Source organism: Parambassis ranga, chromosome 19 (assembly GCF_900634625.1).
Source record: "Parambassis ranga chromosome 19, fParRan2.1, whole genome shotgun sequence".
In the NCBI taxonomy this organism is placed as follows: domain Eukaryota; kingdom Metazoa; phylum Chordata; class Actinopteri; family Ambassidae; genus Parambassis; species Parambassis ranga.
Window position 1 is genome coordinate 2,093,014 of NC_041039.1, and position 121,896 is coordinate 2,214,909.

General features: G+C 41.2%; 4 protein-coding genes across 7 annotated transcripts; 2 read left to right on the forward strand and 2 right to left on the reverse strand.

The window, feature by feature from the left end:
- Positions 1-4,143: 4,143 nt before the first annotated feature.
- Positions 4,144-13,421, reverse strand: ciao2a (cytosolic iron-sulfur assembly component 2A). 2 transcript variants are annotated; one of them, XR_003672286.1, is made up of 6 exons: positions 13,094-13,421; positions 12,721-12,885; positions 8,420-8,469; positions 5,642-5,687; positions 4,985-5,135; positions 4,144-4,877 (listed from the first exon to the last, which is right to left on the reverse strand). XR_003672286.1 is itself a non-coding variant. In XM_028431966.1 (5 exons), exons 1-5 carry the CDS (start codon positions 13,212-13,214, stop codon positions 5,035-5,037), a joined length of 483 nt encoding a protein of 160 aa, XP_028287767.1. In that variant the 5' UTR covers positions 13,215-13,421; the 3' UTR covers positions 4,144-5,034. The 2 variants fall into 2 exon arrangements, 1 of the variants encoding a protein (XP_028287767.1); XM_028431966.1 differs by having other exon boundaries at positions 4,144-5,135.
- Positions 13,422-13,605: 184 nt separating this feature from the next.
- spg11 (SPG11 vesicle trafficking associated, spatacsin) lies at positions 13,606-44,352 on the forward strand. Of its 2 annotated transcripts, none has more exons than XM_028431964.1 (40): positions 13,606-14,032; positions 14,252-14,439; positions 14,551-14,778; positions 15,341-15,560; positions 18,632-18,769; positions 18,944-19,332; positions 19,776-19,921; positions 19,997-20,123; positions 20,232-20,387; positions 20,456-20,631; positions 20,758-20,934; positions 21,482-21,553; positions 21,774-21,898; positions 22,322-22,497; positions 22,572-22,767; positions 23,884-24,087; positions 24,161-24,267; positions 24,425-24,570; positions 24,796-24,960; positions 25,218-25,284; positions 31,124-31,286; positions 31,991-32,199; positions 32,294-32,402; positions 32,625-32,784; positions 32,912-33,190; positions 33,878-34,078; positions 35,700-35,807; positions 36,436-36,601; positions 36,706-36,920; positions 37,534-38,272; positions 39,016-39,161; positions 39,281-39,485; positions 39,598-39,735; positions 40,251-40,384; positions 40,804-40,923; positions 42,337-42,505; positions 42,579-42,655; positions 43,500-43,655; positions 43,730-43,881; positions 43,966-44,352. In XM_028431964.1, exons 1-40 carry the CDS (start codon positions 13,818-13,820, stop codon positions 44,138-44,140), a joined length of 7,239 nt encoding a protein of 2,412 aa, XP_028287765.1. In that variant the 5' UTR covers positions 13,606-13,817; the 3' UTR covers positions 44,141-44,352. The 2 variants fall into 2 exon arrangements, with proteins under 2 accessions (XP_028287765.1, XP_028287766.1); XM_028431965.1 differs by having other exon boundaries at positions 23,887-24,087.
- Positions 44,353-47,083: 2,731 nt separating this feature from the next.
- On the forward strand, positions 47,084-96,381 carry LOC114452113 (neuronal acetylcholine receptor subunit alpha-7). Its single transcript, XM_028431232.1, has 10 exons — positions 47,084-47,138; positions 49,926-50,065; positions 62,849-62,893; positions 69,371-69,480; positions 75,857-75,936; positions 81,464-81,631; positions 92,090-92,284; positions 93,254-93,340; positions 93,660-93,769; positions 95,806-96,381. The coding sequence occupies exons 1-10, from the start codon at positions 47,084-47,086 to the stop codon at positions 96,379-96,381; spliced, it is 1,566 nt and encodes a 521-aa protein (XP_028287033.1).
- A 9,612-nt stretch (positions 96,382-105,993) lies between these two features.
- Positions 105,994-113,725, reverse strand: znf277 (zinc finger protein 277). 2 transcript variants are annotated; one of them, XM_028431058.1, is made up of 12 exons: positions 113,674-113,725; positions 113,128-113,344; positions 112,834-112,922; positions 112,629-112,711; positions 112,433-112,524; positions 109,888-109,998; positions 109,414-109,546; positions 109,248-109,315; positions 108,964-109,060; positions 107,375-107,417; positions 106,978-107,152; positions 105,994-106,514 (listed from the first exon to the last, which is right to left on the reverse strand). In XM_028431058.1, the coding sequence occupies exons 1-12, from the start codon at positions 113,699-113,701 to the stop codon at positions 106,331-106,333; spliced, it is 1,320 nt and encodes a 439-aa protein (XP_028286859.1). In that variant the 5' UTR covers positions 113,702-113,725; the 3' UTR covers positions 105,994-106,330. The 2 variants fall into 2 exon arrangements, with proteins under 2 accessions (XP_028286859.1, XP_028286861.1); XM_028431060.1 differs by having other exon boundaries at positions 113,128-113,341; positions 113,674-113,712.
- Positions 113,726-121,896: the final 8,171 nt, after the last annotated feature.

Below are 121,896 nucleotides of genomic sequence, written 5' to 3' on the forward strand. Positions count from 1 at the left end.
CTGTACCCTGCTAGAGGGATAGGGAAATATTTTGCAATAGCAATTAATGATTAGAAAAGTAGAAAGAATCATTGTATTATCTAGACTCAGGCATATTGCACTTCCTCAATAACATGTACAGGTGGCATTCTATGTTACTTATCAGTGGCATATGATGATGAGGAAGAGCACAGTCTTGTCAAGTAAAACAAAATGTATTGAGTTTTTTTAATATAATAATAATGATGATATCCTGGAGACTGGTTTATACATGGATCTGCATAACATATGGTCAAATAAGACTGGACAATACATTTACAAATTCACAAGCAAAAGCTGAAATGTTTCCAAAGGACATTTAAAAAGAGTATATGAATTGGCGATGAGGTGAATTATAAGCAAACTGCTTGAAAATATGGCAGCTGTTTCCAGTTGTAGTCCCTGAACAGATGTTACAGCTAGAGTGTAGACATTTTAAGAGTATTTATTCAGATGGAACTTCAAAGTGTTTTAGAGAAATAAAGAATTACAATTGTGTTTAGTTCTAACTCTTAGTCGCAGATGTCCTGATCCGATAAAGTTCATATTGATTTTTTTCTGTTGACACAGATCAACAAGGACCACTCCAAAAACAAGATGTGTAGTAGTGTGTAAGATCTTTAAGGTATCTTACATTGGGTAATGAATCCATCATCAGGAGAACACTGAACAACCATTATATGCAAGACAGAGCTGCAAAGAGAAAGCCACTGCTGTACTGCATGTATGCCTTATGCTGAACAATATGTGGACAGGGCTGCTTTGAACATATTTTGTGGACAGATGAAACCATAATAAATGTCATGTTTAGAAAAAGAATGACATTCTTGGCATTGCAGCATAAGAACCGCATTCCCTCTGTGAAGCATGGTGGTGATATTATCAGGGTTTGAGCCTGCTTTGCTTTGCATCTGGGCCAGGAGGGCTCTTGTGTTAGCAAAGTCATTTCGAAAAGAAAGTTTCAGGGCATCCAACCAAAAAATGTCTTTCTACAAACAATAGTTATAGAAGAGCAAAGTAGTTTTAAAAGTCAAATGTGATTTTTTTGGTTTGTATTTATTTAAAAACATTACAATTTGTATTCACATTTTTAATACAGGAAGAAACCCCTTTTGTACAAAAGCAGGGGATAATAATTATTTCAACTATTTAGCTACATTCATCTCAATAGGTGACTTTGGTGTCACCACTTTGGCATCTCCCCACCTCTTTAAGCAACATTAGTTTTTTTTTTCCCATTTACCCAACACTTTTTGATCCCTGCTATTGGATCCACTAGTAAACACAACAGGAATGCTTACAGATTCAACCACAGCTGGGAGAATTTCTAATGACACAATCAATTTGTCACAATCAAATTGGAGTGTGGTGGCTTTGTGTGTGAGGAGATTTGGAAAAACATACACTATAGGTTGATGCTGTGTTATTTTCATTGGTTGAGCTGAAGGGCTTAGGCTGCGGGGATATAACTAAGAAGAAAACAAAAGATTTAGTGTGGGTGCTGCACAACTGACAATCTGCTGAGTGCACAAACATACACACGCACAATTTATATTCCAGGCAGACACTGAGTTCAGGTGGAACATACAAGTCTTTGTTAATTTGCGGCATATAATTTAAAGCTCTAATTAAGATATCAGTCTGTCAGTCTGTTTATTCAGCTCACCTCCAACTCTAGCTGCAGCCACATTTCTCAGTCACACTCTTAGAAACTCCTGGTTAAGACCAACAGTGCCCCCAATAGGTGGTGATTGGCTACTACAGTAAATCCACAGCAATGTTTCTTTATGTATATCTAATGTGCATTCAAACCTGGAATACAGTAGAAAGAATAAATGTCATAGAGTGTTTACTGTTCTAGGGAGCAGAGGGTTGGATCCTAAATAATGTTAGTCCAGTCGACAACACCATGCTGTAACCAAGGAGACATTATAGCTAAGTGGGAAGTGGCTGAAGCATCCTAGACATCTGCAGGTAAGGAGAGTTAATGACCCAAGTTACTGGGGCCGTGTTCATGTGTGAGGGTAGATCAGAGCAGAGCACACTCTCTATCAGTCTGTCTTGGTGAGTTTGGCATTAGTTTGTTTTGTCTCTCATTTGTTCAAATTCACTTTATTCAGTTTTTTAACTACAAGTTTTTATTCCTTCCAGTTTTGTGTATTTTTGTTAGTGTCACTATTGACGGCATGTGGCAGCACTACAGTCCAGACAGGTTGCAAAGGCATGGCGTACTTTATAGGAGACTGAGTGATATTCAAGTACCGCTAGACAGGGCCGTATGAAGGCGTTCAACCAGACAGATTGACCAGCATCTGCTCCTTTGTGCAAGGAGGAACAGAAGGCCACAACTAGGGATGTCCCGATCCGATCACGTGATTCAGACTCGATCGCAATCGGATGTTGCCTCCCGATCAGGACTCGGATATATATTTATTAGGGCTCAAGGTTAACGCCTTCTGTGCAGGGTGGCTCTGTGTCCTGTAGTGTAGGGGTATGACACACACACACACACAGGTTTTGATGCAACGAGTGACTTGCTATTTGCCGCCTTTATAGAGAATCTTGAAACTCGAGGGCAAAAAAACCTGATCGGGACATCCCTAGCCAGAACCCTACAAAATGACCTCCATAGAGCAGATGGAGTGCATGTTTTTGCCCAAACTTTTGGACTCCCCTAGTCTGATGTCCCCAAAGTCGGATGAAGGCTGGATGTTGTTTCATCTGACCTGCGCTCTTGTTATTTTCCAGAGAACACCAGAAGTGGCAAGTTATCACTATGAGAGCAGGTGAGGGCAGGTTCACACTCAGCATGGGGGATATGCGTGTTGTACTGGTTTGGCAGTGGGTCATAGACGATGAAAACATTGATGCCATCATGTTCCCCAAAACCAAATGAGCACTTATAGGATGTTGTGTTTTAGAGGATCCAACACATTGCTGTCACAGATTGTCCAGAAGCAGATGCCTTGAATCGGGTCTGGAAGGAGATCCCATGGGACACCATCCACTGATGAAGCACAGATACAGATACAATGCACACTATTGAGTAACATTATAAATTGCAGTGATAGAATTTGTGCAAGTTGTCTCAGTGGGTTGATTATTTCGGTTTTTATTACACAATGTAAAAGTAAAGATTATCGACTTAGATAATCTGTGTGAAAAATATAGTGTGGAAGGAATTTCATGATTTTGGAAGTATTGATGAGACACACACTGATAGTTGTGCTTAAAAAACACACATTGATGACCCAAAGTCTTTCACAACAAAGCTGCCTTCTTTCTTATAGACCCTGCAGAAGGCAAACCTTTTATTTATGGACAAGGGCAATATAATTTATACATGCAAGCTCTCTGTGGCAAGACCTCAATGCAATGTCTTTCTCCACCGTGAGGTTTTCAATATGCTATGCTATGGAACATTGTGTTTTATATGAAAAAGTTGGTTGGCAGTGAAAAGAGAACAGCACTACATTTTACTTATTTACAATGAACTGAAAGCAGACAAAGTAGACAGAGCAGTGTGCTATCTGTTACTGCCCCGTCTTCTGATCAGCTTGAACTTGATTTGTATATATTTTTTATTTCATAGTTTTACTATAAGAACTGTAAACAGGGTGACTTTGTAAATAAATCTCAGTGGCCCTACCTCTTTAACCAAGGTTGACAATTATTGTAATAAGACAAATGAGCAAAGTGGAGGTAAAATTAACTATTTGCTTTATCAAAAAGTAACTTGAGAGTCATGCACATTTGGTGTATATGTTAGGTCATCCCAAACGTCTTCCATTTAAGGATTAGGGAGGTCACTGTGCTCTTAGGAACCTTAAGTGCAGCAGAATTTTTGTAACCTTGGCCAGATCTGTGCCACAATTCTGTCTCTGAGCTCTTCAGGCAGTTCTTTTGACCTCATGATTCTCTAACATGCATTGTGAGCTCTAAGGTCTTATATAGACAGGTGTGTGGCTTTCCTAATCAACTCCAATCAGTATCATCAAACACAGCTGGACTCAAATGTGGTGAAGGTGTAGAACCATCTGAAGGATGATCAGAAGAAATGGACGCACCTGAGTTCAATATATGAGTGTCACAGCAAAGGCTCTGAATACTTAGGACCATGTGATATTTCATTTGTCTTTTTTAATACATCTGCAAAAATGTCAAATTTAAGTGGGTCTGAATACTTTCTTTACCCACTATATGTATGAAAGTCCTCTACCCTGCTTTTGCAACAGTGAAATTTCCCAGTTTACAAATACAAATATATATATATAAAATTACTTTTTTTTTACAGAATCATGTTTTTGTGGAATATAGCTCTTTGAACACAACACGATTTTAAGGTGTAACAGGTGTAAAAAGAAACTTTTGTTCAAAAACATCAGGCATGTTATTCTATTACACAGTAGCTTTAATTCCTCATTCTTTTGTACATTAAATTAATCACTTCTAAAACAGTCACAATTTGCACTCTGAGTAATTTACCTCATGAGCTCATTTATAAAAGGACATACGTCTAATCAGAAGAAAAGATGATTTTTCTGCTCTAGAATACAAAAGGAGATGGCTCATTCTCTGCCACTTGTCTGTTTAAATGATGGAGAAAAAGCAGAAGGATGGAGAATGAGATGGAAGTAGGACACGAGCCGTTTCCTGTTTTCTTTGGCCCACTTCCTCTGCCATATCTGTTGTTGCCTTCAGCAGAACTCAGCAGATGCCAAAACAAAAACCTGCTGCTGTTCCCCGTGATGTCATCCAGAAAAGGGAACGATAAGAATGTCAACGAAACTGTTGGTCTGTAGATTTATTTCAGCTTTGAATCCTGCCTTTCCTTTATTGCTCAGCATTCAAGCTTCTCTCTGGAGAAAAAAACCACAAATCCCCAGAGCCAACATTAGCCCATCCCTGCAGACTGATGCTTAGAAAGCCTCTGAATAATATCCTCTGGCACTGTGGAGACACACACAGAATTTGCAGCTCTAAAGATTTGGCCTCTGGCAGGTGCCGCATCCTCCCTCAGTCGTCTGGTTCGGTAACACACTGCTCAACAATCTCTCTCAGGTTGGGGTTTTCCATTGCAGCTGCCACTCGCTCCTTATCATTGATCTGTTTGTTAACTGGAGATACAAAGAGCAATTATGAATTTGAATCAGGTTAATTTATGCTAACATAAGGTTCCTTTAGTCTCCAAAAACCTCTTAAAAGACTATGTATGACTATGTCTATGTGTTAACTTTCTGATGGTCCTTGAAAGCATCATATGTCACATATACATTGGTCTGAGAATATAAATGATTCCTAGCTCGTTGATATTTATTCAACATGGCTGAATTAAAAATAATTAAATAATATGGCCATTCAGCCAGCTTCCTACAGTTGCATACATTATAAACTGGCTTATAGTGCATTTAATAATGCAAATAGGTAAATAACTATAGCATGTGGAGCTCCCATTTCCCCCCCAATATTAGCATCACCTGTAGGCACTTTCACGGTGAATGGGGAAAAACACTTGGGGAATATCTTGGGGTTTAGAGGATGAAGTGTAAATGCTGTCTATGTGGACCATAGTTTTTATTTTAAGAGTGCAAAGCATATTATATCACACAAAAATCAGACTTACTATCTTCTTCAGTGGAATGAGTTCCTTCTGAAAGATAAATTTCCAGCTGAGAGAAAGAGAAAAAGAGAATTTATGTTAAAAGGGATGCGCTATTATTAGAGGCTCGCGTGGTGTGCACAGAAAACAACAACACAACAGTTTAGTATTAAAAAAAGCAGAATGACAGCTCTACAGAGAAATGGGACACATGCAGCTTTGAGAACAGAGCGAATTAATATTTTAAAACTGTAATTTTAACAGGACAAATGTTGCACATGTTACAAGAGTGATGACATGTGTTGATACATGTCAGATTGTGTTTTTTTTTTTTTTTTTGGTCCCTTAGTACCAAGGAAAGGAAATCTTATTGCTCTAGTCTAATGCATAGTGAAAGTGATGCCAGTGGTCTTCTCAGATGCCTTGTAGTGGCAAAAGGGCTTGTGTGGTGTAGTGATCCTAAGGATCCTCAGGAGAGGAATACACATAGCTAACTGGCATGGTGACCAGCAGGTCACATCTCTGCTTTTTGCTTTTTCTACTTCTGGTACTTATGTTTTGGATTACATATGCACTTTATAGGCAGAACGGTTCAGATACCTGCTTCCTGTAAACACAAGGAGTTTATCAGAGCATGTTTGATGAGTCAGAAATACTGAGACTTAAGTTGAAAAATGAATGTAAAGCTTTTGAACTTGGAGCTGGAAAGAGTCTCAAACCTACTGTGAAACAGCAGAAATTGTCATTTGATACATTATTAATATAAAAGAATGATTCTTCTAATGTCTACTTTCAGTTTAAATAATCTTTGTTCATTACACTGGTATTCTGTACTGTGAGGCTTTACTGTGCTGATCACGTCCTCTGCTTTGCAGATGTTTAGCAGCTCTGTGATAGGAAACACTTCTCTAATCAAGAGGCTACTCATCTTGTTTGTAAAACAGCTTTAATGGTACAGAGATAAAGCAAGAAGCTCTCCACACACTGCTGTCTGATAGCCTTTAAAGAACGCCTTTGTCCCCAAAGCTGGACTCCTGGAACTGAGTTCAGAAATACCTTGCTAATTGGCTGTATTTTGCTGTGCCAATTTCTCTTTTTTTCCCCCAACGTAATTCCTCTTTGTGCGTAAGAGTTGTACTCTGATGAAATAACAGCTGTGTGTGTCCCCAATGAACCTAGCTCTGGGAGTGGTTTTCACTCCTCTGCCTTTCGTTGTTCATGGGAACGTTCGATTTGTGTTTGGGTTTGAAAGTTGATTGAAACTTTTGTTACAAGGAATGAAAAGGTTGCAGAAACACAGCAAGCAGTAAACCTGCCAAAAAAAACAAAAAAAAAACAATGGTTCACAGTTGAAGCGGGTCTTATACCTGGCACATCATTTACACTTGCAGTCTCAGTCAATTGGTGTCCATATAACTATGGATGATGCTTCTGTTATTTCATCTGTAGGTTACTGAAAACTGTCACCATGTTTGCAGCATCACAGTCTGCCTAAACTTCACATACAGGCAAAGAGGTGGAGAGCGAGTTGAACTAAGGCAGGAGGGTAGTTGCCGAAGCAGAAAGCTTGCCTTGTGAGTCGGCACTCACTATTAACTGAAGGCGGTCTCGCCCATAGTTATGTGTAATTTTACATTTTTTTTGTATCAGGCTGGAAACGTTTTTATTGCTGCTGTAAAGTTGGAGATTTTATTATGGGATTGACTCGCTTTTGGAGCCAGCCCCTAGAGCCTAAAAGGTGAAGTGCAATTTTTAACACTAACTTAGCTTTATTTCTAAATCCTAAAGGGTTACTACTAGGTGTCAACGTGTGAAGAGTGGCTCAATAGACTTCAATTGAAGGGCTCTAGCATCAGGAATAGACGCCATGACACCATGTCAGTCAATCAATTTCAAGTAGCATATCATACAGAAGTCAGTACTCGTGAGGTGGAGTTCCTTTACAGCCTGTTCTGAGGTTTTGTTTCTATTGTGTGTAGGGCTTATGAGATTAAGATAAACCCTTTATTTGTCTCACAATTGGGAAATTGCATTGTTGCAACAGCACAGATACAACTTTAGTAAAAATAGGATAAGATAAAAATAAAAGATACAGTATAAAATAAAACTACCAATTAAGATACAATAGAGTTAAAAACATATACACATATTAACAGATAGTTAATATGTGTAATATAGAGAACAGTAGATTTAACTGTACATAGTGCATCAAGAAACTAAATAAATAAATCTTGTACTGTACAATATGGCGTAGGATCATATTGCACATGATCAGTAGTGTTCATTGTACAGTGTGACAGCAGGTGACATGACATGAGGTGACGTAAATAATCAATGAATCCATATTTTTCGACTCCACTGCCTAATAACCCATCAAATCCTTTTTCTTATCATCAGTGCTGCATGCTGTCTTTTTTTGACGATGGTACTCTAAAACTCTTAGCGACTGATTGCTGCAATTTGCATCCTCAATTTTACTCTTCCCTTGAGTCTTAGCTTAAATTTTAATATATAAACACATCACTTTCTTTACTAAACCTTGGGAAATAAACATCCATAATCATGTTTAGAACACAATGGGCAAAATTAGTCGGTTTTTAAAGGGTTGTTTACTCATCAGCAGTGGGAAAGAGGTGGTGTCACTACAACTGTGTTCCCAGTGTTAGACTTTGAAAATTAGCAGCAAAAGTAATGGTTACACTGTTCCTGGAACAGATGTTGCTGAATTTTTTATTGATATGAGTATTGGGTCTAAACACAAAACACAAAGTGATCAGCACAACTTGTAACATTGGTACTCACCTTATGTTTAAATGGCAAACATCGCTGTAGTTTCACTTGTAAGCATAGGCCTGCAGAGACAGAGTACTAAAGTTAGACACTGATCCCACACAATACACAGCAGCATTTAAGCACTCAGAGAAAAAGGTAATAATTCTGAGAATTCTGAGAATAAAGCCATGACCTTTAAAGTGCCCGTGCGACCTACAGGGAGATTCATTTTCAAAAACTACAAGGTTTCAATAAACTTCCACTCAAATCACTTATATATAAATAATATGTAAATGTAATGTGTATGTAATACATATGTAAACCCATGCATTTTGAATTAGGTAATTCACTTTCAATTAATTGATTTTGAGTAGTACAGTATTTGCCTCCAACTGGTAAAATTTCCACAACTCTGAAAAAAAACACTATAGTAGAGTGAATAGTGAATTGATCCTAAAATGGTGGTTACAAACAAATACCTGAATTGGACTACAGACATCCTCAAGGATTTTGTACTGTGGATAAAATAACAGCGGTTAACATTGGCTTTTTACTTTGGTGAGCAAATCTATGCTTTAAAATGATACAAGTGGTGTTTCTTTGTGAAAATTTGCCATCAAATTTGACAAAATTTGTCAGCATAGTATGCTTTTGTTAGCCAAGGACTTTATTTTCTGCAATAAACAAAAAGTCAATAGAACAATCTCTGGCTTTTGTCAAAGGAACCCATCTACCAAGCAGCAGCAGAGCCCCTATAAGGATGGACAGTTGTGGCTGCCATCAAAGCGGGACGTCCTGTCAGAGTCTGAATTGACCGATCAAACAATGAGCAAAATGATAGCATGTTGTGCACTTGCTGCAAAATAGATGAAAGAACTTTCTACTCAGTTCAGTTCGGCTATATAATCTATATTAGCTATATAAGCTAAGCTAAAAATGACCTGAAATTACATTTTTGTCTAGAAACAGATGTGAATAATTATCTTAGCAATTCAGATCCATCGGTCCCATTCAGAATGAACAGAACTCTTGGTGAACTGCAGGCAGTCTGAATACAGTGGCATGAATAGAGATTTACTAGGTTATACATAGATCAGCTCTGGCCATGGATTGTGCTACATCCTGCCCTTACTGTGTGTTTTCCCTCCCTCCTGATTGCCTGCTTAATTTTTTGCCTTAACCCTCTGGTTTGTTTGCCTGATTTTTAAATAAAATCTTGAACACCTGGAAGACATACTTGTGCATTTGAGTCCAGCCTATTGTTTTTACACCCTCCTTTATTACACCTGTGTCGATATGCTCACCTTGTGTATTTTGTTCATGTGCTCTTGACAAAAAAACTGTTTTTGTTCATTCTCCCCATTGTTTTGATTACCTTAACACTTACAAGGTGGTATATGGTATCTCTCGTACATATTGATTTCAAGCCTGAGTGGTGTGTTTTTTCAAGTTGTGATCTCAAACTTTGAAGTGTGTAGCTTTCTGTACTTTTCCTGCTCTTTCATGTTTCTAGTGATCAAACATCTAATGGACTAAGACCAAAATGCTACCTTTTACTTGTGAATTTTTGGTATCATTGAACCATTTCCTACTCTCAAACTGGGGTACTTAAGAGTCCCAAAATGGGTCCAGAGATGCGAGTCTCACCACCTGCAGCTATCTTAAAAGCTTCTGTCTGCAGCAACAATGCTCCTCGGATACGTGGCAGGTCGCTTCAGCACTGGACTAGCAGTACCCCTCTGGTCCACAATATATCTGCTGTGAAAGAAAAATCTTTCCTACTCAGCACACTGTTAAAATGACACACCATGAGATCACTTTGACCTCAGCAAAATGCATCAATTATTTGCCAGCCATTCATGATACAAATAAGAACAACTTCCTGAGGGAAAACCTGACAGTTCAAATCAAGTCAAAGTTATTTCTGTGTGCTGTCACTGTGTAGAGGAGTACTGAATAATTAAATCTGACTATGAGCTTTCCACATGGTCTCTACAATGAATACACAAATTATAGAGAATATAGCTTAACACAAAAAGACACAAAAAAATATGAAAAGGATTTGTAGCATAATAAATTAAGTAGTCAGTTGTGAAATTACAACCTCTGATGTCAAATATTATACCATCATTATTTCATTTTACAAAAAATGGAGCGAGCCATGTGTTAAAAAAAACATTGGAGGGGAAGTAGCAGCCAAAAGGCATCAATCAAATGCCTTTTGATTTTGTTAGCACTTTCACAACAGAGGTTTTGGCAGGTCTGGAGTATTTTTGGTTGTGTTGACACAACGGCAGGTATGGCATCAGCAATGACCTTAGAGATGCAATTGTTGCTGCACATCAATTTTAGAAGGGTTATAAAGCCATTACTTAAGTTCATCCTTCTATAGAGGGGAAGATTATTCACTGGCATTCAAATCAGCTGCCATTGTCTCCAGCACAGAACTCCAAGCTGCAAAAACCCCAGGAGCTCAATCTCAGACTCTACAGCCCTCTGTTATTAAGTTAAACGTTTAAGTTCATGATGCTAGAATTAGTAAAAACTGAACAAGTACAGCTTATTTGAAAGGGCTGCAAGGAGGAGTTGCCTTTTCTCTGAACAAAGAACATGGCAGCACAGCTTTCCAAAAATGCATCTGAACTTCCAGACCAATGTCCTTTGGACAGATGGACCAAATTTATATGTTTTACCCATAATTCACAGCGCCAAACCCAAACACAGCATATCTATCTACACACACAGCTCATAGCAGCTTACTAGTGATGGAATGATGGGCTGATGACTGGGACTTGTATTACAGCCACAGGACCTAGGCCATTTGCAACCATTGAGTTGAACTCTATATACCACAGGTCCCAAAGTACTGTAGAGTCAAATGTGTGGCCATCTGACCAAGCTAAACCTTGGTCAACGCTGGATCATGAGAAGCTACACAGAAGGATTTAAAAATAAAAAATAAAAAATAAGGTGCTGCAATGGCCCAGTCAAGGTCCAGTCTGTAACCCAATGCTGGGGTGGACGTTTAAAAAAAAAAAGTAGTTAGTTAAATTAAATCAAGAATCGAGAATTAAACAACATTAACCTAATCCTTTCTCTTAAGCAAAATCAAGTAGAACTGGAAAGAAACTTCATTAAGAAGTTAAAGTTTACAGGCCGATAGAAAAAAGGCCAACAAAGAGAGGTAAAGCAGCAGAACCTATTCCTGAGATCAAAGAATAAGTCAGCTATGATTAAATTTGTAAGAGTACTCTTGGAGACTTGGGGTATTTTCAGGAGGCCAGATTCAGCTTACATAGTAGAAGGTCTTTTTAACTCATATTTACTGATAGAATCATGACCTGTGAAATGAACAGAAGCTAAAAAATAAATCAAACTAAAGGTGACGATCTAAAACATCAGCTTAAAAACATCTGTCTCTTTTAGTTGTCTCTAAGACAAAATTCACCTAGGCTTTGTTTCAGTCCTGAAAGATACTAGAGTGGTTATCACAGTCACCTTTCCCATGAGGAATGGGCTAAGAAGTCCCCAGGAAGCTGGTGTCTGGCTATGCATTGTTTGCAGCAGGTTACAACAGAAAAAAGGTGCTCTGCAGAGTACTGAAGATGCTTCTCATAAAGGGGTTGAATAAATCTTAGACATTGGAATATTTTTGTGTTGAGCTATTTAAATTGTTCTTTGATTAATTATTGCAAAGAACTGTTGGATTTTTTTTGCAACTGGAACATCAATAATTGTATCAAATTAGGACTGGAAAAATCAATCATAAAAACATAACTACTGGTTAAAGTGTAGCCCTAAAATAACAGTTTTAGATGCAGAAAATGAACATTTTGTTTAAAGGATAACTGTGGTGGTAATAGAATGTGAATTACAACATGAGTTATTCAAATATTCAGTTGCTGAATGACAAGAGGATAATGTCTGTGAGTGATAATGTCTCCTGTCAGTCACATAACAAAAAGTCCTTCGAATAAAATCTGGCTGGTCAGTAATACCAGCCAGACCATGCTGACCATGAGCCCTTTTGATATTTTACAATTTAGTGTTTATATACTCTGGTTTTTACCCCTTTTACACCTGCTCTCTATTTAAAAGGCAAATTGCAGCAGGAGAAAAATCTGTCCAAATTACAATTCCTTTTATATAACAATAACCAAGTCAATTAATTAGTTTATTTTTTAAATATTTTAATATGTACAGAATACTGGCAACTGATTGTTGGCTAGGGAATTGGCAGGGAGACAGTCATTATTACTTTATATTTTAAAGCAATCATTCAAGGAACTTATCCAAACTGGGTTTGTTTTGCAATATCATAAGTGACTGACCGATCAGAGTAGCCAGCGAACAGTGAGGGACGGTTGGAGAGAACTTGATAATGATGAGATACTCATCCTCCCCCAGCTCCTGGACCTCCACACATTTCTCTGTCACCACCTCCAGCTCCTCAAGGGTATTGGGCTTCTCAGGGTCCCGGATCGATCTAATCACATCTAATAGTGGGCAGAAAACATACTTAAATACACCTTACAGCAATATGTGGTGTCTAAAACTGAAGCTTTATTAATGAGTCATAGTATGTCATAAATTTTAGTATTTTATAAATATCAGGAGACCAACAAAGTCACTTCAAAGTAATGTTAATGAATCTCCATTCTTCCCTCAACTTTGCCTGTGTAGGCTGTGCTTAGGGACCCTTACCGTACACCTCTAACGCTTTCTCCTCCATCTTTTTGATCCTTAGGGCATTCCTGTCGACAATTCCGGAAAACTGTAAAACCTTGGCGAAAGTTAACGATACAAGGCTTAGCACTACTTCCATGTTTTAGAAAACGCCATAATAAAAAGGATGGTATAAATTGACTTTAACGGGAAGACTGAGACACTTCGTTTGCGAGAGCTTTTGCAGATCTATATTAATGTCAATACTGTTGGCAGTTATAAACACTAACTGGTAACTAGTATAGATATCTGCAGCTTGTTTTGTTCCCAATGACCGCGTCTGTCACTTCCGCTTCCGAATTGTGGTTTCAGGGGAAAGCAGTCGAACGATGTAAAGATGCTTGTCTGTGATGTATCGTGTTGTATTTTTAACCAACTAACTTTATTTTATACATTTTATATGAATAAATATTTTAAACCTGTAAAATTATCTTTTTTTCACTCCCTGGTCTATTATCACTTCGCATTCGACATTTGTAACGTTTCCTATTGGTCAGTCCTAATCAGCTGACAGGAAGATTGGTCATGTGACAACACAGACGGTGTAGCTGTTTACATGACATGAAGAAACGACTAAACTTCTGTAAAATAAACGTTTTATTAGCTTTGTGAAGGCGGGTTTTAAGTTTTATTTTGGAAAATATCTCTTTAACTAACATGTGAATCACCCTGCCTGTGTAAGCTGTTCATTAACCGCTTAATTATGGTTGAGGTGGCTCAGCGGCTGGAGAATAACTCCATAGAAGTGGCTGTGATCCCAGAGAATCAGAACTGTGGAGATGTTGCGGACATACAGAAAGCTGAACTGGCTCCTGGAAGCTCTCTTCTCGGCTGTCTGGACGTCAGGGGAGAGCTGGTGGTGTGGGACCCGGCGGACGGAGAGACTCTTCCGGCTGCAGTAGAGGGCTGCTACAAAGAGTGAGTGCAGTTGAAAGAGTCCTTATCCTGTTCTAAATATAGGCTTTGAGTAAATAATAATAATAACGTGTGTACCGCTGTGCTAGTTAGTTCTATCTAAAATAATAAAATGGGTCCCACTACACAATAATTTAGAATAACAAAACAAACTAACAGAGAATAGTATTGCTTGATCAAATCACTGCATCAATACTGACAAAAATATCTTTCTGTCCATAGCTTTTCCTGGGAAGAGTTAACCCTCCACAGTCAGGGTGTCAGCAGGTTCAAATTGTTGGCAGTGGGATCTCAGTGTGACCTGAAGCTACTGGAGGTAGAAGCAGAACGATCAACCTTAATTTCTCTGCGCTGTGTCTCTGAAAGTCCTGCAGACTGCCTACTGCAGACTGTCAGAAAGCTAGACCAAAGTAAGTACACATACACTCCTCATGACAGCCTTCAGTAGTATATAGGCACTGATAGAGATTGAAAATATATAATAAATATGTTACTTTTAATGACTGAGACTTTATTTCCAGGTGTGTGCGAGTTGCAGTCAGCGAACATGCTGTTTTTTGCGGCTGGCCACTGCTGTGTACTGCTGAACAGAAAGTGGTTGCTGCAGCTGCAGTGGACGCAGACGAAGGAGGAGCCGCAGACATTATCCTGCTGCAGCATCCAGCTGGCTGACAGTGACAGAGACACTGCTGTCCACTACTGTGTCTGCACAGAGACCCTGTTCATCCTCAGCGCTGCTGGACTCATATGTATCCTTTACAGTGTGCAGCTACTTTTCAGCTATTACTTGTAAACATCTCTTGTGAGATTGGGTAGCCAGTGTCGCAGTGTCATAGCACATTTCTGTGTTGAAAAAAAATGGCTGCTGTTTAATTACACAATCAGCCAAAATATCTACAAATAATATTTTATGTTTTCCGTATAGATTAAATTATAGAGTAATCTTCCAACATCTGCAGTAGTAGACAAATTCGTATCTGTAACTGAAAGTTCTGAAAAATGAAGCCAAGGTGGAGGCACCTGCATTCTTTCTAATGACTAGCAGGGGGTCATTAGAAAGAAGTGATGTCCTACAGAAATCTAAACTGACCCTGCTTCTCACTTGATTAATTACTTCAGCAAATATAAATGTATGGTTGCAGACACTAGCTTTACTTTATGATCACCTAATGATCAACAAGTCGCTACCGTTGGTTGTTCATTGTGCCTTTAAGGTCCCATATAGTGCTTGTCCTTGATATTCTCATCCAAATATGTTACGTCTGTCTTCCGTCAGTAAGTGAATGGTCTTCCTTTGACTTTGCCTCTCAGCCTTATGCAATATCTCTGATGGCAGTCTGCTAGCCAGCATTGACCTGCCTGCCTACTTGAGGTCTGGCATGGGAGAAGATGATCTGACCTTCTCGTCCTCTTCGTCATCCCCCTCTTCTTTCTCCTTCTGCCACCTCCAGGTGTCAGCTGATCTCAGTACAGCTGTAGCTATCACCCGGTGCCACACTGCCATTGCTGTTGACCTTAACCACTATTTCAGGTACATAAGCAGGAGCAGTTTTAGTCAAGTCCCAGTTTTTAACCCTTTAAAGTAAAACCTATTTTTTGATATTTGGGACGAACAACAAGCAGCCAACAGCAAGTGGTGTTTCAGAGAATGTTATAGGGTTGGCCGATATTGGCAAAAAAATTAATCACCATTAATTGTGGCATTTAGCTGATAACGATTAATTTGACGATTAATTGATGACAATTGCACTTACATGTTTTTGACTCTAAATCACCACATTGTTCTAAAATGATACTGACAAATCATCAGTCAAGTTAACTACTTCATTCTAACAGGTTAACCTGGTAAGTAGTGATCACCAACCAGCCGTGTTTGAAATATTTATTGATAACAGATGTATTGCACAAACTGCTTCAAAATAATAATGAAGCAAACATTTAGTAACTTTTTCTGAAAATGTGTCTGTGCAAATTAACCTGTGACTGGAATATGTCACACACTGGAGCATGTTTTTACTCATACTGTAGAACAGCAGCAGAAAAAACATTACAAACAAACTGGACAATTTCACATTTAAATGTATGTCTGTGCAAATCAACCTGCCTTACGTTCTTCTTCTTGGCGGTCGTAAGGAGCACAATGACTAAACGTACCGCGGATTCACGGCTGAGTGGAATTCTTTCCAATATCTGCTGGAGGAGACTTCGCTGTTGTAATGTTTTCCTATCTTGCTGTGGAGTCCATAAATAAAGATCGGGAGGCAGCTTCTCCAGTCGGAGTTCATTCTTTTAATACCAGCAAACATTAAGTTACTATGGCAACAACCAACGCTCCACGTCGAGTATGCAGGTGTAGCCGGCGTTGTGGCCTCGTTGTGCTTTCTTCGACTTTCTTCGTACTCCGGCTTATGGTGACAGGCGTTGAACCTCTGTTAGGAATGTGCTGCTCTGCATCATTTAACTGAATACCACTGCCTTCTGCCATTATTGTTATTGTGGGCTCACATGTGCGTGCTTGCCAGTGATGGTGAGAGTATGTCGCACACAAAAATGCGTCATCATGACGAGGCACTAATCGCCGTAATCGATAAGTGGCAAATATTAATCGTTGATTTTGCACAAGCCTAGAAAGTTATGTGCAAAAGTTCCTAACCCCTCTTTTGTATTGACCTTGTCTGCACAGTGCCTAGGATCTGAGGCCTGATTATCGCCCTGCCACTGCCATGCTTGACAGTGTGTATGAGGTGTTTCTGTGTTTGGTTTTCAGCAGACATGGTGGTGAGCATTAAGACCAAACAACTCCACTTTGGTCTCATCTGTCCATAGGACATTGTTCCACAAGTGTTGTTCTTTGTTCAGTTGCAGTTTAGTGAACCTCAGTTCTGCTTCCATCTGCTTTTTAGACGGAAGATTCTTTCTCCTGGTAACCCTTCAAACAAACTCCGCTTGTTCAGTCTTCTTCTAATTGTGCTGTCAAAGACATAAACACAGAACATGCTCAGTGAGGCCTGTAGGTTCTGAGATGTAGCTCTTGAGTTTTTTAAATGTTCTGCCTGAGCAATGCAAAGTATGGTCCAATGATTCACATTTTTCTGCCAAATTAGTTTTGGTTGGTTTGTCTAATGTGAGTGTTCCTGACTGTGCTGTTTCACAGGCAAAAATCACATCAGCACAACTGCCTTCCACTGTAACTCATCTGCAACCTAATTATGCACAAAGAGTTAGTTTCTTGCAAAAATATACTTTTAATTTAATTTATTTACCTTTTTTAACCAGAAGAGACTCGTTAAGATTAAAAATCTATTTTGCAGGAGTTTCCTGGTCAGGCAGCAACTCAGTAATACATATACAATATAAAAGCTATTATCAGGTGAAGCAATTGCATCTCATTGTTTTAGCTTCCCTAACATTTAAAATCCTTTTAAAACACTGTACAGAGGTCAGCTCCTTCAAATTTAAAATCTTTTGTAGGAAATTCCATGCAGTTGGGGCAGCAAAATGTAAAGCCTTGTTCCCCAGCTTAGATCGAACGTTCGGAACAGACGGTAAAAACAAGTCATGGGAATGAAAGCTTTAGGACCCTATGCTTTGCTGGGAAATAAGCATGTGTAAGTAGGGTGGAAGCTGACCCATTATACACTTACAAATAAGTAGGTGCCAATGCCAATGCCTGCGAGATGACAAGGAAGTCCAGCCAACACGGGCATAAAGCACACAGTGTTAGGACAGAGCTCAGAGACCTGTGATGAACCTCAGAGCTCCATGATAGGAGGTGTCAAGAGCTTGTAGAGAGAAGCATGCATATAATAGACCCCGTTCACACTGGGGAAATCAATCCTGCTAGAGCGGGATTTGGGCCATATCTGGATATATCCTGATTTCTGAGTGTAAACACTGTGAATCTGGCTATATCCAGCTTGATTTCAATCCACCTCATGGAGGTGGATCTAGCCGGATTGGCTCAAATGTGACTCAGGTCTGAACGCAAATGCAGATAGCGAATCCGGCTAGCGACATCATACGTCCGGTTAGCAACATGCTACTTCCAGTTCACGAGGAGCGACACGGGACAAAAAAACCCACGACGCATGTGCACACGCGGTCCTACCGTGGCCTGAACGGACTGTGTATATTATGGTGCGCCACCTAGTGGTTTGGAGGACCGCAAACGAGCCAGATTAAGCCGGATTGAGTGCGGACACGCTTGTGTGATAGCCAGATTTGAAAATAGGTCTGAACGTATCCAGTTTAAAGACTATCCAGATACAATCCTACTCTAGCTGGAATGACTTTCTCCAGTGTGAACAGGGCCTATAGACTACATCACTGTAATCCAACACTGACATAAAAGTGGCAGCAACAAGTTTCTTTCTGGCCTTAAAGGACATACAGTCTTTATTCTAAAATAAAACCCTAGTTTCAGTCTCAGTCTTTTTACTAACTGTTGAATGTGAAGAGTAAAAGAAAATGAGTCATCATCCAGATGCCAAGATATTTATACTGATTAACAAATTTGAGAGCCCTGTAAGGTGGTGATTTATGGCAGACCTTGAGGCTTTAGGATGACAAAACAAACTTCTGATTTTTGTATTTGTTTTCCAGGTTGTATCCAGACCATCTACTGTGTACTGTCCCTAAGCCCCGTTCTCTTCTCCAGCCCCACATCCCAACAGACCAGGACAATCTGTCTAGCTCCAACTACAGTCTGAGTGCCCTCGGATCCACCTTCAGCACTGACCGGTAAAATACTGGCAACCACATCTAACAAACAGTGGTTATAGAAGGCATAGAATCACCAAAATGAGCAGCCTAAAAAGAGTTGTTATAGCATAAGCTATTTAATAGTATAAGCTAAAAATGTCACACGATCTTATGATCGTTTTTGCTTATCCTTGACTGTAACTTCCCCTCTAGCTCCTGGGAAGCTCGTCTGGCCTCCCTGCACAGCAGAGTCCAACAGGCTGCCACTCTATCCTCTTCCTCTGCCTCCTCTCAGCCTACTGGAAGGTCTTGGGCCACTTCACTCCCCCACCTGGACTCCCACCTGGTTCCGTCATTGCCCCACAGCAGAGCTCCTCCCGGTGGAGCAACCATTGCGCTCTCTGTCCCTGAATCATCCACTTCATCTCTCCTCACTGTCACTGAGTTCTCTGCACTGGTGACCTTTGTCACGCCTGGCAACAGACAAAACACAGTGGCCTTATGGGACGTTGAGCATTGTCATGTGAGCTACCACAGGGTGGAGGGTGAAGCAGCTCCTGTTCAACGAAGTGGGGAGAGGCAGCACAGACTGCTGCTGAAGAGTAAGTCAAGCACACACACATAAACTGTAATTGAATATCATTCAACCCTTTTGAAGGGTGGAAAACAGCCAGAATTAGCCCCAGGCTAAAAAGGAGTTTTCCACTCCTGCCACTTTTGTCATGTTTATCAATGTGTGCCGATTGTTCATTTTACTTTTCTTTTGTTATTTTGTGGTTTGTTTTGTGTTTCTTTTGTGTGATAAGCAGCCCAATTTTGGCATTTTTTGTGATTGTAAAACCTCCCAGCAGGTTAGAGGGTTTTAATATTATGTTTTTCCATAACAGTCAGACATAAAAATAATACAAAAACTCAAATACACAAAAAAAATGGCTCTGGTGCCAGTGTTTGAAAGAAAAAAATCAATGACAGTTTTCATCGAGGCTGTCCTAAATGTCCTCATTTCTTTTCACAGTGAACTGAATCTGTCTTTCTCTGTCTCCAGAGTCAGGAGTGTTCCAGGTTCTGTTCTCCATGTCCCAGGAGGAGCTGCTCAGCAGGTTGATGTTGTTTGGCAGCGCAGCAACAGTTGATGCAGTCTGTCACCTGAACAACTGGGGCCGCTGCTCCATCCCCATTCATGCCCTGCAGGCCAGTGAAACATTGAGAAAATGACAAAAAAATACTATAGATTTGTGTTTTTAAACACTGCTTTGTGTTCTACAGGCTGGACTAAAGAACCGTCAACTGGACACAGTTGATTTCTACCTTAAGAGCAAAGAAAATGTACTAAACCCCTCAACAACAAGCAGTGCTGATCAGCCAGCGGTGCCTACACTGAGCCTGACAGACAGTACCTATACACACTTCATATGCTGTTTATAGAGTGTACCACTTTTTAAAAGTAACATATCATCCCAACCCAAACTACTACAACCTCTCTCTGTGTGTGTGTATACAGGAGTGCAGAAGCTGCAACCTGCTTTGGACCTGCTGTGTTCGGCCGTGAGAGATTCGAACAGTGAAGCGCAGAGCCGACAGTTCTCAGAACAGCTGCTCAACATCACCGTGAGCTTTGTTAACACACAGATCCGCTCTCTGCTGTCCAGCCCTCAATGTAAGAGACACACTTTAGTTCACTTTTAACCCATCATACTCTGAGACTTCAGTATCATGTGTGTGTAGATGAGGACCCAGGTGTGCAAAGCTGCATGGACATTCTGGACCAGTACATCACAGAGCTGAGGAGCTACATGAAGAAATACCCCTGGTATAGAGGAGGTGACATGCCCAGCATTAGAGCTACTGCTCCTGCTCAGGAGGAGGCTAAGAAAGATGAGTGGGAGCAGCTGTCAAAAGAGGTGACATCATTTCTTTTTATCTCTGGACAACCCTATTTAGTGGATAGTCTCTGAGTGAAATTGTCTTATAGTTACAGGTTTCTTATCTATTCTAAACAGCTGTGTTACATGACTGGTGTGTTGCAGGAAGTGGTCCGTCGGTCCATCTTGACCAATGAGATCCCCAGAGCTCAGGCTGTGCTGCGGAGGCAGAGCTGCCCAGACCAGCATATGTCAGCTTTCAAGATGGAGGGACTGCGTCAGGTTTTGTCCTGCCTGCAGCACAGAGATCTGCAGACAGCCAACACACTGCTAACCAATATGGTAAGAGCGACTTGAAGTAGGAATTAAAACACTAACTGGTGACATGATGAAAGGCTTTGGTACTTTAGAAAACATCAAAATAGACAAAACGATAGTAAATGACGAACACATTGCACACACTGCAAAAGTAACCATGAAATGCACTAAAATACTGTGCTGGTGAACACGGTTTCCAGGGACATTGACCCTTGATGTCACTTCATCTCATACCATTTAACACCACGGACAAATAAAAACACTTCAGTTGCTTCAAAAGTCAGAAGGCATTCTGTTTAATTTCCACTTTTGTGTGAATTTGCAGTGCATTTATTGATTATATGATTATATTATATTATATAATCTACAAAACTGCAGACACCATCCTATTTGAGGAGCAGTATATTTCGTTATGCTGATGTTATGGCTCATACTGATGCAGAATTATTGAGAATTAGTGGAAAAAAAAGGTTTCATGTGCACAGACTTACTTTACAGGCTTACAAAATACACCTATGTATTTATTTTCTTTAAATATGCAGATAATAAACTGCAGTATTTTTGTTTGCAGGGGTTCAATGTGAAGAAGCAGCTCCATAGTATCTGCATCTACACAAATGACAAGGAGCTCAGAGAGTTGATGGTAATCCTGTTATTTTACAACACAATTTTCCATATACATAACTGCAGTATTGCTTCCTTTCCATCTATAAGTGTTGTCATACTACATATACTATATTGTATATATACAATACTATAATAGTTTTTGTGACACATATCCAACACATATCTTATTTTATATGTGAAAAGAATTGACCTGGCTGCATCAGCATGTTTATGTCCTCTGATATGTGGTCGTTTAGGTGGAGGAGCTGTCAAGTAGGAGTTACTTCCCAGAGGAGGAGAAGCAGAGTGTTCTGTTTATCAAGGAGATGGAAAAGATCGGGTCACTGCCGTTTTATTGCCATGCGAATAACCCATCACAAAGGTAGAGATGCCAATAGTTTATGCTGTAGAGGCTACAACATAGACTACATATGTACGGTACTTATTTCTTTGCCTGTGTTTTCTTGTGTTGTAGTGTATTATTCTTTCTGGGTCATCTTGGAAGAACACAGACTTTAATTTCTTTTTATATAGAGTCATTCTGTGGCCATTAATTCTCATCATGTAACTGTTCTGCTCAGGCAGCCCTTTTATCACTGTCTGAACATCCTCATTAACCTCCTGCTCTGAATCTCCTCTGTCCCCATCCCTTTTGCTCTTTTGTTCCTTTTCATGTTTGCTGTATCTCCCTTGGTCCTCCTCTTTATCTCCTTTGAGCTCACTTTGCCCTGCTCTGGGCTGTCTCCGAATGACTTCCAAATCACACTGCTTTATCTATTTAAATTTCTCTCTCCAAACTTTTCAGCACTGTCCATATGATTAATAAGGAGGGGAGCAGTAAGGAGTTTCTGGAAGAGTTGCAGGAACAAAGGAAGAATGAGGAGAGGGAGGTGCTGTGGAGAAACCTCAGGCTGGATTGGGTTAGGAACTGGGACCAGGGCTCCCGTACAGCTGTTCTCTTGTCTAGAATGCAGCACACAGGTAAGTCAGAATATCACATAGTGCTTCCTTAAAATCTTTTTCTTGAATATTGTTTTCTTTCTTTTGTTCATCAGAGCTGAGTTCTTGTGAGTCTTCGGTGTTGTGGCATTACCTGACCTCCCACCATGACCAACACCGGGTGGTTGACTGGATTCAGAACAGTGAGACCTCTGGTGCCTCTCGATGGCCCGAGTTAACTCCAGAACTGGTTGTTAGCAACACAGTCTGCAGCACCTACATGAGGGAGAACATCCTGGACCTGCTGGCCAGGTACAGCAGCTGCTTTTAGAATTTTTGTTTTAAACTGAAATGTTGGAGATCTTGTAATAACCATATTTTGGAAACAGTCACTGTGTTTTCTTATGTCACCAAAAAGTACTGTTCTTCCTCCTTCCTGCTTTTCTAGGCCGCATTTATACAATCATCATCGAAAGATAGCATGTCCCTCCATGTTTCTGTGTAAAAACATCATAAAAATCATCTGATTGTAGTAAGAACTATATATAACATTATTTTCCACTGTGCCATTATTTAGTTATTTTATTTAGTTTGGAAAAATAAAGCCAAAAGGAAAAATGATGATATGATACGTTTCCCCTCTTACTGCTTCCATAGTATTTAATTAGTTGAGCTGCAGCAGGTGCTGCTGATCATCAGTCCTTAATGAATTGATCATCAGCAGGTCAGCAGATCAGCAACAATGATGTTAGAAAAGCAACTGTTGCTGCACATCAATCTGGAAAGACTTATAAAACCATTTCAAACTATTATCTTATATGATTCACAAGTGGAAACCTTCAAGACAGCTGTCAATCTTTACAAGAGTGGACATCCCAGCAAATTCATCCCAAGCTCAGAGAAATACAGAAAAAAACCCAAGAGCTACATGTTAGAGCCTACAGGCCTCACTGAGTATGCTCAGTGTTAATGTAACAGCACAATTAGAAGAAGACTGAACAAAGTTTGTTTGAAGGGTTACCAGGAGAAAGACTCTTCAGTCTAAAAAGCACATGGAAGCAGGACTGAGGTTTACTAAACTGCATCTGAACAAAGAACAACACTTGTGGAACAATGTCCTATGAACACATGAGACCAAAGTGGAGTTGTTTGGTCTTAATGCTCACCACCATGTCTGCTGAAAACCAAACACAGAAACACTGCATACACACTGTCAAGCATGGTGGTGGAGGACTGATGGTTTGGAAACACAGAATTAATTGAGGGGGTGAACATGACTGTATTCTGTAATGTATGGAGCACCTTTGAAAAAGGTATACAGGGTTTCTTTGACAGATATTGAGCAAACCAGTGCAGCAGCACAGAGCCAAATAGTTGAAATAGGGGGGGGGATGATGTTTTGACCAATGTCTGTGCTGTTTCCTACAGTAGAGGTTTGTTAATTCCAGAAGAGCTGGCAGACTTGGAACAGCTTTTGTGGAGGCTGGCTCAGGGTGAAGGCTTGATGGCTTCATCTTCTCCTGTCCCTCAGTACCGCTCCCCCCTAGGCCTTGATCTCCACCGTGTATTCATCACCTTTTGCTTGGACCACAACCTTCAATATCTCCTCTATACTTATCTGGAGCACTACAGGTGAGTGTGTGCTGTGTATTGTTATAGCCACCTACTGAATTGTTAACGTAAGTTACAATTGCTTTCTCCACAGACTGACACCCAGAAACTGTCCCCTACTGACCAATCATAACCTATCCGAGAGTCAGCCCTGGTTTGAGATGCTGGTTAGGATTCAGGAGATCACCAGAGATCTGTCAGGTAGCACTGCTGCAGCACATGCCCCCTGCTGATTTTGATCTTGCAGTGCTTAGGAATATATATTTAATTACAATTTAACCTCCTGTAAAATAACAATACCATAATTTTCATATGTATTTTCCTTTCTTTGGATGGTTATCTGTGTCTTTTACTCCAGATCCAGGACTGGTCTTTAATGCCAGTTTAACCAGTGCTCAGGTACTATTACCAGGCAGTCAGGCCTCTCTCAGCAGTTTACTGTTAGAAGGACACAGTCTGTTGGCTCTGGCTGCAATCATGTTTGCCCCTGAAGGAATTAACCAGGTGAGTACTGCTCCCACTCTGTAAAACCACTTTTTTATATATAAATACAAAAACCCTGTAATAAAACTTAACTTAGTTAACTGGATATGACAGGACTGTTTTCCTGAATGAAGTGCCAAGTATGCCAAATATTTCTGTTTCATTTGTTTAATTAGAAATAATTAAGTAATTAAGATGCTGACAGAGTGATGACTGGCTTGGCCTTCTTGTATGTGCCATGTGCAGGTGATGGTTCAGAATGAAAGGTCGGGCAGACAAGAGAGGACTGTTGACCCCCAGCTCTTAAAAATGGCGTTGGCCTCACATCCCAAACTTAGAGCTTCCTTATTCCCTTCCGGGCCCAGAGGAAAGAGCCTCTCCTCAGACATCTCTGTGTACCACCTCCTGCAGGTAAACTCACATCTGTCACATACGTCATTAGAATACCGATTTTACAGTTAGTGACACTAAAGCAGTTAGTGTCACTAACAGCAGCAATCAGGACACTAAACCAGTTAGTGTCCTGATTCAGAGCCTGACCTGCAATCATACTGCTGCCCCTCCTGAGGTGATGTTTCTAAAAGGCACTGGAACTGAGGGTGGTGTCTTGCTGTGCTTGTCATAGTAGATTGGGTGCATTTTGAATGTGTGTTGGCGTGCTTCCCCAGGCACTTCATCCTCTGGACCCCTCCAGGCTGTTTGGCTGGCAGGTGGCAAATGCCCTCAACTCAACTGGTAAGAGCTAAAAACCATCAGAAAAGTTATTACAAAGGTGACCTTGTGACTCTTTTCAGCTCAGGATTTTTGAGATTCTTTATCATGATCTATTATCATGCTTTTCTATATACATTTTGTCATGGAGAATTAGTAGTAGCAGTAGCACAGAAAGGGAAGCAGCAGCACTACTCTTTCAAAGCTGATCATGCAACAAGACAACAACCACAAGAAAGTGGTTCTACAAAAGAATGGTTAAAAAAACAATAATTGTCTAACATTTTAGAATTGCTAAGTCAAAGTTATGTAAGCACCTAAAGCAAACAGTTTATGTGAGGAAACCATTCTATAATGAGAAATTGGATAAATTCTTCCAAGCTTTTGTGGGTGACTCATCAGCAGTTATTGCTGTTAGTGCTACACAAAGAGGTCACAGTAAATACTCAAAGCAAAAGGTTCACATACATTTTCTAGATATTCTTATAGATATATTTCATTTTCCTGAATAAATAAATGATCCATTATCATTATCATCAATATTTCATTTTCATTTGTTGGATTGGGTTCTGTCTTTCTACTTTAAGACTTTCAGTAAAATTTCTGCTGATGTTTTAGGTCATATTTATACAGAAATATAGAATATTATAAAGGCTTCAGAAACATTTAATCCCACTGCAGGTTTATTTAGAAATACTAATAATAACAATAATGCATTTTATTTGTTGGATCCTTTCTGAACACTCATGGTCACTTTACATCATAGTTCAATTCAGTCCAGTATTCTTAATTGTTTTCAAGGCACTTAACAGAGACCCAGAGCCTGCTCCTCCTTGAGAGCATACAATGCAATGGTTAACGTAGTATAGTAGCTAGTGTTTCTGTGTAGCTGTATGTGTTTTGGTTTGTCCTTTTTTACATTCATTATGTTTTATTTAAGAAGTATTTATTCGACATAGTATACAAGTGGCAGAGGTGCAAATACTAGCACAGTAGTATGATGTATGTAAGTAGAGGCAGCAGTAGGATAAATACAATAGAAATGAAAGATGCAAGCAGCGATGATCGGGCCCTCGCACTCTGCGCGACCGCCCCCTCCCCGGCACGCCGTCCCTTCCCTCCCCCACTCCCCCCACGAGCTGCGGCGATTTTGCCAGCGGTGGGAAAAAGCCGGCAGACAGAAGCAGAGATGTGTCAGTGCAACAAATCTCTCAATATATGTACAAATTGTTAGTGTGCAGTAACCTCCTCTTTACAGTAGGTGGCGCTGTCCACAGATGTCCACACGTGGGCGGGGTTGGGTCTGTATCACATGTAAAAAATGTGAGGATTTTAGGAGCATCTGTGGTGGAGTTATTTCAGTTGCAGTACCGTATGTGTCCACTGGGTGGAGCCAGACACCATGAGAATAGTGGAGACTTGTCTGTGCATCAAACCTCAAAAAACATTTGATTCATACATGGAAAATGTCCAGAAGCATCAAATCTGTGATCCTCATTTGGCTGTGTAATGACAGGGAAGGATTAAACAGAGTGCATGTCAGTGAAGAACATGGCACTTCCTGTCTCCACCACAAGGGAGCGCCATAGATCATGATGACATAGAGACATTCAGGGAGGGGCTCTGATCACGTGCAGAAAGTTTGAAGCCGTTTGGAGCAAGTATGTAGGAGAGAGAGCTGTTCGTGTATGAATGGCGAAGTGACGCCAGAGCGGCCACGCCCTTTAACTTAGAGAAAAGCTTTTGATAACTTTTGATCAGCAAGGTCTCTAGGTGACAGCGACCGAATATGAAGTCAATCGGTTGAAATCCCTAGGAGGAGTTCATCCGCATACCAAAGGTGGAAATCGCTGAAATTTGACCGCCTAAATCAAAATGGCTGACTTCCTGTGTGGTCTAGATCAATGGTGCAAGAGACGTTTATGTGCGCCTGGACGTGTTCTGTGTGTGTGCCGATTTTTGTCTTCCTACTCTAAAAAAACCCCTATGGAGAGGGGTTTTTTAAAAATTTAAGGGGGCGCCATTGAGCCAATTTGCCCCGCCCACTTACGAGACCCCCATCAGTTGCTAGGACACGCCCCCCGTGAACGTGTGCATGAATTTTCATGATCATAGAAGGCCGTTAAGGTCATAAAAAACTCAAACGTACTCTCATAGCGAAGGATCGACAGTCGGCGCGCCACCACCATTGCACGCAGCTTCACGGCCTTCATAGTGTAGCTTCACCAACTAGTTGGGAAGGTTCTAGACGTGAAATGAAGTTGATGCTGTCAACTATGTAGGAGCAGTACACGTCAGAGTAAAAAGAGGTCGTTTCCTGTTACCAGCAGGGGGCGCCACGAGTAAGTCAGGGTTTCAACATATGGAGGTGTTCAGGGCGGAGCCCTCATCATGCTCATAAAGTTTGAAGACGTTTGGATAAAGGATGCGAGCGTGAGAGCCGTTCAAAGTTACATGGTGAAATCATGAATTGTCACCAGACTTTGGCGAGCCACAGAGGCCACGCCCTGTAAGTTAGAGAAAAGCTTTTGATCAGCAGGTCCTTTAGGTGACCTCCAGCAAATTTCAGGTCAATCGGGCAACAGCTCTAGGAGGAGTTCGCTCACATACCAATGGTGTAAATCGCCAAAATCGCCATTTTCCATCCAAGATGGCGGACTTCCTGTTGGGTTAAGGTCATGGTGTCAAGAGACTTTTTGGTGCGTCTTGGTATGATAAACAAGGGGGCGCTGTAGAGCCATTTTGCCCCGCCCCTTTGCAGCAACAAAATATCAAATTTTTCGCCACCCCTGATGAGTGTGCAAAGTTTCGTGAGTTTTCGTGCATGGCAAAGGGGTGAAAAATGCAGTTAAACAGGCAGGCAAATAATAAGAATAATAATAATAATAATTAAAGCTGCAAGCAGCGATGACGGGCCCTCGCAGCCCTTGCGGTCTGCGGGACCAGCAGCCGCCGCCTCCCCTATCGTCCTATGACCTCTCTCCCAGCTGTACCGGCACGAGCTGTGGTCTGCAGGGCAGAAGAGTACAGCAAAACACACATGTACAAAAGCCAGGTCCTCCGGCCAGTAGATGGCGCAGTGACCGTAGCATGTCAGCATGTCAATCTGTGCAGCGTCCGATGTTAAGCATGACTGTAAAGTGTCATCCACATAGGATGAAGTATGAGGGAGATACAGCCAAAAATACATGTATTTCCTGTGCGTTGGCGAAGGGTCAACTTTGTGGCGGCACCACGGCCAGACCGTGTGACGAAGTGCTGTGTTTTTGATAACTTTTGGTCCCTAATGCCTTAAGAGTAAGCAGAGCAACTTTCAGGCGGATTGGAGAAATCCTCTAGGAGGAGTTCGTAAAAGTGCGGGGAGTGAAAAATGCAAAATGGCGCAGGTATTGTAAAATGGCGGACTTCCTGTGCGTGTTAGAGGATACCTCCAAGAGACTTTTTTTCTTGTCTAGAGGTGATACATATGCGTACCAATTTTCATGTCTGTAGGTCAAACGGGGAAGCAGATCTCATTCAAGGGGGCGCTACTGAGCCATGTGGCCACGGCCAAATATGACGATGAGGTGATATGAAAAGGTGCACAGGGGCTGATGTCAGGATAGAGTAAGAGGCAGGTAGGATGAACAAACCAAGAAACACAGCAGCTTTCTCTATGGTGGGGAAGGGGCACCTTTGTGGCGAGGCCCCGCCCACACGGTGTAACATCAAGCTGCATTTTTGATAACTTTTGCTCAGCCATGTCTTTAAAACCAGGTGACAAAATCTCAGGTCTGTCAGAGTATTTCCCTAGGAGGAGTTCGTTCAAATACGAGGTGTGGAAAATGGAAATCAGACTGAACACAATTCATACCGCCAGTAGGTGGCGCTATGAGAGTTTCTGGTCATTAGCATATCAATCTGTTCAGAATGACAGACTCAGCATGCCTGATTTTTCTCATCCACATTGGATGAAGTATGTGGGAGATACAGCCACAAACACATCCATTTCGTGTGTGTTGGCGAAGGGTCAACTTCGTGGTGGTGCCACGGTCAGACCGTGTGAGGAAGTGCTGCGTTTTTGATAACTTTTGGTCCCTGACCTCTTAACGGCAAGCACACCAATTTTCAGCCATATCAAGCAATTCCCCTAGGAGGAGTTCGCGAAACTGCAGGGTGTGCAAATTGGAACATGGCGTTGTTTTTCCAAGATGGCCGACGCCCTGTAGGGGGTGGAATTTTTTTTCCAAAGGCATGTTTCCTGGCATGAGGCGATACATCAGCGTACGAATTTTCATGGTTGTAGCTGTTACGCTGAATATTTTCAAATTCCAGGGGGCGCTGTAGAGCCATTTTGCAAGTCACTGTCGTGGCGACAGTTTCAGATCGCCATTTTTCGCGAACCAGACCTGTGTGCCAAATTTGGTGAGTTTTTGAGCACGTTCAGGGGGTCAAATTTGCGTCGAATGACGCGGAAGAAAAAAAGAGAATAATAAATGCTTGCATTTCAATAGGGCTCTTGCACCATTCGGTGCTCGGGCCCTAATAATAAACACAGCAATTACAATACGGCCTTCGCACCACTCGGTGCTCGGGCCCTAATAATAAACACAGCAATTACAATAGGGCCTTCGCACCACTCGGTGCTTGGGCCCTAATAAACACAGCAATTACAATAGGGCCTTCGCACCACTCGGTGCTCGGGCCCTAATAAACACAGCAATTACAATAGGGCCTTCGCACCACTCGGTGCTCGGGCCCTAATAAACACAGCAATTACAATAGGGCCTTCGCACCACTCGGTGCTCGGGCCCTAATAATAATACCTACAATTACAATAGGGCCTTCACACCACTCGGTGCTCGGGCCCTAAATAAACACAGCAATTACAATAGGGCCTTCGCACCACTCGGTGCTCGGGCCCTAATAATAAACATTACAATTACAATAGGGCCTTCGCACCACTCGGTGCTCGGGCCCTAATAATAAACATTACAATTACAATAGGGCCTTCGCACCACTCGTGCTCGGGTCCTAATAATCCTTGCATTTCAATAGGGCTCTTGCACCATTCGGTGCTCGGGCCCTAATAATAATAACTACAATTACAATAGGGCCTTCGCACCACTCGGTGCTCGGGCCCTAATAATAAACATTACAATTACAATAGGGCCTTCGCACCACTTGGTGCTCGGCCCTAATAATAATAAACATTACAATTACAATAGGGCCTTCGCACCACTCAGTGCTCGGGCCCTAATAATAAACACAGCAATTACAATAGTGCCTTCGCATCACTCGGTGCTCGGGCCCTAATAAACACTACAATTACAATTGGGCCTTCGCACCACTCGTGCTCGGGTCCTAATAATTCCTTGCATTTCAATAGGGCACTTGCACCATTCGGTGCTCGGGCCCTAATAATAATAACTACAATTATAATAGGGCCTTCGCACTACTCGGTGCTCGGGCCCTAATAATAAACATTACAATTACAATAGGGCCTTCGCACCACTTGGTGCTCGGGCCCTAATAAACACTACAATTACAATAGGGCCTTCGCACCACTCGGTGCTCGGGCCCTAATAATGAGTTGGTATAATCCAATGTAGTAGCAACGGCAACTGCTGACTTAGCAAGAGTACAGTAGTCTTACATATACTACCACATTAACAACAACAATAATAGCAGTAGTACTGTGTGCTAATATAATAATTACAGCAGCGCTACTACTTGTAGTAGTAGAGGCTATAGTAGAAGTGGCTGCAACACCACAGTATTATACTTATGAAAGTATATATGGTAGCAGCATGGCAGCTGTTCTAGTAGTACTGATACTTAGGTCAGATTAAAACTAAGTATAAATTGAGTTGTTTCTCTACAGAGACGTCCGAGCTGCCTCATTTCTCTAGCCCACAGCTGGTCAGCAGGTTCGCTTTGGTGGAGAACCTAGACTTCCTGTACTACCTCCGTCATGGCCGAGCGTCTTTTGCATACGCCACTTTCATCGTCCAGCATCTGAGCAGTGGCAGAGATGTGAAGCAGTTGTGAGTATGCCTATTTTAATTAGTGTCTTTAAATGATCAGTCAGATTTGCTCCTTATCTATCCACTGTGTGGTGTCCATCAGGAGTCAGTCTTTGGCCCACTTCCTTTCTTCCTGTATATACTTCTCCGGATCAGTTGTTTAGGTGCTTATCAAGATAACACTTGATATCACTCACCACTGCTGTGCTAATGGTACTCTAATCTCTACTTTTCTGCAAAACCCAACAATCTGATCCAACTGTTTTTACTCCATAATTGTCTAACCCCCATCTGTGTTTTTTTCAGTGTTTTATTACACTTTCTGCACCTAAACCCTGGCAAAATTGAAATTCTTATAATTGCAAGACATCACTACTGCTGTTTTAATTTACTGGCTGATTGCAACGAAACCCAATTAAATCCACTGCAACAAGTCACACATTAATTTATAATCCATACTTTAATCTTCAGTTGACTTAATTATTGTAACCTCTTAATACATGTCTTATTCAAGCTTCTCTAAAATAGTCACAAAAAGACCAATCCAAAGCAGCCAATGTGATAAACACCTGTTTGCATGTGATAAACACCTGTTTATCACATGCACTGTAATAATGTACCCATGTTTCTTTTCTAAGCTTCTACTTCCAAAAACCCAGCTTTATTGGCTAGGTTTCTCCAGAAATGACTGTTCTGCTACCTAACATTCAGTGTGTGTGTTTCAGGCTCCAGTGGGCCAGGCAGCAGGTGTACAGGTTGTCCCTGCAGTCATTCAGCGTGCCCTCTGTGGCTTCGGCTGCTGTTTGCTTCTGTGAGCTGCTGGGAATCTGCAGCCTAAAACTGAGGGTCGATGTCAAGGCCATGAACATTATCCTACAGCACTGGAACCAACGGAACACACACACCCCTCCAGCACAGCATCTACAAACACTGGGTAAACACATGCAATATACACACACACACTATGGTACTTCATGACATTATTTGCACACATTACATATACTTATCCTCTCTGTCATTTGTTTCAGTCTTTAAAGGTGCAAAGCTGGGAGAGGCAGAGCCTGGAGCAGCAGGGGAGTTGATTGGTTACCTTGAAGCTGCTGTGACAGACAGCTTGCAACAGAAAGGCATCAACAGGTTAGTCCTGCCTCCCTAAATCTGAGGGCATCCTGTCAATATGAGTAGTATTGCAATTTATGTAAGAAAGCTGCATGTCCATGTTGTGTTAGCTTAAAGGTTTTAAAGCCTGTTTAGCTTTTAACAGCTTTTCCTGTCATATATATGACACATAATTTGCACTAACTACTGCAATAACGCTCATGTGTGTATCTATGGGTCTTTGTGTGTGTTATCCATCAGGTCATCCTATGAAGCAGGTCAGGAGTGGGCAATACCCATTCAGTTCTGTCACCTCCACAACCTGGAGTTCAGCTCTGTTTACCCCACCCACTGTGCCAAAGACAAACAGTTCATCCACTTCTTATTGTTTGTCCAGTTACACAATTTTCCACCACAGCAGGTGAACTCACACATCCCACAGCAAGAGAGGATTTGGTACAACAGCACTATCATGGACATTTGGCCTTTTTTCAGTGTAAAGTAAATCTGTCTTGTCTCATGTCACACTCCCTCACCCACCCCTCCAGGTGAGGTCACTGCTGGCTCATTTTGACCCCACCCTGCAGGCTCACTTGAGCCTGGCCTTCCAGGATCTGCAGGTGTACAGTCAAAAGAGAGGCTGCGACCCAGCGGAGCAGTCAGAATGTCTAAGAGCAGAAGAGGCATCTAGGAGCGTGGAGCACCCCAGGGAGCTCTTTCAGGTCCTCCTGCAAAGCCACGACGAGCAGGCTCCCTGCAGGTACCTGCTACAGGAGGCACTGGTGCAACGGTGCCCAGTGCTGGCTGTACTGGCAGCCTGTATACAGGTAAATGGAATGTTAATGTTAATTCAAATGTTTAATTTATTAGAAAAAGTCTCTGTTGAGGTGATTTATGGTGTATTGTTACAGCAAGAAACATTCATTGGTCTAACATCTTAAGTGCACGTTATAATACCATCAAAATATTTAGTTATAACAAAAAACTTTTCACGGTAAACCACAGATATTGTATCTTTTTTTATTTCAATATGAAAGAAGAAAAAACACTGTGGAAACATGATCCATACACTACACTATGGGGAAAATAGGCAGTTAAAGTTCACAAACAAATATTCAGCTAGTTTGGGGGATGCAAAAAAATTAAACTGTATCGCTTTCCCTACTGTTATCCACCTTCTTATGTCTGAGGGTGTTGTCCTTTTCTCCATTACGCCAGTGGAGTTAATTACATCGATTAGGAGAGTCAAGGTGAGGGGGATTCTTGATATCTCTAGATTAGTTAAATCCTAATGAGTAGAATGACTCTGTGACTTTTTCTGCTGCTTTACCAGCAGCCTCAATTCTATTCATTGAAATACTGTACCAATCTTAACACCTACTTTGTGGATTGGCACCAGATTTTGTATTGCTGATCATGGTTGTTTTTCAGAAATATTTCAAACAACTTTTATTTATGAATTTCTTCTGAAGGACCAGTAATGTATTAAACAAACTTGTGATTTGTGATTTCAGAGCACAGAGCTGCTGCCATGCCTTTGCGTGTGGGTACTGACCTCCATCGATGATGTCACCACAAGGAAAGCCACCTCCCACCTAGTCGAAGCCCCACAGCACCATGAATGGACCCTGCATGACTTGTCAATCATCTGGAAGACGCTGCTAGGGTTGGGCATTGTCAGACCTCTGCTGCGAGCCTTTGAGCTTTTTCAGAGGGTAACAACATCATTATTTTTTTTTATACTAGTGCAGCATAAAACCGGCCTCTCCGTTTTTTAAAAAATGCCAATTTTTCACAATTCACATTTGCAAGAAACAGTAAAATCAAATTATTTACAAACCCCTTATTTAATGTTTCAATTACACATTTGGCCGAATTAGGCCACTTGCCCTAAAATTATTCTTTTTTTTAGCACAACCACAAAGCCACAATTAACTCCATTGCAACCTGTCACGTGACAAAATTTATGTGAATAGTCAGCTGATCAGGAGGAACTATTCGCATTTTCACAGATATTAGATATATTTATTTTTCTAAATGTGTTATTCTGCACACAGACATGTCCTAATTCTGTCTGCTTGTAGCTATGATTGTGCTGTTTCCATAGAGGTGCAGGGTTTTATGTATTGCAGTGAGTGAAAATGTGACAGTGCTTGAAGTTCAAAGGGTATACGTAGATGTGTGCAGGTTCTGCATATAGTGCTGCATGAAATTAGAAAAGATTATACATACTGAGTTAGAGTTCTGTTCTTGATACTACCCATAATAAAGTGTGACATCACCTCACCAAGGTTTAGGACAGCGCCTCCCAAAATATATTACATCTTTGTAAAAAGTCTTGAAATATGCAGCATATTGTAGTGGTGTGGAAAGTCCTCCATTTTCTCATTGACTGGTTCATCAGTCGGTCGGGCCAGTCGGGGATGAAAAAGTAAGAGGACAGGCACACGTTATCACTTTCAAAAAGCAGGGTTTTATTCACTCAAAATTCTAATTAAATTACTAAGCATAACGAATAAACCGGATTAGCAAACAAGAGGTCAACAAAAACACATATTTTTTTTTAACCTTTATTACAGTCTTGGCCATGGCTGTGCAGTCAAAAAAAGTGTGGTTATAATGTAAGTCTATGGGACAAAATGGGAGATGTGCTGTGCAAAAACTAGTAATGCAATAAAGTCAATTTTTTTACTGATGTTTGACATGACCAAGACTGTAATAAAGGTTAAAAAAAATCCAGTCCACATTCACCTTTTCTATTAAAAATGAGCCATTTTGTGTGTTTTTTTCCAATTTTCAGCACCACCCCTTATAAAGTTGGTGATTAAAGGGTTAAAATCCTGGGGGGAAATGATTTTTTCACTACTTTTGATTAGAACTGAAGTTAATTAAAAGGTCTATGCAAAACAATTTCAAAAAAATATTTATCTGATATATTTTTAAAACCGTTAAAGTTAGGGGACGTTTTTGTCCCGAACAACACATAAGGGGGTAAAATTTGCCCACAGTGTACTGTTGATCTATGAAAAATGTTAAAATCATAATCACAAAATTTATGTAAAATTAAGCTTGTTGAGCAAAAATTATTCAATTTGTCCACATATTGACAAAGTTATGGCCAAAATAAACAGAAAAATTTCTCTCAGAGGACAAACAATGTCCCGAACAGTGCATAAGGGTTAAATAATGTGAAACTAAAGCAAATATAATGAAATAAGATTACCATAACTTGGTGTGACTGGGCACAGTCACCACAAAGCCTCTTGACCAATTTAACTACAAGTATAGTCAGTGCTAACAAGTAGCACAAATGTTTTCCTCTGTTTACCTGTCCAGGACTGTCCACTGGTGTTGGTGTTGAGGATGTTTGAGTTGTGTTGTGACTACAGAAACTTCACTGAGGCCAAATCAAAGCTGCTGGACTTCCAGAGGACGCTCATTGCTGTGAGTCCCACCACAACACTGTTTACAGAACTATATCAGTTGGTCACGACATTTGCTTGCAGAAATACATACAGCTGTGTAAAATAAAATCAGACATTGCTGGAAAATGATTGGTTCTATTATCATGTGTATTTTTTTCCAAATTGTTGCACAGAATTAAAGCTGTTATAATAAATAGCACTTTCTGAGAAATTTTAAGCGCACCGGCAGAAAAATTAATCAACCTGCGACACAATTATTCACATTATTCCCAATTTTAATTGTTTTTACTAACAAGAGATGAGGAAATCTGCTCTCTTTCCTGCCTTTTTATGTAGCAGTTGTTCTTTTTTATAATTTAAAATTTTAGGCTTTAAGGTGTGCCCTATAGTCCCTATTTAGATTTAAATTGTTGGTGGTCCTGCTGTCGGCAGTAAGGAGAGTGAGAGTGTTTTTTTGTGAGCTTCATTTGTTGTATGACTGAACAACAAAAAATGTCTCTCTCAAGAGAGATGGACAGCAGCGAATATGGAAAAAATAAGTTGATATACGGTAGCAAGATCAGACAGGTTGTTGGCTAGTAGATAGGCTGATCTCTGAAAATGTTGGTGTTTTTCCAGACCTGTTCAGTCTTTTGTTTCTTGTACAGCTAAGAAACGGTGGCCCAGTATCCTCAGGGGGCCTCCCCATGCAGTGGGTGGAGAGCCAGGCATCTGTGCTGCTCCTCACTATGTTGCAGCGCTGCACCTCCCAGTACGACCTCCACCGACTGCTGCAGCTCCTGGCTGATGTCAACAAACTCCTCAAGTCCAATGGTAATTTGTGAGAAGTCTGTCACAAACATGTCTGATGCAGGCAGATGTTTGATTATCACACTTCTTCAAAAATGTTTGGTCATACCCTTTGTGTGTGTGTGTAGGGTCAGACTTCAGCAAACTGAGTCAGCTCAGCGAGTTGCTGCAGGGATCAGAGGTCAGCTTGTCACCCAGGCTGCTGCAGAGCAGTTCCCCCTCCGTCCAGCAAGAGGAGTTCCAGGCTGCAGTGGATGCTCTGCAAAGCAGGGGGCGCTACAGCCAGGCCAGACAGGTCGCACTGCTGGCTGGACTGCCCATCCATCGTCTGCTGCTCAGCCAGGTCTGATTCACCAGTGTACATCCAGATTTGGGTTTACATATTAAACTCAAGTGATACTTTCTTCACACAGTTTGTTTTTTATTAAAAAAAAAAAAGTTTTTTGATCTGTTACTTTTATTTGTTTGTTATCTGTTAGTCTTCAAGGAGAGAGAAGTAACACTTCAAAACGCAATATTTATTATATTCATTCCATCAATTTTCACAATATGAATGACTTATCTTTCATTTGTTAATACTTAACAGCTGTTTAGTTGGAGTTATGATCAGGTTGTGCATGTAGAAATGCTCTGAATTTCTTAATATTTTGTTTAATCTGTTAAATCTTTTTTTTCTTAGAAGAAGATGCTCACTGCTGTCTTAACAATTATCTATTGCACAGTACACTTTAAGCATCTACTTGTTTGTAGTTGTTTTCTTTGCTGGATGCAGATCACTAATCCAACCCTTCTAAAATAGTATAACATCTTACACTACTACTACACTACTGACTACTACTGAAAAAGAGATTTTTTTTTTCTTGTTAAAGAAAATGTAAAAACAAAAAATGACTATTTATGCATCTAAGATTATGATAATACCTTTTTTATTTTTGTTTTTTCTGATATCTTTGTAGCTGCTTCAAGAGGTAAACTCACAGAAGACCAAGCAACAGTGGAGGAGACTGGAGACCCGGGTCACTTTTTGGAGGAAATGTCATGAGCAGCTGAAGGCTGACAGCACTGATCCAGAGTCAGCCTTTCACTTCTTCCTGTCACAGGCCGAATCTGAAATGGCCACACCATGTGTAGAGACTCAGACAGAGCTGCAGGATGTCCAGGAGCGCTGCCTGCTGCTCCAGCTTGCCGCTCACTGGCTCTCCCTGATCAGCCCACCTCCATCGGATGAACTGAAGAAGCTGGAGAAAAAGCTGTGGCTCAACAAAATCCGAAAACACATTCTGACCATCGCCATGGAGAAGGAGAGTGTTTTTAACCTGCCACCACCAGCTGTCACACCTGAAATGAACACCTATGAGGTTCTTATGAAGGAGTTTTGCTTCTCAAACATATCTGAACTGAATACGGAGACCTGCCTTAACATGGAGGGACTCCCAGGTCCCTCTAAGGAGCAGGAGGAGCTTAATGTGGAGTCAGAGTTAAGTCCAGAGGAGAGAAGGGTTCTGTGTGTAATGATTGGTCCGCTGCTGGATGCAGGCAGTATCCATGAAGCCAGTCGTGTCTGCCGTTATTTCTCCTTGTACCACTCAGACATGTGTTTGGTGCTGCAATGCAGAGGCCTGGCATCTGGAGACCTGAAACCTGAAGCACAAGAAGAGGCTTCAGAAGATACGGTGAAGAAGAGCATGACCAGCTGTAAGCTTCACTCAGACCTGCAGTTTATATCTGTACAGTTGTTCGAAAGTTTGTACCCCCTCTTTTATTTTTTTGAAAAAAAAAGATTAAAACATAATAGTTGTTGGGTAATTCTCAGCTAAACAATTTTTTTTCCATTGTGGCATTATTTATTTAGCAAAAATGAAGCCAAAGTGGAAAACATTTTCATTCTGCATCCCCTGTCCCTGCAGTCCTTGATGAATTGATCATCAGCAGGTGTACAGACCTCTCTGGCCTACAGTGCAGGCCTCACTGAGCATGCTTATTGTAATGTGACAGCACAACTAGAAGAAGACTGAACAAGTCCCGTTTGTTTGAAGGGTTACCAGGAGAAAGACTCTTCTGTCTAAAAAGCACATAGAAGCAGGACTGAGGTTCACTAAACTGCATCTGAACAAAGAACAACACTTGTGGATTACAAGTTGTTCCTTTTGGCTTCATTATTGCCAAATGAATAATAGCAGGAAAAAAGTTATATGTTGTTGTTTGTCTGTGGTTGTATTTGCTCTCCATCAGTTAGCCTCCTGTTTAGAAGCACACATTATAATGGTATGTGTAGCTATAGCTACAAAGGGATTGAAAGATAATACACAAAAGAATATAATGAAATGGCATAAATGGAAGCCTACAATTGAACCTTGAGGAACACCACCACTTATAACTCTAGCTAACGGTCTTCCTTCTTTAGTTTACCTTCTTTTTCCATCCCTTTCTCTCACCAGCTCACTCATTGTCCAGCCTCTCATCCTTTGTGATTCTCCCCCTTCCTGAAGATGAGGTCACTGTCCACCTCCAGAAACTAGTGGATCAATGTCGCCATGGCAACAGCTACTGCAAACAAGTCCTCAGCCTCTACCATCTCTCCAAAGTATATACCCGCCTCCCAGAATATCACACAATGCATAATGTTGAATGTTGGTGTTTGCTAAACTGCATCAGTAACCATAATTTAAAAGGCATCATTTTTGTGTGCCCCTTTCTCTCCAGGAGCTGCAGTGCTCTTTCAGTCAGATACATAATGAGGACCCCTCCTCCATACTGGAGATGCTGCTGCTGTCAGACCAGCCAGAGCGCTTCAGGAAGGCAACAGCCTTCATCAAAGCTCAGGGTCTCTCTGCAGACAGTGTAGCTAAGTTAGTTTCTTCTGCTGTGGTGCAGGCACTGCTGGCCTCCACCCAGGAGCTGCAGCCTGGTGAGAATAGAATTCATTTTATATATTTCAGGATCTTTGTATATTTTTTCAAACATACCAAGTGCAAGTCTCTAAATCTCTAAATGAAACCTGTCTGTGTTTATGTGAGCAGTGGATAACCAGGTATTCAGGCCATCGGATGGGCGGGACTCACTGCTACAGCTGATCAAACTGTGTGAGGACCCGAACCTGGTGGGACTCAAACTGCTTGAAAACTTCAACAGTGTGCCACTGAGAGATCTGAACTGCAGTATGACACACTAAATGCACTTTCACAAAGTACCTCACACATACAGACATTTTTGAAAAATATATATGTATTATATTATGAAAATATCTGTATATCCTTCAAGAATACTTCGAATACTGAAACGTAAAACCACATTTGTTTGTCATTCTTTTCCTTTGCAGTCTTTTTAGGTTATCCTGTGTGACAGATGCAATTTGGCACAACTCTGTTCCTGATTAGAGTAGAGCTCAGTAATCATGATTGGCACTTCACAAAGCAGTTGGATGTTGCATTTATATCTACAAAGATCAATTACTGCCCATCACTACCAACTCATCTCCTGCTGTACACTACCTCTCAAACAGACACAGCTAGTCCCATAAATAGTATAGCAGCTAGAAAAACATGGTATTGTACACTAATTTGATTTGAGTCAATGCTGCCCCCAAGTGACTAGTAGATAAATTACACACGTTCTTAGCATGATAAAAGGATGAATTATTACTATTTTAAAATGTCTTCCTTGTCTCCTGTAGTCGTTGAGCTGCTGATCGTGGCTCATGACTGTTTTAGTCTTACCTGTAATATGGAGGGGATTGTCAGAGTGCTCCAAGCCGCTCGCCACCTCAGCTACACCTACCTAGCCCCAGGAGAACACTACAGCCTGCTGGTATGTCCTAATGCACAAACAGATTGCTCATATTCAAATTGTGCATACACATTTTACAGTATAATATAATGTGCAATAGCTCGATATAAGGATTGATAACATATCCCTCTCTGCACCCCCCCTTTAACATCTCAGCCTGACATAATTTCCAACCAGCCATCAGAAGTAACACACTCAAAAATGTAAATATAAGGCTGTTACTGCCACAGAGGGTAGAGGTTTCTGCCTGACTCCTGGTTAAACCCATCATAGACCACCAGCAAGAACCAATTAACTGGCTGGACCCACAATTTATTCCCTCCCAATGACTAATATCGCAGTTTAGAAACTGACAGTAATGTCTGTTTTGATGAGTTGATTCTGTTGTTATTTTTGGTTATAAGGCAGTGAAATTGGAGAGATTGTGTATATGTGTGTAGGTGCGTCTGCTGACAGGAATTGGCAGGTATAATGAGATGACCTACATCTTCGACCTGCTGCACCAGAACCACTGCTTTGAAATGCTGCTCAGGAAGAAGGTGGACACAGAGAAGGGGCAGGTTAGACACACGCACGCACGCACGCACGCACGCACGCACGCACGCACGCACGCACACACACACACACACTGTTTTGCGATGACACCAAGTTCATTGGTGAAACATACCTAAGTACATTGACTTGCATACTGCTGCATAAGGTTACATTAAAAGACACTGGATAGGTTATGATTTTTGTATTTTCAAAATTAAAGCTGTGGCTTAAGCCTGGAAGTGAACAGTTTGAGATCAGATATGGTCTTAATACCTGAGTAATGTAGTTACTTTAATGAAATCTTTTATTTTAATTCAAAGGCACTTTTTGAATAGATAACATTCAAGTATTTTACAGCTTGAAAACATTGGCTGTCATGATTGATAACCAGGCGAACTTCTCTGACCATGTTGACTCTTGCCCACTTGTGTTGCTTCACACTATTCAATATAAGAAAAACTGTGCTGTACCTAACGCAACATGCTGCCTAGGTCTTGGTAGATTATTTCTTGCCTTTACTACTGTATCACTGCATAGCAGGCCTAATGAGTTAGGTGTCACAGCTACAGATGGTCCAGAACGGAGCGGTGCATCTTCTTTTCAATCAACATTAATTGAGCTGCGGTAGCTACCTCTAGCCGCCCAATACAAATCAATAATCTCGCTGACAAAGTGACTCCTTATGTAAGAGTCCTTACGCAATAAACACTGTATTCCCCCAACAATTTCCTCTGCCACTGATGCTACTACCACATGGCAAGCCAGACTATATTCATTACAAACTCATTACTAATTTGTAATTCTCAAAGTTGGGTTAGCCAGCTAAATGGAAAGAGAACTGGGTGTCCCTCTATCTTTAAGAAGCTCTTGAAGACACAACTCTTCAAAACAACCTCCTCTCATAACATAGCTAACAACCCAACATACCTCCTTTTCATTCTACCACTATCTCCTTGAGCTGCAGTTTATAGCACTTAAATGTGTAGTTTATGTGATTTGTAGTGGCATTTAGTGACCAAGCAGCATAGAACAGTCTGTGGGAAAGTTGTGAAATTTGGCGCGCTGATTCAGATTAGTACCATGATTATTTTCACAAGTTTCATGTCAGCACTATCAACTGCTCAAAGTTAGCAAGTGCAATATGCTTGGATCAAGATAAATCCAATGCACCCTATGGCATGTTTTTTCCAGTTACTTAGATTTTGGATTTTTTTCAAAAGTAAAACTACATTTTCAGCGGTCGCATAGTTTGTCCAATTCATGAAATTTGTTGCACATTGTCTTTAGACTTAAGATTTTGAAACGCTCGGCCTGCTGTGGCCATTTAAATTTGATGGTGAAATCGTCTAACAGGAAATGAGCTCATATCTATGCAGTGCTTTGACATATTGTATCCAAACTTGCTTCCAAAACTGAGCCCTCTTTCCCTCCTGTTGCAGAGCTCCAGCTTGAAGACTGCTCTCCTTGACTACTTGAAGCGCTGCCTCCCTGCAGACAGCGAAAAACACAACATGGTGGCACTGTGTTTCAGCATGAGGAGGGAGATTGGAGAAAACCACGAAATGGCCGCCAGAACACAGCTGAAGATGATTGAGTCTCAGGCCTGGGGTGAGTCCGGCAAGAGTCCACATCTCTATTGTTTGATCATCAGTGTGGGTGATGCTGTTTTGTGTCTGAACAGTCGTCACTCCTGAGCTGAAGAGTTCATTAGTCAAGGTGTTGGGCCTGCTGAAGGACGCTGCAGAGAGCTTCTCCAAGGTAAGCTCCTCTGCCTGCTCATTTTTAATATAGGGGGGGCTTAAAAGTTTGTAAAGTTCTGACCATACAAGAAGGAGAACCCTATCAAATACGTTAAGTAATTTCAAAAAATAATTTCACTTTGTCAGATATTTATTCAGGAATATGATCCAATGTCACATATATGTGAGTGGCACAAGTATGTGAACCTCAAGGATGAGCAGTTTATTTGAAGGCCAAATTAGAATCCATCTGTTTAGAGATGACTTTAATCAGTGCAGTATCAGTGAGTGTTTGTGTTGTTTAGGGGTCAACATGTGTTTTTTTAAGGGGTTAAAAAAGGTTACACAACCATCTCTAAAGAGTTTGGACTCCAGATATCCCCAGACAGACTTCATTACCCTCAACAGGAGTGATCTATCAACAAAGCTCACTCCAAAAACAGGTCATGTAATAGGAATCCAGGGTAACGTAAGGCCTCTCTCTCTTAATATTCATAATTCCACCATCAGGAGAACACTGAAGAACTATGATATGAATGGCAGAGCTTCAAGAAGAATAACACTGTTCTTCAAAAAGAACATTGCTGCCTGTCTATAGTTTGCTAAAGGTCACATGGACAAACCAGAGGGCTGCTGGGAACATGATTTTTTGAAAAGATGAGACCAAAATTTGTAGAGGTCACAGATGATCCCCAAAATAAATAAGTATAAATATTCAGTTTCATTTGTTAGATATCCAGAAATATAAAAACATTCTAAAGGGTCACAAAGTTTGGGGCAGCATTGATGCCTCCCAAGACAGATTCTCACTCTGTGTGTGTGTGTGTGTCTGTGCGTGTGTGCGTGCGTGCGTACGCTACCAGGACTCTTGTGTGCGTCAGGCAAGCCGCTGTGTCCAGACAGCTAAACTGGTTGCTCTTCAGCTCCATTTCCTAAACCAGGGATCGGACCTGCATATTATCAACCTGAGACCCACAGAGCTACCAAACGCCATCTTGGCTCTGCCTCGATGCTACCAGGTCTGTGTTCTTCCTCCCACTGACAGTCTTCAGTGACACTCAGTACATTAAATCCAGTGTTTCCTGTCCCTCAGGTGTTCGTTGTGTCAGAGGCTTACAGCTACAACCTTGACTGGGCTGAGATTTTGTACCAGAAGGTAATTCTGAAGGGAGACTTTGTTTACCTGGAGGAGCTCAAACGCCACCGTCCACTCACCTCCACCCTGTTCGAGGACATTTTCAAAAAGTAAGTCCATACTGGTGGTCAGAATTGACAAAGGCTGAATGTCTGACGATAAAAGTTTGATCTCAACTTGGCCGTGTATTTCAGGCTAGCCGGCGCTCCCAGCAGCATCGCAGCTAACATGAAGCGCCTGCTGACTCACTGTGATGACGTGTACAGCCGCTACAGGCTGGCCTACCAGCAGAATCTGTATGATGTCACCAAGACAATGCTGCAGGACACCAAGACCTCAAATTATCTGAACGACAGGCTTGCCAGCTGATCAGCCAATACATGTATTTACATCAACCAACTGAATAAAGTGTGCACATTGAGAGTTTTTTCTGAATAAAATAATATAGATTTATGAAGATAATAATAATAGTGTTACAGTCACAAGGTGACTAACTGCACTAACTGCAAAAAAAGTTCACAATTTATATATATAATATAATAACACTGTAAAAAATACAATAAAGATGCCTTTCAACCGTTTTGTATTGGTTTTTCTGCTTTTAATAAATAGAAACAATTTTTCACATCTTTATAATTGTCTTAATTAATAGGCACCCCACTACCCTATTAGGGTAACATTGTTTTATCCATACAATTTTAATTTAAAGGTTTATATTCATGTAATATTGACTTTTTTGTGTTATCTTTGGGTTGTGTCATTAGCAGACAAGCTCAGATAATAATAAACTTTTGATATTGTTTATTTAGCAAAATGAAGCCACAAAGAAAAAAACCATACTAAGCATGATTTAGTAGCCTCTAGCACCACCTTTAGCAGCAATAACATGAAGTAGTAGTTTCCAGTGTCTCTCACATCATTATGGAGGAATTATGCTCCATGCTTCTTCACAGCATTGCTTATGAACAGTCCTCTTACGGTCCCACCACAGTATTTCCACTGGTCTTAGGACTAGACTTTTACTAGTCCATTCCATAACCTCAATTCTTTTATTTTTCAGTCATTTTGATGTAGATTTGTAGCTGTGCTTTGGATCAAATAGTTTGAAATGGTTTTATAAGTCTTTCCAGATTGATGTGCAGCAACAGTTGCTTCTCTAACACCATTATTTATGTCTTTCGCTCTTGTCATTGTGCTAACATACACCTGAATGTTCCAGAACGTCTGTTTTTATAGAGGTCTGTACACCTGCTGATGATCAGCAGCACTTGCTGCAGCTCACCTAATTCAACCCTAGCAGTAAGAGAGGACGCAGTATTGAACATGTTTTTTGTTTTTCTCCTCTTTGGCTTCAAGGTGGGAAAGTCTCAACAGAGGTTTTATTTTAATGCATTTTAAAACTCACTGTTGTTCTCTGTTCCTCCACCAGATGGTGTTCCATGCTCAGTACTATTCTCCTGTTACTCTCAGCTCTTTTCTCTTCTCTCTATCTGTTTATTACCTGTTAAGTTGTGTTTTTTACCATCACAGTAAATTGGCGCCATAATGTGAATATGATTGCACATGCAGATAATATGTTGGAGTCTCTCTGGGTGACTTCAGCAGAGCTTTGTTGCCGAAATAATATGATATTCCACCAGGTGTACACTTGATTTTTTTTCTTCCTCTGTTAAATTTTCTTGAACCATTAACTAGATTTCCAGCAGTTTTAAGCTGCTGAAACTTGCAGATGCTCTGTCTTTTGTTCTCTTATTACTGCTGTAGGCAGTGCTGATGGGCAATAAGCTGCAGATTGTACACAGTGTGCTGAGCTGAGGATGATGGGAAGCAAGTTGGTATTCATCTGTCCATGCACACAACAGTGTCAGCTTTCTGTTTATCAACAGTAAAGTCATCAAGGACTTGGTCTCATTCATTAGCCCTAATTAGAAAATGAAGGTTTTCAGCATATGTTTGTCTCTTTTACTCTTTTTGTGTATGTTCTTTGCTGCTATTGCTGTACTTAATTCACATTTTGTAGTGTGTTTTTTTACTCTGCGGTCAGACACCTGAGAGTCACTCAGAGCTAGAAGTCTCCTTAAAGAAGTATTCTGGCAAAGATACTCCCTCTAAAAAACAATCACTGGGTTTATAAATGGCCATTACAAAGAATAGCAGTGTAATTGGCTGGTGAAAGGCTTTGTAATGGGGAATATCTCTCTTTGGCAGATGCAGTTTTAAGCTGTAAATCCAGTTCTACTTTTCAATGTCACCAGAGATCTAGTCGGTGTTGCCCATGTGACAGACAGATGAACACCTCTGTCTACTTGTTCTGTCAGAAACCCACGGGCTTCTGAGTAGCTGCTTTGAGTCCCTTTGATGCCATGATGTTGGCAGCCTAAGTCCACCTAAATTCCTGGTTAACAAGGTGGGCAGGCTCACCTGTCAGCACTCACCTGTCATTCAAAGCAATCATGCCCTTAATTATGCCAGATTTGTGTATTATTATTATAATTAAAACCAGTAAATCATATAAAAACTCACTCCACTAACTTAATAGAGGCTCAAATTGTTTTTGTTTGTGATTTTTGTTTTGCTTTTTGTTTTGTTTGTTTATGCTGTGCTTTAGTTGGCAGTCCTGTTGTGTAATATGGTTTTATTGTATAGTACTATACACAGATAAAACTGCTATTTAACTCATTATTATTGCCAAGTTTGAATAATAATACCAACTTTTATCAAAAAAACTGACATTAACATCTTATAATGATAACATTATTACACATTTTTTCTTTCTATATGTATATTCTGTATATTCTAGTGACTTTCTCTAACCCCAGTGTATCACCTTCAAAATAAGTGTAACTTTAGCACTATAGACGTAATTTTATCACGATTTACCAGAAAAGCTGTTAGACAGGTACGCAAATGCAGCCGTGTCAATTCTGAAGGCTTAACATTCACATTGAGAATTCATGTCCTGAAAACTAACCCTACCCCCAGTCTAAATCTAACCTAGCCTAACTTTTGCCTAACCTTAAACCAAGCTTTAATGCTGAACCTAAATCAAAATACACATTATGAGGATATACTTTTTGTTCCAAATAGAAAAAGGGTTGTCTCAACATATACAACCCTGTCTGTGTCTCCCTCTGTGCCTGTATGTTTTTTGGTGAGGAGGAGCAATCCCATTCATTCCTCAGAGCATTGATTCCTCCTCCTCCCTCTCTCCCCCCTCTCTCTCCCTCTCTCTCTCTCTCCCCTTTTATTTCCCATTGGTTCAGGAGGAACTCGCAGTCAGTTCCTTCTCTCTGAGACTCATAGTTGCTGAGGATGGACGCTCGGATTTTCACCCTGCACATCCTAACGCTCTGCTGCCTTATTTACGGTAGGCTCAGCACTGACGTGCAACTTTAGACTTCTGTTTGAGGTTAACAGGAATTTGAATTTGATGCACACACACCTTGCCTGTTCACATGCCAGTCAATGATTTTCATGGTTTAACTAAAATGATCAATGATAATAACGTTTTCTGTTCTCTGTAATGTTCTAAAAGTCATCTTAAATAATTAAGTGCATGATAAACTTGTGAATCCTGATGTCATGGATAATGATTTTAATTATTTGTTTTTTATATAAGCTTACTTTTCTTGTGTCATTAGAGATTTACTTACTGTTCCACTCTTGAGAAACAGTTAAATAACTTCTTATACTAAGGAGTTATATCATAATAATAATAAAAAAAAAAATAGTTCCACTTTTAAATGTCTGTGGCTTTTCATATCTAGCATATATATTTCTATAACTATACCTTATGGCTTCTGTCATGTTGTTTTAACACATCTAATGAGCAGCAGCAGATTGCCTATAGAGGAGCTACAGTCACAAAATGAACTGACCAATTAGCATCTATTAGCAGAATACTAGCATGGTATGAAGACATTACATTAACTGTAATCAATGTAATCAATACTATAGAAAACTGAAATAAAATGCAAGCTTTTGTAATGGAAAGCATCATTTTGGTTGTTTAGCTCAATTCACTCCTATATTTATAGAGGAAATGAATTTCACAAACATCACACATGAATCATCCTAAGATTCTGTAGCAGCATTATATTCTAATAATAAAAAAAGTTCAAATGCTGTTTTTCATATATCTGTGATGGGCCAATATTGGTAGACTGTTATGTCAGTAAGGCTTTATTGCTTTGGAATATTAAAGCTTAAAGTCAGCAGTGTCTCATCTCCACTGCCTCTCACCTTGTATCAAAAAAATCTAATCAAATTTTATAGGAAGTCAGTTGGGCCAACACACCCCTCTTTCCACATTCATCTGGCCAGTCTTCAGTAAATGCCACATTGCCTCAGAACTCTTAATGGTCATATTTTTATTCATGACACTCTGTCTAGGTTTTTAAAAGCTGATACCAACATCTAGTAGACTCGTCAAACTGAATATTAGATTTTTGATGGACTTATCTTGGAAGAGGATGCTGTATGCACATATTTTTCCAACTCACTGATGTCTATCAATGGTGAATTAAAATATGTACTGTTAACACAAAGATAAGTTTGTTGAAGATGTCTTGGGTCAGAAGAGTTAATAAAGAATTATACATTATAAAGAAAATACTGAAACCCAGAATTCTTAGATAAAAATGAGAATTATGTCATTTTTTCTGAGGTTTTCACAGAATTAAAAAAAAAATAAAGTCAGACTTCTCTAGAAATCAGTGAATAAAAGATCTTGATAGTTAAACTAGAGAATTTGGGGGCAAATGAGATTAATGAGATATTAATAAGAGATTAAGCTCAGAATTTACAATTTTTTTTTGAATTTGGAAATTGAAGTCTGAGAAAAAAAAACTAATTTAAGCACTATAATAATAATGTTTATCAGAATTCTAACAGGATTCTTAGGGAAAACTTAATCTGTGTGGAGGAAATTAATCTTAATCCGTATTTATGAGAGAAGATAGACAATAACCTTTTAAGGTGTTTTAACTTTCAAGATTCTGAACAAATACATTTTAATGAAAATATTAAAAATCATTCAGTCTATAGTACAGTATGGATTTACAGCCCCTCTCCAACACAAAGAAACAATAATTAATTTACTTTCTAAATGATGTAGTATTGCACTTATAACAGAGACTACTGCTGGCTGATCATGTTTCTCTTACTTGGCATCTGTTGTGTAGTTATAGTTCAGTGTTTTTTCAGACTTGTCAAACACAGAAGACATCTCATTGTTCTTTCAGGCTCAGTAAACAAAATAAATAATCTACTGGCTCTGATCCACCCTCTCTGGTTTGTGTTTGTGTGCTTACCTTCCCCCTACACTTCAAAACAAGCACCTTGGGCTTTGGTTTTCTGTTTAAATTCATAGCTTTATTGTGTATTTTCATTTATTTTGTCAGTTGGTGTTCAATCAGAATTGTAGGGTAAGCTGTCTAGACCAGTTCGGACTGTAACTGCAAATTAAAAAGATAAAACAATGAGTGAAAAACAGACAAAAAAAAAAACAACACATCTTCTACCTTCCACCTGCTGTTCAAGCGCTCACACCACACCTGCCAGTCACATTGATAAGCCTTCATCCTCACCCTGGCTGATGTAACACCTCTCCACAGAGCCTTTGAGCCCGAGTTATACTGTGCAATCTCTGTCTGGCTGAGATAAAAGGTGACAATCGTGAGAGAAATGCAGCAAAATCTTTGTCCATCAAAAGGACACGAGTCCCAGATCCCTGGATGAGGGACTTGATTACTATTGCAAACACATACACTCAACAAAAATATAAACGCAACACTTTTGTTTTTGCTCCCATGTTTCATGAGATGGACTTGAAGATCTAAACTTCATTCCAGATACACAATATTACCATTCCTCTCAAACATTGTTCACAAATCTGTCTAAATGTGTGATAGTGAGCACTTCTGCTTTGCTGAGATAATCCATCCCACCTCACAGGTGTGCCACATCAAGATGCTGATCTGACATCATGATTAGTGCACAGGTGTACCTTAAACTGCCCACAATAAAAGGCCACCCTGAAATGTGCATTTTGTTTCTGCTTTATTGGCTAGGAAGCTATTATTGACTCTTTTGTCAAAAACTGGTTCGTGGCGGCTGTAATGTCACTCATCATCACCTGCTTCCGTTCGTGCAGGCTCTCTGCAGGGTGTGTATCAGCGGCGTCTCTACAAGGAGCTGATGAGGAACTACAACCCGTTAGAGCGACCAGTCAACAACGACTCCCACAGCCTGACAGTCCACTTTACCTTCAGCCTCCTGCAGATCATGGATGTGGTAAGGAGCTCTCTCTCTCTCTTTCTGATGTAGGGAGTGTTTAATCAGCCAAGCTGTTAAGATGACTTTAAGTGGCTTCCTGTTGGTTACTCAGTTCTGGCCATTTGAAATCAGAAATCACTTACAATCAGATGCATGCAAGGTCCTGATGTTGCAGTATTGGCTGCAGCACTCTTCACCGTTTGTTTCTCAGCTACAGTGCAGCTGGGACTTACAACATGCTTCATGTTTGCCTCACTCACACAAACTGAAATACAGATGCACTCAAGTCTCAGCGTGGTCCTGATTTACTGCAGGAGAGCAGGGCAGCTTGACTTCTTTTAACTTCACTGTCACAGCATCTGAAAACACACACCCACAACAGTTGTGTTTCTCAGCTTCTGTCTGTAGGGACTCTGCATGAATTCAGACTGGACAACAGGATGAAAAACTTTGAACATTTCATGAGTGTGAGCTGGATCCTGTCTGTCCTTAAACACCTGGTCAGATGCAGAAAGCCAATAAACATTTTTAAGAATTAACAAACTAAATTCACTTCCTGAACATGGTGAAATCACTTGTGACCACCAGATCAGATCATTCTCTTTTATTTTCTTGTGGCACAGGTGTGATCAATTAACCCGTGAAGCTCTGATTGGCTGAGCCCAGCATCGGTCCTCAAAAAGGATGCCACAGTGTTGCAACTACAGGCTTAAAAACTTACTTCTACTTTTTAAAAAAACAGCACTTGTGTGGTGTGTCTGTGTGTGGTGAGTAGGGAAGCACATAAACATGCTGTTCTCATCTCTAATACCACCATTCTATCTTTATTTGATATCATACAGAGGATGAGCCTGTTACATAATCATAATCTGAGAATCACAGAGAATCATGGGGAGACTTAAATAACTACTGTGCCTCCATAGTCGATCAGAAATTAATTGATTCTATTTATCCATGTGAAGCTGTACGTTGCTGTTGTGAACCTGTTCAGTGTGTTACAATCTTTTCTCTCTTCATGAAACAGCCAGTTCCACTTGGTACAAACCCTATCACACCAAACCGTTTCTTTAAAATAGAGCAGGCTTTATGTGATGACTTAGAAATAAAGATCATACAGTGGCTTGCAAAAGTATTCATACCCCTTGAACTTTTCCACATTTTCTCACATTATGACCACAAACATAAATATATTTTATTGGAATGTTATGTGAAAGACCAACACAAAGTGGCACACAATTATGAAGCAGAAAGAAAATTAAACATGAGTTCATTTTTTTTTTACAATTAAAAAACTGAAAACTGTAGTGTGCAAAAGTATTCAGCCCCCCTGAGGCAATACGTTGTGGAACCCCCTTTTGCTGCAATTATAGCTGCAAGTCTTTTGGGGTATGTCTCTACCAGCTTTGCACATCTACAGACTGAAATCTTTGCCCATTCTTCATTGCAAAACAATTCAAACTGAGTCAAATTAGATGGAGAACGTTTGTGAATAGCAGTTTTCAGATCTTGCCACAGATTCTCGATTGTATTTAGGTCTGGACTTTGACTGGGTCATTCTAACACATTAATATGTCTCATTTTAAACCATTCCACTGTAGCTTTGGCTTTATGTTTAGGGTTGTTGTCCTGTTGGAAGGTGAATCTCCGCCCCAGTATCAAGTGTTTTGCAGACTCCAACAGGTTTTCCTCCAAGATTGCCCTGTATTTGGCTCCATCCATCTTCCCATCAACTCTGACCTGCTTCCCTGTCCCTGCTGAAGAGAAGCAGCCCCAGAGCATGATGCTGCCACCACCATGTTTGACAGTGGGTATGGTGTGTTCAGAGTGATGTGCAGTGTTAGGTTTCTGCCACATAGAGCGTTTTGCATTTAGGCCAAAAAGTTCAATTTTGGTCTCATCTGACCAGAGCACCTTCTTCCACATGATTGCTAGGTCACTCACATGGCTTCTTATGGTTTACTTTAACAATGGCTTTCTTAATGCCACTCTTCAATTAAGTCCAGATTTGTGCAGTGCATGACTGATAGTTGTCCCATGGACAGATTCCCCCACCTTAGCTGTAGATCTCTGCAGTTCATCCACAGTCACTATGGGCCTCTTGGCTGTGTCTCTGATCAGTGCTCTCCTTGTTTGGCCTGTTAGTTTAGGTGGATGACCATGTCTCAGTAGGTTTGCAGTTGTGCCATACTCCTTCCATTCGCCGATGATGGACTGAACAGTGGTCTGTGAGATGTTCAAAGCTTGGGAAATCTTTGTATAGCCTAACCCTGCTTTAAATATCACCACAACTTTATTCCTGACCTGTCTGGTGTGTTCCTTGCACTTCATGATGCTGTTTGCGCCGCAATATTCTCTCAACAAACCACAGAGGCCGTCACAGAACAGCTGTATTTGGACTGAGATTAAATTACACATAGGTTGACTGTATCTAGTCATTAGGTCAACATTCGATCAGTCAGAAATCATCAGGCAACTTCTGAAGGCAATTGGATGCACTCAGAGAAAAGGGGGCTGAATACTTTTGCACACTGCACCTTTCAGTTTTTTATTTGTAAAAAAAAATTAACTCATGTTTAACTTTCTTTCTACGTCACAACTGTATGCCACTTTGTGTTGGTCTTTCACATAACATTCCAATAAAATATATTTATTTTTGTGGGAATAATGTGAGAAAATGTGGAAAAGTTCAAGGGGTATGAATACTTTTGCAAGCCACTGTATATGCAGAATTGCTAATAACACATTGGATTATCAAGTTTTTGTACTAAAATCATTTAGCTGTTGCTATGCCTATGTCACACGTTAATTTGGCTTATTAGTTGTATGTCTGTCCAAATGCATTGCAGTTTACCCTGCATCCCTTGGGTAAGGGTTAGGCTTAGTGTATAGTGTATAGTTGTTGTGTTATGATAAAATGTATATTTCTTACTCATTTTCAAAAATTGTGTTTTTGTTGCACCCTCTATAGAAACAGAATTAGGGCAAACTAGAATGTGACTTTCCCCACAGTCACAAATTAGTTATAAAACAGATCTGAGAGAAAACGAAATCTGATTATTCCTTGTAATAACTGGAATTAGAAGTGACAGTAGTAAACTGTCTTTCTTGCTCTCCTCTCCTGTAGCTGCCAGGTTTTTATGACAGATGTACGTTTGGCTTCCAAACCAGTGGTGCATTATATGAACAGGGAAACACTGATGTAGCAGATAAGGAAGTGCATCATTATAAACACATCCACAAGGTTTGTTAGTAAAGACATGCATTTTTTTTTTGTAAGTATTTTTAGTGTTTCAGTATTATCTGCATTAAGCAGAGTTTGGTTCATGGCCCAACAACTTTTTGAAACTCAGATGATGAGAAGACCAGTGTCAACATATGCTGACGTTATTACATTGATGATATATATTTATTTTAAAGCTCAATTATATTGGTTGTTAATTGAAAAGTAAAGCACAATCTATCTCCATCTCCATCTATATTTGAGGTTGGTACTGAGAGAGTCAGAGGCAGGGCCATCATGTGCCAGTGGAGGAAGTTCTATTGCTGAGGTGAGTGATGACGGGAAAACTTTATCAGGTGGGCATGAGGGAGATTTGCCAGTTTTTTGTCTCTGTAAATGAGAGAAGGCGGCAGATGCAGATGCAGATAGAGGCTTTGTATAATCTGTTAGTGTAGTAGCACCAGTGTGGTTGACAAAACTGTTGTTTCACTTGGAATTAGTTTCTGTATGTCACAATGTTTTAAAATCAATGAGTTTTTGTTGAATCTGTCTCTGAAATAGTCATTAAGTGTTTACTTCTGTAGGTAAAATAGTTTAACAACCTGTTAAAATCCGCAGGAAATCGCAACTACTTCATATTATTATATTTCATAATATACTAATGTACTTTTTTTCACCACCCACCCACAGAAGCCCCCCCCCCCCCCCCACACACACACACACATTTTTAATACTTCCTACGCCACTGTGAAGGACCATGATTGGGATTCTAACACACCATTTCATAATGTTAAAATATTACAAGGCAAATGTTGACTTATTTACATAACCATTGTGTTAGCTATTTAAACTTTGGTTGTGTCAAATCACCTACTAAGAACTGAGAAGTTGGTGTATAACTGTGGTCAGAGCATCCTTGTGTTATACCTGCAGGTTTCTGAGCGAGAGTGAAACAGTCACAAAAGCAGGAAGATCATGCTGTCAGATGGCACCCACTTATCAAAGCCATAAATATGCACACGTCTGAATTTAAATGAGTGATTATATTTTTAAAAAGAAGAAGTAGAAGCACCCAGATACAGTTTTCATAAAAAGGGACCTTAACTTAAAGAGACCAAGACTGTCTTTTGTACATGGCTGTAAATAGCCCTCATTACAGGTTCATTTTTGGGCCTTAAGTTCACACAAAAAAATTGCACCCTCACCAACACACATAATTTGCCTGTTTGTGACAACTACATGGTAGTTTAATTTTTGTAGAACTCTGTTTAACAGAAGTCTGTCACAAGGTAGCAGGTTCCAGCTGTCACCATGTTGGCAGTCTGAGTCCACCTAAACTCCCAATTAATTCAAATACAGGCAAAGATCTGGATCATGAGTGGCATTGAGGTAGAAGTAATCTGTTAACACCTGCCTGTGTTTAACACAGGTTCTATGATTTATGACTCACTTTTGGAGCCAGCCATGTAAAGATGGAAATAAATTAATTTTCATTACTAATAACATTGTGTTTGTTTCAGGAAAACAGAGCAGTTATTCCCTACACCCTATGTGCCATCTTTATTTAATTTCAAGGTTTTTGTAGCATTCAGGCTTTAATTCGTGTATTTTCCTGCATAAATCAGATACATATAAATGTCAGCAAACATGATTCCACATGTCAGTGTTCATGGACTTTAATATGGACTTTCATTTTAAGCCCCAGAGTTTGGCATTTATCTCTATCTACTCATCCATCCGTGTCCTGCTAGCCAGCTAGCTTTCACTAAATAAACACTGCAGACCATTAGAGATGGTGCTAACATGCAAATTAGTAAAAATGGGTAATTAAAGATTCTCACAGTGCTCCATAGCAGATTAAACATATTTTGTGTGGGCTAAAGAGGGCTCTTGATCAATACCACTGACTTAGACTGGGTGCTGACTGAGCTTTTACAAACCTCACTCCCAGGCTTAATTCCATTTAAACGTATTTCGTAGCTAAAACTTTAGAGGAACTTTTATCATTCCTGCATCTTGTTCTTATGCTATAAACAAGAAATACAGGGCTGGGCAGTGGCCTCGTTGTGCATTCTTTTTTATTTTTTTTTTATTTTAGATACTGTATTTGTTACGGCTGCTGCACAAGCAGTGTCATACAATGACTAGCAAGGCGCGCCACAGGCTAGGACACACAACAGTGACTAGGGAGGAGTTGGGATTGAACCACCAATCTTCCGGTTATTGGACAACCCTGCTATCCCACTGCGCCACTGTTGCCCTAGCTGCCCCTGACCCCTGCTGCATCACGTGCAGCAATGATCACACCATGTGATGCACTGCTACTGGTGTTGTAGATGAAAATATGCTTTCATCATCATCACCATCATCAGCATCAACACAGAGGCAGCACAACTCTCAATATCTTTTGAGCAAGACTTAAAGCAAATAGGTAATAAGAAGATTTTTTTTCTACTACCTCTGCCTGGTCCTGTGTGCGTTTCATGTGCATGACTATGTGGTACAGGACAAAGTGGGTTCATTTAGTGTTTGTTGGATTTGACTAGCTGGATACAGTCAGTTGTCTCCTGTATGGTAAAGGTGAATGGTCTTCCATGATGACAGTCATTTTCCAGGCTCCTTGCCATATGTAAGATCTTCCAATTGTAAGTAGAATCACCATCCACTAGTGTTTCCACTGTCAGAATAGTAAGACCTATAGTCATATTATTTACTTTAACGTCTCCTGTAGTCCCACATATATGCATTGTCATTACTTATTCTCATCATTTCCTGGTTTTTCTAGTGTTTATCCTCTTAAATGATCATTTATCACAGGGTCTTTTTTGTGTGTTGTCACATCATGAACTAGCTTGATCAGTTGGGATTCATTTTCAAAGAATTGAATCTTCCCTGTCCTCAAGGGACGAAGCCACTTATCCATTTTCTATTTTCATCATTCGCAGTATAAGAATTCATTGCTCAGCCTTATAATTCATCACTTATTAATATCAGATAATGAAACCGATTCAGATGAAGCAGCTCTGTCTCTCTCTCCCTCTCTCTCTTCTTCTGAGACGGTTCTGGTGAAATATGACCTCTGAGTGTTCTTGTATGTTTCAGTTCTCAGGTGACTCTGCTCTGTTCGATACAGATTCTGCTACACTCCACATCTTACAGCACAGCCAGATGACTTTTTAAAGCCTGTATCAGAATTATATCTGCAGCCTCTCTTTAAGTCTCAGGGTAGCTGCCTGCAAACCAGAGCCGGCCCAAGACTTTATGGGGCCCTAAGCAAAATTTCACCTCAGCATCAGATGCTCCATCATCCTATAGGCTGCACTGTGTGTAATACATGCTACTGAATGTGTAATATCATCTTACTTGTATTAATGTAATTTTTTTTAAATAAATAAATGTATTTTATCATGGACTTTTGGTGTGTAGCAAATATGCTAGTTATTTTTGATAGCCCAGGCTAGTATCAGAAGTTAGGAAAGCGTCTACTGGAGGGAGACACAGAGACAGAAGATTTGTGTTTTGATGGTACCTTATATTATGGACTTTGCAGACAAACAACAGACATGAAACAAAGAATCTGAATGGCCATTTCAAGTAGTTATCAATTTCAACATTACTTGGTTACAATCGACGATTGTGCCTTAAATGTTATTCATTCAACTTCCGAAACTCTCCCAATGCCCATATGCCACATAGTGGCCCGAAAGGGGCAGTGTGGAAATTGTCTGTGTGGAGAGGGACGTGGCAGAAGTAATGGAGGGGGGCAAAAGTTTGTAGGCTACAGGAGCCTCCTACCAGCCTATTGGAAAGGGGACTCCTCAGGCTTGAGGTGGAAAAGTCTTTTCCCATCTTGAGTTGAGATAAATTAATTGAGTTCAGGCTCTAGGCCTTATCAGCAGCTCGCCATCAAAACCTGGCCTGGATGAGACATAGGGCCAGGGTTTCAGTTAGTGTGCACACAAATAACAGTAATTATTACTAGCTGCATTAAATACATTTTCCAATTCAAAATTGTGTGAGGTGATGGATTTCACAGGTCTGGGGAAGAAGCTGTGTCTCAGTCTGTTGGTGTGAGTTCTCATGCTCCTGTACCTCTGTCCAGTGGGAAGAGGTACAAACAATTGGTGTCCTGGGTGGGTGGGGTCTGCAGCTATATATGACCACCCCACCCGGCCAAGTCCTTCCTATCCTGTGCAGTGCAGCTCCCGTACCACACTGCTACACAGACAGAGGATGCTTTCTATTGCGGCCCTGTAGAAGTTTAGATTAGTTATTAATAACATCCATCAATGTACATCAATAAATATGATATATAATGTCAAAATAGATCACATACAATATTAATCAATATACATTAACAAAACTGTTAGTGTGCATCAATGTATATTGCATTTTGCATTTTTCACTCCCCGCACTTTTACGAACTCCTCCTACAGGATTTCTCCAATCTACCTGAAACTTGGTCAGGTTACTCTTAAGGCATTAGAGACCAAAAGTTATCAAAAACGCAGCACTACGTCACACGCTCTGGCCGTGGCGCCGCCACAAAGTCGCCCCTTCGCCAACGCAAATAGATGGAGGAAATAGATGTATTTTTGCCTGTATCTCCCACATACTTCATCCTATGTGCATGCAACTTTACAGTCATGCTGAACATCGGACGCTGCACAGATTGACATCCTGATAGGCTACAGTCACTGTGCCACCTACTGGCCGGAGGACCTGTCGTTTGTACGTGTGTTGTACATTTGCTGTACTCCTCTGGCCTGCAGACCACAGTTCGTGCCGGTAGAGCTGGGAGAGAGGTACTGGGCCGTTAGAAGAGGCGGCGGCCCTATTGTAATTGCTGTGTTTATTATTATTATTAGGGCCCGAGCACCGAGTGGTGCGAAGGCCCTATTGTAATTGTAATGTTTTTTTATTAGGGCCCGAGCACCGAATGGTGCAAGAGCCCTATTGAAATGCAAGCGTTTATACTTAACTCTGGTTCCGGCACCGGTATCGCGATTTTGACCCCCTGAACGTGCTCAAAAACTCACCAAATTTGGCACAAAATTGTCCCCCGACGAAAATCGCAACTTGACACTGCCGCCATTGGCGGGCGTGGCTGCATGCCTCTGCAGCGCCCCCTAAAGTGTGAAAATATTCACCGCAACTGCTACACACTGCAGACTTGGTACACTGATGTATCGCCTCGTGACAAGGAAAAAAAGCCTCTTGGACGAAAATTCCACGATGTACAGGAAGTCCGCCATTTTGAAAAAACCACGCCTTGTTCCAATTTGCACACCGCGCAGCTTTGCGAACTCCTCCTAGTGGAATTGCTTGATACGGCTGAAAATTGGTGCACTCGCCCTTAAGGGGTCAGGGACCAAAAGTTATCAAAAACACAGCACTTTCTAACACGGTCTGGCCATGGCGCCGCCACAAAGTTGACCCTTCGCCAACGCACAGGAAATGGATGTGTTTGTGGCTGTATCTCCCACATACTTCATCCAATGTGAATGAAAAAAATCAGGCACGCTGAGCCTGTCATTCTGAACAGATTGATATGCTAATGACCACAAACTCTCATAGCGCCACCTACTGCCGGTATGAATTGTGTTCAGGCTGATTATCCATGTTCCACACCTCGTATTTGAACGAACTCCTCCTAGGGAAATACTCTGATGGACCTGAGATTTTGTCACCTGGTTCTGAAGACATGGCTGAGCAAAAGTTATCAAAAACGCAGCTCGATGTTACACCGTGTGGGCGGGGCATCACCACAAAGGTGACCCTTCGCCACCATAGAGAAAGCTTCTGTGTTTCTTGATTTGTTCATCCTACCTGCCTCTTACTCTATCATGACATCAGCCCCTGTGCACCTTTTCATATCACCTCATCGTCATATGTGGGCATGGCCACATGGCTCAGCAGCGCCCCCTGGAATGAGATCTGCTTCCCCGTTTGACCTACAGACATGAAAATTGGTACGCATACGTATCACCTCTAGACAAGAAAAAAAGTCTCTTGGAGGTATTCTCTAAAACGCACAGGAAGTCCGCCATTTTTAAAAAACTGTACCATTTTGCAGTTTTCACTCCCCGCACTTTTACGAACTCCTCCTACAGGATTTCTCCAATCCACCTGAAAGTTGCTCTGCTTACTCTTCTGGCATTAGGGACCAAAAGTTATCAAACACGCAGCACTTCATCACGCGGTCTGGCCGTGGCGCCGCCACAAAGTTGACCCTTCGCAAACGCACAGGAAATACATGTATTTTTGGCTGTATCTCCCACATACTTCATCCTATGTGGATGAAACTTTACAGTCATGCTGAACATCGGACATTGCACAGATTGACATGCTGATATGCTACAGTCACTGCGCCACCTACTGGCCGGAGGACCTGTCTTTTGCACATGTGTGTTTTGCTGTACTCTTCTGCCCTGCAGACCACAGCTCGTGCCGGTACAGCTGGGAGAGAGGTCGTGGGCCGACAGGGGAGGTCCCCCGGACCACAAGGGCTGCAAGGGCCTGTCATCGCTGCTTGCAGCTTTAATTTTCATATTATTTTTTTTTACATAATTTTTTTTCTGCTGTGTTTCCACCAAGCTTTAGCTGTCAGACAGATGTCCTCACATTTGTCTCTAGAATGCTCTGGTATACAGAGGAGTTCATGGTCCACTCAGTGACTGCAAGGTGTGCAGGTCCTGTAGCTGCAAAACAAGTTCAAACCATCAGGTCCTCCACCACCGTGCTTGACAGTGTGTATGTGTATCTGTCCATAGGACATTGTTCCACAAGTGTTGTTCTTTGTTCAGATGCAGTTTAGTGAACCTCAGTCCTGCTTCCATGTGATTTTTAGACAGAAGAGTCTTTCTCCCGGTAACCCCTCAAACGTTTTTTTTGATTGACAACTTGTCCTGAATGTGTTCCACTTCCACATTTGATAGAGGTCATCATTATCTATATCTGAAGCTAGGTGCACCCCATCAGCAGTACGGTGTGGATTACTGCCAGTCCACCTCTAAATGGCAGGAAAGGTCTGAATCATTTGCCTTTTCAGTGTGACTTCAATGCCTTTGTGCCCCATTGCTCCTGATTTTATATCCAGTTTGCAGGCTTTTCTTTCTGGCTCGCTGAGACTCCCAGGTGAGGTCAAGTTTAACAAGAGTTCAGCTCTGGTTTGTCTGTTGGTAATGTTACAATATGACACTGATAAATCCATCCACTGTGTCATACTGTATATCAGTTCAAAAACAGAGAACTTATTAACATCATGACCCAGTGCTGCTTCAGCAAAAATGTACAATTGCCATCAATTCAAAATACAGCAAGGAGGATCAGTAGTGTACAAATGATCCCTTCAAGTCTTACTGTGTACAGGAAAAATTGCTGCAAACGATGCACCATTCATCGCAGAAATAAATAGCTAAAAACAAAACTAACTTTGATCTATGTAAGGTGCAATAAAGTTTTTGCCAATCCAAATTTACAATAATGTATTATATAAAAACCCCTTCATTCAAAATGTTTTTCAACTATTACACCATGAATGACTCACTGAAAGAAATTCAGTCTATAAAACTAAAAAGAGCTCCTGTTTCTATTGAACGATGTTGTAAATTCTGTTCAATTAAATTTATGTAAAATATTTTATTTTTTATTTTATTTTTATTTTATTGCACATTCCTTGTCTGATACAGTCTAATTAATGTTCAGTAATTTGATTTTGATTCGTAAAATGAGAGTGCAGTAGGATAGTATTTAAATGTTCTCTCCCTCTCTCTGTCTCTCTCTTTCTGTGCTAAATCAAGTGACTGCTTCATGGAGTTCTATTCAATTCAATTTCAATTCAATTCAGTTTTATTTATATAGCGCATATTACAATCAGACATTGTCTCAAAGCGCTTCACAGGAACCCCCCTAAGAGCACTGTGGCAAGGAAAAACTCCCTTTAAGAGGAAGAAACCTTGAGCAGGACCCATCAGCTTAAGGGGGAACCAGTCCTGCCGCTAGTCAGAGAGGATGAAGGAGAGAGAGAGAGAGGGAGAGAGAGAGAGAGAGAGAGAGAGAGAGAGAGAGGAAAGAGAGAGAGAGAGGATGAAGGAGAGAGAGAAAGAGGAGCAAACATGATACAAACATGATACAGTACAGAGCAAACATGACAGCAAGATGAAACAGTGATTATATTGTAATAGATATCTATATATATTGTTAGTCCATAAGTAGGAATAGTAATTTGGTAGCAAAGATGAGCAGCAGGGGCTAGTGAAGTCGATGAGCACAGGAGAGATCAGGGGCCGGACTGCAGGTCAGTATGCAGGTCTTGAGACCTGCAAAGAGAGAGAGCGAGAGCGAGGTACAGAACTACGAGGAAGACAGTAAACACAGATTATGAGACGATATTACCCAGTATGATCCAGTCCTATCCATTCTAATCCATCCTATTAATTGTAGGCATAATACAGAATGCCTTGATGTTGCCAAGGCTATTATTTCACACTGTGAGGTAAAATATATTTTGTATTATTTGTCAATATAAAAATGGAAAAGCTTTTTATTTTTATTTAAATACTTTTTTTTTCCATTAAATACGTTTATGTGCCTTATTTTTAAGGATTTAAAATGTATATAAAAATACATTTAAAATACTGTGTATGTGTCTTTGGGGGCAGTTGTGGTGGGTGCCTTCATGCAAATGTAAAGCATACAATCATATTCTATTTTTTTATGCTATATAAATAAAATGTATAGCACACCTTGTTTGATAAATCAGGTACAGTTCTGTTTAATAAAGCACCTGCAGGCTGTAAATAAATAAATGATTTTTTAAATATTTACTCAAAATAATAGAAAAAGATTTGTCATACTTTTCCATTTCCTGGCATAATTGAGTGACCCTCAGATTCAGATCTGCATTAGGACTAGATTAACCCTTACTCTACATGTCTTCTTCGAGCCATTCCTCGGTAGATTGGTAGGTGTATTGTATGGTTAACTTTGTGTTAACTTTCTGACATGAAGGGTCATCATACCTAACCACATGATTCCTAATCTTAAAGTCACAAAACTTAATCTTTGTAGTTCTGTTCTAACTTTTCCTCTGGACAGCAACCAATGGTAATGATTTTTGTGTAAACAGAAGTTACCATGCAACTGATTGATGAGTACTAATGTAATCAATGGATTTTAATGGTAAAACTTAAGCCTTTCACATGTGCTCACTTGCCTTTAAGAGTGCCATCAAGGACACTTTACCACATGTAGGCTATGCATACACAGTATCAGGATTCTAACTGAAGGTCAGCCATCTATTAAACCTTTGTGATTTTTTTTACTGCCCTTTCTTTTGTATGCATTTCCTCCTGTAGCAACTTGCTTACATCCCAATCTTTTAATTCTTTCAGTACGCTTGGCTGCCTGAGAATGTATTAACACGCTGGACATTCATCAAACTGACATTCGTATTCACCCTCCCCTCTGCTAGCCCTACACCATGTTTAAGATTAATTTAAAGGGCTGAAAGAAACAGTGGAGAATGGAGATACGTTAGGCTTTAAGATGTGTTTACTGTATCACTTTTGTCTTTCTAGGATGAGAAGAACCAAGTACTGACCACCAATATCTGGCTACAACTGGTAAGTTTACTCCTGATCAATTGACTTTTAGCGTATGTACCTTTTACTATGCACTACCATGGGTACACTGCAGGTAAAGCATACATTTTCACTTTGAAGACCTGTGATAAAGGATGCGTTATGTCCTAGTCACACCATGGGAAGATACGCCTTCATGAAAAGCTCTATATGTTCAGTTGTTCTTTCCACTAGAGTGGAGTGGCCCTGCCATCATCTTAGCATCACTTTTTATTGGTCCTTTTAGACTTTCACAGCACCTAAACAACTGTACCTTGCTCACCATAATGAGGAGAAAATGACAGGTTACCTGACCTGTGCAAACATCTACACAATTTTGGTCGATAATAAATCTTGTGCATAGGACACACTTTTATGCTAACAGAAAACTTGGTTGTTTTTTTCTGTATTTGGGCATTACAAAACAACAGGTTAAAGTTAACCTGTTTAATCCCACTGGCAACAACTTCACAATCCTGGTTTCTGCTTTTGTGATAACTATTTTCAGCTACCACTACAATAAGTCCCCACCCCCATGAACCAATTGAGATAAAAGTATTTATTATATAATAATATTGTGACCATATATAAATCACATTTCTTTCACCACTATTAGCAGAGTTTAAACATTACTAAATGTGTGTCTGAGCAGCTCCATTACCCAAAGTTCCAGTAGCACTTTAAATAAGTGTTCTGCTTTTCCCCAAATGTCAAACATTTCCTCTAAGGTATTTGTGCAATTGCTTTAGCATTTTGGATTGGCGATTGGTGTAATGATCCATAACCGTTTGTCAGTGGATTAGCTGTGTCGTCAGCTGGTCAAAATGTCCCTCTGCGGCCACACTTCCTTCCTGGACCCTCTAACTACATTTTCAGAAATTTATACCTGAGCCACTTCCAGCCATTATAGATAGGTATATTTGTGCCAGTCAGGTCTTTTGGGATGGTGTGTAAACTAACTCCGGGGAAAGAAGCCAAGTAAACATTGGCGATAAATAAAAGCCTGCAGCCACATCATCCAATCCTTCCTTCAGCTCAGTTTCCAGACAGACTCTGGAGGAATCGTAGAACTTCAGCTCTGAAGCTTGACCCAAATAAGTTTGCTGTGATGGAGAAAAATAAATCCAGCAGGCATAAGACACAGCCAACTTCTGCCTCCGTTTCCACAAATGCTCCTTCCACCGGTCTGCTCACTCTGTGCCCTTCTTGTTTGCTTGGTCAGTGTCAGTTTATGATAAGCTGCTCATCTTTGTGCTTTGTCGGCCAGTATTGACTCTGGTGTGAATGTCAGAGCTAATGGAGAGTGTAGTAATTCATTACGAGAGCTTCCTAAACCTATTTCACGCAGCTGTCCAATTTTAATTAGGTTTCTTATCAGGTCCGGTGGAATGTCTGTTTGTACAGTAATCCAGCCTAATCTGCTGCTTTTGGAATAGAAAGGTTGCTTCCTCCCCAGAGGCTTGGCATTTTTTTCCCCTGGGACCGACCGGTGTTTTGGCTTAATTTAATTTGGCATTCACCTCTCCTCCTCCTCCTCTTTCTCTTTCTCCTCCTCTTCCCTGCTGCTGCTGGAGTCGTTGTGGGGTTTTTTGTGTAAATGTCTGTAAGGAAGAGGAAACATTTCTGTGTAGATTTTCTTTCCAGTCTTTCTTCTGGCAAACTTGATAAGCTTGATAAAATATCTGCATTTTGGAGAAGGTTGCTGCCTGCAGGGGTTCAATAATAACTTGTATTTTATAGAGTTTAAATTTAGTTTTGTTGAGTGTTCTCATTGCAATATGTATGCACTCACAGCATAACTAAGCATAAATAAGCAGAAAATGGTGATGCAGCAAGTGACGGTTTATCTTTTAAAACATGTTTAATGTTATGAATTTGAACTTTTAAGACAAACCTAAGCCCTTACCCTGTTTCTTTCATGTCTCAGAGGAGGAATTGGCTATGTAGTAAGGAGGAGCTTCAGTTTAATGTAGGGCAGTAGGTGATAATAGTGACCTTCGGTTGTAGACTACTTTTCATGATGCATTGTGGGATACATTGAGGCCCCTATATTGGGTCTAAACATTCTCACACATTTGAACAGCTCTACAAAATGGCACAGACACTATATGGCTACTTTCAAATGTTCAAATATGTGAGAATGTTTAGACCCAATATAGGGGCCTCAATGTATCCCACAATGCATCATGAAAAGTAGTGAGTAGGAAAATTTAGAACAGGTTCTGTTTATGTTAATACATTCTAGTTTTTATTGTTTAGTGAAAACGAGCTTCAGTTGTTGTCATTCTCTACCTGCCAGTACTGCTCCATGTACAATAAATAGTTTGGATTGAACTGGATTATTTGCCTGGTGTCTTATTGTGTCTGACAGCACAACAATAGTGTTCATTCCTGTACCCTTGGAACTACCTTTCAACAGTCCTTATCATGCTAATTTAACACTAACATTAACCAGGAAGGTTTAATGTCTAATCCCAACCATCAGTGAAAACAAAACAAGTGAAAGCAAAACAATTTATGGTGTTTGGGGTCTTGTGTCACAGACTCCAAGTAAAGGTTTGCCGTCCTGCCTGTACCTCCATCATCCCTAACCTGTCTCTTAGTATGGATTTTATTGGTCACATGTAGTGTTCGAATTACGGGGGAGCTAAGTGGAGCCAAGCGCCCCTGAAAAGGACGCAGGCTCCTCTGAAAGCCTACTTGGAGACATTTAGGGGGAGCTCTGGCTTTGGATTTTCTGTACAGTCAGGTTCCTGAAATAAAAATAGTAATGTTTTTTATTCCCTGTCAGTAATTAACACAATGTCTATTCTGTTGCCGACCATGAGAGGAGGGCCTACGTAAATTACTATGTTTTTAGCGTTATGTTGCCTCTTGAAATTCTCTTCACTTAAGTGGTGCGGCTGCAGGTCTCTCAAGTGTCACGCATTGAGAATGTGATTATTAACTGAGTTTCAGCTGCAAGCACACGATCCATGAACATGCAGCATATGGAAACTATGTTAGATGAGCTGGAGGTGGAAGACAACCGTCAGTAGAGGGACAGAACAGGCGTGATGGGACAATTTAAGATGCGAGTTCATGCTGATGGGACAATGGGAGGGGCCGCACCCCAGCAAAACACACTTTTTTATGGAGAAGATGTGTAAATTTGAGTTGAATACAAAATGTATTAACTTGTCTGATTCTGTTCTAGTCGGTGACTTCAGAGTTAGATCTTCTATCAATGTAAAAGGATGATATTTCAAAGAGTATCTTTTAAATAACGATGCTTACCAAGAGGAGTAACAGCATTTATTATTATTTATTTTGCCTTTGTTCCTTTATAGTAAGCAGGTTCCCTTTGGTTTTATTCGACCTTGACTCATGATGCCTTTGAACCTATTTAGACATAGAAGGAAGAACACAGAGATCCTCAGCAGATCATTAAAAATACATGCAACACTGAAAATCAAACCAGTTTCTCAGCATGCTTCTGCTGTGCATTTCTTCTTCTTCTCTCTGTGGTCTGAGTTCTTTCATGATGACACTGTTTTTACTGGGAGTTATCATCTGAAGTAGTGTTTCTCTTTGTTGTGTCTTTGGATGATGACTGTGTTGCTGTAAAATGAACATGTTACTCTTAAGAGAAAGGAATAATACAATTACAAGAAAATGCACTGTAAAACCAGGGACTAAATAAAGATGACAGCTCCCCAGAAGTGAGCCAAAACATCTGGTGTGGCCCCTGTTGATGGCTGCTGTATAGGTCATAAATTCTGCACCCTGCATGTTAGCAAAATACCAAAAAATACTCCTTAAATATGTTTTTCCCAGGATGGTTTAGGGCTCACTAGCTCCTTTTAACATGTTTGAGTATCATTAGTCATTGATTAGAAAATAATAATAATTCTAGCACCCTTTAAGTACTTTTATGCCTGAGCTTAATCAAGACTAGCCACACTCTGTGCTCTGCAGACCCTCTGTTATTGCATTGTTGAGGTTGTTTTCATGTGATTGTGTGATATGATTGTTTTAAAGGTTTAAATGAAAACTTAATTTGTGGCTTGTGTGTGAACATATTCATGCTTCATGGCAGACTAGTCACAAATATAAAAGCAGTACAGCTGAAATGACATTTCTTTTTTGTTTCAATTTTAAAAAGTTGTCTTTTTTAAAAAAACGGTTGCCCCCGGAATTCACCACACCAGTTTGTTTTTTTTTTTTTTAACTTCAGAGCTGTGCTGTGTGTTTATTTATTTATTTATTTTTGTGGTGTAGCCGCGGCAACAGCTCTGCTTTTAACAGATTCACTGTTCAACAGTGACAGAAAGTAAACAAGATGCATACGACCTTGAGCCATCACAGCCTCAAAGCATCAGAGAGCCTCTGAAATGTAATAAGGGCCGAGCAAGGAGCCAGAAGATCTGTGTGTCTGCAGATGAGATGTCAGCGTAGTCCCACTGAATCTTGGCAGCATGTTCTTCTCTCCCTCTCACACAGCTGTAAGAAACCACACAAAAAGCTAACAATGGCTGTTACATAAGGCTCATCAGTGAAATCTGGATCTCACCAGCTGAAATATGGAGGTCACACGCAGACAGGCGGCTGCTTATCTTTCAGACTGCTCTGACATTGTATCTTTTTATTTCTCTACAAAAGCAAAAACCGTTTTAATATGATACTTTTATTTAATGAACATGTCTCAGATGTGTTGACTATGATATGAAATGACAGTGGTGCTTAAATCTCTATTTGTGCAACAAATGAAACAAAAAATACTAAGATTTGTTTATTTATTCGGGAAAATGATCCAACCTTACATATCTGTGAGTGGCAAAAGCCACACTAGAATCCAGCCATTTAGAGCTGCTCAATCAATTCAATGAGAATCTTGGATTTACATCAAAGTCTAATCAGTTGTGTAAATGTTGTTACAGTTTTTTCTGATTGCTTAAGCACATTTCTGTAACTATTGGCTATTTGTGCAAAACTACACACAAATAAAAAAAACCTTACACCAAATCAGCAAAACATTGTAGATCTCTTGCAAAAGCTAATACATCTTGCTTAACTCTTCAAACCTTTGTAAAAATGGTATTTTTGTACCAAACAGTTAACACAAACCATCATATTACTAAGCACACAATGTGCCAACTACACACTGATGGTATTAACTGAAAACACATCTGGCTTTTGCTTTCTCTGTGCACAAGGTCTGTCCATGTGAGGTCAAACTTTTGTCATAAATAGTTCTATAAACACACAGGGATTCAAATTTCAAGTATGAATGTTTATTCACACACATCAAAACAAACACAAGAAAACAAACAATTTCACTGAAAGAGAGAGAGAGAAAATCAGTCTCATTGTCTCTCTGGGTCCGGCCACAGAATTTCATCAACGTCGCATGCAATGTCTTCTAGTCCAAGGCACCGGGGAAAATATCTCCTGGAGTGCCGTATCCAAGCTTGACATGATGCCTGGTCCATATCCTCGCATGCCTCCTTCCAGATGCTGGATGTCTAGTAATTCTGTGGAGTAACAGTTTCAGTTTTACATGTACAGTATTGTTGTTTTTCTCATTAGAGTATGGTACACCTACAAAACTTAGTGTGAGGGAACTGTACTAACCCATTCTCATCAATATGTCCTCATGATGCTTGCTACAGTGTAGCGGCTCAGGCTGAACCCGTTGTCCAGCTTCCCTCAGGGTCAATCCATGGTTGATCACATGATCCACTATTGTAGCCTGATGACATCAGTAATTCTATTTCTTCTTACCCTTCCTCCTTCCTCTTCACCTCCTCTTCCTCTAAATTCACCTCCTAGTCTTCGTCCTCCTCCTCTTCCTCCTGCTTCCTCATGTCCTCATCCTCCTCTAATTCTCACTCTTCTCAGTCTCCTTCTCCCTCCATTGTTCTCCACACTGAAGCTTACCTGTGTCTTATTCACAGAGCTCATGCTGATTGCAAAGTGAACTAATGATGTAAAACAGTTCTCATATGTGACAGTCTAGCCAGACAGTTGGCAAAATAGTGTAAATACCAGCCATAAATGTGTGTAGTTTTACTAGGAGCGTGTTGATCATTTGGAAATTGTGTGTAAAGCAGTGAGTTGTGTTTACAGTTCAGCAAAAAGAGTGCTGTGAAGTGGATTATATTTATACATTTGCAAATTGTGTGTTACAAAAGTGCAAATTGAGTGTAAAGCAGTTTTTTTGCTTTTAGTTTTGCAAACTCAGTGAGTGATTTTGCTAAAACTATTAATAGTTTTAGAAATTGTGCTATAAGAATCATTGTTAGTGTTTAAGCAATCAGAAAAAACTGTAAACATCATTTAGCATGTCTAAAGTACACTAAACACAAACGAGTATGAATGTTCACAATGCTGTAGATCTATTTTGTAGACTAAGGCTTTTCCGCTCAGAAGCATAATTCAAATTGTTTGTGTACATCTGTAATATAGATGTGTGTGATATTTGTGTGTGTGTGTTTGCAGTATTGGACAGATTTCTACCTGCAGTGGAACATGTCTGACTACCCAGGTGTAACCAACGTCAGGTTTCCCGACAGCCAGATCTGGAGGCCAGACATCCTGCTGTACAACAGGTACTCACTGTTGCACGGCTGCGCCACATCACAGCGGCCTGATTTGTGTACACTAAATTCGCAATGTAGTATTTCTGTTGGTGCAGTCATTCTTCCTGTTACAGTTTTTTCTGATTGCTTAAACACCAACAATGATTCTTATAGCAGAATTTCTAAAACTATTAATAGTTATAGCAAAACCACTCACTGAGTTTGCAAAACTAAAAGCAAAAACACTGCTTTACACTCAGTTTGCACTTTTGTAACACACGATTTGCAATTGTATAAATATACAGTTTTTTTCTGATTGCTTAAGCACATTTCTGTAACTATTGGCTATTTGTGCAAAACTCTACACACAAATAAAAAAACCTTACACCAAATCAGTAAAACATTGTAGGCCTCTTGCAAAAGCTAATACATCTTGCTTAACTCTTCAAACCTTTGTAAAAGTGGTATTTTTGTACCAAACAGTTAACACAAACCATCATGTTACTAAGCACACAATGTGCCAACTACACACTGATGGTATTAACTGAAAACACATCTGGCTTTTGCTTTCTCTGTGCACAAGGTCTGTCCATGCGAGGTCAAACTTTTGTCATAAATAGTTCTATAAACACAGGGATTCAAATTTCAAGTATGAATGTTTATTCACACACATCAAAACAATCACAAGAAAACATACAATTTCACTGAAAGAGAGAGAGAGAAAATCAGTCTTGTTGTCTCTCTGGGTCCGGCCACAGAATTTCATCAACGTCGCATGCAATGCGATCGTCTATTGTAGCTCTGATGACATCAGTAATTCTATTTCTTCCTCCTCTAAATTCACCTCCTCTTCGTCCTCCTCCTCTTCCTCCTGCTTCCTCATGTCCTCATCCTCCTCTAATTCTCACTCTTCTCAGTCTCCTTCTCCCTCCATTGTTCTCCACACTGAAGCTTACCTGTGGCTTATTTACAGAGCTCATGCTGATTGCAAAGTGAACTAATGATGTAAAACAGTTCTCACATGTGACAGTGTAGCCAGACAGTTGGCAAAATGGTGTAAATACTATCCATAAATGTGTATAGTTTTACAAGGTGTGTTGATCATTTGGAAATTGTGTGTAAAGCAGTGAGTTGTGTTTACAGTTCAGCAAAAAGAGTGCTGTGAAGTGGATTATATTTATACAATTGCAAATTGTGTGTTACAAAAGTGCAAATTGAGTGTAAAGCAGTTTTTTTGCTTTTAGTTTTGTAAACTCAGTGAGTGATTTTGCTATAACTATTAATAGTTTTAGAAATTGTGCTATAAGAATCATTGTTAGTGTTTAAGCAATCAGAAAAAACTGTAAATGTTGTATCTACCGGTAACATTTTAGAACTTACTAATTAAAAATTCATAATCTCAGGACAGAGACTGAACACCGGGTCTCCTGGTTGACTGCGCCGTTTTGCTAGAAATCAATAACCCCGAAATCAGTTTGTCTCCTGGTGGATTGAGGATGTTTTAGTTCACAGCTGAATGAAGCCAAAAACCGAGTCCCTCCGTTTGAAGGTTTATTTCCATCTCTCAGTTCTGATTCAGTAAACAAGCTAATTCAGCTAATTCCCTTCTGTTATTGGTGCTAAAGATAGGCGCTCTCCCTGTCAGGATTACAGTTTTTTCTGATTGCTTAAGCACATTTCTGTAACTATTGGCTATTTGTGCAAAACTCTACACACAAATAAAAAAACCTTACACCAAATCAGCAAAACATTGCAGATCTTTTGCAAAAGCTAATACATCTTGCTTAACTCTTCAAACCTTTGTAAAAATGGTATTTTTGTACCACACAGTTAACACAAACCATCATATTACTAAGCACACAATGTGCCAACTACACACTGATGGTATTAACTGAAAACACATCTGGCTTTTGCTTTCTCTGTGCACAAGGTCTGTCCATGTGAGGTCAAACTTTTGTCATAAATAGTTCTATAAACACACAGGGATTCAAATTTCAAGTATGAATGTTTATTCACACACATCAAAACAAACACTAGAAAACATACAATTTCACTGAAAGAGAGCGAGAGAGAGAGAAAATCAGTCTCATTGTCTCTCTGGGTCCGGCCACAGAATTTCATCAACATCACATGCAATGTCTTCTAGTCCAAGGCACCGAACATGTCTCCTGGAGTGCCGTATCCAGGCCTGACATGATGCCTGGTCCATATCCTCGCATGCCTCCTTCCAGATGCTGGATGTCTAGTAATTCTATGGAGTAACAGTTTCAGTTTTACATGTACAGTATTGATGTTTTTCTCATTAGAGAAAAACTTAGAGTGAAGGAACTGTACTAACCCATTCTCATCAATATGTCCTCATGATGCTTGCTATATTGTAGCGGCTCAGGCTGAACCCGTTGTCCAGCTTCCCTCAGGGTCATTCCATGGTTGATCACATGATCCACTATTGTAGCTCCGATGACATCAGTAATTCTATTTCTTCTTACCCTTCCTCCTTCCTCTTCACCTCCTCATCCTCTTCCTCTTCCTCCTGCTTCCTCATGTCCTCATCCTCCTCTAATTCTCGTTCTTCTCAGTTTCCTTCTCCCTCCATTGTTCTCCACACTGAAGCTTACCTGTGTCTTATTTACAGATCTCATGCTGATTGCAAAGTGAACTAATGATGTAAAACAGTTCTCACATGTGACAGTGTAGCCAGACAGTTGGCAAAATAGTGTAAATACCAGCCATAAATGTGTGTAGTTTTACTAGGAGTGTGTTGATCATTTGGAAGTTGTGTGTAAAGCAGTGAGTTGTGTTTACAGTTCAGCAAAAAGAGTGCTGTGAAGTTTATTATATTTATACATTTGCAAATTGTGTGTTACAAAAGTGCAAATTGAGTGTAAAGCAGTTTTTTTGCTTTTAGTTTTGCAAACTCAGTGAGTGATTTTGCTATAACTATTAATAGTTTTAGAAATTGTGCTATAAGAATCATTGTTAGTGTTTAAGCAATCAGAAAAAAACTGTAAGCACATTTCTGTAACTATTGGCTATTTGTGCAAAACTCTACACACAAATAAAAAAACCTTACACCAAATCAGCAAAACATTGTAGATCTTTTGCAAAAGCTAATACATCTTGCTTAACTCTTCAAACCTTTGTAAAAATGGTATTTTTGTACCACACAGTTAACACAAACCACCATATTACTAAGCACACAATGTGCCAACTACACACTGATGGTATTACAGTTTTTTCTGATTGCTTAAACACTAACAATGATTCTTATAGCACAATTTCTAAAACTATTAATAGTTATAGCAAAATCACTCACTGAGTTTGCAAAACTAAAAGCAAAAAAAACTGCTTTACACTCAGTTTGCACTTTTGTAACACACAATTTGCAATTGTATAAATATAATCCACTTCACAGCACTCTTTTTGCTGAACTGTAAACACAACTCACTGCTTTACACACAATTTCCAAATGATCAACACACTCCTAGTAAAACTACACACATGTATGGCTGGTATTTACACTATTTTGCCAACTGTCTGGCTACACTGTCACATGTGAGAACTGTTTTACATCATTAGTTCACTTTGCAATCAACATGAGCTCTGTGAATAAGCCACAGGTAAGCTTCACTGTGGAGAACAATGGAGGGAGAAGAAGACTGAGAAGAGTGAGAATTAGAGGAGGATGAGAACATGAGGAAGCAGGAGGAAGAGGAGGAGGACGAAGACTAGGAGGTGAATTTAGAGGAAGAGGACGAGGAGGGGAAGAGGAAGGAGGAAGAGTAAGAAGAAATAGAATTACTGATGTCATCAGAGCTACAATAGTGGATCATGTGATCAACCACTGAGGGAAGCTGGACAACGGGTTCAGCCTGAGCCGCTACACTGTAGCAAGCATCATAAGGACATATTGATGAGAATGGGTTAGTACAGTTCCCTCACGCTAAGTTTTGTAGGTGTACCATACTCTAATGAGAAAAACAACAATACTGTACATGTAAAACTGAAACTGTTACTCCATAGAATTACTAGACATCCAGCATCTGGAAGGAGGCATGCGAGGATATGGACCAGGCATCATGTCAGGCCTGGATACGGCACTCCAGGAGACATGTTCCCCGGTGCCTTGGACTAGAAGACATTGCATGTGATGTTGATGAAATTCTGTGGCCGGACCCAGAGAGACAATGAGACTGATTTTCTCTCTCTCTCTCTCTCTTTCAGTGAAATTGTATGTTTTCTTGTGTTTGTTTTGATGTGTGTGAATAAACATTCATACTTGAAATTTGAATCCCTGTGTGTTTATAGAACTATTTATGACAAAGGTTTGACCTCACATGGACAGACCTTGTGCACAGAGAAAGCAAAAGCCAGATGTGTTTTCAGTTGATACCATCAGTGTGTAGTTGGCACATTGTGTGCTTAGTAATATGATGGTTTGTGTTAACTGTGTGGTACAAAAATACCATTTTTACAAAGGTTTGAAGAGTTAAGCAAGATGTATTGGCTTTTGCAAGAGATCTACAATGTTTTGCTGATTTGGTGTAAGGTTTTTTTATTTGTGTGTAGAGTTTTGCACAAATAGCCAATAGTTACAGAAATGTGCTTAAGCAATCAGAAAAAACTGTAACTGAAAACACATCTGGCTTTTGCTTTCTCTGTGCACAAGGTCTGTCCATGTGAGGTCAAACTTTTGTCATAAATAGTTCTATAAACACACAGGGATTCAAATTTCAAGTATGAATGTTTATTCACACACATGAAAACAAACACTAGAAAACATACAATTTCACTGAAAGAGAGAGAGAGAGAGAGAAAATCAGTCTCATTGTCTCTCTGGGTCCGGCCACAGAATTTCATCAACATCACATGCAATGTCTTCTAGTCCAAGGCACCGGGGAACATGTCTCCTGGAGTGCCGTATCCAGGCCTGACATGATGCCTGGTCCATATCCTCGCATGCCTCCTTCCAGGTGCTGGATGTCTAGCAATTCTATGGAGTAACAGTTTCAGTTTTACATGTACAGTATTGATGTTTTTCTCATTAGAGAAAAACTTAGAGTGAAGGAACTGTACTAACCCATTCTCATCAATATGTCCTCATGATGCTTGCTATATTGTAGCGGCTCAGGCTGAACCCGTTGTCCAGCTTCCCTCAGGGTCATTCCATGGTTGATCACATGATCCACTATTGTAGCTCCGATGACATCAGTAATTCTATTTCTTCTTACCCTTCCTCCTTCCTCTTCACCTCCTCGTCCTCTTCCTCTAAATTCACCTCCTAGTCTTCGTCCTCCTCCTCTTCCTCATGTTCCTCCTCTAATTCTCACTCTTCTCAGTCTCCTTCTCCCTCCATTGTTCTCCACACTGAAGCTTACCTGTGGCTTATTCACAGTGCTCATGCTGATTGCAAAGTGAACTAATGATGTAAAACAGTTCTCACATGTGACAGTGTAGCCAGACAGTTGGCAAAATAGTGTAAATACCAGCCATAAATGTGTGTAGTTTTACTAGGAGTGTGTTGATCATTTGGAAGTTGTGTGTAAAGCAGTGAGTTGTGTTTACAGTTCAGCAAAAACAGTGCTGTGAAGTGGATTATATTTATACAATTGCAAATTGTGTGTTACAAAAGTGCAAATTGAGTGTAAAGCAGTTTTTTTGCTTTTAGTTTTGCAAACTCAGTGAGTGATTTTGCTATAACTATTAATAGTTTTAGAAATTGTGCTATAAGAATCATAGTTAGTGTTTAAGCAATCAGAAAAAAAACTGTAAATTATTGTTAAGTTTACAGCAAATGTTTTCTTCCAAATCAGGGAACTCCTCAAATAACACTCAATGTTTTCTGTGATTTATTTTAATGTACCAGTATTTTAGTACTTAAACAATGTTTCGTTGGGATGGGAGGATTAGGAATAATAATACAGAAGTTTGACCAATAAAGGCCTTTTTGTGGTTAGACCCCTGAATGAAATGTTTAACAGGAAAGAGACTTTAAGTGTTCAAGCAGCAAGCATTGCTCTCCTCTCATTGTCTGAATGGGTTTTTGTAAAAGAGTGATAGAAAAAGACTGGAATTAACCTATATGGAACGCAGATGTCAGAGAATATACTTTGTGGAATGTAGGCGTTCCCATGAATTTACATTGACAAGCCATCACACCAGCAGAAGGGGACAGGTTTACTTTTTTAATGCCTAACTTCTCTCAGTCTTCCTGCCGTTCTTTGTAGATACCATTAGACATTGACTGCCCTTCCATTGACTTTGTAGTGGTCTTTTGAGAACATAATAACCACAACAGTCTTCCTAAGTGCAGTGCAAATGTTTTCAAAATCAAAATTTCCTTGATGAAATAATGTCTTGCTCTGTCCTTATGTGCCACTGATGGCTAATATGTCTTCGTCCACAGTGCTGATGAAAGATTCGATGCCTCGTTCCACACGAATATCCTCGTCAACTCTACGGGCTACTGCCAATACCTGCCACCAGGTAACCCCCTCACAGCCCCCTCCCTCAAAGCTAATCACCTTATACTAAACAGATCCAGGTGTTCTTGTACAGCGTGTCGTTGGTCCCACACAAGAGTATGGACACACTCTGGACTTAGTTTTGACTCATGGTTTTTCTGTTGCAAACTTAGAGGTGTACGATGCATCGTTTTCAGATCATATGCCTGTGATTTTTGACTTTCTGCTTCCATGTCCTGTGGTCAAAAAGCTGTGCGCTCCTGCGCAGCGCCACCGGGTCGTTATGTCCTCCACTGCTTCTCATTCTAATTGCCTGTCCATCTTAGACTCTGTGGCTCTGGTGAAATCTAGGCATTCAAAACCTGAGGAGTCAAAACCTAGTCCTGAGCCTTGGCTGAATGACATCACATGCGCAGCCAGGCGTGAATGTAAAAAAGCGGAGAGAAAGTGGAAAAAGAACGTTACAGGTGTCCTTTCAAATTTTAAAAGACAGCTGGCAGAAAACTGTAAAAACTGAAAGAACTAAATATTTCTCTGACATTATTGCTTCCAATTGTAACAATCCCCGTGTTCTGTTTACAACCATCAACAATGTCATCAATGCCCCAAAAACAGCCTGCTTGGAAGCTTCAGATGAATTATGCGAGAAATTTTTGCACTTTTTTATGAATAAGGTTGAGAGCACCAGAGCCCTTATACACCCTCCTTTATCTAACCCATCAAACCCAATCACTCCCCCTGCTGTATTAGACCAATTTGAGCCTGTTGGTCATATGAAGCCCTCTGGTTCCCCTAAGGATCTTCTTCCACCCCGTCTCTTCAAAGAGGTCTTTCCAACAGTAGCTCCAGATGTGCTCAATATTATAAACAGCAGTATGACAAATGGTACTGTCCCTGATGGTTTTAAGCACACCGCGGTACAGCCCTTAATCAAGAAACCTGGTTTTGACATTTCTGTCCTCTCAAATTTTAGAACAATTTCAAAACTTCCTTTTATCTCAAAGATTTTAGAAAAAGTTGTTTTTAGTCAGTTGAATGTGTTTTTAGATAAACATAAAATCTTTGAGGTGTTCCAGTCAGGTTTTAAATCCCAGCACAGCACAGAAACTGCACTACTGAAAGTTCTTAATGATATTCTTTTAGCCACAGACTCTGGCCACTGTGTCATCCTGGTCATGCTCGACCTCACTGCGGCCTTTCACACAGTGGACCATAATATCCTCCTGTCTCGCCTAAAAGACTGTGTGGGAATCCAGGGCAGTGCGTTACAGTGTTTTAGGTCATACTTGATGGGGAGAAGTTTTAATGTCTGTGTGGGGTCTGCAGAGTCCTCTGCTGCCCCTCTCACCTGTGGAGTGGCCCAAGGCTCTATTTCGGCCCCACTCCTCTTCTCCCAGTACCTCCTTCCTCTCGGGTCCATTCTCCACAAACATGGTGTCTCTTTCCATTTTTATGCAGATGACTTGCAAATTTACATGCCCTTAAAACGAACGCAAACTCATTCTGTTCAACAACTTTTAGACTGTGTTGAGGAAATTAAATCCTGGCTGTCAGCAAATCTGCTACATTTTAATGACTCTAAGACAGAGGTCATACTGTTCGGGCCCAGTGATGCCTCTGCTGCTGATGTATATCTGGGTGTCCTGACACAATATAAAAAGTCCACTGTGACAAATCTGGGCGTAAAATTGGACTCCAATCTGAAACCTGATGCTCAGATCAGTGCAGTTGTCAAAGCGAGCTTTTTTCAACTGAGACAACTGGCGAAAGCCAAACCATTCCTTTCTCGGCATCACTTTGAGATTTTAAGTCACGCTTTTATTATGAATCGTCTAGACTATTGCAATACACTTTATTTTGGGCTCAGCCAGGTGTCTCTTGCACGACTGCAGCTTGTACAGAATGCTGCTGCATGGCTTTTAACTGGTACTAAGAAACGGGAGCACATTACTACAAAGTCATTGCACTGGCTCCTGATTAGTTTTCGCATTGATTTTAAAATTCTCTTATTTGTTTTTAATATCTCTTCATGGTCTCGCCCCTGCTCGCTCTGTCAGGTCAGCTGACCAGTCTCTCTTCATCATCCCAAAAACACAGAGAAAACTCAGGGGGGACCGTTCCTTCTCTGTCGCGAGTCCTAAACTGTGGAACGAATTGCCTTTGCAACTTAGACAGATTGATTCTTTTATGGTTTTTAAGTCATCACTTAAAACACATCTTTTTACTTCGGCTTTTAACTCAGTTTGAGTTGTTGACTTTTATTTGTTTTATTTATCTTACTCCTGACTGGTGTTTTTATTGTACTGTTTTTATATTCCTGTGTTATATCAAATTTATATTTATTTTATTTTATTAGTAATTTAATCTACACTTGATAGGCTGTGTACAGCACTTTGGCTGACCTTGTTGTTTTTAAAAGTGCTCTATAAATAAAGATGGATTGGATTGATTGGTTCTTTGGATCCATCCATTCTTATTTTTCTGTATTAGTTAATTGAGATGTAGGTCTGCAGTTTTATGGAGGTGCTTGTGTGAGTATAAGGATAATGGGGGATGGTACAACATGAGGTCATGGGGTCAACAGAAAGGGATCAGGAGAGGTTATGATCCAGATTCATGGCACATCATGACTTTCAGCCTGGCTGCTGATGGAACTGCATAATGGATGGAATGCTTTCTCTTGTTTCCACCATTTTCTTTTTGGTATTTATCAGGAAGTAAAAAACAAATCATACAAACATGTAAGATAATTTTTTGTTTTTCAGGAATTAAAATATATAAATATCATTAAGCAGACTGAACACAAATTTACAACCAAACCATAACATGACAGGAGGTGGAGAGGCAACCCCCTCAGCCAATCACAAATCAATAACCTTTGTAAGTCACAACAGCTCTATTAACTAGTGACAGCTGTCATTGATTAGAGTGAGTTGGGGGTGTTGTTAGGAGGGATGGTGATTTTATTATTTAGACATGACACTTCTTTAAGCCACTGGAGCAGAAAATATATAAATAATGAAGCAAATATTATACTTACAGAAATAATTAGTGACAGTGAAGGAGAATATGGCACCAAAGGACAAATGGCTGCTTTCCAAAGCAGAGATTGGAGGGATTGGTAGTAATGTCTTGTTTGCAGACATATTTCTGCTTTTAATATCCACCTATAAAGAAAGGAATCTCCACAGCTGTCCATGTCAGTAACTCATGATCTTTAATTAATAGGCAACATTCTGAATTATGCTCTTTATGATCTATAAAAAAAATACAAGAACAAATAATTCGAACAAAGCCAAGGCATATGTGTAATTCATAGAACCCTTAAACATGATCTTCAAGGTTAAAGGTTAAAAAGGTTAAAAAGTGACAAAACATATAAATTTACATAACAAATAATAAAGTAAAAGGTATTTTACTAGCTGCAGACGTGCAAATGAATGACTTTGCCTTTGTGTTTATTAGACAGTATAACCAATTTTACAATAAAACATGTTGAACACAGTACACATCTGTTTTTGAGCCGGTTATGGCTTTATTTCTGCTGTCTTTAGCTTCTTGTTTTATTTTGAAAGTCTGGTGTTCCCTTTGTGTCTGTATGTGTTTTCCCTGATTGTTCTCAGCTGTGTCTTCCTTGTGTGTGTAATTTTTTCATTTTTTTTATTTTAGATACTTTAGTAATCCCAGAGGGAAATTGTTTAAGGCTGCTGCCAAGCAGTGTCATACAATGACCAGCAAGTTGCGCCACACCAGTGAATACACTGGAGGCTATGCAGGTAAAGTGTAAAGTACCTAGAAGTGACCATCGACAGCAGACTAAGCTGGAGGACCAACAGCACAGCTGTGTACAAGAAGGCCTGCATCAGACCCTACTTCCTGAGGAAGCTGAGGTCCTTCAACGTGTGTAGCAAGATGCTGGAGATTTTTTACCAGTCTGCTGTTGCCAGCATGATCTCTCCTCTGTGGTCTGACAGAGTTTGCACAAGGTTTAACTTTCAAATTGCCCACTTTTTTTTGTACTCATATTTTAAATTTCTATTTTCTGTAAATAATGTCTATACTGTTTATTTTTATAGGTATAGGCTAAGTGCATTGCTGCTGTAATATCAAACAGATATTCTATTCTATTCTATTCTATTTAAGCATAACACACTTTGCATTTCCATTATTTCTTCTGTCTCAAATTCTGTTACAGCATGCACTTCCTGTTCCAAATAAAATGATAATCCATATATTTTCTTCAGTTTTAGCTGTTAGGATGCTGCTGCAGTACAAACTGATTTCTCCTCGGGGATCATTAAGCTTTCATCTTTTGGGGGGAAGAGGTGCCAGCTGGGTTGGGGACAGATTGCATTACCCAGCTGAAGCACACAGAGTAAATGGAAACCTCTAACACAGTCCTTCTGAGCAGATCACACTCAATTTCTGTAAAAAGTAAAACTTTTACAAAGCTTTCCTGTCATCTAAACTTTCATCATTCTGTATATCACTGCAGTTTCGATTTTTTCTTTTTGTGTTTGTCTTCTTTATTTTGCCATTTCTCCATATGGTGTGCTAAAATAGTACTAAAAAGTAGGGATGTCCCGATCAGGTTTTTTTGCCCTCGAGTCCGAGTCCGAGTCATTTGATTTTGAGTATCTGCCGATACCGAGTCCCGATCCGATACTTTCTATAAAGGCACTCATTGCGGCAAAACCTGTGTGTGTGTGTGTGTGTGTGTGTAGGCCTGTCACGATTTCTAAAGATCATTTAACACTGGAAAGGCCCCCAATCATCAACACTATTATTATTATTGTTATTATTAATGATATTAATATTATTATTATGAGTAGTGGTAGGCCTATTACCATGGCTTATCTGAGCATAGTCAATGGAGTTAAGTCAAACCAACTAGCACGTCATGAGCAACAGAGCCAAACAACACGCACTCTACCTGTGCGCACATGTGTTTGTGTGCGCACGCGTTTGCGTGTGTGTATGCGCATCAGCGAATTTTAAAAACGCCACCATGTAGACAGAAACACATAAAATAGCAGAGATGGCACAAGAGGACTGGGCAAGAGGACTAGACTGGGTGGCGCTGCCGCGAGTGCCGCCGGTAAAAAGGCAGAGAACTTCACTCGTACAACGCGGACTCTCTCTGATGGCACGTTATTCATGAGCATGTTTAGTCTTGTGGTGAATTGTGTGGAAGTGTTGAACCAGTGTTGTGCAGCTTCACAGCTCTCTGTGTTGCTGTAACCAGCGTCCAATCCCTGCAGCGCTGTGACGCACCGTGGCGACGCAGACAGCGAGCTGACCGTGGTCTGCTCAGAACATCCCGTAAACGTCACACAATGAGTTAAAAAAATAAGAACTACCTGTTGATTTGACACATTTTAAGACAGAAGCCGCGGGACATTTTAAATTGGACTTTGCACACTTTATACGCTACGAGTCTGAAATCACGTAATCGGGCCCGATTTCCGATCATGTGATCGGATCGGGACATCCCTACTAAAAAGATCAACAGTTTTGAACAATTTTCTAAATATTTATTTTTATTTTAGGAATTTTTAAAAGTACCTGCTACATCGACGTACGCTGGTTTCCTTTCGATGTGCAGCGCTGTGACCTGAAGTTTGGCTCGTGGACGTATGGCGGCTGGTCTCTGGACCTGCAGATGATTGAGGCTGACATCACCGGATACATTGCCAATGGAGAATGGGATCTTGTGGGTAAGTCCAACTTCTTCCACTTTTCATATGAACACTTGGCTCTTGGTTATTGACACTGACTCAATATTTAGAAACCTTAAATGGACTTGGTGGTTAAATAGCTTTGGAATTACTTTATTGGGTTCTAAGAAAACACACAGAATTTCTGTTTTAAAGTATAGGTATGACTTGTACTCCTGATGAAATTTCATAACAGATGCACTGCAGATCCACCAACAATGTCATAGGTGTTTGCAGTTTTTTAACTAAATTATGTAGGTTAAGTGACAGAAAAAAAAAACTTGTGGCCACTATATAGATATAATGTTTGCACATCAGTACTATGATAAATTCAAGCGGCAACCTCCATGGGTCAGACTTGAAGCCCATGCGGAAGTATCAGAACTGTAGTTCACGCTGCAGTCGCCAGGGGCTGGCTCTAGTAGCGAGTCATTTCCCATAGTTTTAATTATATTCAGACTTAAAATTACGCATAATTATGGGCATTACTTAGAGTATCACAGCACGAGTTTCCTGCTTCCTCATTCTCCCCCACCCTCTAAACTCTGTGCTAGGTATGTGTGTACTGTAACTCTGCCAACATGTGTCCTGGAGCGTCCTAGAGCCTCCCACCGAGCCTCAAAACAGTTCTTCAAAAACAAATGGGTGACGTCACAGAAGCTTGTCCATAGCTTTTTCTGTCAATGGTTCAGTCATGATCATGGCATGGGTATAATGTACATAAAGTTAAGAAAAGATCTTGTTCTGAGACTAATAATTGGACAAATAGAAATGTTTTATCATATTTGGGAGATTGTTATTGTGTTGTATTGTAGTACTGCTCAATGACTTCACTTCACCTGGTGTGTTATCTGACATCAAATGGAGGAGCTTTTTTGAATGAGTAGAACATGGCTGCTGGCATACACAGTTGCTAAAATCAGTGAGCAGTAAGATGGTTTCATATCAGCAAGTACCGTAATTAAATCCGCCTGCTGCTGCTGAGCATGCAGGGCCTGCAGGGTCAGCAGATCAGTGAAGTGCTTCTATCTCCATCACCTGCGGTCCATGTTTATACCAGACTCTCATAAATGCCAATTCATGCACAACTGAGTGGAACAATTGAGTGACATTTGTATCATCAGACTACTTTGATTATTATCAGGGAGCTAATGCTATTGCTAAGAGGCAGAGATGTACAGTCAAGTTCATAAATACTGGTACAATGATGAGCAGCTTTGGCTTTGATTCAAAGGTTTTGACAAGTGTGGTATTAACCATTCAGGAATTATAAACATGGTGGTTTTGAGTTTTACATTTGGTAGGTCTTAACTGGTAGTGTCAAAATGAGGCTTAAAGAGGTGTCTATTCCAGTAAAGTAGGCCATTATTAGTCTGAAACAACAAAATAAATCCATCAGAGAGAAGTTAAAACACTGGGAGTGTTCAATACAACAGTCAGAAACATTCTTAAAAGGAATGGTTGATTTTAAAGTGCTTTATAAATAAAGCTGAGTTGAGTTGAGTTGAGAATGAATGAACAAGCTCAGCAGCAGTAAAAGGACCTAGAAGACCACGCTAAACTTTTCAGTGTAAAATTCTATCTCACTAACCCAATTTTGACCATGGTACAAGCTCAAAAGGTAGAACAACCACAGACTACAAAACCTCTGCAGATGACCCAGCATCCCTGGACTGGAGCCGGATGGATTCCTCTAATACAGAACCATTGTTGCCAACTAATGAAGAGTGCATCATGATCCACAGTCTCATGGGAGCTGAGCGAGTATGAATTGTAAAGGGAGATAGCAGACCCTGGATGCCAACCTTTCTTCAAAGACGCTGCTCAGCCAATGGGCCGTTGAACATAATTGAAAAGGGCATTTACCTTCTGCTAGCAATTAATCAGAAAAATAACCAGAAAAAGTAGAGGTGCTTTATTTGGACAATAAGGAAGTTTTCTCAAAAATTATTATTATTATTATTAATAATAATAATAATTAAAGCTGCAAGCAGCGATGACGGGCCCTCGCAGCCCTTGCGGTCCGCGGGACCAGCAGCCACCGCCTCTCCTATCGTCCCACGACCTCTCTCCCAGCTGTACCGGCAAGAGCTGTGTTCTGCAGGGCTGAAGAGTACAGCAAAACACACATGTAGAAAAGACAGGTCCTCCGGCCAGTAGGTGGCGCAGTGACTGTAGCATGTCAGCATGTCAATCTGTGCAGCGTCCGATGGTAAGCATGACTGTAAAGTGTCATCCGCATAGGATGAAGTATGTGGGAGATACAGCCACAAATACATGTATTTCCTGTGAGTTGGCGAAGGGTCAACTTCGTGGTGGTGCCACTGCCAGACCGTGTGACGAAGTGCTGCGTTTTTGATAACTTTTGGTCCCTAATGCCTTAAGAGTAAGCAGAAGTTTCAGGCGGATTGTAGAAATCCTCTAGGAGGAGTTCGAAAAAGTGCGGGGAGTGAAAACTGCAAAATGGCGCAGTTTTTTCAAAATGGCGGACTTCCTGTGCGTTTTAGAGGATACCTCCAAGAGACTTTTTTTCTTGTGTAGAGGTGATACATATGCGTACCAATTTTCATGTCTGTAGGTCAAACGGGGAAGCAGATCTCATTCAAGGGGGCGCTACTGAGCCATGTGGCCACGCCCAAATATGACGATGAGGTGATATGAAAAGGTGTACAGGGGCTGATGTCATGATAGAGTAAGAGGCAGGTAGGATGAACAAATCAAGAAACACAGCAGCTTTCTCTATGGTGGCGAAGGGTCACCTTTGTGGCGAGGCCCCGCCCACACGGTGTAACATCGAGCTGCGTTTTTGATAACTTTTGCTCAGCCATGTCTTTAAAACCAGGTGACAAAATCTCAGGTCTGTCAGAGTATTTCCCTAGGAGGAGTTCGTTCAAATACGAGGTGTGGAAAATGGAAATCGGACTGAACACAATTCATACCGCCAGTAGGTGGCGCTATGAGAGTTTCTGGTCATTAGCATATCAATCTGTTCAGAATGACAGGCTCAGCATGCCTGATTTTTCTCATCCACATTGGATGAAGTATGTGGGAGATACAGCCACAAACACATCCATTTCGTGTGCATTGGCGAAGGGTCAACTTCGTGGTGGCGCCACGGCCAGACCGTGAGAGGAAGTGCTGCGTTTTTGATAACTTTTGGTCCCTGACCCCTTAAGGGCGAGTGCACCAATTTTCAGCCGTATCAAGCAATTCCCGTAGGAGGAGTGCGCAAAACTGCGGGGTGTGCAAATTGGAACATGGCGTGGTTTTTCCGAGATGGCCGACGCCCTGTAGGGGGTAGAATTTTTTTTCCAGAGGCATGTTTCCTGGCATGAGGCGATACATCAGCGTACCAATTTTCATGGTCGTAGCTGTTACGCTGAATATTTTCAAATTCCAGGGGGCGCTGTAGAGCCATTTTGCAAGTCACTGTCGTGGCGACAGTTTCAGATCGCCATTTTTCGCGAACCAGACCTGTGTGCCAAATTTGGTGAGTTTTTGAGCACGTTCAGGGGGTCAAATTTGCGTCGAATGACGCGGAAGAAAAAAAGAGAATAATAAACGCTTGCATTTCAATAGGGCTCTTGCACCATTCGGTGCTCGGGCCGTAATTAAAGCTACAAGCAGCGATGACGGGCCCTCGCAGCCCTTGCGGTCCGCGGGAGTAGGTGGAGTAGGTGGCGCTATGAGAATTTCTGGTCATTAGCATATCAATCTGTTCAGAATGACAGGCACAGCGTGCCTGATTTTTTTCATCCACATCGGATGAAGTATGTGGGAAATACAGCAACAAACACATCCATTTCCTGTGCGTTGGCGAGGGGTCAACTTCGTGGTGGCGCCACAGCCCCCGACCCCTGAAGGGTGAGCACACTAATTTTCAGCCGTATCAAGCAGTTCCCCTAGGAGGAGTTCGCAAAAGTGTGGGGTGTGCAAATTGGAACAAGGCGTGGTTTTTTCAAAATGGCGGACTTGCTGTACATTGTAGATTTTTTGTCCAAGAGGCTTTTTTTCTTGTCACAAGGCGATACATCAGTGTACCGAGTTTCAGGTCTGTAGCAGTTGCAGTGAATATTTTCACACTTTAGAGGGCGCTGCTGAGCCATGCAGCCACGCCCGCCAATGGCGACAGTGTCAAGTAAAAATTTTAGTTGGGGGACAATTTTGGGTAAAGTTTGGTGAGTTTTGAGCACGTTCAGGGGGTCAAAAGCGCGTCCAAAGACGCGGGAGAATCATAATAATTAAAGCTGCAAGCAGCGATGATCGGGCCCTCGCACTCCACGCGACCGCCCCCTCCCCGTCACGCTGTCCCTTCTCTCACCCGCTCCCCCCACAAGCTGCGGCTATTTTGCCAGCGGTGGGAAAAAGCCGGCAGACAGAAGCAGAGATGTGTCAGTGCAACAAATCTTTCAATATATGTAAAAATTGTTAGTGTGCAGTAACCTCCTCTTTACAGTAGGTGGCGCTGTCCACAGATGTCCACACGTGGTCGGGGTCGGGTCTGTATTACATGTAAACAATTTGAGGATTTTAGGAGCATCCGTGGTGGACTTATATCAGTTGCAGTACCGTATGTGTCCACTGGGTGGAGCCAGACACCATGAGAATAGTGGAGACCTGTCTGTGCATCAAACCTCAAAAAACATTTGATTCATACATGAAAAATGTCCAGAAGCAGTTACTTCCGGTTTCCTCTAGGTGGCGCTGTGCAGGTGACTCATGAGCATGCAGACGTGTGGGGGGACGGACCGTTAGGACATTAAAAAAATTTGAGGACGCTAGGACGATGCATGGCGAAGTTATAAGCAGTTGATGTTTCATGGCGAAGGTTCAACAGTCGCCACCGCCACGGGTAGCATGATACAGGAATCCACACAGGTGTCTCTGTGGGACTTCAAATCTGTGATCCTCATTTGGCTGTGTAATGATAGGGAAGGATTAAACAGAGTGCATGTCAGTGAAGAACATGGCACTTCCTGTCTCCACCACAAGGGAGCGCCATAGATCATGATGACATAGAGACGTTCAGGGAGGGGCTCTGACCACGTGTAGAAAGTTTGAAGCCGTTTGGAGCAAGTATGTAGGAGAGAGAGCTATTCGTGTGTGAATGGCGAAGTGACGCCACAGCGGCCACGCCCTTTAACTTAGAGAAAAGCTTTTGATAACTTTTGATCAGCATGGTCTCTAGGTGACAGCGACCGAATATGAAGTCAATCGGTCGAAATCCCTAGGAGGAGTTCGTCCGCATACCAAAGGTGGAAATCGCTGAAATTTGACCGCCTAAATCAAAATGGCTGACTTCCTGTGTGGTCTAGATCAGTGGTGCAAGAGACTTTTATGTGCGCCTGGGTGTGTTCTGTGTGTGTGCCGATTTTTGTCTTCCTACTCCAAAAAAACCCCTATGGAGAGGGGTATTTTACAAATTCAAGGGGGCGCCATTGAGCCATTTTGCCCCGCCCACTTACGAGACCCCCATCAGTTGCTAGTACATGCCCCCGAGAATGTGTGTATGAATTTTCATGATCATAGAAGGTCATTAAGGTCATTAAATACTCAAACGTAATCTCACGGCGAAGGATCGACAGTTGGCGCCCTGCCACACGGACACCATTGCACGCAGCTTCACAGCCTTCATAGTGTAGCTTCACCAACTAGTTGGGAAGGTTCTAGAGGTGAAATGAAGTTGATGCTGTCAACTATGTAGGAGCAGTACACATCAGAGTAAAAAGAGGCCATTTCCTGTTACCAGCAGGGGGCGCCACGGGTAAGTAAGGGTTTCAACATATGGAGGTGTTCAGGGCGGAGCCCTCGTCATGCTCATAAAGTTTGAAGACGTTTGGAATAAGTATGCAGGCGTGAGAGCCGTTCAAAGTTACATGGCGAAATCATGAATCGTCGCCAGACTTTGGCGAGCCACAGAGGCCACGCCCTGTAAGTTAGAGAAAAGCTTTTGATAACTTTTCATCAGCAGGTCCTTTAGGTGACCTCCAGCAAATTTCAGGTCAATCGGGCTACAGCTCTAGGAGGAGTTCGCTCACATACCAATGGTGTAAATCGCCAAAATCGCCATTTTCCATCCAAGATGGCGGACTTCCTGTTGGGTTAAGGTCATGGTGTCAAGAGACTTTTTGGTGCGTCTTGGTATGATAAACGTGTACCGATTTTCGTGCACCTACTCCAAACTAAGCCAAATGCGAGGGGTGTTTTGAAAATTTCAAGGGGGCGCTGTAGAGCCATTTTGCCCCGCCCCTTTGCAGCGACCACAAAATATCAAATTTTTCGCCACCCCTGATGAGTGTGCAAAGTTTCGTGAGTTTTCGTGCATGGCAAAGGGGTGAAAAATGCAGTTAAACAGGCAGGCAAATAATAAGAATAATAATAATTAAAGCTGCAAGCAGCGATGATCGGGCCCTCGCACTCCGCGCGACCGCCCCCTCCCCGTCATGCCGTCCCTTCTCTCACCCGCTCCCCCCACAAGCTGCGGCTATTTTGCCAGCGGTGGGAAAAAGCCGGCAGACAGAAGCAGAGATGTATCAGTGCAACAAATCTCTCAATATATGTAAAAATTGTTAGTGTGCAGTAACCTCCTCTTTACAGTAGGTGGCGCTGTCCACAGATGTCCACACATGGTCGGGGTCGGGTCTGTATCACATGTAAAAAATTTGAGGATTTTAGGAGCATCCGTGGTGCAGTTGTAACAGCTGCAGTACCTTGTGTGTCCACTGGGTGGAGCCTAACACCATGAGAATAGTGGAGACCCGTCTGTGCATCAAACCTCAAAAAACATTTGATTCATACATGAAAAATGTCCAGAAGCAGTTTCTTCCGGTTTCCTGTAGGTGGCGCTGTGCAGGTGACTCATGAGCATGCAGACGTGTGGGGGGACGGACCGTTAGGACATGAAAAAAATTTGAGGACGCTAGGACGATGCACGGCGAAGTTATAAGCAGTTGATGTTTCATGGCGAATGTTCAACAGTCGCCACCGCCATGGGCAGCATGATACAGAAAACCACACAGGTGTCTCTGTGGGACGTCAAATCTGTGATCCTCATTTCGCTGTGTAATGACAGGGAAGGATTAAACAGAGTGCATGTCAGTGAAGAACATGGCACTTCCTGTCTCCACCACAAGGGAGCGCCATAGATTATGATGACATAGAGACGTTAAGGGAGGGGCTCTGACCACGTGTAGAAAGTTTGAAGCCGTTTGGAGCAAGTATGTAGGAGAGAGAGCTGTTCGTGTATGAATGGCGAAGTGACGCCACAGCGGCCACGCCCTTTAACTTAGAGAAAAGCTTTTGATAACTTTTGATCAGCATGGTATCTAGGTGACAGCGACCGAATATGAAGTCATTCGGTCGTAATCCCTAGGAGGAGTTCGTCCGCATACCAAAGGTGGAAATCGCTGAAATTTGACCGCCTAAATCAAAATGGCTGACTTCCTGTGTGGTCTAGATCAATGGTGCAAGAGACTTTTATGTGCGCCTGGACGTGTTCTGTGTGTGTGCCGATTTTAGTCTTCCTACTCCAAAAAAACCCCTATGGAGAGGGGTATTTTAAAAATTCAAGGGGGCGCCATTGAGCCATTTTGCCCCACCCACTTACGAGACCCCCATCAGTTGCTAGTACATGCCCCCGAGAATGTGTGTATGAATTTTCATGATCATAGAAGGTCGTTGAGGTCATTAAATACTCAAACGTAATCTCACGGCGAAGGATCGACAGTTGGCGCCCCGCCACACGGACACCATTGCACTTTTGATCAGCAGGTCCTTTAGGTGACCTCCAGCAAATTTCAGGTCAATCAGCTCTAGGAGGAGTTCGCTCACATACCAATGGTGTAAATCGCCAAAATCGCTAACTTCCATCCAAGATGGCGGACTTCCTGTTGGGTTAAGGTCATGGTGTCAAGAGACTTTTTGGTGTGTCTTGCTATGATAAACATGTGTACCGATTTTCGTGCACCTACTCCAAACTAAGCCAAATGCGAGGGGTGATTTGAAAATTTCAAGGGGGCGCTGTAGAGCCATTTTGCCCCGCCCCTTTGCAGCGACCACAAAATATCAAATTTTTCGCCACCCCTGATGATTGTGCAAAGTTTCGTGAGTTTTCGTGCATGGCAAAGGGGCGAAAAATGCAGTTAAACAGGCAGGCAAATAATAAGAATAGAAAACATTACAATTACAATAGGGCCTACAATAGGAGCTGTGGTCCGCAGGCCGGAAGAGCACAGCAAAACACACATGTACAAAAGACAGGTCCTCCGGCCAGTAGGTGGCGCAGTGACTGTAGCCTATCAGGAGGTCAATCTGTGCAGTGTCGATGTGCAGCATGACTGTAAGGTTTCATCCACACAGGATAAAGTATGTGGGAGACACAGGCAAAAACACATGTATTTCCTGTGGGTTTGCGTAGGGTCAACTTTGTGGCGGTGCCACGGCCAGACCGTGTGACAAAGTGCTGCGTTTTTGATAACTTTTGGTCCCTAATGGCTTAAGAGTAAGCAGACCAAGTTTCAGGTGGATTGGAGAAATCCTGTAGAAGGAGTTCGTAAAAGTGAGGGGAGTGAAAACTGCAAAATGGTGCAGGTTTTTTCAAAATGGCTGACCTCCTGTGCATTTTAGAGGATACCTCCAAGAGACTTTTTGTCTTGTCTGGAGGCGATACATATGTGTACCAATTTTCGTGTCTGTAGGTCAAACGGGGAAGCAGATCTCATTCCAGGGGGCGCTGCCGAGCCATTTGGCCACGCCCACATATGATGATGATATGAAAAGGTGCACAGGGGCTGATGTCATGATAGAGTAAGAGGCAGGTAGGATGAACAAATCAAGAAACACAGCAGCTTTCTCTATGGTGGCGAAGGGTCACCTATGTGGCGAGGCCCCGCCCACACAGTGTAACATCGAGCTGCGTTTTTGATAACTTTTGCACAGCCATGTCTTCAGAACCAGGTGACAAAATCTCAGGTCTGCCAGAGTATTTCCCTAGGAGGAGTTCGTTCAAATACAAGATGTGGAAGATGGATAATCAGGCTGAACACAATTCAGACCACCAGTAGGTGGCGCTATGAGCGTTTGTGGTCATTAGCATATCAATCTGTTCAGAATGGCAGGCTCAGCATGCCTGATTTTTTTCATTCACATAGGATGAAGCATGTGGGAGATACAGCCACAAACACATCCATTTCCTGTGCGTTGGTGAAGGGTCAACTTCGTGGTGGCGCCACAGCCAGACCGTATGACGAAGTGCTGCGTTTTTGATAACTTTTGGTCCCTGACCCCTTAAGGGCGAGTGCACCAATTTTCAGCCATATCAAGCAATTCCACTAGGAGGAGTTCGCAAAACTGCGGGGTGTGCAAATTGGAACATCGCGTGGTTTTTCCAAGATGGCCGACGCCCTGTAGGGGGTAGAATTTTTTTTCCAGAGGCATGTTTCTGGGCATGAGGCGATACATCAGCGTACCAATTTTCATGGTCATAGCTGTTACGCTGAATATTTTCAAATTCCAGGGGGCGCTGTAGAGCCATTTTGCAAGTCACTGTCGTGGCGACAGTTTCAGATTGCCATTTTTCGCGAACCAGACCTGTGTGCCAAATGTGGTGAGTTTTTGAGCAGGTTCAGGGGGTCAAAGTTGCGTCGAATGACGCGGAAGAAAAAAAGAGAATAATAAACGCTTGCATTTCAATAGGGCTCTTGCACCATTCGGTGCTCGGGCTCTAATAATAATAATAATTCCTTGCATTTCAATAGGGCTCTTGCACCTTTCGGTGCTCGGGCCCTAATAATAATAATAATAATAAAGCAAAAAACAATACATCAAGTCTTTAAGTTGAGTAATTTTAAAGGTCCACAAAAAGAGATGTCATTAGCACATAAATGAAGCACAAATAAGCCTGGCAGTAGCAGCTATTATTGAAACAGACTGTGTTACTATGAAGTAAAAAAAAAAAAAAAAAAAAACTTTAATATGCACCAATGAGCCGTCGGTGTATGTTAAACTCAATATCAACATCTGGAGACCGCATATATGCCTATTGTAATATATCATGTTGTTATTATTATGCTTTTAACATTATGGAAGCAGATTATTATTCCAGTAATAAAACTGGGCAGTCTGCTGAGGAGGATTTGATTTTCTGTTTCTGTGAAGGAATGAATCACCTTTTGTGAGCCATTTAGGATGAAATGGTGGATGTGACAAGACACAGAAGGAGACACAGATTCAAACTTGAACATTAGTGTTTTGAGCAAGAAAGAAAATGATGAGTTATTAAAACCCAGATATCTTAACATCTGTCAGGTTCTTTGATCTCTGCCTTACCTCTTTTATTTTTTGAAAATGTCAAATTCCTTGTATTTCTTACACTTTGTATCAATTGGCACAAATGTGTGTAATTATTATATTATATGATTGACCAAATATGGTAAATTCAGACTGATGTTTTCTTCACAGAGGTTCCTGGTCGGAGAAATGAGCGTTTCTACGACTGCTGCAAGGAACCATACCCTGATGTGACCTTCACCGTGGTGATGAGGAGGAGGACGCTTTATTATGGGCTCAACCTCCTCATCCCCTGTGTACTTATCTCCACTCTTGCTCTCCTCGTCTTCCTGCTGCCTGCTGACTCCGGAGAGAAGATCTCCCTAGGTGAGGGCTTTAATGATGCTGACTAGGTGTTTGTAGAATCAAAAAGGTTTATGCTTATGTGGATGCACAAAACAGTGGAAGAGGACTCAAACATCAGGGAGACAGGAAGAGAAATAATGAAGGGTTAAAGGGAGGTAGGTCATTACAAGAGCAAGATGGCAAGTGCAAAGGTGAGCTGATGACCCTCCCGTGGCAGCAGAAGGCAGTATAGGAGTCAGTCAAGGCAGGATAGAGTCAAAAACATGACAACCTGATCTCCTGTCCACTATTCCTTGTCCTCTATGGAAGGATGAGGAGACTTAGCAAGAGATAACTAGTCTGACCAGCCAGTCAGTCTGGTCTCAGTAGATTCAAGTTAGATTTCCAGGGGACAGTACCAACAGATGCAGAAAAACACTTCCCCTGCCTCTCCTGAGCCCCCACAACACTTTGTAAAGTAGCTGTTTGGAAATAAAAATGTGAAAGAATGAGAAAGAACAAGCTCATATACAAGTTTTATGACACACAATTGTGATGCTGATTAAGCTTTGTGTGTGTTAATGAGCTTTCTTTCTGTTTTTGTTTGGTTACTATTATTGATCTAGTTCCTTTTATCTAAAAAGTGTAAGAGGAAGAGAAGATGTCTATAAATCTCTGACCTTTGACTTCCTTACCCCATCACACATGGGAGCAGTGTAGCAGCTTAATCATTCTAATGAGTATGTTCCTACTGACCCCTAGATATGCTGATGTGCTGTTACCACCAAGCTTTAACTGTCAGACAGATGTCCACACATTTGTCTTTAGAGTCCTCTGGTATACAGAGGAGTTCATGGTCCACTCAATGACTGCAAGCTGTCCAGATCCTGTAGCTTTAAAACAAGTCCAAAACCATCAGTCCTCCACCACCGTGCTTGACAGTGTGTATGAGGTGTTTCTGTGTTTGGTTTTGATCTGGTGTGATCGTCGTATCTTCACTTCCTCTTACAGGTATCACAGTGTTGCTCTCTCTGACCGTCTTCATGCTGCTGGTAGCTGAGATTATGCCTGCAACATCAGACTCTGTTCCGCTTATAGGTGAGCCTCTTGCATATAATGTCATTATCCTTTATCTTTAATGACTGTGGGGATGGCTGTCGCTGAGGTGAGTGGTTGTCCATTAACCATAAGGTCGGTGGTTTGATCCCCTGCCCTGGCTGCAGGCCAATGTGTCCCCGGGCAATACACTGAAGTTGCTCCCAGTGGTTGGAAAAGCATTATACAAGTACAGACCATTTACCATTTAATACCCCCCCCCCAAAAAAAAAAAAATAATCCATTAACTTGCAAGGCTTCTGGATTAACAAACAATTAAACTGATTGATTGATGAAAAAACCAATGATTTTTTTGTTTCAGCACAGTACTTTGCCACAACCATGGTGATCGTGGGTCTGTCAGTTATCGCCACAGTTCTGGTTCTGCAGTATCATCACCACGACCCTGATGGAGGACACATGCCACAATGGGTCAGTCAGTCCTCCAACTCATCTCTTAATTGTGCATAGTGTGGGGTATTATGCATAGCTGAACCTGATTGAACCTGATCCTTTTAATTATGCATAGTGTGGGGTCATTTCTCTGTGGGAGGCATGTATGTTCTAGGCTACATAGTGTAGAGTCAGCTGTACTGAGTTTCTAGGTAATAACAGAGTGTTTTAACAAGCAGGAGCGAGTGTTTTTTTTTTCTCTGAGAGCTGATTTGCTTTAAGGAAAAGTCTGCAAATCTAGCTTCATACACATATGACCTTCAAACTAAATTCCACTTTAATGGAAGTTCTCTTGTTCAGATTCCCAAAGGGAGCTAGCGTGTGTGTAAGGGTTAAAAGTGTGGAGGTGAGTGCCCTGCTGAGATGTGTGCTATGAATGTGAATGTCCCTGCTGAGGAAGATGAAGGCTGACTGTTGAGCCGTGAAGGTGAAGCAGTGAGGCTAAGAGGACAAATCTGTCAGGCTCTGTGAAAGAGTCTAGAAACCCACCAACTGGACACCATGCACCCTGAGGACTCAGTGGACCATGTTGCTGAAGGCGTCATACCATAATAACACCTTCACTCAATTTGACATCCATTTGAGTCAGAAAAAAAGGCTTGTGGCTATGGTGACAACCTAGTTAGAAAGCTCCTGATTAGACATTTGAGCAATTTGAGCATCCTAACTTTGCTAGAATACAAAACATTGCAGGGTACTTGGCTAAATGTGCCTGTATTTGTCAGTATCCTGTATACTGTTGAAGAAAAAAAGTTTGCTGTAGTGGGTTGTTTAATAGCATACCAGTATATGGTGGACTTACAAAAATTGTCCCTGCTTATATTTGGGACAGGTGGCTATTTGGGGCAGGCCTTTAATTATTCTGAAAAAGCCATCCAGAACTATCTGAAAAGTTGTCCACATCCCTTCCATTATTAATCTCAATGTACATTTCTTTAGCCTTGTTTATGTGTCTCCATGACATCGTCACACGTTGGCATAAATTGTTGTTGTTATATTTATAGTTCAATCATGAGAGACTCAGCGAACTGAATGAGAAAGATTTATTAAGTACAAAGTTTGAATGTGCATTGGCGTCCTAGACCCCATCGTGAAGACCACATCCGGAAAGGGGGGAAAACGCATGAGGAGAGGCTGCTGGATCATAAGATCCCCCCTGGGGTCTAGACCTGGTGGTGGTGGAGAGCTGGAGGGCAAGAAATAGGAGGCCTTACTGGCGTGGATCTGGTGGTGCTTGGGGTGGAGGAGGGTTGCCGGGTTCGATCAGAAGACAGCTAGAGAAGAGACGAAGACTTTTAAATTTCGTGCTAAGCTGTGATTGGTCAGGAGAGGGATGGAAAGCGACAGCTGATTGGTGAGGGAGGTGCTTTCTATTAAGCACCTGACTAAGAGAGCGGAAGAGAGGGGGAGCAGAGGAGTGAGGGATAGAGGGAGAAAGATTAGGAAGCGGATAGGGATAAATGGTGAATGATGGGAGATGGGTCTTCCTGATTGAACTTACGCTGAGAGCTACATTTGTATATTTGCTCCTTACCTTACTTACCTACCTAAAATCCGACCCAGCATATAATTAAGGCCGGCCTTTATTTGTCCAAATCCATAATCGGACCGGGCCTGTAAACGGGACCGGCGTCAGTTCGGGGCTCGGCTATTATTTGAAGTTTTACGGTATGCTCATTATCTCAAATGTTAATAAGGCAATTTACCTTGTCATTGCTTTGCATGTGCCCTCTTTTTTGCATACAGTTGGTGACACTATTAGTGACAATGTTTAGCTTCCCTATAAAAATGTCATTCTTTTTTTAAATATTTTCCAAGGGCTGTTTAAGGGCTGTTTTTTTTACCAGTATTTCCCATGAGAAAGCCCTATTTACTTTACTTTGTACAGACCTCCAGAAATCATTTTGTCTCCAACTTTACATCCTTCATTAATAACACCCAAAATGTTAAGTTTAAAATAATAGACACTGGTGGCCATGAATGGTTATGAAATCACTATTCTTCTTCTTCTTTAGACCAGAGTGATTTTGTTGAACTGGTGTGCCTGGTTCCTGCGGATGCGGCGTCCTGGCAAATCAAAGGTCCGCCTTGCATGTCACAATGGCACCAAGCACCATCGCAGCAGCCTGTCCAGCCTGGAGCTCAGTGTCAGCCAGGGGTCACTGCGTCATCACCCACAGGTAACCAATGGCAACCTCCTCTACGTCGGCTTTCGCGGCATGGAGGGATTGCACTACGGCTCGCCTACCGAACCGGAGCTCCTCTGCTCACGCTTTGTGGCAGGTGATATTAGTGGTGAGGAAGATGTGCTGAGAACGGGAGCTGGGGCTGGAGCCACAGGAAGAGTGGTTGGAAGCTCCACCCTGGAAGTGGAGCTGAACCTGATTCTAGAGGAGGTCAGATACATTGCCAGGCGTTTCCGGGGGCAGGATGAGGAGGAGACGGTGTGCAGCGAGTGGAAGTTTGCTGCAGCTGTGATTGATCGGCTCTGTCTGGTGGCATTCTCTCTCTTCACCATTCTCTGCACCATCGGCATCCTCATGTCTGCTCCCAACTTTGTCGAAGCCATCTCCAAAGACTTTTTCAACTGACTGGCCTAACTGCTGTCTATGTTGTATTATACAACAAATTCCATATGCAAACCAGAGCACATATATCAATTACCATAATTTCCTTCTCTCACAAATGTATCGATTTTTAGAATGAGGTACAATGGATTCCACCTGGATTACGGCTGGGTCCCTGGACTCATCATTTTTTTTATGTGATTTTGTTCTTGGTGATGACAGGAATGTATATCCTATACAATGTGTAATCATGGATACAACAGACACAAATAAATAATTTCAGCAGATCAACACCACTCACAGTATTGTGGGAGCTGTTTGATAAACATGGTGGACTGGAAATGTCTCCAAACCATTTTTGTAGTTCAGACCAAGCACCACTGATCTATCTTTTTTTACACATTATTTTGTGTTTGCTCTGACCAACAACCACATGTGTCAGAAGACATCTTCCTTCAAACAATGTAGCAACTAAATATAGTATAGTACTTTGGGATCTGTTAATATTAATTCCAGAAACACTGTTTACTAACCTTATACAGTATGTGGTTAAGCTAGTCATTGATAATTATATGAAGTATACATTTTTAATCTGTCATATTGGTCACTTCTTCAATAAATTGCCACAGTAATACAGTAATGCAGCTGTCTTCACCAGGAAATCGTAACGTGAGGTTGGTATTTTGGCCCTTGAAAACTGAACACGTGTCCCCTGAACTGGCCCCAATGATAGCCAAAAAATGTGTTTTGGAATTTGTGTGGTTTAAGATGATCTTTACTTAAACACCTACCCTGTTTTTTATGCAAAAGCTCAAGCACAGTTTACTTTTTATGCCAAATTCAACCATGATCTATTGGACTCCTAGTGAAAGTCTGCCATGATTCAATTCTCCAACCTACCTCCTTTTTTTACAAGTGTATCCATCCTATGTTCGGATGATGTCATCCTACAATACTGCCATATGTTCCCTTCACATAAATGTAACCATGTGACATATGTGGATGCATTAATGACCAAGCATGACCTTTTTTCATGAGGACGTAAATATAAGGAATATAAGATTTAGTAGAATGAGTAATGTGGGACACTTATGCAATTTTTACATGAGTTTATTTGAGTTATATAAGCATCTTATATGATCATAAAAGACACTTTTTATAGTCTGAGAACTACAGTATATTAGCCTTGAGTTTGCCATATTGTGGGACTGCTCATGCTAAAATGTGGGATGGTTAAGCTTAGTAATACTTTTACTTTATGCAAATCAAATGTATCTAAAATTGCATAACATCCCTGCTTAGATTCATCACCAATTTTGTACAAAGACGACATAATTGCACTGGAGCTTAGGTGGCCCACTTTACATAGAATACTGTATTTGTGTGCGAGACTTGATTTTTATCCGGTTACTCAATAGTTGAATATTGTCCAGTCAGTTGCCAAACTGTGATTTCCCCACATTATCTGTCAGATTGGATGACTTCACTGTTTTACATTAGGTGTGGACTGCAGCACCACCCCTTCTCCTCTCCTCTCTCTCTCTCTGCTTAGCTTTGTTGAACCATTGTCTACAGAACACGTCTGCTTGTGTTCACACACCTTGTGGGTTTGTTCATTTATTTGGTGAGTTAGATTAAAAAGAAAATAATTGGAGTAGAATTTTGTGTGTGTGTGTGTGTGTGTGTGTGTCCCTCATTTTTGTTGTTGTTGGCCTAGAACCAGGTAAGTCAGGTAAGTATGGAACTGGGCAATGATAATTCAATTAGATTAAAACCAGCTACCAAAAAAAACAAATAAAAAACATGAATGGCTACAGATAGATTTCTACTCATCATGGCACTCTTGTAAAGCCAAAAGGAGCAATTTGGACTCTAAGCTAATCATGTCCTGACTCCAGTCCATATTTAACATACACAAAAAAATTAGGGAACACTAAAATAACACCTCCTAGATCTCAATAAATGAAATATTCCAGTTGAAAATCTTCATTCATTGCATAGTGGAACACATTGAGAACAAAATAACATAAAAATTATCAATATAAATCAAAATTATTAACTCATGGAGGTCTGGATTTGGAACCATACTCAAAATAAAAGTGGAAAATCACATACAGGCTGATCCAACTTGATTGGAAATTCCTCAAGACAAGTCAAAATGAGGCTCAGTAGTGTGTGTGGCCTCCACATGCTTGTATGACCTCCCTACAACACCTGGGCATGCTCCTGATGAGGCGGTGGATGTTGTCCTGAGGAATCTCCTCTCAGACCTGGATTAAAGCATCAGTCAACTCCTGGACAGTCTGTGGTGCAATGGTGTTGGTGGATGGAATGAGTGCTCAATTGTATTCAGGACTGGGGAACAGGCAGGCCAGTACATAGCATCAATATGCCAATGCCAGTCACCCTGCACGGTGTTAGGCTATAAGCACAAGCCCCACTTGTGGACATTGGGCTCTCATACCACCCTCATGGAGTCTGTTTCTGACAGTTTGAGCAGAAACATGCATATTAGTGGCCTGCTGGAGGTCATGTGGCAGGGTTCTGGCAGTGCTCCTCCTGCTCCTCCTTGCACAAAGGAGGAGGTAGCGGTCCTGCTGCTGGGTTGTTGCCCTCCTACGGCCCCTCCATGTCTCCTGGTGTACTGGCCTGTCTCCTGGTGTCTCCTCCATGCTCTGGACACTGTGCTGACAGACACAGCATACCTTCTTGCTGCAGCTCTCATTGATGTGCCATCCTAAATGAGCTGCACTACCTGAGCAACTTGTGTGGGTTGTAGACACTCATGCTTCCTCTAGGGGTGAGAGCACTGACAAAATGCAAAAGTGAGAAGAACATCAGGCAGAAAGGATGAGAACAGAGAAATGGTCAGTGTCAGCACCTGCAGAACCTCTCCTTTATAGGGGTTGCCTTGATAATTGCCTCTCATTTCTATCTGTTGTCTGTTCCATTTACACAACAGCAGCTGAAATTGATTCACAAACAGTGTTGACGTCCTAACTCGAAAGGCTGATTTCACAGAAGAGTGACTGACTTGGAGATACATTGTTTGAATTTTCTTTAAAATAGTAAAAAGTATGTCCAGCTTCTACTTATCTATCTGGGTTTTGTTACAAATGCAGTCCTTAGAAAATAATAAATATAAAATATTGCATACAGTATATATTCTTATATGCACATATATTATATACTATATAATGAGATGACATTTGGGCTAAATTTTCCTCTTCAAATTTATGCATTCATAAGAAATGGACACAAATTTACATGTATATAGTCAATCAGTAATCTAAAAATCTTTAATCTGTTAAATAAATTTATATAAATGCACTATTATTATCACATATGAGGTTTTTATCCAAAAACAAATGTAAAATATTTTCTTACTATAACAGGACTTACTGTATTGCTGCTCTGAGCTTTTATACCGTAACACCTAGATGTGCATCAAATATCCTTGGTTGGCCCTGGTTTCCACGCAGGACTGCACATAAAACAAACATACCACACAGAAACATTTACACAAAACAACAGGTTACTTATGTCTTTAGATGAGCTGATGAATTATCTACCTTCTAAAGTGACACAAAAAGCTTTTGTTTCTGTTTAAGAAATTGTGGCTGCCAAACTAGGATTAATCCGAGATTTGGCAAAGACTGCTGCAGCAGAGAGACAGACAGAGAAAGCAGCAGATGTTCTGTGACCATTCAGATAAAAACGCCACAAAAAGCTGATTGGCTGAGAGAAGGAGTACGACTCAATATTCTCTGTCTGGGAGGATGGAGGGTAATTTTCTAGATTGTTCTCAGGGGGAACTTGTTTACTTTCCTCTTTTATTGTGTCATTTCTAATCTGGCCTGCTGTGGAGACTAAGCCAGAGCAGAAGATCAGAATCAGAATCATGTTTTTTGCCATGTAAGTGAAGGGGGTTCACATTACTAGGAATTTGCCTCAGTGATTGGTGCATACAAAGAACATATAAAAATTAACATGCAATAGGATAAAAACTAAGATAAAATTAAGTAAATAAACTACAGTAAGGCTAAATTTACATGACAGACATGGCATAACAGACATACAATGAACAGAACATAAAATACTGTGCAGATGAAATGGTAAACATAGACCCTTATATGATCGAATGGAACAGTGTAATAATGTAATAATGTAACAGGTACCACATGGATCGGTGAGGTGGTACTCGTGTGCAAGTAGTGCAAGATGGAGTAAACAGTGCAAATAGTCGTCATTGTGCAGTGACTATACTAAAGTGACCTTCTGAAGTGACAGTGATTCACCCAACAACACTTGACTGCCACATGGCTGCCAGGGGGAGGGAAAAAAAAGAGTCCATCTCGTTTCAAAGAGGCAATCAGTGAAGATTTTACCACTCCAGACGGGACACAATATATCTGCTGGCATCACCAGCTGCTCACACTTTCATCTGAAACCAGATTTCACACAAAAGTAAGAACGATCCAGACTGTGCAGCAATGAAGTCAGCCAGGCACAGTTTACATGATACACAGTGTGGCTGAGAAGGGCTATGCAAACACAAAACCTATAAATTCAAGAGAAAGTCACCAGCTTTCAATTTTTTTCAATATTGCTGTTGTTGTGTTTATCACAAATGAATAATGTGGATCATTGCCTTTATATTTTTATATTAATATACTCTCTATTATTGCATTAAGCATTATTGACAGGAGGTACTGTGAAAGTGTAAGCATAAGACATTTGTGTTGTGGGATTTATATTCGTTTTGTGGGTTTTGCATTTGTGTGGGCCTTCCCAGCCACCGTACATGACCCCAAGATGACTTTAACCCTTTACTAAATGTAATTGCTTATGTGGTGTGTGGTTACATGTCTACATGGATCTGATCTACCATTAACAACATAGTTTGCACAACATTGTTTCATTGTTCATCATAGTGTTGTTAACACCTCAGTTCCCACCACACATTCCTGAACATGAACAGTGTTGTTTTACTGTTTGATTCAGACTAATCTCTGACAGGTCCAGCACTAAGATTCAAGATTCAAAGTGTTTATTGTCATATGCACAGTATAGAAACTGGTTTCCCTGTACAATGAAATTCTTACTTTGCTGCTCACACTGAATGCCATAAAGGTTTATGTGGTATATTTTAAAGTTTTATGTAAGTACCATCATGTATATTCATATACATCCAGTATGTTATCAGGGAAAATATCAGAATCTATGTTGTCATGCCACATGTTTGCTGCAGTGTTTTGACACACTGCTGTAGTGAAATGGTAACAATGCACTGTGCATACTAGTGGTGCCCTCTAGTGGACAATTTGTGGCAGTAGGCTACATGTGAGACATTGAAGAAAGTAGAAGAAGAAATGTTAATACAACAAAGAATTTGTAGACTGCTGCCCCAACAACCCAGCCCCGGATAAACAGTTTTGAAGATGGATGAATGGAGGTTTGGATGGATGGATGGATGGATGGATGGATATATTTAGTACATGTAGTAACATGTAGTAACAGTTCTGATACTCTTCTGAGCTTACAATGCTGCAAGATATAAAGAAAGTGATATATATTTGAATAAAAATAAGTTGATATTGTGGCGCTGTAAATAACAAGTTTGAGCCAGATACAGTTGATTAGCCTCACCTATGTGTTTGATGCACACACCTATTGTGTAAAGTGAATTCAACTGTGTAAGCAGTTTTTATGGTTTTGTTTACTTTGGCTTTCATGAGCAATTGTGCAGCACTGTACCTTTAAAGACATGCAGTACCACACAGTACCACACAGTTTACTAATTTGCACACTATCATGCTATTTCCTGTAAAGTCTCTATTTTCACTAAGAAGAATTTCAAAACCTGCTGTGACCCAGATTCAAACCGGGGTTGCTGCGGCCACAACGCAGAGTACTAACCACTATACAATCACGGCGAGCTGTCCTGTGGGACAGTGGAAAAGTCCTGGTGTAACAATCAGAACTTAAAATGCTAAAATGAAGATGACGTTCTAAAACTTTCTTTGAAACACAATTCATCCATCACATTAGTAAACCCTATTAATAACTTTAGAAACAACATTTCAGCTGAAAACTTGATGTTTCTGAGGACATTTACTTTGCTGACAAGAAAATCTGTTCATTAGTCACACTGTGTGCTTTTGTAGTTTCTACTGTCTGTGTGTAGTTTTGATGGCTGCTGTTCTGTTAAAAATATCTACATAATATCGATCCAATCAGATTAACATTGTCTGATATTATTAATGATGCAGATGTGGCTGGTTGAGCGAAGTTAAGATACACTAATGGATTCCAAACCTATTGTTTCTTCTGCTTTTCATTTCAGGCAAAGCTGGGAGAGCTGAAAACTAGATGCAGAGACAGAGACACAGAGGTCAAATGCAACAATTAACACTGAGTGAGGCAGTCCCATCAGTGTACCTTCTGCATCAATCAGGTCACATCAGAGTCTCCTCAGAGCTCATCTGTCCTAATCTAACCCACTAAAAAGTGTTCCATTGGGCTTTACAAAGGACTTGCTGCATCTCAAAAACAGGGTAACAGGTTAACAGGGTTTGTGAAATGTGTTAAAAAGTCATAGTCTGGATGTTCTGGAAACCTGGCAATGAGACATGACATCCCACAGCGTCTCCATGGAGGGAGCGGTCAGAAAGGGGCAGGGTAAGGGATGCCACCACTCAGCTGGGTGGGGTAGCTTGGCCGTTAGTAGCTGCTGTAGGGACAGTGGCGCACGAGAAGGGAGGGGTGCCACAAGTTTGGCAGACAGATTCTGATCTGCACACACTTAGTCTTAGTTTACCACTAAGACTAAGTGTAATAATGAGCACACATGAGTTAGCTCATTTTAATTGGTACACATATGTACTAATTAAAATGAGCTAAATAATGTGTGCGTATTATAACGAGCCTACTTATTTGGCTCGTTACAATACGCACACATTAGCATTAGCACATGGCTTCTGTCCAGCTGTGGACTGGGCTCATTGCTAGTATGAGGATGACAGAATTCATTGTTTGGTTTACATCACGGATTGGAGAGGTGACTCTTAGGGTTAGTTAGCTGAGAGTTATATGGAATGTCGGGGTAGGCTCGCGGTTCTGGTTAGGAATTATGAACATTATAAATTAATAACCTGCTTTTTCTCTAATATTCTGCTTAGCTTAGTCTAGTTTAGCAGAGTAAAAGGCAGGTTTTCATCGTCATGTTAAATAAAATAAAAAATTGGGGTATGACTTGATTTTTTATTTTGGGGGGAGCAGCCAAAACGAGCCTGATGGCCCGGAAAGGCACCTCTGTGTCTCGTTGGGGACACACAGCCTCTCCTGCATCCCATTGGAAACATTCTCTTCTGTCTCCACTGAGACGTAGGAGAGTCATTTCCATAGCCTCTGGCAGTCAGAGGACGGCATGAGAGCAGAGCTGGTCTAAATAGACCCGAGGCGAGGCAAACCACACTGGCTGAGTGATGGCGCCCAGAATTGCCCTGAGAAAAGATGCAGCAGTCACCAAATTCTCTCCAAGCAGGATGGACTGGAGGGAGGGAGGAGCTGCAAGAAACCCGCCCGGCCATCAGCAGGAGGATTAGGGTTAGGGTTAGCTGAGTTCGGGAAAGAAAGACCCAATTTCAGACAGACCAAAACAAATGAAACTAACAAAGTATTAAACAAAAGGTCAAAGGAACAAAACCTGGACAAAGTGCATGCTGAAGACACTGGAGGCACAGGACAAGACAGGACAAACTGACTAAGGGGAGCACAAGACTTAAATACACAAAGGTCAACACACATGAGAAGAATCAGGGCGGGATGCAAAGGAACACAAAATTGGGAATTATGACATTAGTAATAATTAAAATGCAATAAACATGCTGCAAAAATGTTCTGTTTAATAAATGAAATCAAAAATAAAATTGGCTGTCCCACATGTTTCCTGCTCTGAGTGTTTTTAAAGCACTGTCAGTATAGACAGGAAAAACGCATTTGCGCTCACTCTCCTACTGCGGCCTGAATGGTCTAAATTTTACAATGTTCCACTAGCAGTTTGGAGGACAACAAAGAAGCCGGGTTAAGCTGGATTGAGTGTGGACACATGTGTGTGATCAAGATCGATGCTCCTCCACATTGAGGGCGGCCAGTTAAGGTGGTTCAGGCATCTAGTTAGGATGCACCCTGGGCACCTCCTTTTGGAGAAAACTGAACAAAAAGGTCAAACCACAACTTTGCTTGCCTTCAGGCAGTTGTAGATGTTTAATCCCCTGCTCAGAGGACATGTATCCTGTAGATCTGCCACCTGAGGATGACAAAGACTTGATATCTACATCTGTAGCTAGGGAGCATATTAACTTTGAATATGATCACTTACATTGAGAAAAACATTAAATAATATGATTTATATTCTTCCCTGGTATTGGTGGACAATGTAGATGGACAACATGATTGCTTCTCAAACGTGATGGCAAAATATCATAAAGGGTTATAATCCCTTTAAATGCTAATAAAGGTTCATTTTTTGTTTATTTGTATTTAATTAGTTGTAGCAATGACACAGGCTGTATAAACCATTACTCCTATGCGGTTTGTTCCCACGTTTACATTTTTTGAACAAGCCATTGAACTCAGCAGTATGTGTCATAAGGCTGTGGCAGCAGAGATACAGAACAGAGCAGGCGAGCTCCACTAAAAGTTGGAGGTTGCATGCAGCTTCAATGCGCAGACTTTGGTTTCAGGATAACATCTTTTGTCAAGATGGCAGCAGCAAGGTAATTTGTGCGATGAGCAGTGGCAGATGTCCATCTTTATATACAACCCCAAGAGAATTCTATTCTGAACGGATCTCCAACCCTTTAAAACTGTCAGTTGTCGTTCTATTGATTGCAGCAAAAAACATGAGTATATCTCATTCTTTCCAGGTACAGAAACATAAAGGATTACGCCCTCTATTGGTATGATATAGGTCACCACTTTCTACTGAAGTATGTTTATAAAAAAACAGTAAAGCCTAAAGCTGCCACACAGCTTAGCCACTATTGGTGTGTATGTGTGTGACAGTGAGAATCAAAAATAATACTAGAATAACAGCCACATCATTTGTTCCTCCTCCCGATGTTTGGGGCTCTGAAGTGTAATTGATTCCACATCCCGTTCAGGAACTCTAAACTCACCCACCTCCTGCAGCCATGCCTCAGTGGAGACGCCAAGGTAAACTGATATTGCGAGCAGCTTTACTTCATTGGTAAAATAATTAAATAAATAAATAATAATCACCATACTTTACTGTATGCATGTTTTAGGCAGATACAATCATGAATAGCTTATGGCTGCTAATGTCATCAGATAAAAGGTAGACAGTGCTTTTTGTCATTTTTAACTCTGATGGTATGTGATAGCATTTAGTATGATATAGACACTGGCAGCTTCAGGGAAAAATCCCAGGGTGTGTTGTCCATTTAAAATAAATTGGCTTGTAATCTCGCTGTAATCTCAGTTCGCTGCAATGTATCCATAATTTGACGTGGTGTAATCTCTGAGCATGCTGCAGTTCGGCAGCATATGGCAGGTTTCACTCGGCAAAGCAACGCAGAAAATCACACCGGCTAATAACAACTCAGAAATGAATCCGTTTTCAGCTGCAGGTATATTTCACACAAAAGAAGATGCTCTCTGTTTATGAATCACTGTGAGGTGTCACTGCTCAGGGTTTTGGTATGCAGTCTGGGACACAAGTACTGTTACTCACTGGCTGTAGGCTTTACAGTAAAAAAACAAGTTTACTTTAAATAATAAAGTCAATATTAAGACAATTCTGCTCCTTTTTACTGTCTGAATAGAAATCAGTGGCCAGTATTTTTTTCCACAGAGCACTGTAAGTGCTATATCGTCTTCAGAAAAATCTTGCCCAGATGCACCAGGGATGTTGAGTAAAAGGTGAGGATGAATTAGTCCATTAAAGGTCTTAGCTGCTAGATCCTCTGTTTTTCAGGAGCTGGTTGAGGACACTGGTTTGTTTGAGCGCTCTGAGGTCGGAGATGTCCTCCGCAATCACTGGGATATCCTCGCTCTGATGTGTCTCATCGCCTTCATCACTGTCAAATAGCGTGCACAGGAGAGTGTCGTTCTCATACGTAGGGAAGTAGTACCTGTGGCGCAATGGAAATCAAACATTCAGTTCTACTTTGCATGCAAGTGTGTTCTAGTACGGTTTTTGTATTTATATAGAAGGTGATTTATCCACTCCGCCCAGTGTGTCTGGGATTTTTAAGGTCTCAGTCTTTAGAACTAAATTTCCTATTACATGAGGAATGCAACCAGCAGGCATAAGGTTGCTGTAGAGTTTGTAAATTGGAGTCATGGATTAGGGACTTGAGGTCATTTTGTACTAAATTGATGTAAACTGGTTTGCTTCTCCTGACATGCTGACAGCATGTTTTCTCAGTTACTGTGGAAACAGCTGCTAATGTGTAACTTTGGTACTGGCAAACAATTCTGAGATATCTATTTATAATACTCCTCTTTAAATTTGCATTTTAAAGAATTTAAACCTAAAAAATGCCAACACACAGCCAACATACAGACAGGAAACAACTGGTGTGTTGGACTTACTGAGGCTGGTCCCAAGTGGACATCTCCGGCAGTTTCATGACGTGACCTTCAGCCACAATGTGCCATAGTACATCCTCTCTGGAATCAAATGTCTTCTGGCAGCTGTAGCAGCGGCTTTGGTGGATCTGTCGCCGGATGAAGTTCACCAGTTTTACCTGCTGGTAGAACTTAAGGTCTGAGGAAGGATACACCAAAACTGTTACGTTTTCCATTTGTTTAGCAGTCAAGTGTATTGCCACACTACACACATTAACTGCTATTTTATGGGCAAACGTCAAACTTGCAGTATTGATTGAAATGGTTTGAATTTTTCTTTTGACACATTGCTGGTTCCTTCTACAGAGGAGTGTTCAGCACTTGGGTATAAAAATGTGTTTTACCACGAGGTTTTACTTACTGAGTTCTGTTTTCAGGTTATGGAGATCAAAGCCATGGGCTTCCTAAAAAGAAATTTCAAACATCAAAATTACCTCAGGTCCCATGACACTCTGATATTCATCATACACTGTGAGACAAAAAGGCATATAGATGTGTTCCTTTTTATGTTCCTCTATGCATTCATATTTGAAACTCCTCCATTTTGTTTTGTTTTGTTTTTTGGAAGGATGTTTGGTGTAAACACAGGTAGCTGTATGCTGTAAGCTGCAAGCTGCACCCAGCAAAGACAAGGTAAGAGTGAAATAATTTCTGATTTGATGTAAGCAGGCCTATCCCTGCATGTAATCCTGACTGAATTTACTTTAATTAAACAGTGAAATAGTTTAACTGACAAAAAGGGCTACTTTCTTTCACTAGGAATAAGTAAATATGGTTTAGCTTTACTTTGAATTAGGATGTTTTGTCCTTTGTGGGGTAAATCCTATGTTTTAAAGTGGTTTATTCATGATGTGGTCATCTGTAAGGCTGCTTATCCCGTTTTGTCTGATCTGTCAAGTGCTCAGATCTCAGAGTGCATGTTTACTAGTAGTTCCTAGGATTCATAAAAGTAGAATGGGAGGACGAGCTTTCAGCTATCAGGCACCGCTATTATGGAACCAGTTACCAATCTGGGTCCGAGAGGCAGACACTGGCTCCACCTTTAAGACTAGACTTAAAACTTTTCTGTTTAGTAAGGCGTACAGTTAGCCTTAGACCTAGTGTGTAGCACAGCTATGCTGCTCTAGGCCTACGTTGTTGGGGGGCACAAACATGATCCACTGAGCAGTTTCCCTCTCACCCTCTAACCTCTCCTTTTCTCTCCTTAGTCTGGCTCACACTGGTCTCAAGACCTGCATGCTGACCTGCAGTCCGGCCCGTGAAGTCTCTCTTGCCCTTTGTTGTCGGGGGGCACAAACACGATCCTCTGAGCAGTTTCCCCCTCACCCTCTGACCTCTCCTCCACTCTCCTTAGTCTGGCTCATACTGGTAATATCGTCTCATAATCTGTGTTTACTGTCTTCCTTGTAGTTCTGTGCCTCGCTCTCGCTCTCTCTCTTTGCAGGTCTCAAGACCTGCATACTGACCTGCAGTCTGGCCCCTGATCTCTCCTGTGCTCATCGACTTCACTAGCCCCTGCTGCTCATCTTTGCTACCAAATTACTATTCCTACTTATGGACTAACGATATATATAGATATCTATTACAATATAATCACTGTTTCATCTTGCTGTCATGTTTGCTCTGTACTGTATCATGCTTGTATCATGTCTGCTTCTCTCTTTCTCTCTCTCCTTCATCCTCTCTCTCTCTCTCTCTCTCTCCTTCATCCTCTCTGACTAGCAGCAGGACTGGTTCCCCCTTAAGCTGACGGGTCCTGCTCAAGGTTTCTTCCTCTTAAAGGGAGTTTTTCCTTGCCACAGTGCTCTGTGAAGCGCTTTGAGACAATGTCTGATTGTAATATGTGCTATATAAATAAAACTGAATTGAATTGAATTGAATTGAATTGCTGAATAAATGCTCCTAATCTTGAGTCTTACATTGAAGTTTAAACAGTGTGTGTTTCTCTACCTTCATATGTGCGTAGACCTGCTCCATTGTGTCTGACTGATGATCACAGAACAGACACACAGCAGAAACCGGGTGAGCCTGCCAGTCCGACCAATCACTGCAGAAAATAGAGAGAGGGAAACCAAACAGATTCAGCCATTTTACACATGAGGTATTGTGTATCTCTCTGTGATAGTGTTAGATTTACTTTAGATGTGTCAGTAACAAGAAGCTAGGTCAATAATGTAGAGAGATCAGGTGTATAGAGGTTAATACATGCTTTGCTTTCTGCTGAGAATACTTACTCATCTTCATCATCGACCAGCTCTCTGTCATCTTCACTCTGAACCTCCTCCCAAGTTTTTCCCAGTTCCTGCCAGGAGAATTAAGACATTTTAAGATCACACACTAAAAAACCAACATGCCTTGACACCTATCCTGAGACACAGCCGAGACAGAGTTTTTTTTTACCAGATAATTAATGACGTAGAAGCGGTCGTATTCGCGGTTGTTGGCGTTGATGCGACGGTGAGCTTTTTTCCTCATGTGATCCTTCAGTGTGGTTTTATCCCGAAATGTTTTCTCACAATACAGACACTGCAGGCTGCCAGGAGAAGAAAAGCAACACTAAAATCACTCATACAAAGTAGTAGTAAATCCCTAGATTCATAACATATGATAACAAAAATATCTCCACTGTGAGGACTTTGCCGTTTTCTTTTTTTGTTAGTAACAGTAATTTTTGGTTTGTCAAAGTGTATTTTATATAATTATTATATCTTATCAATTATATTAATTTTTTTCTTAACTGGTTCATCCACATTAGTACTTTTAGTGACTTTAATTATTTACTAAGCAGGTTTCTTTTTTTATTAATGGAGCAATTTATTTTCAGTCTAAATATCCAAATATCTCTACATATCATATAATGACTTATACTCTTACTTGTCCAGTTTGATCTGCAGGGTGTCCAGGAACTCGTTGCAGTAGACGATGTTGTCTGGCAGTCCAATGCTGAAGGAATGCTCTCTGGCCATGTGGTTCAACAGAGATGACCTGAAACACCAAAGATGTGATGTATTATATTTCATGTTTAAGCAGGAAGTGGAGAACGTGTCTATCCTTCATGATTAGTTTGGGAAGGTTTTTTAAATTATTTTTCAATGTACATTCTGATACCAGAATATTGGTTTATTTTAATATATACTGATAGATGAAAAGCCTCTAATTCTAGCACCGTATATGTAAAAAAGGACTATGTAAAGCATTAGGCACTTGTTTTGATTTGTTCATTTTGCAAAGAAAAAAACAAGGTCAAAGTCATTAAGAACTGCAGTATCAGATGCAGCAGGTCCTGATCTGGTCCTGATCTGACCTGATCGTATAGTATAGGAGCACATGAGTCAGAAGACTGTGTGTGTTGCAAGCCCAACACCTCTGATCATCCCAAGAACACCACTGATGAAGCATGGTGGTGGTAGCATTCTGCTGTGATGCCATTTTTTCACTGGGAGGGAACTGGTAAACTGTTCAGAACACTTCCAGGTATTAGAAACTGGATTGGAGGTTCACCTTCCAGCTGGACAATGACCCTTGGCATACTGCTAAAGCAACAGTTAAGAATATTTGAATGTTGCCTCCATTTAAACTAGGGATGTCCCAATCAGGTTTTTTTGCCTTTGAGTCCGAGTCGTTTGATTTTGAGTATCTGCCGATACCGTGTCCCGATCCGATACTTTCAAGATTCTCTATAAAGGCGGTAAATAGGATTGCAGACACGCAGCAGCTCATCGAGACCTCACATCAAAAGCAACTGTCATACCTAGGCCTCTCACGATAACAGATTCTGCTGGATGATTCATTGCCAAGAGAAATTATTGTGATGAGCGATAATATTGTCGTTTTGAGACCATGTTCAACTAACATAATGATAACGACATATAATGCAAGTACACCCTTTAAAGATCAATTAACTTTAATTTCTAAAGAACATTTAACACTTAAAGGCCCTCAATCATCAACACTATTATTATTATTGTTATTATTAATGATATTAATATTATTGTTGATATTATTATTATGAGTAGTGGTAGGCCTATTACCATGGCTTATCTGAGTATAGTCAATGGAGTTAAGTCAAACCAACCAGCACGTCATGAGCAACAGAGCCAAACAACACGCACTCTCTGGGAGTGGGCTCACCTGTACGCACGTGTGCTTGTGTGCGCACGCGTTTGCATTTGCATGTGTGTACACGCATCAGGCCGCTGCAGACAGCTGCAGTGAAACAAACGCCACCATGTAGACAGAAACACATAGAAACTGATAGCAGAGATGGCACCAGAGGACTGGGCAAGAGAACTAGAATGGGTGGCGCTGCAGCGAGTGCCGCCAGTGAGAAGGCAGAGAACTTCACTCGTACAAGGCGGACTCTCTCTGATAGCAGGTTCTATACATGAGCATGTTTAGTGTCGTGGTGAATTGTGGCAAAGTGTTGAAACGGTGTTGAGCAGCTTCACAGCTCTCTGTGTTGCTGTAACGTCCAAGCCCTGCAGCGCTGTGACGCACCGTGGCGACGCAGACAGCGAGCTGACCGTGGTCTGCTCACAACATCCCGTAAACGTTACACAATGAGTTAAAAAAATAAGAACTACCTGTTGATTTGACACATTTTAAGACAGAAGCCGCGGGCCATATAAAGTCCGACGGCCTTTATACGCTACGACGCACCGGAGTGACGCCTTTTGTCATCCAGTCTCTTTGGCAGCGAGAGGGAGAGAGAGAGAGAGAAAGAGGAAAACAAACCAACATGCATTTATCGCGGCCGAAAAACGTAACTTATCGTGCAATGAATTGATTTATTGTTTATCGCGACAGGCCTAGTCATACCCCTACACTACAGGACACAGAGCCACCCTGCACAGAAGGTGTTAACTTTGAGAGCCCTGATAAATATATATCCGAGTCCTGATCGGGAGGTAACATCCGATTCCGATCGAGTCTGAAATCACGTAATCGGGCCCGATTTCCGATCACGTGATCGGATCGGGACATCCCTAATTTAAACTCTTGGACAGGACATGACCTGGATGAATGAGAGCATCCACACACATAGCATTTGAATGACTGGCCTAGTCAAATCCCAGACTTCAATCCAATTAAGAATCTGTGGTATGACTTAAAGATTGCTGTATACCAGTAGAAACCATCCATTTCAAAGAGCTGGGGCCAAAAAATCCCAGCGGCAGTTGCAATTGATGACTTTTGGGGGGGGTGAATATACACAATATAGTTTTGTGTGTTTTTCTGATTTCTTGTTTGTAACAGAATAATAAAGATGTTGAATGTTCAAAGTTGTAGGGATGCTGTGTAAATAAAATGATACAAGCTCCCATTTTAATTCCAGGTTGTAAGGCAACCAAAATAGCAAAAAAATGGGGCTGAATACTGTCGAACGACACTGTATAAAACCACTGTATGTGTGCGCTACCTGTTTCCAATGAACTCCTCACTGCAGAACATGCAGAGACGATGGAAGCTGCTGTCGTCTCTCTCCCTCTGCTGCTGCTCCAACACGTCATCCTGTAGATAAAAGCCACAGAAGAAGATCCCCAACAACATATGAGTTTTGTAAATAGGTCACCGATCCATGTCTGAGAACTGTAAATCACTGTGTTGATGCTTACCAGTCGTTTCTGCTGCAGCTTCTCTCTGAGGATTCTGTCTTCAGGAAGGACATCACACAGCAGGAAGTAGTCCTCCTGTTTTTCTGCAAGGTCAGGCAAGCTTTAAATGATCTGGATTTCAGTTGCCATCACATACAGCCTAGTTCTATATTATCCTAGCACAGTAATCCTGGTTTGTGCTCCTGTCAAATACAACTTCACTCACCAACTGGGCCAGTAGAGTTGGTCTTGATTACGCTGCAGAAGTCTGTGACTGGCTGCTCCAGGAATCTGCCCTTCCAGTACAACATGTATCTGATATAGGCATTAGGGAATTCATCAGACATTTATCTAGATACCTGATCTCATATAGATATGTAACAATTTATATTTTTACAATCTCTATACACCACTTTTTTACTATGCACACAACTGTTGATGGAGACATGAACGAATGCATACAGTGAAGGTGATGAAATTTGAGTTTTAGCTCAGATTTTTTCAACCACGTGATTCTTACTTTGGTAGGTCTGCAATGAGTTTGACATCAGCAATCACCAGCTTGTGCTCCAGCAGCAGGTGTTTAAGGAGGACGTCTTTTTGCGTCTGAAGGATGGACTCGGAACAGAACAGGCAGACCAGCGGCTCGGAGCTGCTGCTCTGCAGGCTGGGAACGCTGGAGCCGTCAGCTGGTTGCTCAGGAAAACAAAGCGGCTCCAGTATACTGTCCTTACCTGCTGAAGGAGGCAAAGCCACTTTATTTCCACCATGTATGGATATGTAGCAAGTATATTAGCAAGTATTACGAATGAAAAAAAATCGAAGAACTAAAGTTTGATTGCTCTGCAATCTAAGTAGTTACTTCAGGGGAAGCAGGCAGCTGAGTAGCTTTAGCCTGCTAGCATAGCCATGTAGCCGCGAGCGTTTAGCATCATTACCGACTAAAACAAACTGAGTTTTGTTCGGCTCCACAGTGTGTGTGTTACAAGCAAGTTAACAATCTGGCCACACCTGTACAACAAATTCATTTCATTCATAATTGACTGCCTCAAAATCTGTAACGTACCATATTTACTACTGTCGCTGGCAGCCATATTTGATGTCACGTGGTAACCACTGCCTATCCAGAACCAATCAAAAGGTGAGAACTGTTCGCACGCTGCCTTCGTGGTGTTCTGGTAAACACGGACACAATGCGACGCGTTCAAGTGTTTTAGACCAAATGAAATGTTAATTTGATTTAGTTAGCACAGAACCAAAAAGGTATCACTATTTATGTGCGCATGCTAATTTCTGAGTGCATTAATGCAGCAGGATATGAGTGGTAAATACAGTGCCACAGCTAAGGCAAAATCCCCAAATAAATACATAAATTAATGAATTGTACTGTCTCATCTTAATACAAAAGTATCATATTAGCTTTCATAGGGTCTTTCATGGGTCTTCAGGGCATCTGTTTGTATTGCTCAGCTGATAACACTTGTTTTAAGGAATTATATAAGTACAGGATGTAAGCTTTGTCTTTCTGTATGATTCAGGTGTAACTAAAAATGACCACTGGGTGGCCCAAACAGACCATCCTACCCTCCTGCAGTCAGGCTGACTGTGAGAGCACTTCTGTCTGATTGATTGATTACACATATACCCACAACAGCAGAAGAAAATGAAAATAAAATAAAGTAAAATGTAACCTTGCATGCTATAAATGAAAAATACACATAGTGCTATAAAACTCTTTTACTTTAACCTCCTACGACCCAAGCTTTGATATGGCTTGCATTTTAGATTTCATCTAACTATTTGGGCTTAGGAGGAACCAATACATATAATAACCAAATATTATCATTGAACATGAAGCTCCTTTTGAAAAAAATGATGTCCACATATGTATTCTCACAAACATAATCAGTACTCCCTTGTGTAACAAAGTGCATATCAGTTTTTTTTTTATGACTGAACACTGCCTGAATATTTTTCATTGTTACTTTGGCATGTATAACTGTTTCCACCTCTTTAACCTTGGATATGGAGAAACAACATTTACAAGAAACTCAAACATATACAAAAATCTTTATAATTTGCTTATTTCAATATACTGCATATCAATATACTGGTTTACATAGTCCAGTGTGGTCCAGCCTTCTCTGTCCTTCTCAGTTTCCTCCGCAGGTTTGGGGTCAGTTGAGCAGCCCTCCAGCGCGTATTGCAAACAAGATTCACAAAGAGCCATGGCTATCACAAGGAGCATCGCTGACATGATTGTGAAGTTGATTTCAAAGTTATACACTTCTGCACTTTTGTTTGCAGCTTGATTTACTTAACAAATGTTTCTTGTGTGTAATTATTCTCCTAATCTTGATCAACTAATTGAAGGCAAAAAAACGATGATCATGAAATGAATAATAATAATCGGTATCAGCAATACTGGACCTGTATTTACCTGGTATCTGATAGATACTAAAATTTTCAGTATCATACCAAGACACAAAAAAGTCTCTTGCCACCATGACCTCAACCAAACAGGAAGTCCGCCATCTTGGCTGGAAGTTGGCAATTTTGGCGATTTACACCATTGCTATGCGGACAAACTCCTCCTAGGGATTTCGCCCGATTGACTTGATATTTGGTGGAGGTCACCTAAAGGACCTGCTGATCAAAAGCTTTTCTCTAACTTAAAGGGCATGGCCTCTGTGGCTCACCAAATCTGATGACGGCTCTCACGCCCGTATACTTTATCCAAACATCTTCAAACATTATGAGCCTGATGAGGGCTCCGCCCTGAACGCCTCCATATGTCGAATCCCTGACTTACTCATGGCGCCCCCTGATGGTAAAAGGAAATGGCCTCTTTTTACTCTAACGTGTACTGCTCCTACATAGTTGACACCATTAACTTCGTTTCTGCTCTACAACCTTCCCAACTAGTTGGTGAAGCTACACTATGAAGGCCGTGAAGCTGCGTGCAATGGCGTCTGTGTTGCGGTGCGGCGACTGTCGATCCTGATTTTGGCAGTAAAATGAAATTGCACACTGTTGTTCTTGTATATCATATCATATCATTTCATATCTTCATACCAAATTGCACAATCCGTTTCAGACTTATATTTATACCTGCATTACAAATTGCACATTTTTGCTTCTGCACCTGTGTTTATATTTATCTTGCTGTAAATAATGTTTATACTGTTTAATTTTTACCGTTAGAGGTATATTTGTTATTTTTTTGGTATGCTTGAGTGACTGTATTTGGCTGCTGCAACAGTGAAATTTCCCAGCTTGGGATGAATAAAGTATTTCTATTCCATTCTATTCTAAATTTCAGTGATTTCCACCTTTGGTATGTGGACAAACTTTTCTCTAAGTTAAAGGGCGTGGCTGCTGCAGCGTCACTTCGCCATTCATACACGAACAGCTCTATCTTCTACATACTTGCTCCTGACCACTTCAAACTTTCTGCACATGGTCAGAGCCCTGTCCTGAACGTCCTTATGTCATCATGATCTGTGCCGCTCATGGCGCTCCCTTGTGGTGGAGACAGGACATGCCATGTTCTATGCTGAGATACACTTATCTTCGCCATCAATCATCAACTGCTTATAACTTCACCGTACATCATCCTAACGTCCTCCTTTTTTTATGAGTCACCTGCATACCGCCACCTACAGGAAACCGGAAGTAACTGCTTTTTGACCATTTTTATGTATGAATCAAATGTTTTTGGAGGTTTGATGCACAGACAGGTCTCCACTATTCTCATGGGGTCTGACTCCACCTATTAGACACATAGGGTACTACAGCTGGTATAACTCCACCACAGATGCTCCTAAAATCCTCAACTTTTTTACATGTGATACAGACCCATTCCCGACCATGTGTGGACAGCGCCACCTACTGTAAAAAGGGGGTTACTGCACACTAACGATTTTTACATATATTGACAAATTTGTTGCACTGACATGTTTCTGCTTCTGTCTGTAGTCCTGGTGTTTCCCTGGTTTGTGTTTAGTTGTCTAGTATTGTCTTGTGTTTCCTGTTTTACTTTGGTAGTCCTGTTTGGTAGTCCATGTGTATGCATTGTCTGGAGTTTTGCTTCCTGTGTTTTCCCTCCTTGTGTGATCACCTGCCCCGCCCTAATGTGTGCCACCTGTGCCTCGTTGTCTTCCCTGGTCCCTTTGTATATAGTCTGTGTCTTCCCCTTTGTCTTTGCTAGTTCATCTCGTCTGGTGTAGGGTTTGTTTGTTTCATGTCTCGTCCATGCCATGCCATGCCATGCCTAGATCCTCGCCTACCATGCCATGTATTTCTGCCTGACCTCGGGGTGCTCCAGGTAGTTGCCTTGCTCTTGTTGTTTTGCTCCTGCCCTGTAGTTTTTCCACGCCAGTGTGATTTTGTGTTGCTACTTTTGTACTTTACCTTTTGACCACGACAAGTGTGATTTTTAGTTTGTTTTATTTGCCCTCCTGGCTTTAAATAAAAGACTTTTTTGGATTTTAACCACTCTGCGTCCTGCAACTGTGTCCTCTCCTCACACAAAACCCTGACAATATATGCTGTTAAGAAGACGACCCATAATATAAAAGGACTCTCTGCCTGGTATGAAGCCATTTTGGTCTGGGTTAACAATTGTTGCTATTGCAGTTTCAATCCGGGTAGCTAAAATTCTGGTAAGAATCTTATAAGTCTCCCGGTATTCATACCGGGAGACTTATAAGACTCAGCAGCATCAGACAGAGACATTACTTTACCATAATATATTCCTGTCATGAAAATACAGGCCTCACTTCAGTGTTGATGCCAGTCAGCCGTCAGTAGCAGCCAACGGTTTACATTAGTCCATTTAAGCCGTGTTACACAGTGTCTTTTGAGTTCAAGTTCTTTTAAACAAAATCCTGCCTGACATGGGTCCTCAAAGCGCCTCTCTTGGCTAGCGGTAGCGGTGGTAGCATGATATGGAGAGTCACGGGGAAAGAGATCCCAAACTTGACATCCTGGCAATTCCTAAGTAACCTCTTAGCCTCGGTAAAAGACGCTCTCTTCTTAGCCACCGTAGCCATATAATCTGGGAAGATGCTCACCCTCTTGCCGTGGAGAGCTAGTGGAGCCAGACAAGCAGCTTTGTGCAGAACCTCCTCCTTTTCTTTGAAGTAGTGAAACTTTACCACAATAAACCCAGGTGGCTCTCCGTCGCTGGGTGGGGGTCGGATATTTCGGTGTTCATGGTCCAAAGTTGGGGTGAAGTCCAATTTAAGCACCTACTGTAGGAACTTGGTGACGGAATCGATTGAGCGCTAGCCCTCTCTGCTCTCGAGACCTTCTTTCACTCCGACAATGCGTACATTGCACCGGTGTTGTCTCCCCTCTATGTCATCCAGTTTAGCCCGCAACGTAGCAACTTCAGCCTTAAGCCGGCTAACATCTCCTTCCATATTCACCGACACCGTCTTGTCTGTATATACGTTCAGGCCGTCTTCTAAGCTCCTCAAATGGGTGTCCTGATGGTGTCCAAGTCAGTCCTTATGGCATCTATTTTAGTGTTCAGGTCATTTGTGGGACAGTATCTTACTTTCGCTTGCAATGATAGCCGTCATCACCTCTGACAAGTCCATGGGTGACCAGGCCGATGCGTTAGCGGCCTGGTCATTACCGGGTTTGTTTTTAGGCATGGAGTCTTCTCAATTGTTGGCAAAGCAGTACAAAAATTGCAGAAGGGGCGTCGTTTACTAAAGTGAACCTGAGGCCAGTTCTACAAAAACATTACAATATGTACAAAAAGTTCGCCCTAGTAGGGAGAGCAGGGAAAACATGTCTTCACATGTCGCCGCTCACTAGGGCCCCCCCCCCCCCCTAGTTTTAGTTTTTAGAGTGAATACCAATAAAATGAGAAAGGAAGTCAAAGATTTGCAAAATAAAACAACAAAATATAAAATATAGAGGTGGCTGAGCTCAGGGTCACATCAGCTGAGGCCAGAGCCGTCGCAACACGGTAGGCAAACCAGGCAATTGCCTAGGGCCCCGAGCATGAGAGGGGCCCTAAGACGGACGGTCAGTTAGCCCCACCATTCAACTACACCTGTTTTGGCCCAGCGCATTGACACATTCAGACTCCCCACTCACCCCGCACCCACGGGGCCCTGTGACAGCGCTGCTGGAAGCAGAGAGCGGCACGTTCAAAATAAAGGAGGAAGCTGCAAGGCTTCATGCACTGCAGGCTGCAAGGAAAGACGGCAAAAGAAAAGAGAAGAAGAAAGAAGAGGCGAAACAGGAGGTAAGAGTCTATGACACATCTGAGCCTCATCTTACTCCACCACTGTTTGTCTTTTTTCACATTGTATCACAAAACACTTTTAGAGACGCAGCGCTTCACGTCGCTACAGCCTCCTTCAAACTGCAGCCTGAATGTTCACTGTGAGTCGCTCTGCGTACAAACGTCTGCTAAATGAGTTACAAACGTCAATATAATGACGTGATACAAAACGTAAATGTATATAAAAACGTAAATGAAGCTGTAAAGTAGCTTGTTAGCTCATGCAGCAACAGTGTGTAGCTGCTATGCTAATGCTACTTTAGCTTGTTTTGTCTCGTTCGCAGGTTTAGCATTAAGCTAAGTGCTGCTGTTACAACTTACTGTTAGAGTTAATGAACTCTAAACCACAGCAGGAAAAACTAATGTATATATTTAGTCTATTTAGTGTTTATTAATGCTCAGGTGTTTCTCTGTAAATGATAAGCTAGTTAATTATTGTCATATAGTTGTGTTATTTTATGGCTTTTTTAAATTATGTTTTTCATCAGGTGCTGTGCTTAAACACCTGTCTGTGTCTCCTCATGAAGATGCCACAACCTCCACAGATGAAGGTATGTGCATTATGAATAATCTGGATTATTTACAGTGTTAGTTATCAGGCTGATCATTATGGTCCTTTACCACATAGGTCATGTGGAGCCCAGTGTACACACTGTACAGTAACAAAATACAACTAAGATAAGATAAGATACGATAAAACTTTATTAATCCCGAAGGAAATTCTTGTGCCAGAGGTATCAAGTTGCATTACATGCAGTTAAGTACAGAGTATAAGAGTATAAGTGTCACTATAATCCAAAAATAAGAGTACAGTACGCAGTATGAGCACAATATATGATACATGGATACAATATGGAGATGTAAGGTGCTAAGTAAGCATAAATATAGACAAGTGGAGGGAATGACAGTGATGCCTGACATGATTATCTAGCGCTTCTCCCTACAGAAAGGGGAGGAGTTATACAGTCTGATGGCCACTGGCAGGAAGGACCTCCTGTGGCGTTCTGTGCTGCTCCTCGGTAGTCTCAGTCTACCGCTGAATGTGCTCCTGTAGGACAGCAGTGTGTCATGCAGGGGGTGAGACGTGTTGTTACGAATACTGAGGAGTTTCCTCAGTATCCTCCTCTCTGTCACCTCCACCACAGACTCCAGCTCCACTCCCAATACCGAGCCAGCCTTCCTAATGAGCTTGTTGAGTCTGTTGGTGTCGGCCGTCTTCATCCTGCTGCCCCAGCACACTACAGCGTAGAAGATGACGCTGGAGACCACCGAGTGGTAAAACATCTGCAGCATGGTCTGGCAGACGTTAAAGGACCTGAGTCTCCACAGGCGACTCTGTCCCTTCCTGTATATTGCCTCTGCATTTGTGGACCAGTGCAGTTTGTGGTCAATGTGGACACCCAGGTATTTGTAGCTGTCCACAATGTCCACGTTGGTACCCTTGATGCTGACCGGGTTTGGGAGTGTCTGGTGCTTCCTGAAGTCCACCACCAGCTCTCTTGTCTTTGTGACATTCAGCTGCAGGTGGTTCTGTCCGCACCACTCCACAAAGCTGTCCACCACACTCATATACTCCGCCTCCCGACCTCTGCTGGTACAGCCCACAATGGCAGAGTCATCCGAGAACTTCTGCAGGTGGCAGGACTGTGAGCAGTGTCTGAAGTCCGATGTATAGAGTGTGAACAGGAATGGAGACAGTACTGTGCCCTGGGGTGCCCCCGTGCTGCTCACTATCGTGTCCGAGACGGTGTTCCTCAGCCTCACAAATTGTGGTCGACCTGTAAGATAGTTAGTGATCCAGGTGACCAGTGGGGTCTCTACCTGCATGTCCAGGAGCTTCCTATTCAAAAGGGCAGGCTGCACGGTGTTAAACGCACTGGAAAAATCAAAGAACATGATTCTAACAGTGTTACCTGCCTCCTCCAAGTAGGTGTGTGCTCTGTGCAGCAGGTAGATGATGGCGTCCTCCACTCCAATACAGGGCTGGTAAGCAAACTGCAGGGGGTCCAGCGATGGTTCCACAACAGCACGGAGGTGTTTCAGGACCAGCCTCTCCAGAGACTTCATCACATGTGAAGTCAGAGCAACTGGTCTGTAGTCGCTGTGTGTGCTTGGATGTTTGGTCTTGGGCACAGGAACAAGGCATGTTGTCTTCCACAGGGCAGGGACAGTCATCAGGCTCAGACTCAGGGAGAAGATGTGCTGGAAGACCCCACACAGCTGTGTGGCGCAGTCCCTGAGTACTCTGGGGCTGAGTCCATCCAGTCCTGCAGCTTTTCCCGGTCGTAGGCGACTGAACTCCCTCCTCACATCTTCTGTGGTGATGGTAACTGTGGACACAGAAGAGCAGAGAGAGAGATCTGATGGGGGAGGGGGGCAGGGAGGCTGTGGGGTTGTTAATGGAAGGTGGGGTAAGGGGGGCAGGGTGATGTTATTGATTGGGAGGTGAGACTGGTTAGTATGGTTAGGGGGAGGGGGAGGAGGAGGAGGTACATTGTTAGTATGGTGAGGGGGAGGAGGAGGAGGAGGTACATTGTTGTTATGGACAGGTGTTAATGGTGCATCACAGGGAGGGGGAGGGTGGTCAGGGAGTGGACTATCAAACCTGTTGAAAAACAGGTTCAGCTGGTTGGCCTCCTGCAGATCTCCATCCATCAGCTGGTCAGAGATCCTATTGTGGCCGGTGATGGTTCGCATGCCACTCCATACCTCCCTCAAGTTGTTCCCGGGCAAGTTGGCTCTCCAGCTTCCTCCTGTAGCTCTCCTTGCCCCCTCCAATCTTCTCCTTCACCTCTGCCTGGGCCCTCCTCATCTCCTCTCTGTCTCCACTCAAGAAGGCTGTCTTCTTTCTGTTGAGTGATGCCTTGATGTCCTTTGTCACCCATGGTTTATTGTTTGGAAAGCAGCGTATTGACCTGGTGGGGATTAGAGAATCTGTACAAAAATTAACATATTCTGTGATACAGTCTGTGAGTGTGTCTACAT

Bases quoted from the DNA above. Each gene is read 5' to 3' on its own strand.
- LOC114452113 (XM_028431232.1), top strand. From the start codon at position 47,084: ATGGACGCTCGGATTTTCACCCTGCACATCCTAACGCTCTGCTGCCTT. The intron at 47,139-49,925 runs GTAGGCTCAGCA...CCGTTCGTGCAG, and splicing joins GCTCTGCTGCCTTATTTACG to GCTCTCTGCAGGGTGTGTAT. The intron at 92,285-93,253 runs GTGAGGGCTTTA...TTCCTCTTACAG, and splicing joins CGGAGAGAAGATCTCCCTAG to GTATCACAGTGTTGCTCTCT.
- znf277 (XM_028431058.1), bottom strand. From the start codon at position 113,701: ATGGCTGCCAGCGACAGTAGTAAATATG. The intron at 112,712-112,833 runs GTGAGTGAAGTT...CTGACCTTGCAG, and splicing joins CAACTCTACTGGCCCAGTTG to AAAAACAGGAGGACTACTTC. The intron at 106,515-106,977 runs GTAAGTCCAACA...ATTGCGCCACAG, and splicing joins TCCACTTGGGACCAGCCTCA to GTACTACTTCCCTACGTATG.
- spg11 (XM_028431964.1), top strand. From the start codon at position 13,818: ATGGTTGAGGTGGCTCAGCGGCTGGAGAATAACTCCATAGAAGTGGCT. The intron at 15,561-18,631 runs GTACATAAGCAG...TTTGTTTTCCAG, and splicing joins GACCTTAACCACTATTTCAG to GTTGTATCCAGACCATCTAC. The intron at 20,632-20,757 runs GTGACATCATTT...GGTGTGTTGCAG, and splicing joins GGGAGCAGCTGTCAAAAGAG to GAAGTGGTCCGTCGGTCCAT.
- ciao2a (XM_028431966.1), bottom strand. From the start codon at position 13,214: ATGGAAGTAGTGCTAAGCCTTGTATCGTTAACTTTCGCCAAGGTTTTA. The intron at 8,470-12,720 runs GTCAGTCACTTA...CTGTCTCTGCAG, and splicing joins TTCGCTGGCTACTCTGATCG to GCCTATGCTTACAAGTGAAA. The intron at 5,136-5,641 runs GTAAGTCTGATT...TTGTATCTCCAG, and splicing joins TCATTCCACTGAAGAAGATA to TTAACAAACAGATCAATGAT.